A 118,807-nucleotide genomic window follows, 5' to 3' on the forward strand; every position below is an offset into this window, starting at 1 on the left:
TGGAACCATCGTTTTTTGTATCTGTAGCCCCGGCTGTACTGGATCCCCGAAAGGAGGGTAGGGCAGACACAGTTTTCTGTGAATAGAGAACCGTAGGGCCTAGGATGACCAATTTTTTCCGTATGTTTGCCTCCAGGGGTCATGTTAACCCATTCCATGTGCACACATGTGCATAAACTGATACACACGCACACACATACATTCAAAGTAATCATACGTATGACGCATACTCACACAGTAGACATGTGTACGCATGCATGCACATGCACAAACACACATACGCAGGCAAACACACAAGCACGCACACACACACACACCCACACACATAAACATAAACGTGTACACGCACACATTTCAAGAATTTCTCAGAATTATGAACAGGCAAGATGGGGGTGGGGTTGTATAAAATGAATTTTACATGTGAAATCTATGAACTAATCATGTTTTGGTACTTGTTGTCTAGCAGATACCAGTGAGAATTGAGTGTGGATAATGCCTAAGACAGTTAGAATCATATAGGCCTTTCAGTGTAATTTATTTTTGTGGAAAAAAATGTGCTGGACTGGGCAGCGGTCATATCTAGTTTATAAACAAGCAGTAGTGCTTTAAAGTCAATTCTGTGACTTACTGGAAGCCACTGCAGGGACTTAAGAATTGGAATAATGTGGTCATTTCTTTTAGTTTTTGTGAGAACCCTAGCGGCTGCATTTTGTATCACCTGAAGCTGTTTGATAGTCTTTTTAGGAAGGCCTGTGAAAAGTCCATTGCAGTAATCAACTCTGCTGGAGATAAATGCATGATAGAGTTTTTCCTAAATTATCTTTTGACATCAGCCCTCTAAGTTTGGCAATATTTTTGAGGTGGTAAAAAGCTGATTTAGTTATCACTTTCATGTGGCTGTTAAAATGTAGATCACTGTCAATTAATACACCAAGATTTTTAACAGTATCCTTTGCTTTCAACCCTTTTGTGTCAAGCAACCCTACTGTAAGTCTTTCCTCCTTTTTACCAAATATAATTACTAGAAAATGTTGAGACATCCAGGTGTTGATTTGTTCTATACACTGACAGAGATTTAAGGGGACCATAGTCGTTTGATGACAGAGCTAAGTAAATTTGTGTCATCTGCATAGCTATGATATGAAATCAAATTATTTTGGATGATTTGTCCAAGTGGGAGCATGAATAATAGTGGCCCCAAGATCGATCTCTGGGGCACACCACAGGTCAAGGACGTTGGTGTTGAGGTACAGTTTCCAATGGCAACAAAAAAACTCCTTTCTTGTAGATATGATTTCAGCCAGTTGATAACTATGCCTGTAAATCCAACCCAGTGTTCTAGTCTGTGTAATAAAATATTGTGATCAACAGTGTCAAATGCTGCACTAAGGTCCAGTAGCACTAGGACTGATTTTACCTGAGTAGTATTTAGGCGTATGTCAATACCTTACAGTAACAATACCTTAATCAGAGCTGTTTCAGTGCTGTGATTTGCCCGAAAACCCGACTGAAAGTAATCAAAATACCCATTCGATGTTAGGAAGGTGGTTAGTTGATTAAAGAGAGGTGTCCAGGTTATTCTTCTTGAGAAGTGGCTTTATAGCTGTTTTCAGTGACTTAGGAAAAATGGCAGACAGCAATGATACATTTATCATGTGAAGGACATCCGCCGCTATGAGGTGAAAAACAGTTTTGAAGAAATTGGTAGGCAGAGTGTCTTTCAGTCTGGTTTTCGCAAATCACAGCACTGAAACAGCTCTCATTAAAGTTTCCAATGACATACGCCTCAACACAGATTCAGGTAAAACATCAGTCCTAGTGCTACTGGACCTTAGTGCAGCATTTGACACTGTTGATCACAATATTTTACAACACAGACTAGAACACTGGGTTGGATTTACAGGCATAGTTATCAGCTGGCTAAAATCATATCTACAAGAAAGGAGCTTCTTTGTTGCCATCGGAAACTGTACCTCAACACCAACGCCCTTGACCTGTGGTGTTCCCCAGGGGTCGATCTTGGGGCCACTATTATTCAACCTCTTTATGCTCCCACTTGGACAAATCATTCAAAATAATTTGATTTCATATCATAGCTATGCAGATGACACACAAATTTACTTAGCTCTATCACCAAACGACTATGGTCCTCTTGAATCTATGTGTCAGTGTATAGAACAAATCAACACCTGGATGTCTCAAAATTTTTTCAGCTGAACAAAGAAAAACTGAAGTAATTATATTTGGTTAAAAGGAGGAAAGACTTAGGGTTGCCACTCTCCTTGACACAAAAAGGGTTGAAGGCAAAGGATACTGTTAAAAAAATATTGGTGTATTAATTGACAGTGATCTAAATTTCAACAGCCACATGAAAGCGATAACTAAATCAGCTTTTTACCACCTCCAAAATATTGCCAAACTCAGAGGGCTGATGTCAAAACATGACTTAGAAAAACTCATTCATGCATTTATCTCCAGCAGGGTTGATTACTGCAATGGACTGTTCACAGGCAGACTATTAAACAGCTTCAGGTGATACAAAATGCAGCAGCTAGGATTCTAACAAAAACTAAAAGAACTGACCACATTACTCCAATTCGTCCTTGCACTGGCTTCCAGTAAGTCACAGAATTGACTTTAAAGCACTATTGCTTGTTTATAAATCAGTAAATGGAGCAGGACCTAAATACTTGTCAGACATGCTTCAGCAGTACACACCTTCTCGTCCTCTCAGATCCCAGGTGAAAAACCTGCTAGTAAAACCCACAGTTAGAACTAAACATGGTGAAGCAGCTTTTAGCTGCTATGCGGCTCAGCTGTGGAACCAACTTTCGGATGACATCAAAAAGGCCCCAACTGTAGCCAGTTTTAAATCTAGACTGAAGACCAAACTGTTCTCAGATGCTTTCTGCTAACTGTGCCGAGTTACAAATTCTGAATCTGCCTTGATAATTATTCTACCTTGTATTTTATTACTTTGTTTTACTACTTTTGCCTTTGTTTTTGCTTACTAATTATTCTTTATTTTTAAATGATTTTACCTTGTGTTTTATGTTTTCTTTTTATTATGATCTTTACCTTTTAACTATTCTTTGACTATATTGCCCTTCTATGCTTTTATTTGCTATTATTGTTTGGTTTTGTTTATGTAAAGCACATTGAATGACCTCTGTGTATGAAATGCGCTCTATAAATAAACTCGACTTGACTTGATAATTACCATTAGAATTAACTTAGCTTGGCTGTTAGCCTGGCCGGGACCAGGCTAGGTGCAGAAAATAAATCCCCATGGTAACTTATGTGCCATCTCTTTTGTGAAACCAAGTCAAGGCTAAATTCATCCAGGATAACCCAAAAATCCCAGCTTAATCCCTTATCTAGGTTTTGTGAAATACCCCTCTGCTGCTATAAGGTGAAAAACAGTTTTAAAAAAATTGGTTGGCAAAATGTCTAAGCCACATGTGGAAGAGCTGAGATTCTGTACCGTTTTTTCAAGTGTGTCATGGTTTATCAAGCTGAACTGTGACATCAAGTTAAGTTTCCCTCTATTTGTAGCTGGAGGTTCCGGATGTTGAATTAGTAATTGAGCAGATATGTTTAATTTGATTTTGTCAATTTTACCTTTGAAAAAAGTTGAAAACTCATTGCATTTATTAATTGAGAGAAGTTCAGGCGCTAATTGTGAGGGGGGATTTGTTAACTTATCGACAGTTGAAAATAGAACATGAGTGTTATTTGAACTTCTACTGATGATGATGCAAAGACTGTCTTGCTTTGCATATTTCGGAGTTATATGTGCGGAGCATCTCTATGGATTTCATAGTGGATCTGAAGTTTGTATTTACGCCATTTTCTTCCTACACTCTCTTTTTAGTGTACACATATAAAAAAAGTACCCATGTATCATCATTCATTTTATCTGCCATAAAATCACATTCACGGTCATATCCACCTTCCACAATAATCTGCAAAACATCAGTGACAGCACACTTTTCTCTTTTCTGCCAAGAGAGAAAAATGTCAAATATTCAAAAAAAAAATATCCTAGTAAAAATATGTCCACCATATCATTTGAATAGCCCATCAGGTTACTGTGGACATTGTTCCAGTCTCTAGCTTCAAGTCTGATTAGCTTTCGTCATAACCATCTTAGACATAATTCTTTACATTATCATCATCCAGATCACTAGTAACTTCTATTATTTAAATATCAGAAGATTATGGATGTTGCCAGCATCAAAAACAGCTGTAAAATAATAGTAAAACCAAATATGGACACCACATGACACTATTATGAATGTATTAGAACTTATCCTTAACAACCATTGTTGCTTGTGAGCAACATAATTTTAGCAACCTCACTACGAGTAAGTTTTTTTTCTACATACTCACTTTTAATGAATAAATCTAAAACTAAACAACCAATATTGTCACAGAAATGTGTCAGGAAGTTGCTATAAATAGTCATTTCAAAACATTATTCTTACCCGTGTTACAGTCCCTTCAAACTCTGTTGGAGCAGCCATTCTGAAATGTTATGTGTCCCGGTAACGTCATGTGGGTACCCCCCACATGATTTAAAAAGAACTACATGATAGAAACATTGGTTTACATCGGTTAAAAAATATTTCTAGAGGGTTAAGAAAGCCAGCTCGGTCATAGGAGGTGGAATTCTGCTGGACTCATTGGATGTGTTGGCAGAGAGGATGCTTCACAAGCTGATGAGCATCCTGAACAACACCTCATCCCCTAAATGAATAGCTTGTTGAGCTGAAGATTACCTTCAATGGCAGGCTAATCTTCCCCAAATGTTGCTCTGAAATACACAGGTCATTCTTTCCATTGGCAATCAAACTTTACAACTCTTCACCTCTTCTCTTATTTTACTTTTATGTTTTTGTTTACATGCACAGGACAGTCACATTTCCTTTGGGATGAATAAAGGATTTCTGCACTGTGCACAAAAGGCTTAGGCCACTATTAGATTTGTTTTAGTAAGGTCATGATGACCGCCTACAACAATAACTTTTTTTGGTGTTTTTCAATATTATGTACTTATTTCCTGTATTTTCTGGGACAAATATATAAAGTCCTCTCAACATTGCTAAAGCAAAACATGTAAGGTGGCCTAAAGCATGCACAGTACTGTAATATGTGACTTGCCATTCATTTGAGAAGTGCAGTATAAATAAATTACACTATTTTTATTCAACTAGAAATACAAAAGGTTGTAACCAAACAACACAGATATACATCAACTTGAACTACAATCATATTTGTGACACTATCTTAACTGTATGTGAATTTTTTTGTTTTTACACCTTAAAAAGTATTTATTTATATAGACTTTGTGTAACTGTTTAATTCATGAAGGTACTGAAAGAAAAAAAATAAGATTATACAGCATTCTGTTAGAGATGACATAACTATTAATATACAGTCTTTCCACACAAATATCCTCATAAAAGTAATATGGCTCAAACAACATACATTAGTCTCATTTAAAAAAGGTTCTTCATCCTGTCCCAATGGAACAGTGTATTATTGTAATTTCAAATGAAAACACAAAAGACACAACAATGACTGACACCTAACAATTGGCATGCTGTCAATATTTAACTAAGCGTTCTTTGCCAGGTTCTAATGACTTACAATACATGTTAAGAACCCAATCCTTAATCTCTCCCACTTTATAAACACGGAGGGTTGATTCTGGAGGAAGCCATTGTAAAAGAGAAGACTAAAAGGCAATTATGTTTATGTAAAAGGTGGAAACATGAGAATATCAACAGGGTCTGTACAGATGTATGCATCGGTTACTTTTCTTAGTCCTCAAGCCAACAAAAAACCCCACTGCCATTCAGTAAATAAACTAGTAACATCTTCAGCTGTCCTCTACAGCAGTCTGTGTGTTTGTAGTAGGACTATGTTTTGTGGCATCTGTGAGAATGTGTCTCTCAGTCAGATGTTCTGATTCCGGCCTACAACAAAACAGGAAAATATGTTTTTTAAATATTTTTAAACAGCAAAAAAACATTGCTTTATCAATTATTGAGAATATTATTTTCTTATTTTTTAAGGATTACAAAACATCAACTACACTAGTAGTACAGTACCTGCTGGAAATGGCAAGTTCGGACTCAGGGCTTTCTTCGGCATGTAGAGATTCTGGGTCACATTCAACATTTTTCTTTAGAGATTCTGACTCCCCATTCACTGGTTTTAGATCTTGGAAATAACAGAGATGGCAGTGTGTTAGGAGTAGTTTAAACTAGTCATGTCTTGCTTATCAAATACAGGTAATCCAGATACAATTTAGACAAATAAGATGTGCACTTGGCCATACACCTGCATTTCCATCAGACAGATGCATCCTACCTTGTATGGCAAGAGATGGCACTGTGGTAATGGCAGCATATTTTAGTGGTGAAAGCTACTGATCTCTGTATGTTGTCTTCCAAAGTATTGAATAAAATCAATCAATCAGCTTTTTTTGCCTTACACCCCCAAACTGTAGAGATGCATCTAAAAGCAAAAATAGAATACTGTGGAAAAGTTAATTTTACTCTAATTTACACAAAAAGTAAAATTCTTTCAAATATTCTAGATTCATTACATATAAAGGGAAATATTTCAAGCCATTTTTGCTTTAATCTCGATGGTTACGGTTTACAGCTCACGGAAATCAAAAATCAGTATCTTATAATATTAGAATAAAGAGGTTATAATACAGCAATGACTGTTTACTGAGCCTTTAATCTCTCAGCCACAACCACAATCATGGGAGACTGCTGACTTGACAGTTGTCCAGAAGACACTCATTGACACCCTCCACAAGGAAAGTAAGCCACAGGTCATTGTTGAAAGGGCAGGCAGTTCACAGAATGCTTAATCAAAGTATATTCATGGAAAATTGACTAGAAGGGAAAAGTGTAGTAAAAAAAGGTGCACAAGGTGCAACAAGGATGACCACAGCGGACTTCCAGTTATGGAGAGGTGCTGAGAGGCAGCGTAATAGCAACCCTCCTGCAATTGTCAAGTTAAATCCTTACAAATCTACTCACAAACATTATTTGCTGTAAAAGGTGTATGAAATTAGAGTTTGAGGATGCCTACAAAGAAGAAAAAAGCAAATCAAGAGAGAACTAACACCGAAGAACAAGATATTCTGCTGGAATCTGACCACGCTGATGATACAGGAGAGATGGAGGAAAATGGTGACTGTGAATCGGCCAAAGTTGATCTTAACCCTAGTAATGCAGATGTCATGAACGCGATCAAGGGGATGGAAAAACGAGTCTCAAATAAAATAGATGGAGTATTTTCGATAATCAGAGAAATCACAGACAGAGTGAAGGAAGCAGAGGAACGTATTTCAGGGACAGAAGACGAAGTCGTTCAACTTCGGGCTTGTACAAAAGCTTTGGAAACTCAAGTGACACCACCCACCACAACGACGAAAAGAAAATTCAGAGGCGCCTCCACCAAGAACTCTTATCGTGAAGTTCCTGAATTACAGACAAAAAGAACAAGTTATGAGAGCGGCTAAAGTTAAAGGGATGCTTATATATAAGGAGCAACTCATTCGATTCTATCCAGATGTATCTGCGGAAATTCACAAGAAGCAGAGGGCTTACGATGAGGTGCGAAAACGACTATGTGACAAGGGAATCAGCAAACACATAATCATCTTTCCTTCGCGGCTTCTTCTCACACACCGGGAGAAATCCACGTTGTTCGACACCCCCGCTGAGGTGGAACGCTTCATGGAAGGATTGGATAAAGAGTAGGCTAGTGCTACAGGTGGAGTATCTTGCTGGTTTTCGTTTATGACAAATTTACAGTGGCCATCGCTTTTAAATGACCACTTCATTCGCGCATTACGCGGCGTGAAGCTGTGTGAAGCTTTAGTACCACTTTCAGCCACTGTGCGTTGCTCTACCACTGTACATCGCTCTGCCTGTGGTCCCTTCTGAAAAAGTAGGATCTACCATTAAACATAATTGTTGCCGAGAGTAATCCCAGCCTACGAATTCAATAACAAAATAAATCATGCATAATTAAACATTACTTGGGTATGGCTTAAGGCTTGACTACACGGTGGTAGCGAAAATCGAAATCGAAATTTGCTGTCTACATTATTGTCAGTGTTGGGGTTAACGCCTTCATAAAATCAAAACAGTGGTGTGATAATTGAGCCAGTAGAGAAATAACTGTTCAGAATTAATCTGTAGCCTTGGGTAGGCTTCTGCAGAAAACAATGTTGTTGCCGATTTAATACTATCTGGCGGCGTTTTTTTAACAGGCTACGCCAATAGAGGCTTAGACAACTATGACCCGTTTTTTGGTTTAAATAAATTAATTTGCCCTACTTCTTGACTGCAATGTAGTCAATTGACTGCTTGACATGTCATTTTTATTTTTCTGTACAATAAACAAATACATCTGCTTTATGCCGCAGAATTACATTCATATTTGGAACTTACATAGTCCAATGCATCGTTCCACTACGTTAGTGTTTCCCAAAACCATAGTAGCAGCGAGCGTTCGCAACCACTATCGTAAAGTTGTGTAGTTACAACTACACCTCTCGACCTGTGGTAGAATGCTAGAAGCATAGTTCAGGGATCTTCATGTCAAAGGCGTCACTGGCGCCAGTTATTTGTTTGCAAATTAATAATTATAAATATATTTAGGTTTCTAATTGATATTTACACTTCTAACCACCATACATCCATATTTTAAAATGCCCAAGGCAGAAAATACATAAATTAAAAGTCAATTTGCAGCCATGTGCACGTAAGTAAGTCACACACTTGCAGATAATAATAAGGTGGTGCGCACTTCAGCTGAGAATATGCAGCCTTTGATTTTCATGGGGGGGGGGGGTTGGGTCCTTGTTAGTTTACGCAAACCAAGCCAAGAAGGCTGATTCTGATTTTGATAATATTATCTGCACAAAAGATAAACTTAGGTAAACAACGATTTCAATATTGTTGTCAACGTCTTAACCCAGATTCGAACTGTTGGACAGGGGACTGGTAATGCGCCACAGAAGTATGTGCAGGTCCCCGTTCACGTGCTACTAAACGTCATTAACCACCTTAGTCCAGACTACTGAAGTTTGGAAACTATCATGGTCCAAACTTACAGTACTATGTAAAAATCGACAGTTTTGGGAAACAGTCGTAACTTACATGTTGGTTAGTTGAACGATGCATCCTGTTAGTAAAAAGCTAACCTCCGTAGTTGTATGAGAAAAGCCCCCCAGATCAGCTTGTAGGCCATTAGCAATCTGTTTATTTTATTTTATGAAGCCTACACAGTATATCACATGCCACATTCTCACTTTCAATAGACAGATGCAATAGCCATTGGTCAAGTATTGAGTATAAAGCAATTAAGATAGTACCCTATACAAAAAAGTACTTCATACTATCATAAAAAATTAATTTAAAGCGAATAGCATTTTGCAACTTGACAAAACACTGGATTAAATATCGTGGCACAGGAGAAAACTTGTACATCCATTGGCCCGTGGGGGATCACATGCCAGTTGCCTCTCCCTTCAGTATGACTTGTTAGGCTGTGAGCTTGTTTAAGCCAAAAAAAAAATTGCAGATAGTTCAATGCGTCTTTGTTCATGGGTTTGGCCTCACAGCAGAGGCTTAGACAACTATGACCCACGTTTTGGTTTCATAATTTGCACTACTTATTGACTGCAATGTAGTCAATTGACTGCTTGACAGGTTATTTAAATTTTTCTGTACAATACACAAATACATCTGCTTTATGCCACAGAATTATGCACTTGGATAGCCTATAGAACGGGCACATTTTGGAGAGAACGCACACAAGAATCTGTAGGCTATTTGTGGCTGGTTACCAGCAAACAATGTTTAATGCATTAACTCAAGACAAACATTTTCTAAACAATACAAACAGAAAGGATGCAGCAGGCAGCAAATGTAGAAGAATCATTTCCAGTGGAAGAACAAAATGCTGAATGAAGCCCAAATTTATGAAGGCATATCTGGCAAGTTGTTATTTTTTGAAGACGTAAATGGTTGGGCTATAGGCCTAGTTTGCAAGAAGGAGACATAAAGCGTGAGCATGCCACACTATCCACGGCTGTGGTAGCGGGGGTAGGAGGATTACTGTTAGCGCAGGATTTATATAAAATTCTTCAACAGAAGGCCTGCCTTGAATGCAGGCTTGTGCTTTGCGCAGCCTACAGTAAGTAGGTCTAGTGAGTTAGGAGTCCTCTAGACTTCTTTTCAGCTATCTCAGAGGTGGAAAGTTGCGTTCGTTGGGGGCAGGGCCAGGTTAACAATTCATAGACCCTTGGGAACAAATGTCTGATGGCCCCCCCTACCCCCCAGCCAACGTGAATCGGGCGGTCAGTTAATAGGCCTATCGTGAAGATTTGTATTGCCATTTAAGGCACGAGCGCATCTGTGAGGCCAAGCCTCACCAAGTAGCCCGTTTGTTTACAACTAACATTACATTTAATTAAACTGCTTATAGGCTATGCCGAAATAGTTTCAACATTTTGAATATCAGTGTCAGGTGAATTAGGAAATGCCTTATGGCTGAAAGCTGCTTGGGATCCCCTGTCAAGCAATAACCATCCAAAAAAGTTAAAACAGATGACATGATGCGCATCACTGACATAATCTTAAATAATATAGCCTAGATATTCCAATATATTCGAATACATGTGTTTATTTTAGAGGGATATTCGACGTCATTTTTTGAGCAATTTTGACAGCCCTAGTCCACTGTAGGCTACGCCAATCATCTATTAACACCTTCCACTAACCCGGTGAGTGGGGGGGTAAATATAATCGTGTGAAATAGCACCATTGAGTAGCCTATCTTGAAATAGCCTTAAAATCGTTCGGTGTTGTGTGCCTTCTGGTTTCTCCACCTACTGGTTTCCTTAGCGTACATGCTGCAGCAGTTGTCAGACATTCACAAACAAGTTGTTTTAGGCTGTTTGAAATCGCTTTTCATATGCCATGGCCTTTCGGCTACATTACAGCCACTCGGACAAAAGACATGTAAAGAATATATGTTTTGAAAACTAGCATTAAACTGGATTCGATCCCGCAAAAGCAACACACGCGTGACTCTCTCCATCCTGATTCCCTACTCTTTGAGCCAACTAATATGTTACGCGAATCAATTAACTATTGTAGGCTACCATTAATTAATAATGTAGGCAACACCCAGGTAACATGTTGTCCAGGCTATCTGAAACAAGGGGTTGCCTCTCATCTACAACAACTGGTTACGTTGGGCTGCTAAAGTTGTCAGTGCACTGTGCACAGTAGGCCTATGCTACTCTTTGTGGTTGATCAACTAAAAATAAAAGATGTATTTGGTGATGACGTTATTGTAGACCTAAATTCTGAGAAATTAAATGGTACGAGAAACGATCTACATAGCAGACCAGACCGTGATGTCTTCAAGGGTTGAATGAAGGGAGTTTGCAAAACTTTGTGTATTTTTCAAGTCAATAAACATTCTTAATTTTCGAATGTCTTTGTCAGGGAACATCTGACTTTTAAAAACCATAGGCCTGGTAGTTAAGCTCAGACAAGGAGTTATAAGCTAAAGGCAATACCATTTGTGTCACCTAATGCAGTTCAGTGAATTAGCAAGATACCATCAGAAGGCAACAATCATAAGGCACAGTCGCGTCTTGTGCTCTCTCCCCCCGCGCATAAAGCTGTCTGCGTGTTGTAGGCTAGATTTGCGTGAGTTCTTTCTATCTGCTTACTTTTGTGAGTTGCGACCACCTAGGCTATGTTATAGACGTTCTATGAGGTACCAGTGTTTAGCTGTGTCACAAAACAATAAGCTTTGTCAGACTACTTTTAAAATGATATTCAGGGCTATATACATTTTAAACATTCCCGACAAAGCCTTGCATTAATTCTTCAGGTGGGAAGTGTCAGGAATTTTCATTCGAGAGACGCTCTCATTGGTGGATAGTATATGAAGTAGGGAATTGACAGCAACATATCCAATCACATTATGAGAGATGCTGAATTTAACATAAACTGCGATGTTTGATTTTAAATGAATGTAAATTTAGCCGGGACTGTAAGCTGTCACACGTGGGTGCTTTCGATGTTTTCAGTGGGTGCCCGAGACGGAGCATCCACGGTATCGGGCGCCTATGACAAGCGTATCTCGCGGTTACATCCATTACAAACAAACATGCAATGTGAACGTCTGGGATTGGGAAGAGCACTAAATGCTCTACTGAATAAGCACGAAGTCAAACCTTTAAATGAAAAACACTCTTTAATAATCAAAAAAATAAACCGCTAATGAAGTAAACTTGTGACCATCAAAAATCGTTTATCGCCTGTAACTCCGTGATAACAGGACGTAACAGGAAGGCATTTGGCTGAGCAACGGAGGTTAATATGCTCTATATTTTGTCCAAATGATGTCTGTCTATCATCGTTGCACTCGGAGAAAACCAGAATGTTTATGGCTGCAAACGGGATTCACTCGCAGTTAACCAAATATTTCTTTATTAGGGCAGGGCAGGCATATTTCTGGCTATTAAATTATTTCTAAACCAGTCTGCTAAAGTTTGTAGTGAAGTCTGTGTAGGGTTTTCCAGGCTCCATTTCTTTTTACGAGACACCCTGCTCACTTGAGCCATCTACCGGTTGTTTGGGTTGTTGCAGCGTCACACTGGGAAAATACAAATTAAAAGTCGCGTGATACCGCGTGATCCCACGCGCGGACCGCGAGTGAAGCTGGCCAAGTCGAAGCACTGCCCACTGTAGTTCAGATATTTGTTTTTCCTTTCTTATTCTCAGAAAACAACGGATAATTGGTATTGCGAATTTATGCAGACGGTAGCCTACAACGTTTGTCTTAGCCTATGTCATGCCTGCTAAGCCCATGTCTTTTTTTGTCTCAACATATTGGGATAAGTCATTTTCACTCTATAAACTGGACTTAGCTGGCAACTAATGCTATTTTGATAGACTCTGAATGAATAGTAGCTCAACATACTTTGTGTTAGGACTAAGGCATCCTTTTTTTCCCTCACTTTTTTGTCCTTACATATCCTTAGATGGAACATGTATGGTGTTCATAGGAACTGCAAAGTTAACAGTTGATACACAGGTTCAACAGTTCAAAACAAGAGTAGAAGTAGACTAGCAATGTTGTGGGTTGTGCTAAGTTGATAGGAGAGAGGTTTCCAGCACCTGCTTGTTCCTCAAAGGTGTGTGGACCAATAGCCTTCATAGAAGGAGTGAATAGCTAGGGGGGAGGGAGCAATCCACTACGGATAGGGAGGGACTTTATGGGATTCAAATTCAGGTTAAATGTACGTGTGTCGTCTCTTTCTGTATTTGTTTTTTTTTTATATTTTGTTTATGCTTCTCAATGCTTAATGAATATGCTGCAGGGAAAGGGTTTGGTCATAGCATCACTTATAAAATGTAATGTCTGAGACGGGAAAGGTAAAATTCCTTACATGGAATTGTAGGGGAATGGGTAATATTAAAACAGTTAAACAAGTAATGGACAGAATTAAACAATTGCAGGCCAAAGTAGTTTTCTTACAGGAAACTCATATGATGACAGGAGATACAGTTAGAATACAGAGGAGATGGCATGGTCAGGTGTTCTCTAGTTGCTATACTTCAAGTGCAAGAGGGGTAATGATTCTAATCCACAAATCCATTCCTATACAGGTTGACAAAATAACTAAAGACCCAGCGGGTAGATTTATAATTGTCCAAGGATTTCTTTTGTCAGATAAAATCAATTTAATTAATGTATATGGTCCCAATGAGGATAATTCTAATTTTTACAACGATTTATTCCTCCTAATCTCTAACTTGTCAGGTCACTACTTCATAGCAGGGGATATGAATTGCACTATGGACCCAGTGAAAGATCGTTCAACAGGCATTGACAATACACACACCAAATCAAGAAAACTGATTCAACAGTTTATGAAAGATTTAAATCTGCTGGATATTTGGAGACATCTTAACCCTAACTCAATAGCTTACTCATGCTACTCTAGTACTCATCAAACATACTCATGTATTGATTATTTTTTAATATCTGCACAATTGCTTCCCAGGATTTCTGATTGTCAGTACCATAGCGTGGTTATCTCTGACCATGCAGCAGTAGCATTAATGTATATCACTAATAAAATGGTGAGCGACCCCCCTAAATGGCGTCTTCAAACAGGATGGCTTCAGGACCCATCATTCATAGAATTTCTAGGTAAACAAATAGACCTATACTTTGAAATTAATACATCTGAAACTTCAGCAAGTATAAGATGGGAAGCATTTAAAGCATTCATTAGAGGTCAAATTATTGGCTTTTGTAGTTCAAAAGCCAAGCAATCTAGACAAGAGATTAAACAATTAGATGGACAGATTACCCAATTGGAAAAAGATATACATCATAACACAAATGATAATGCAGATGATCATAATAAATTACTACTACTAAGAGCCCGATATAATGAAATGTCAGCGAGTAGGGCAGCTGCAAAAGTTTTGAAGTTGAAACAAACTTTTTATGAGCAAGGAGATAAAGCAGGAAGACTACTTGCATGGCAGATCAAGCAAAGACAAACTGAGCGAGCTATAACAACAATTGAAGACCTATCAGGAAACATAATAGATCCAGTGAAGATTAATGAAGCATTTAAAGATTACTATGAAAAGCTGTATAGTTCAGAATGCTCTCCTAATTTGGAACTCCAGACAGAGTTCTTAGATAATCTTAACCACAGATTTCTGAGGAAGATAAAATTAATTTAGATGAGGAGTTAACATTGAAAGAAATTTCTGAAGCTATTGATGCGATGACCGCAGGGAAAACAGCGGGTCCAGATGGCCTTCCCATAGACATCTATAAACAATTTAAAGAAAAACTGTTAACTCCCCTTCTGGAAATGATGTTGGAAGCTTTTCAGGATGGCCTTCTCCCTGCGTCAATGAGGGGAGCGTTAATTACATTACTACCAAAACCAGGGAAAAGTAATACAAGATGTGAAAACATGCGTCCAATAAGTCTCCTCAACTCAGACACAAAAATATTATGTAAAGTTTTGGCTAAGCGCTTGGAAGTTATACTACCTAGACTGATAGGGGAAGACCAAAATGGTTTCATACAACGTAGACAGGGATTTCATAATGTTAGAAGGCTTCTCAACATTCTTCATTACCAGAGGGGAGAACAAGATATTGCCATCCTAGCACTAGATGCCGAAAAGGCCTTTGATAGGGTTGAATGGCCCTATCTATTTGAATTACTAACAAGGTTTGGTTTTGGGGAACGATTTTGTAAGTGGGTTAGGCTACTTTATAACAACCCTGTAGCTGAGGTGCTAACGAATAACATGGTGTCCAAACCATTCACCATTTCCAGAGGTTGTCGACAGGGGTCACCTCTCTCTCTCCTCTCCTCTTTGCAATCTCCATTGAGCCTTTTGCAATTGCAGTTAGAAATCATATGGGCATAACAGGCATTACTGTTGGTCAAGTAGAACATAAAATTGCCTTGTTTGCAGATGATGTTCTGCTGTTTTTAAAACACCTCAATAACTCCATCCCTGCTTTATTAGAACTCATTAGTACGTTTGGAAAGATTTTTGGATACAAGATTAATCATTCCAAAAGCATGCTTATGTTACTGAATGAGGGAGATGGACAACAGTCCAACCATGGTGTATCCACTTTTAATACCACTGATTGTTTTACATATCTGGGCATAAAGATTGTACCAACCCTTGAGAACATTGAGTCAGTAAATTATGATCCTCTTTTAGAAAATATTTCTAACTCCATTGAAAGATGGACATCATTACCCATATCTTTAATAGGTCGTATAAATATTTTGAAAATGAATATTCTGCCCAAGCTCTTATACTTATTTCAAAATATCCCCTTGGTGCCTCCCAAACATTTGTTTCTAAGAATGAATAAATTATTTACTAACTTTATATGGAACAACAGGCGTCCTAGACTCCGCCTTTCACTTCTGTATTTACCATATGATAGAGGAGGGCTTCAGTGTCCTAACTTGCAGTGGTATTACTGGGCTGCCCAACTTAGAACCATTATGTTTTACTTTTCTTCTCAAACTATTCCCTCTTGGGTGGATATTAGGGGTGTAACGGTTCATGTATTCGTATTGAACCGAAACGGTACGGGCGTCACGGTTCGGTGCATGAATTGACACGGAGAATACACGGTATAAAAATACATAAAACTCGTGTGCGGATTAATTAATTTCATGCGCAATTACTGTTAAGTAGCGAGAGTTACGGGAGTTCTTTAGCTAATCTGTAGCCTCGCCTTAGCTCTGATTGGCGCCTATGTTTTTTTTTTTTTTTGTCAGGTCGTCGGTCGAGTCCGTCAGTCATTAGCAGCACTAAGGTTAAACCCACAAGAGTTAGAGGATCCGCTGGTCTCTTTAAGATCGCAAGTTTGAGAACTTCAGTTACAGTAACGTTAGTAGCCTACAGGTGATGAAACTGTGTCGGCGTTGTTCAGCAGTTCTTGGGTACGAGTGGAAAAAATGCTACACATATTCGAAGCCATCATCCAGATGTTGTAGGCTACCAATCACTGAAACGAGGGGAAAAACAACTTCCCCTGCGCTTCAGCAGACTTTAAATACACATACAAATAGGGCCAAAACCTATGGCTTAAATTAAATGATTTCGTAATGACAGAAAGCTATGTAAATTGTGTGGTAATTACCTTTTATGTTAAGGTAACTTGTAACTTCTCACATGAGGAGCTGGTAGTGTTAAGTGCATAGACCGTAAAATAAAGTGACAACGCTAACCAGGCTAATAAACAAACCATGCTACGGTGAGTTAACGTCAAAGGGCAAAGTCACGTGACTTCTAGTTGTAGTCTGTTTATGAAATGAAAGGAGCAATTTCGTTTTTTAAAAAAAAAGGCAAAATAGTGCGATATTTTCACAGTAGGCTAGATTATTACTTTACACACAATAAAAAAAATATTGAGGCAAATTGTAGACCCTTCCATATACAACTAAACACAGATGTTGAAGGTCTTAAAAATCATTTTTCTATGTAATTTGCACTTTCAGAAATTAGAGATGCTGTAGGCCTATTTTCAGTTTTATAGCTGATTGTCTTATTTTGTTTACAAGTTACAGATGGAGTCTGGGTACTTATTGTACTTTTTAGCCTACATCTTACACACTTCAGGCTGTTGCAGATAGCTCAGGGAAGAGACTGTATGACACTAGGTGGTACAGCCTGAGACATGTACAAAAAAAAAATGCTTTCTGCATTTTTGTTTTGCTTTTCCCTCCATTGTACCGAACTCGTACCGAACCGTGATGTCCGAACCGAGGTATGAACCGAACCGTGACTTCTGTGTACCGCTACACCCCTAGTGGATATGGAATCATCTGCAATCGCATCAGGCCTGCATCTAAGCTTGTATCTATATTCCTCAGAACTGAAAGACCTTAGGAAAAATATTTCTAACCCAATAGTCTTAAATATGATAAATGTATGGTATGAAATTAAGAGGTATTTATGCATCCCCAATAACTTGTCTTGTTATAGCCCCATCTGGGGCAATACAAGGTTTACACCAGGCCGACTGGATGCAGGTTTTAAAATATGGGCAGATAAAGGGATTAAGACTGTAGCAGATCTATATTCATCCAATAAACTTATGTCTTTTGAGGAAGTGGTTCATACATTTGATATATCTAGAAAACATTTTTTTAAATTCTTACAAATAAGGAATTTAATTTTCATTTCTCAAAATAAATCTTTAGATATGCCATCTTTGTCAATATTAGAGAGGGAAGTGGTAAAAGATTGTTATAATAGAGGCTTAATTTCATCATTATATGGCATTATAGCGTCAGGGTCACAGGATTCCTCAGATAGCAAACTTGAAGCATGGAGGAAAGATTTAAAAGAGGACATCCATGTGAATGATTGGATGGAGGCGTGTAAGGAAGCTCAAACACAGACAGTAAATGTCAGATTGAAATTATTACAATATAAATGGTTGATGCGAACTTACATAACTCCTACCACATTACACAAATATAATGAAAATATCCCGGACACGTGTTAAATGTATCACATTTAAAGGCACTCTACACCATTGCATTTGGGAATGTAAACATATAATGAAATTTTGGAAGGATGTGAAGTGCATGATAGATAAAATCTTAAATACCAATATACCAATTTCTGCAAAAATATTTATATTACATTTATACCCTCTAAACATGCAACTGAAGAGTAAGGAATATGCATTAATAGACATGTGTCTATTACAAGCAAAGCGTCTTATTGCTTTACACTGGAAGAATATAAAGGCACCAAGTATAGGTAACTGGTTGAAAGAAATGGCAATAAATATGTCTATGGAAAAGGCAACTTATATTGTGAAAGGTAAATATAGGAGGTTTGAGGAAATCTGGAATCCATTCTTATCTTTTCTTGAAAATGGTGGAAATGACGTACCAATGGCTGAATGAGAAGCTGTGTCAAATCTAATATACGATGAGAAGCTTTTAGTTATTGTTACTTTTATTTATTTATTAACTATGTGTTTTTATTATTTTTATTATTAATGTCTTTGTCCTTTACATTTATGTTTTTCTTAAGTGTCAAACAAACATGTGTTGTATGTATACATTGATTATGTTAAAACTCAATAAAAACATTGTTCAAAAAAAAAAAAAAAAAAAAAAAAGGATGACCACAGCCCTGAGAGGACTGTCAAGCAAAGCCGATTCAAGAACTCTGGGGAACTTCACAAGGAGTGAACTGAGGCTGGAGTCAATGCATCAAGAGCCACCATGCGAAAATGGGGAAATGGGTTACACGTGTCACATTCCTAGTGTCAAGCCACTCCTGAACCAGAGACAAGGTTAGAAGGAGAAAAATAACTGGACCGTTGCTCAGTGGTCTACAGTCCTCTTTTCAGATGAAAATAAATTTCATTTGGATATCAAGGTCCCAAGAGTCTGGTGGAAGAGTGGAGAGGCACAGAATGCTATGTCATCTGCTGTGTTGGTCTACTGTGTTTTATCAAGTCCAGAGTCAATGCAGCCTTCTACCAGGAGATTTTAAAGCACTTCATGCATCCATCTGCTGACAAGCCTAATGGAGATGCCCATTTCCTTTTCTAGCAGGACTGCTAGTTACTGGTTTGTTGACCATGGTATTACTGTGCTTGATTGGCCAGATAACTCACCTGACCTGAACTCCAATAAGAATCTATGGGGTATTGTAACGGGGTAATTCCGTGTCAAATTAGATAAAGTTGTTGCTGCACCGTCTCAGATTTTGTTCAAATCTTGTCTATATCATCAATGGGTCTTAAAACCAAGGCCTGTGAAATATTTCTGTGAAAACTTCATTTCTTTTTCAGACCTTGAAATTCTTTCATTTTTACAGCATGCCAAAAATCATTTTTTTTATTGTAAATGTTTATTTTGGTGTTCCCAAAACACCTGTAACTACATGCATTTATTCTGTGAATGGGACTTAGGACAATATTGGTACTTTACACACTAAATGTCCATATACTTAGCCATTTCCACATAGATTGTTATGTCCTACTAGCTACCCCACATACCACTTCAGTTGACTGAAAATAACACAAAAAAACAAACATGCCTTGTCTTATCCTTTATATTGTCATGGCCTTTTGTTTGGAACTTCACATTTTGGGACAACATTAAAAAAGGATTATATTTCTAGAGAAAATACTGATTGATTGCAGGTGTGTCACAATAAAGGAGTTTTGAGACCCTTAATATCACTTTTTTGTATGTTTTTTTCTGGGGACATCTATAAAACCAATGAGACTGTGGTACAAACTTTTAACGATTGAATCGTACTGAGAACATGTTTGTCTTCTATTCTACAAAGTTTGGTGATGCTAGGAATAATAGATATAAATGTCCAAACATGGCCTCCAAGATGAGGCCTTTTAAAGAATGTAAACAATCAAGGGCAAAAAGTCTATAAAAACAATAGAATTCAATACAAATATTTCACAGGTTTTAGTTATGGAACCTAAACATTGTGTAGACAAACTTTGAGGAAAATCAGAGTAGGTGTTGCAACCATTTTCCTGGATTTTGTCTGATTTGACACGGAATGACCCAAAGAGGAAAATGAAAAACATCAGACCCAACAATAGACAACTTTAAGGCCATTATCAAAGCAACCTGGGCTTCTATTACACCTCAGCAGTGCCATAGGGTGATTGTATCCATACCTAGCAACATTGATGCAGTAATTTGTGCAAAAGGAGCCCGACCAAGTATTGAGTGCATAAATTAACTATTTCAAATTTGTCAGATTAGTTATTTTCTTTTCAAGAGCTCAAAATAACCTCTTTAGAGATATTACTATTTGAATTTCATGAGCTGTAAGCCATAATCATTCAGATTAAAACAAAACAATGCCTTCCAATATTTCACTTTATATATGTAATGAATCTAGAACAGGGGTCGGCAACCTTTTTTGCCTGGAGAGACACTTTTACCAAATTTAATATTTTTTTAGTCTCAGAAGAGCCACATAAAGACTGTTACAAGAAAAAGGTTGGATATTTAACGTATAGTTACTTTCATTCAGAGGCTTTTTAAATGCATGTCACCATTTAAGGGCAACTCCACGCAAAACTGTCATATCCATAACGCCAACTAAATACCATGGCATCGTGTTGGCTTTATGGATGTGACCGTTTTGCGCGGAATTGCCCTTAAACGTGAGCGCGGGTTTGTCTTTTTTGTATATGTGAGAAAGATTTTTCACATGCAAGTGGAATCGAACAGGGTTAACACAGCAATAGGCTACTAACTCGTTGCAGTGTGCGATATATTCAGTTCAGGGCAGTTCATTTAGCGTTTTTCAGAATCAGTCTTCGGATGGAAACTTTCCCATTTCAGCCTTGTGTTCGCGCTCGCAAGCTGTGTTCGCTGACGTTTCCTTTTTGACATGTTCCTTATCTAGCCTACAGCAAGCGCACACATCAACAATAACAATTAAAGTGTTCTCGTTGACTGAAATGGAGGGAAATCTGTGATTTTGTTTGATATTGACATGGCAACTAACCACGAATGTAACAATATTGTGCAGCTACGGTTACGTTTTTTTGACTTGCACATATGGCAGAATTGGCCCCTAAGTGAATTTGGTGAATTTTACAACAGGCTGTTTATAAATGCAGAGAGATGCTGTACTCTGAAGGAGGGTCTTTATTGATTCCAAGTACAACTTGCAGCGTATGTAACAACCGAATTGTGCGTTACATTTTAACTTGGTTTAGGCTTGGTTGCCGATTGATATCTGAATACAACTAATTTAAATATAAAGTCTGCATTGTTGTTACACATGAAAAGTTTTTATATGGGGGTGTTGTGGCACAAGTGGCTACAGCCTCCATATCACATTCGGGTCCAAGTGCCCCTGGGTTTGAGTCAGACCCAGGTTACTTCCCAATCCCACCCCATCTCTCTCTCCTACTTGCTTCCTGTCACTCTCTTCACTGTGTTATCTGATTTTAAGGCATAAAAGCCCCCAACAAATAGACATTTAAATAAAAACATTGGCATGAAACATGTAATGGACAAACATTAAAAGAGAAACTGGAAAAAGAGAAAAGGTGACACCACAAGCAATGCCACAGCCTCCAGAGGGGTACAAAAGTGTCATAATTACACTGAATGAGTGTGAGCATAGGGTAGGTATGACAACTACTGTTCCAAGGAAAAATACCTTGAAGTTGAGGCTCTGTTCCACCATCGTCCTGGTTCTCCAGTTGAGTTTTGGCAATTGGTTCACCTTTACCTACAAACTGCAGTTTCAATTTGTTGTACACTTCACTTGCTTTTTCCATTATAGCAGTGCTGGCTTTGTATCGACGGATCTACGAGAGTTCAGGAAAAAAACAAAACAAATGAAAAACCACCCCACTGCTGAACACTAATATTACATTTGAAGAAAGGGAGCTGGAGCACACTGATTACTTGCAGTCTTATTTTAGTGCAAACAGACTAACATTTTGACACAACTGTGTCTTCTTCAGAATCAATGATGACCAGAGATGAGACACCCAATATATTGAAAACAGATCATTGAAACAATTCCAGGATCTCCGCTGGATTGGCTAAGATGTAATTGGTCTCATCACTGTGTCGTTACAGTGGGCAGTGCTTTGACTTGGCCAGCTTCACTTGCGGTCCGCGCGTGGGATCACGCGGTATCACGTGACTTTAATTTGTATTTTACCAGTGAGACGCTGCAACTAGGGCTGCAGCTATCGATTCTTTTTGTAATCGATTAATCTAGCACTTTATCGATCGATACATTTTTTTTTTGCATTTTTAAACAACCAAAACAGATAATGCATAACGAAAATGACATGGCTGTAAAATGATCAAGCAATTGGCACAGAGGTATTTATTCTAACTCCAACATTAGGCTACAAAACTAAGCACATTTATTGCAATTTACCCATTTAGTGTTTTTAAGTGTCATTGCCATCAATTAAATAATGTTCAAAATGCTCTCTGTAAAATTGCAGCCTCTTGTGCATGACTTAGCTGGGCGAACAAAGCTGCCCATACTATGTTGTGAAGTGCTGGGAGGGAGAAGAGGGAAAGCAATTTAATGTATTAATGTGTAGCCTACAACAAGTTTCATGCTGTAATCTAGACCTGACATCAACATAAATATCTGTTTTATGTAGATTTCTACACCTGCAGCATTTACCATTAGGCTATTAACAAATCATTTTACCATTAGGCTACTAAAAAATAGCCTACCATTAGGCTACTAACAAATCATTTCTGGGGTGAGCCTATTTGCTATGGTAACCTAGCAACCTGTCTGTGTGTGTGTGTGTGTGTGTGTGTGTGTGTGTGTGTGTGTGTGTGTGTGTGTGTGTGCACGCGTGCGGTGCGTGAGGAAAGATGAGGGTGCATGCATGTGTGTGAGGGGTTCTTTTTTAGGCATACTGTCTTGCAATTGAACGTGAATAAGTTTACTTACTTAAAAACATCAAAGCTAAACAAGCTATCATGATATCGCTACAAATACAGTATGTGATTAAAATCAGCCAACATCAATGTAGGCTATAGGCTACGTAGATAGATGATAGATAGGCTAGATAGATTGATAAATAGCCTAGCCTACTTTATTGACGCTTGGTGAAACAGCATGGAGTGGATATTTAGGTTCAGATGCTTGTTCTTTTCCTTTTTGAGTATGTAATGATCCCAAAACTTTACTTGAAAACTTTAGACATTCTCTGCCATTTATGGATATCTTGACTCCACCATCGCGCCAGCTAAATTCAGAATGTACGATTCACGCGCTAGTGGTATGCTTCCTGAACAACGGTCCGTGTGGAACAATCAGATCCCTGCGCGTATAGTGCGCGTCATAGAAATTTAACGAGGCTTCGAGGCAGGGTTTTTGGCTCAAATAATTTTTGTAATCGAGTTATTCGAGTAACTCGATGAATCGTTTCAGCCCTAGCTGCAACAACCCAAACAACCGGTAGATGGCTCAAGTGAGCAGGGCATCTCGTAAAAAGAAATGGAGCCTGGAAAACCCTACACAGACTTAACTACTGACTTTAGCAGACTGGTTTAGAAATAATTTAATAGCCAGAAATATGCCTGCCCTGCCCTAATAAAGAAATATTTGGTTAACTGCGAGTGAATCCTGTTTGCAGCCGTAGAAGAAACGCAGGACAAATGAAACATTCTGGTTTTCTCCGAGTGCAACGATGATCGACAGACATAATTTGGACAAAATATAGAGCATATTAACCTCCGTTGCTCAGCCAAATGCCTTCCTGTTACGTCCTGTTATCACGGAGTTAGCCTACAGGCGATAAACGATTTTTGATGAAGTTTACTTCATTAGCGGTTTATTTATTTTTTTGATTATTAAAGAGTGTTTCCCAGTTAAAGGTTTGACTTTGTGCTTATTCAGTAGAGCATTTAGTGCTCTCCCCAATCCCAGACGTTCACATTGCATGTTTGTTTGTAATGGATGCAACCGCGAGACAGGCTATGCGTTTGACGGCAATGAGTTGTTAACGGACTGTTCGTTATTTATTGAAGGGGCCACCGGAGGAATTTTGAGTGCTTCAGTTGCAAGTTGCATGACCCTCTTTTGCCTGCTAGAAATTGTTCAATGACCCTCCGACAGAATTGTTAAAAAAAGACATGACCCTCCCTGCCAATTGTCGCTGTCTTCCCCGCCCACAGCCACACACTGTGATAATGTTCTTAAATCCATCTTTCCCGTGAGCTTGCATGCTACCAGTCCTTCCTTTTCAAATGTGTTGCGCCTGTTTGCACAATTTCACAAATAATCATATGTGATTAATAATATGAAGTGCACGGGGACCGAAACAATGCATGCCAACTTTTTCCGTGTTTATCACGTATTTTAACTTTCCCCCGCTGTCTTGCCGTTTTAATGTTTTCCCGTAGAATAGGCTATCCCATATTTTAATACTCTCATAACAGCCCTGCCATCGGGCCTGTCTCTGTGTTGCCCTGTTGCTACCCCTTGCCCTTCCAACGAAACAGATGTCTTCAAATCATCGTTTTCCTTGCTTGAAGGCGAATTTAGAGTGATGTTAACCTATTTAAGTTTGACGGCGTGATTGTCGTGAGAGCACGATTCATTGGCACTTGCATGTTCGGCCTTATGTCTACGTGCGCACCTGAGGCTACTCAGCTACAAGAGAAAGAATTTCCCCGTTTGTATGTTCACTGCAAGTTGGCCTACCATAACTTACCAACTCTGCACTGTAGACCCTAACTGGCTATTTATATTTTTCTGTGAAATAAGCAAATGTATTTGTTCAAGCAGCTTTCAGCCATAAGGCTACTTTGAGAACATTTCAATTCACCCGACACTAATATTCAAAATGTTGAAAACTATTTCGGCAGTCTATAAAGCAGTTTAATTAAATGGAATGTTAGTTGTAAACAAACGAGCTACTTGGTGAGGCTTGGCCTCACAGATGCGCTCGTGCCTTAGATGGCAGGAAAAATCTTCACGATAGGCCTATTAACTAACCACCCGATTCACGTTGGCTGGGGGGAAGGGGGGCCATCAGACATTTGTGCCCATTTTATCCGGCCCTGCCCCCAACAAATCACACCTTCCCACCTCTGACAGCTTAAAAGAAGTCAAGAGGACTTCTTACTCACAGACCTATTGACAAACCTGCGGCATTTTGCTGTGTTTTGAAATCCTATGCAGCTACAGGAGCTTCCAATCGTGAGGAAGCAATTTTGCATTGTAGGCATAACTAACATGCAATAACGCCGCCAACAACAACCAAAACTAGGCTAATCATTGTCAACATGTAAATTAAATGTAACATTATTGTGAATCAAAATAAAATGTTCTCTTTTGCAAACGTTGGCATAGTAACAGAATAATTTAATAAATGTTACAAAGATACTACATGTATGTTTTATTAGGCTACTAGGCTATTTGTTTTGCCTTGATTCATTTAGGCTAGGCCTTTTTATTCAGGGGCCGTATTCACAAAGAATTTTAAGGCTAAAAGTAGCTCCTAACTGGCGAATTTAGGAGCAACTCCTAAAAATAATGGGCGTGTCACTCCTAACTTTAGGGACTCCTAATTTTTTCACAAAAAAGTAATTCACGAAGCATTTTAGACCTAAAAGTAGCACCTAAGTCTGGGACAGCTTAAGTTGAGAGGACTCCTAACTCACTAAGACCTATTCATAAACAGCTTTTTGTGGCATTTTACGCTATGATGTTTTGAAATATGTAGCCTATGCTCAACAGGAGCTTCCAATCGCGAGGGAACAATTTTGCATTCATAAAAGGGATGCAATAACGTCACCAACAACAACCAAAACTACTCATTGTTAACATGTAAATGAAATGTAACGTTTTATTGTGAATCAAATTAAAATGTTCTCCTCTTTGCAAATGTAGCCTAGGCATAGGCCTATGGTGACAGATTAATTTAAAAATGTTGCAAAGGTAGGCTACTGCATCAACCCATAGGCCTATGTTTCATTAGGCTACTAGGCTATTTGTTTTGCCTTACTCTTTATTCATTTAGGCTAGGCCTTTTTATTCAGTTATTAATCATCTTCCGTCCTTCGCACTACTTGTGTAGTGCACGCATTCTCCGACCTTTCACCTGTCACTCATCATCGGAAGAGAGGTGTTTGGAATTCCCGCTTACAATCGTCAGCCAACCAAGGTGGTCACTTCAGTCAAGCTCGTGCAGGAGTAATGACGTCATCCATAGCCACAAAGACTCACTCCTAGTTTAGGAGTTGTCTGAAAGGCTTTGTGAATAACATTTAAGAGAAAACTCCAAGCTAAAATCTTTAAGTGCGATTTAGGAGTAGCCTACTCCTAGTAGTAAGATAAAAGCCTTTTGTGAATAGCCTACGGCCCCAGTTATTCATCATCTTCCGTCCTTGTGTAAGCATACGCATTCTGAGACCTGTCACCTGTCACTCATCATGGTAAGGGAGGTGTTTGGAATCATGCCCGCGTTACAATCATCAGCCAATCAAGGTGGTCACGCTTGCCCATTTACCCAAATTAATGGTTGAATATTACTGATGATCATTGTTATTTAAGAACATGCAGTGTGCGTAGGGTACCAAAAACATTTTGCTCGTAAAAAAGCATCATAACGCACATTCTGGCGGGTCTGTTATTTACTGTAGGCTGCGCAAACCACAGGCCTTTATTTTGGGCATTCATTCATTCATTCATTCAACCTTTATTTATTCTCGGAGGGTCATTGAGGGAAGCCCTCATTTTCAATGAAGCAGAGATTACAGAAGCGAAGCAAAGCGCTCCACAAACAAGACAACATTCGAGGCCTTCTGTTGAAGAATTTTATATAAAGCCTTATATAAAGATAAAATCTCCCTTCATGTTCGTCTACAAAATGAGAAGACAGAATATCTAGCTGTTACGGTTTCAAAATATTTCGAATGAGTTCATACGCAACAGCTTTCCTGTAGGCTAGTCCACGTGCTGCTGCTGCAACCCTGTGGCTGCAACACCTAAACCTACATGGAACAAGAACACTGGAGATTTCTGCCAGAGTTAGCAAGCTAACTACCTAAGCTTTATGCCACAATGCTACATACCCAGAAGTTGAAGCTTCTCGCATACAAATTAACATCCCCCAGAATGTCCATACGAAAATGTTCAGCATGTAATGTCAACTATTCATCTAGTTAGACTGATGATGCAAAGTTTGCTAGCAAGTAAGCTAATATGGAAAGTTCGCTAGCAAGTTAGCTATGGCTAAGATGGAGAGTCTGTTTGGGGAATGTGTTGTGTTTACGATATCGCCATCTAGCGAAGGGAGTAAAACATTAATAGTTTGGCCTACGACAGTGTTTCTCAAACTATTTCAGTTTCAGGACCACTTAACTAACCCTAGCTAAAAAAAAAAAAAAAAAAAAAAAAAAAAAAAATTAGACCTACTTCAACAGTAGCCTATAATTAGTCTACACAATAGGTCTACTCACTGAACCACCTTGCTTATACGTTAGACCGGGCACAGCCGGAACTTGACTTCGTGGACAACGCGTCCCGCCCCTTCGGGGAAAACAAACAACCCCTCTCATTAACTCCAACGCAAATTAGGGTCAATAAACGTAATTCTGCACAGAAATCGCAGGGAGTAAATAATAACAAAAAATACCACAAATCAATATGACCACTCAATACATAACCACTTTGCCGGTCGCTTGACCGTGAAAGATACCTACAAAAGCTTAATTCAATTAATATAAAAACATGTCCCTTCAGTCTCCGAGTACGGTGGTGCAACAACCCCACTCAGTGACCAGAAGTGTCATACGGTCTTCTCTTCTTATGGCTTGTAGCCATAATTTTCTTCTGTCAGGATTTTTTTTGGGACATGGTAGGCAAAAGAAACTCAGGGAGGGGTTCTTAGCTGTGTGGTTGGTACATGTCTACCGGTTCACTCTGGCTTGTTCTGAGGGAATGTTTTCCCCTCAAAAGGGGCATGGCGCAAACAACCTGCTCTGTGTGACGCGGGTCCGGTTGTAAGTATTGTCTTTGCACTTTGCTTATTGTGTCAGAGGATTCATTCTGTATGATTTAAACTGGCATATCTTACAGACAGTGTTGCAGAACTGTTTGGATTTAACACTACAATTGTCCCCCGCTGACCACCTCACACATTTCTCTAGATTTTGCAACGAACTTACATGACACAATGCCATAAAATATGCCAATTTTAGGACACAGAATAATGTTTGTAATGATACCAGGTAGGCCTACGTTTAACAGTACCTAACAAGTGTAATAAGCTATTCATTGTCGAAGGTGCATGGTGAAGTGAAATTCTTACTTTGGAAAACAAACATTTGCTGATATCATCGCCGATCATCAGAATATTGCAACAGATTCTGTGTTCTGGACTGCAGGTAACTTGTTAAGCCAGTGGTTCTCAAACTTTTATTTCATTCCCCACTTTGATTAAGGGGCATGACTGATGATAGTGGAGATAACGTGTTATCCCGAGGCTTTTGCAAGTCAGCATCTTCAACGGTAGTCTATTAAAAATGTCAAAAATAAGTTTTCGATGTCCCAAACGGAGAGCCATACTTTATTGTTTTTAACGATCTCTATGCTACTCACAAAAATGTAGGCATGGGGACATGATGAAGTAGGCTATAAACTGTCTTGTGTTAAATTATTGTGATTACAAGCCAGTGGTTTTCAAACATTATGCGTGACTCGGACATCTAACTAAATGCAACAGGCTCATATCGTCCTCGCATTCGCAAAATGAGGACCAGTGTTTTGTCAAATTGCAAATAGCTATTCGTTTTAACAATTTTTTTTATGATAGTAGCCTATACAAAAAGCACTTCATACTATCTTAATCTTGGAATATGGGGAGGGAAGTGGCGCGTCTGCAGTCAGCCAAATATGAATGTAATTCTGCGGCATAAAGCAGATGTATTTGTTTATTGTACAGAAAAATAAAATGACATGTCAAGCAGTCAATTGACTACATTGCAGTTAAGAAGTAGGGCAAATTAAGACACTGTTTTGATTTGGCGTGGTTAAAGTACCCCCAACACTGACAATAACATAGACAGCAAATTAAGATATTTTTTTAGCTTTGTGGAGCGGCACCGGTAGGCTATCAAAAGCAGATTTCGATTTTCGCTACCACCGTGTAGTCAAGCCTTAAGCCATACCCAAGTAGCCTTAATCGAGGGTAGGCTGGGATTCCTCTCGGTAACAATTACGTTTAAAGGTAGCCTAGCCTCCTTTTTCAGAAGGGGCGGCAGTCAGGCTACTGACAGAGCGATGTACAGTGGCAGAGCGACGCACAGTGGCTGAAAGTGGTACTAAAGCTTCACGCAGCTTCACGCCTCGTAATGCGCGACTGAAGTGGCCATTTGAAAGCGATGCCCACTGTAGGTCACACCACCCCAGTGTTTCCCACAGAATTTGATTGAATTTGTGGCGGTAGCATGACTTGGACAACAGTGTGTGTGTGTGTGTGTGTGTGTGTGTGTGTAAGATTGTGTGTACGGCGCAAAGCAGCAGTGCTGCGCAATGTTTTGAGCAGAACTTTTGTCGGACACCCCGTTTCTATTTTAATTCTGTCGCTTGCGTTGCTTTGCCATTTTGAATGAGAAATATGACTCAATAGAAGGGCATATTTAATGGATTCAATGTGGATAGAGCATTCAATGCTACACAAGTCACTCGCACGGATACAGTGAGGATTCCCTTTTAGGGGCTTGAATTTTGTGCGGGCGGTTATGGGTAGCCAGTGGAGCTGAAATAACAGTGGAGTAACGTGTACCCTTTTCTGTTGATTCAACACCAGACACATTGAGAATAATGAATCATCTGTCTAGATCTTCAACTCAACTGCATTGTGTTGTCTGCAGTATTACATTACAGAATTTATCTATTCACTTTTTCTTCTTACCTTCTTGAGAGTAGTGATGACATCAGAGTTTTTCTGTAGGATGGCACTAGTGACCTGTACTGATTCAAGATCGGTCAGTGCTTGTAGACAACGTTTTATGTCCTGTCATAAAACACAAGACAGTTCACATGTTAAATGCATCCCGAACCACCTCTATGCACCTACTTGAATAAAATGATTAATACCCCTGGAAAATATTAATTTAATGTTGATTTTCTCTTTATCAATATGTTTGTTCTGATTGAAAATGAATGACACTGCCAAATGCCAAAAGATTGGAAGACAATGTGGTAACATGTTATCACAAAAGAAAGAGTTTTCATTTTTTTTAATATTTTTATGAAAAATGGTTTGTCCAAAATTATTCATACCCTTTTTAAATAATTAATGGAAACATCTTTATTTGCCATCACAGCTCTCAAAATGTTTCTTATAATACCTACCAAGCCTCTCCATGCCTCCACAATGATTCTAGACTGCATCTTTTCAGCAGCAATTCAGGTTTTTAGGCAGGAACAATTATTTGCCATCACTCTGGCCTTGTGCTCACTTTATTAAGGATTAAGGTCTGGACTCTTGCTGGGCCACTCTAAAATGTTGATATTGTTCTCTGTTAATCATTTCTTGCCTTGTTTGGCTGTATGTTTTGGATCATTGTGTGGTTTAATGGTCCAATGCGGCCTATTGGGGCAGGTCTCTCGGCACACTACCTGATCTTTTACTCCAGAATCTTAATGAAGCCCCTTGTTTTAGTGTTACCATTTACTTTGAGAAGGTAACCAGGTCCCACCGGTTGAAAAACATCCCAATAGAATAATTTCTCATCCCCAACACTTGAATTGGACATCGTCACTGGGATTTAATGCTTCTTTTTTATGCCAATCTCAGGCCATGTCCCTGGGTCAAAAATAAAATCCAGCGAAAGCTAAATTCTTTGTCCAGGTGTGTCCTTATAAAGGTTAAGCGGAGTTGTGCATGTTTGGAGAAGAGTTATCCATGATCAGCATCCACGATGACCAAGTGGTCCATTTTGGGATGGGGTGAAAATTTCAACCACCAAACACCATACCCACAGTGGACAATAGTTATAGAAATGTATTAGTTTTGGGTGTTTTTCAGACAATGGGACCTGGCAACATTGTTAAACTGAATGGCATCATGAGAAAAAGGACTGCCGTATTTTCCGGACTATAAGTCTCACTTTTTTTCCATAGTTTGGCTGGTTCGCCGACTTATAGTCAGGTGCGACTTATATATGAAAAAATATATAATTGAACATGTTTTTAAATGTTAATTCATATTAACTGACATGAACCCTACATGAAACATTCTACAGTCGCGAGAGAGTGCTCTCAAATGCACAAGTTCTGTGCGCTTTCAGTCAGAGATTAGTGCTTGCACTATACCTGAAACACACGTGCATAGCTAAATCCTCAAATTATGGCCGGGATTCTATTTATAGCCGGGCCTCAGATTCGGACAAAAAAAGGCCAGTAATTTTGTTTTCGATTTAACTCATAAAAGAGCCCTTCTTAATATTTTATATTGTTGGTTGGTTTAATATTGTTGCCAATGAAAAGTCATTGTCCTACACCATGAGTCTCCAACACGTCGCTCTCAAGCTAGTCGCTTGCCGCCCTCTTCTGAGCTTGCCAGAGGCTGAAGCAGTAACCTAGCCTACATTTAAACACGATTGTTGCTGCCAGGCATCAGCCTACGAATTATATAAAAAAAGTAAATCATGCATAATTAAAAAAATAACTCAGTTTAGGCTATGTCTGACCTCTTTGGCTATACGGAATAAGGTTTCCATTACAGCACAGAACACGTTTCATGAATGGATGAAAGCGGATGCCTTATCTCGCAATAAGCGGATGGAAATCCTGACACTCTTTTAACTACAGGAAACTTAATAGTGAACCATCTAATACCCCACAGATTTCAGTGATCATCAGTACCGATATTTAGCAATATAATCAAACGGTCCAAATGTAAATTAAATCCCAAATTGAACTTCTTCTGCTTTTGATAGCCTACCGGTATGCCGCTCCAAATGAAAAGTAGGCCTATTTCTCAGAATAAAACGCACCACGTAAGAAATAAAGGCCTAGCTGCCTCGAATACAAGCCTGCCTCAAATAAAGGTGCTGTGCTTTGCGCAGCCTAAATAAAAGACCCCAGCCATAATTTGAGGATTTACAATAGTCTGTCTCCTAAAAATACCTCACCCATTACAGACATGCAAAACATTTGAAAACAAAACTCACTGCCATATCTTTGATCACTGTTTTGCTACAAATGATTTTTCACGTAATGAATGCGCACACTATAGTGAAAGAAGGCCTACTATGCGCTCCGTGTCTGTCTGTTCACATCGATTATAACGTTCCTCAAATGGAGAACACATCCATGTTCTCGTGTTATAGGCTGTCATGCTTCTGTGTTGCGAATTTCCTGACGGTTCCTGATCGCTAAACATTTGTTTTCACCCAAAATGCTTGATTGCATTGTATTCTCCACATTTTAGCTAAATTGTGGTGTACCACATTGCATTTTCTTTCAGTGAATCTTTTGTACCCTAAATTGCTTTACAATTACCTTCCGGCCCTACTGTTGGCTGCCTTCACTCCTTCATCTCCATTAAAGGGACACCAGGCAAGCCTGAGTGCTTTGTTTCTACGAAGCTCCCCTAGCGTCTGTACGTGTGCAAGCCCTCGCTCGGTCTGAAGCTCTTTTCCTTTTCTTTGCATCTTCAGGATGTAATGTGATGTGATCAGGATGTAAACTGATCCTGCTTCTCGCGATGTCTGAGACTTTGTGAGACTGAAGGTCGCGGGTAGGATACACCAAACTTGCAAGCGGGATATTCTTCCTACAGGCAGTAGGGGGTGGGCGAGAGAGTCTTCATTCGCCCTGTAATGAGTCAATGAGTCATAACCATATACCGACTTACGAAGATAATTAATTAACACGAAAACGTTGCCTGGTGTCCCTGTAGCATTAATCTTTTTGGCCTCAATAGTCCAGTTACATGGTCTCTGTCTGTTTTTGGTTTTGGATTTTGGGAAATACATTTCTAAACAGTGCAACTTATAGTCCAGTGCGACTTATACATGTTTTTTTCCTGTTCATGATGCATTTTTTGACTGATGCTGACGATTTTGACCAATACTCCGGAGTGACTTATAGTCCGGAAAATACGGTACATCAAGATTCTTCAAGACACTGAGCAGGGAACCTTGGGCTCATAGGCAGCATTGGACCTTTAAGAAAGACAATGATCTGAAACATCCAGCCAAAGTGTGAAATAAATGGTGAACAAGAAACAATCGAGTCGAGACATCAATCCATACAAAAGTGAGAACATGGCCAGAGTGATGGCAAATAATTGTTCCGGTCTCAAAATCCAAAATTGCTGCTAAAAAGGTGTGGTCTAGAATCATTGTGTAGACATGGAGAGGCTTGGTAGGCATTATAAGAACCATTTTGAGAGCTGTGATGGCAAATAAAGATGTTTCCATGGATAATTTAAAAAGGGTATGAATAATTTTGGACACGCCATTTTTCATAAAAATGTTAAAAAGATAAAAATGCTTCTTTTTTGATTCCATGTTTCTACCTCATTGTCTTACAACATTTTGGCATGTGGCAGTATCATTTTCAGTCAGAACAAACATATTGGTCAAGAGAAAATCAACATTAAATCATTATTTGCCAGGGGTAAGAATAATTTTGCTCTTAACTGTATTGTTACTTTCTCTAATACTCTAGGTTGTTTACCATGATATCATTTCAGTATCATAATACTTAGGTATGGTATAGATGTCATAATTTTGGTTTTGTGCCAACACTAATGTCTACTGAAAACAAACTGACATTGGTCTTACGTGCTTCAACAATCAGCCAATCAGGACTTTGGATTAGGGCACAGCTCTATTTCATGATAGTCTGGCTGACATCAAACCAATGTTCAATAGAGTACTGAAGTCATGATGCAGCTATGTCAAAGCAGCAATTTCACTGGATCTAAACAAATCAATCTAACCATAGTGGTGACCATAGGGGTGGCTTTCTTAATCTATTTAAATAATTCTACAACATTTCTAAGTTGGTAAGTATATTCTTTTACACTAGGAATTGCATACTACAACATATATGCATACCAACACAATGAAATTTGTGACTACAGAGTTTTGTTTTAGCATGGGTTTCCTCCGTAAGAGACCTGCATATAACTTCACAACAAGTGGTTAGAAATCTGAAACTCACAGACGTGTCAGGGCTTTATTTTTGAGGCAAAAAACGTCACTCTTAACAGCCGTTGCATTTGATAAGACACTGCAGTCATGGATCGGAATGTCACACTTCGGTACTCTATTGAGAATTGGTCTGGACAGTGTCAGTTCACTTTCAATTTCTAAGGAGCATAACCAATGGGTGAAATTAAACATAAGTTGGTACATTACACTCCAGGCCATTTTAGAATATCTTTGTAAAATAAAACAACAATGATATCTTTTCAAACTTTCTTTACTTTATAAAGGCATGCAGCAAGATGCAACATTCAGTAAGCAGCCTGGAAGTATTGCCAGGTTGGCAAGGGGTTAACTCACTGGACTGTCAACTTTAAGTGCAAATTTGATGTCCGTGTGGAGCTTCTGCAGTTTCTCCTCAGGAGATGGCTCTGTCAACCAGACAGGACAAAAAGCTCAGAGTTTGAGTGTGTGTATTTTTTAGTACAGCGATCATATACAGTATAGTATATATCATGGATCTACCACTAAACTGTTACCACTGAGAGACTCGTTAATAAATGGTAGTTCTAGTTCTCTTGTGAAATCACAGAAATCCTTACCCTTCTTTTTGTTCTCTTTCTCTGGCGGATGTTTTGGTCTATGCTTTGATTTGTCTTGCTTACTCCTGGAAAAAATAAAAGCAGGAATTGATTACCATTCTTGTGGGTTAAGTTAAAGGTTGGGTTAACAGTCTACACATTCTCTAGGTGAGCTCCATATGAGTCATACAAAGTTCCTAGAAAAGGTTTTGAGATTTAGCTAGAATGTTGGCGGCTTCCAACTACAGTGGGTACCATTTAGAAGTGGCCACTTCATTCGCGCTTCCCGTGATTCAGGCCGCTGCGTTAAATGTATTACAACTTTTCACCACGAGGTGGCAGCTTAAGTCCGTTGTAGCATTGGCGGTAAACAGGGCAGCTGACTGCATTCAGATGCGTTGCAACGGCAATGTGATTGGCAATCCGCGGACCGGTGCCGGGCCGTGGGCTGGACCTAGCCGGTCCGCCCAAAAAAAAAAAAACATGTGCTATACGAAGCAACTGCATAGGCTTCTCGCGCGTCTGTGCAAGTGAAACTGACAAACTCGTGGGTAGGCTAGAAGCAACGATATTTAAAACAATGAATGAAGTGGATTCCTGTAATGTTCATGAAAACAGCATAGCGATTGGATAGCCTAATAAATCGCGACTTGTTGTAGGCCTAACAGTAGCTTATATTGTAGCAAATAGCCTATGGCGATGACATATTTAAAATAGATTTTTTAAATACATTTCACTCGTCTCGCTGGAGTGAGTGCAGTGTTTCCCACAGAATTGAATTATATTTGTGGTGGTAGGTTTGCAGAATTAACTTGAATGCAACAGTTTTTAACAAATTAGCGCAGCGTGGTTATGATGCTAACCAGATTTAAGCACAATTTAGTACAACCTGAAAAATCATTGTGTGGTGGTCAATGTTGATATTGTGGTGGGCTGCCACAAATAAGTCAATGTATGGGAAACACTGGAGTGCATAATGTGGGCTGTTGCGGAAATAAAAGAATTAGGGAGATGATCTGCATAAAATGAGACATTTTATTTTCCCCCGAAAAGTGGGGTAGCCACTGGCCTTGTGACCTCATGAGCTAAACCATTAATGAAAGCAAAACAAACATAAACAAAACAGCCAGATGCCTCTTCATAAAATAACAAACAGGTATCGGCAGGCTATATTAAAAGCAGAAGATTTTCAGTTTGCTTCGGGATTTAATTCACTTTTAGATTGTTTGAGCATAGTGCTAAATGTTGGGACTGTCGCAGGAGACATACTGTAGGCCTATCAGCCATCGAAATGAAAGCTCATCAGGGGGTAATATTGTGGAAACAACTGAAAAACGTTGGGTAAATATATGGGGCGTGCCACGACAAAATGAGTCTAGTTTGACAGAATAAAAAATGGGTTTATTAGATCTTCATAATCCACAGACCTTAGGGTTAAGGTCATTTGTTCAATTCCGTTTAGCCAACCCAGAGATATTGGCCAAAATGTGAAGGCTATCCTCATCTCAGCAATAAAACAAGTTTTGAGAAAATCAGCTTTAAAGTTCGAACTACACAGCACAGCTTCTAAATGCTCCATTCACGCAGGTGGTAAAACTTGTGAGGCATTCGTATAATTTGTGAGGTAGGCTAGCCTATAATGTTCATTCAACTTCTGAAGACGACAAGGACAAAAATAGATTAATGATTAAACGTCTACTTTTTATCCAAGCTTTAATGCGCAGCCTACACATTTGGCCTTCAAAATCACATGTCTAGGTCGTTTTACAGTAGCCTAAAATATATCTATCAGTGATAGATAAGAGGTAAAGGAATGTGTTAGTGGTGAAATCAGAAAATGCATAATTTTGTAATTTTCGACGCTCGCTGCATTCAAATCGCTATGAATCGAAATGGATTTCCGCGACACAAGACTCATTTTGTTGTGGCACGCCCCATATGGTCCATACTGTAGCATACTGGCGCGCATAGTCAAAGCGGCAAAAGCCGACGTTCCTAACCTTGCTCACAAGAGCCACCTTGTGGTTGTTTGGGTCATTGCAGCTTCACTGGGGAAATATAAATAAAAAGACGTGTGATCCACGCGTGAGGTCACGTGAGAATCACAAATGAAGCCGGACAATTTGAAGTAGTACCAGAGACTTTCTAATGAGGAGACACAGCACTCAAAAAATCCTCCATAGAAATGCATGGGGTTAGTTTGTATGGCCGTTGTCTACACATATCCCACCCCTTTCTCGGCAAAACGTCGACATCTGAATACATTGAGCCAATCATCTTCCCAATCATGTGTCGTGAACTCGCCACTGGAGCAAGATTGGTGTCGCACGCGCATTTCTGCTGAATAGGATGCCCGATGAGTGTTGCTATATGGCCGCCGAGTTGAGGGACTTGCCTAAAAGGACTTTGGTAGTACCCACTGTACTAACAAAATCAAGCCTGACTATGCAAGCCACAGGCTATCCAGAGTTAGGACTATAGGGAGAGGTGGGGAAGCACTCTCAAGTGCAATTCCAAATTAGGGTGATGGTTAACACTGTTTATGAACCCAAATTATGGTTATGACTGAGAACCGTGTATGAGCTTTGGGAATGTTTGGGACCAAACTGGGATAGTAATCCTGATATTCTTGCAGGCCTTCCAGAAAAACTGATCTACAACACAGGTGACAAAATACACCTCAGCTCTAACCAAGGGCCGGCGCAACACATGACATTTCTGAATCAAACAATAAACTCCAGGGGTTTTGCTAGCAGTTGAAAACATTCGGGGCTTCAGCCCACCGAGTCTAAACGGTTCTCAGAATTCCCATTTTGCCTGCTCTTGCTGCTCACCACCTCCAGACTTCCCATAACTTCGCCTCAGTTCTGTTTGTTGACTTCAGCTCCGCATTCAATACAATCCAGCGCCATCAACTCATTAAGAAACTACAGCACCTGAATGTCACCCCTCTCCTCATCCACTGGATAAACAACTTTCTCAGCAACAGGCCACAGGTAGTGAAAATAGGGACAACATCATCATCAACCATCATCACCAACACTGGAACCCCCCAAGGTTGTGTACTCAGTCCCTTCCTGTACACAAATGACTGCCAGAGTTCACTACCCAACACCACTTACTACAAATATGCAGATGACACAGCCATAGTAGGACTACTTACAGACAACAGTTCCATCACAGCTTACCACCAGTCCATCACAGATTCCACTTTCCACTGTGGTGCTCTGATAACTACCTCCAACTCAACATAGACAAGACAAAAGAACTGGTCATTCATGCATCAAAATCACCCTCTGACTCACATCACCATCCATGGCCAACTAGTTGAACAGGTCAGCACTTTCAAATATCTTGGTCTCACCATTGACAATAAGCTTAACTTCAATGAACATGCCACCATCACAGAAACGTGCACAACAGAGACTGTATGCCATACGCAAACTCTAGATCACTGTATGTTGCCCCCCATCTCCTTCTGCTACTCTACAAAAGCATCATCCAACCCCTTCTACTCTATTGCAAATCTGCCTAGAGCAGGCTGTCACCACAAACTGAGTAACTGTGCAAGAAGAATAACTGTGGGGGAGGCCACCAAGGCACCTATGGCAACTCTGAAGAAGTTAAAAGCTTCAGCAGCTGAGATGGGAGAAACTATGCATACAACAACTTTTGCTCGAGTTCTTCACCAGTCAATGCTCTATGCGTGAGTAGCAAAGCTCTAATCAAATCTCGACTAAGTTCGACCTAAGACATGTAGGAGACCCTTTGGTCAAATGGTCCCCTAGGTCCTTGGTCTGATGAGACCAAAATGTATCTCTTTGGCCATCAGACTAGATGCTATTTTTTGCGGACACCAAACACTGCACATCTCAAAAACACAGCATCCCATTTGAAGCATGGTGGTGGCAGAACCATGCTGAGGGGATACTTCTCGACACCAGGTCCTGGAAGGCTTGTAAACGTAAAAGTAAAACGAATTCAGCAAATTATATCCTGGAGGACAATCTGATTCAGTCTGCAAGAGAATTACAACTTGGGAGAAGATTTACTTTACAGAAAGACAATGGGCCGAAAACTACTCATGAATGGTTTAAAGACAGCAAGATGAATGTTCTGGAGAGCCAGAGTCAAAGCCCAGACCTTAATCCTATAGAAAATCTGTGGCTGGAGCCGCTGGACTTGAAAATAGCTGTTCACACCCAATCCCATTCCAACCTGACAAAGCTTAAGGAGTTTTGCAAAGAAAATGTGAGTAAAATTGCAGCACCCAAATGTGCAAGCATAACTGAAAGCTATCCACTCAGGCTCCATGCCAAAAATCTATTAAATGCTGACTTGAAAGGGGTGAATATTTATGTCATCGCTTATTTTGCATTATATATTTTTAATGAATTAACATTGCTTTGTAGAAATCTGCTTTCACTTTGACATTAAAAGGGGAAATCCGGTTTCAGAAGACATTTTTGCTTTTTTGGTTTACAAATTACATTGCTATAAATTATTGCTATAAATCATTTTGTTGCTAATGCAAACGACAGTCTAGCTCAAAACTCCTCAGACAACAAACAAAAGTTTGAACTCGTTATTATTAATAAATAGACCATACAGTGGGTACCACTTGGAATTGTCCGGTTTCACGATTCTCACGGGACCTCACGCGTGAATCACGCATCTTTTATTTATATTTCCCCAGTGAAGCTGCAATGACCCAAATAACCACAAGTAATACGTTGTAAGTTGTACGTTATAAGTTGTAATACATTATAAGTTGTAATACGCTGTACTGTAGGTTGTGTTTACAGCGAACCATCCATTTAAGTCATTCTGGTCAACTGAACGGATATGACCGCAAATACTGAATGGATCTGGATCTGATAATAGACAGGATTATCTGTGTTTGATAATGTTGCATGTTCATTATAAGACTGTTATAAAAATTCAACAATGTAATTTGCACAAACCAAAAAAACTAAAATGTCTTCTGAATGACACTTCCACCTGTATAAAGTTTCCTTTCTTCAGACTTCACATGGGGCACATACAAAGTTTATACTCTGCCAAATTTGTGTATCAAGTAAGTAAATTATCTATTACCAAACCACTTTCCCAAATGCATCTTAAATGTGTTACTTTGGTTTGTCCACTGCACGTTGGATTTTCTTCTTCCTGTGTCTTTCCTTCTGCTCTTCACCTTCTTTTTCCTTCTTCCATCTCTCTTTCTTCTGGTTGTCTGACCGTTTGCTTTTTTTTTTGGCTGGTGGTATAAACAAACAATCAACAATCAGTGCACTATGTATTAGAAATTCAATTGAATGTTTAAAACAATGAAATTAGCAACTCCATACTCTTAAGAATTGAAATCACCACCTTTGCTGACCAACATTCACACAGCTTTTGAAACAGCATTTATGTGGTTAAGAAAGTGGAATTAAAAAAGTTACAAAAAGACAGCCATGTAAAGAGAGAAACGTATGATGATTTCATACAGAAAACTTTCCTTTCTAGGGTCCATTTATGGTAGTTAACAACATTTGATTGAGAGAAAAATTGCCTTAATTTGTGGATTTTTTTGCACTGAATGGGCTTATATTGAAAGCTAAGCATGTCAAAAAACAAACGCTATTTTATAACATTGACAATGCTCAAAATATAATTACACTTCTGTGGTAGTGTGGTGAAGGTCCCTACAGACAAACCAAAGTATTGTACACTTTGAAAGTGTACAGAGAGGTTATAACAAGACCTGTATCTGAAGGAAGCAAATTGCCTGGATTTGTGTTCTGGTAGCGTCAAATGGGCATGTTCGACTTCTTCCAGTGCTGTGTAGATCTGGCCTAATGTAAGGCATGTTTGTATTGTAAGATTCAGCCAGATCTGCGCAGCGCTGCAAGATCGAACACACCCGCTTATTTTACACTTTGTAAAATAGCATTTGTTTGGCACCAAACAAACTCTGGCATTTTGATTAGTGTCCATTGGTGATGCCCCTTGGAAATGGGAGGTGAATGAAGCTTGTCCAGATTCAATCTCAATTGAGATAAGGTCTGGTGCTAATCAGGCCATCAAGACACCAGGTAGCATGCCTTTTAGGTAGCTAGCTTGCTGATTTTAGACCGAAACTGGCATAGTGCTTATTTAGTAGAATTAAGTTGCTCAATAAGTTAAAGTAACACAGTGAAAGAATACTTTCCCCTTGGCAATGTTCAACATTCTGTTTTCATGAAAGTCTACCGGACTGCCCTACACATAAGAAAATGACACTTAAGGGCATCTAAAAGGGATGTTCCTGTATGGTACACACCACAGAGCAGAATACCAGTCATTTTGGCACACAGTGGCAATGGCAGAGACGCCATTCTCTCCAATAACTGCACCTGGAAGCCAGCCCAATTTACCCGGCCCACGAAATTTGAGGTCCGGAAACTGAGATTGAGATCCATTGAGAAGCCTTTATGCCTGAACCAGAACAGTCTGTGCCAAATCAAATCGTCTGGGTGGACTTTATGACAATGGACAGATCATGTCGTGTCACTCACGTCACCTGAGCATGCTTGAATTGATTTTGTTTTCATTACAAAGGCTGTCACTAGAGAAGCTAGATGTTTAGATTTCGCTATTGCGTCAGTTGTACAACATATTGAGAGCGCAATACCTTTAAAAAACAGAAAACATTGATTAAGGCATTTGTCGAGAAGAAGGATGTTTTGGTTGTTCTCCCTACAGGATTCACACATTTTGTTGCTCTGACTTTCAAGAACGGGCCTTTATTTTGTCCCGAAATTGCACTGTGCCTACTTCAGAGGGCCACCTCTTTTGGCCTACCATCAAATGCTTGACCTCTTTAGAAAGCTTGGACCCTGTAGTTTCTTATGAAACAATCAGAATAACTGTGTGAAGTACTGGCACAGAGTTACAGAGGCTAGAATATTGTTTTTCCTTTCTGTCGGATAACAAGAATCTCTGAACTGACCACATTTCAGCCCTCTAGGTCACTTTATTGGACTTTAGAAACACAACTGAGCCCTAGCACCCAGTCTTGAGAAGCTGTGTGCAAAAGTAGATCAATATAGAATGAAAAATGAGTACTTTAGACCATCATTTGCCAAGGTATGCTCATGCGTTTTGTAAAATGCCCTATGGAAACTCCCCATAGGACTTTTAGTTACCCAAAATGTAAACTGACAATAAAAGCCTTCCTGTGTGGCAACTTCTAGGTGTAGAAGCATAATCCTGGTCTCAAATGAAAAGGTAACACTCTGAGGTTTCTTGTCAGAGGTTCTGATATAGAATGACTACACAATATATGGAATAACACAAAAGTCTCTATCTTTGCATTTTGTTTGTTGGTTCAATGGCTGTGTATAAGATGGACTATACATATACACATTACACAACTAATATTGGATAAAACAACATGAATATTCAATTTCTATGGATTCCTGTGAATATTTCAATACCCAATATGCTGCATCTACTTATTGCTAAGGATACACACTGCAGCTAGAATGTAGAAAAGCACCAAAGGCAGAGGAGGGGATTTTTGATTAAATTGAATTGAAGCATAGTAAGATTAATCTGACAATGTAAAGCACTATACAGATTTTACACAAAAAAGGTTGTCATCATGTATGGATCCCAAGAGTCCAAGCTTTCAAATGGTGTATGACATTACTATTCTACATAGCAATATGGTGCAATTGAATAGTCGGAGTGCCATTCTCAATTTCACAACGTAACTCATTTGAACCAGACCACCGTCTCAGATAAGCCTATAACATAATAATGCATGTAGTCTTTAACTTATACACAGGGAAAATGCACTAACTGGCAGAAATTAATAAAGCCATTGCAGCCAAACTACTTTCTAGTATTATAGGCTAATGTACACATTACTGTACACTCCTGAGCAGGGCTTCGAACCGGTTCAAGGAACGAAAACGAAAACGAACGGAATTTTATGGAATTTTACGAGGAGCGGAAACGAAAACAAAATGGTCTTCAACTGTTCCGGAACAGAAACGTTATTCTGAAATCCACAAAACCGGTTAATAACGTTTTTTTTTTCGTTCTCTATATATTTTATAAAATTTCACAAAAGCATATCCTATGTCAGGGAGACTATTTCCGGTTGTGCGAAAAACAAGCCCGCATATACACTGTTAATGTGAGCTAACAAGCCGCTATGTAGCCAACTACTGTAGGCGAACAGCCTAATAATTTGATTTCTGCAGTTTGAAAAGAAAAAAAAAAAAAAAAACGAATAAATGGACCTTTGGTCCAAATGTGTATATTTTGTCTTGCTGTTGTAATGTAACCTATCCGTCTGCCACTTCGGATCTTAGGCCAGCTCGTAGCGTAGGCTCCCGAAACTGATTTGGAAATTGTTTGTAGCCTATGCGTAATAGCCTATTTTGCCTGTCCATGCCTTGTCGTTTTAAAGTCGGGATTTGAAATGTTTGCGCAATTATAGCCTATTCTATGTAGAAGAGTTAAACGGGAAATTTGAGATATGCCTTGTCAGCAACAGACAGGTTCATTTATAAACCGAGGTTGGAATTATAGCGCAAGCCTTTGAAGATCTCCATATGGATAAAACTTAGGCTACAACCAGGTAAGGAGTTTAGCACGTATCCAGAAATATTTTTGATGATAAATTATTTATAGGCATAGGTTAGGCCTACAGTCTGTAGGCTATGGGATTGATAGCCCATCTGAATGTTTTTGGATGCCGCCTGTGATTTATTATTTTTGGGCATAGCTACGGTATAGGCTAAATCAAGGGGAAATAATGAGTATGTCTATTCTAAGGTAAAGTCCACAAAAATAGACTTGATAGGCCCGCCAAACACTGCCGGAACTTTAAGAACGAACAATATTTTGCGCTCCGAACCGGTTCAGGACCGATATGTTGGTGGCGGAACGCATGCAAGAACGAAAACGTTAAACATAGGCCTACCTGAACCGTTCGGAACGGAACGTTTGAAAAATAATTTCGTTTTCAAGCCCTGCTCCTGGGTGTTCAGTTGTCTTGTGTGTGGAAATAAATAAACGAACAATTTTGGAATTTGCACTGAGATGTTGTCGGATAGCCATTGAATATTCAGATGTTCTGGATTCAAATATCTGGGAACTTTCCGGAGCTCTAAATGGCAGAGGATAGCTACAGATCAATTCACACAATCATTGAAGTAGGCTGTATTATGGGCCATAATATATGACTTTGTCAATAAACATAGAAGAGGCAAAGCGCAAGTTCAATAGCAAACAGGACTTTTTCAGCACATATCAAACCATGTAGGCTAGCCCAATGAACGCCTATGTAAATACACAAGACACTCACATCAAAGCAGGGTGAGTTCTTCGGACTTGCGAGTGCTGTCAAAATCGATCGTATACGGTTGAAGCCGCATTTAAAAACGCAGAAAAAGCGTTTAATAAGAATAATAATAACTAGAAAACGCAATTCCAGGGAATTACCAGTGCATGAAAATGCAACACATATGGTGTGAAATATATAGTTAAAACAGATGATGTGCTAATTGGCAACCAACATGATGAGGTTAATATAGTTGAAATGACTGAACTAGGTAGATGAGGTTTAATATAGTTGGAATGACTGAACTAGGTAGATGAGGTTTAATATAGTTGGAATGACTGAACAGTTAAATAGGTGGATAGTGTAAAAGGTTAAATTATTTGCTAGGTAGACTAGATTTAATATAGTTGGAATGACTGAACTACGCAGATGAGGTTTAATATAGTTGGAATGACTGAACAGTTAAATAGGTGGATAGTGTAAAAGGTTAAATTATTTGCTAGGTAGACGAGATTTAATATAGTTGGAATGACTGAACTAGTTAGATGAGGTTTAATATAGCCTGGCCACCTGGCTTAGGATTCGAATTGCTTAACGGCAGTCTTAATAGACCCATTTTGTATGCTTAAAGCCTGAGACAGAGTATATAGTTTAAAAAATGTAGATAGTGTAATGGATGTTGATAGACAGAAAGTTGAATGGATGTTGATAGGCAGATTGTTTAATGGATGTTGATGGATAGTTTAATGGGTGGATGAGTGAATGGTTTGAAGAGGATGAATGGATAGAAAGTTGGATGAAATGTGACTTATATCCTTGTAGAATGGAGAGACACAGAGAGAGTTGGCCTAGTTCAACAGAAAGCAGTTGATACAGGTGCAATCAGTTGAACTGATTCTTTGATGGGGCCTAGATGAGCAGCTGGAAGATGATACAGGTGCAAATCAAGTTAATTAGTCCATTGTGAGGTCATCAGCCTAATGTTAAGTCTATGGGGATTTTTTTTTTTTTTTTTTTTTTAGTTTAAAAAGTATAAAAGTTACAAAGATGAAAAATACAAATTTCCTGAAGGAAATACAGTGCATGAAAATGCAAAAAATATGATGTAAAATATGCAGAATAAAAACAAACTATATTGGTTGCTAGGTAGATGAGGTTTAATATAGTTGGATTGACTGAACAGTTAAATAGGTAGGTGGATAGTTTATATGGTTAAATTATTTGGTTTGTAGATAAGGTTTAATATAGTTGGAATGACTGAAAAGTTAAATAGGTGGATAATTTAAATGGTTAAATTATTTAGGTAGATAGTTGACGATAACTGACAGCTGGAATGGCTCTAATGTTTGCTAACAGTTATGCTAACTATGTTAACAAAGATAATAATGCTAACCAAGTTACTTAACTTAGTTAATTTAGCTAATGTTTTCTAGCATTTTTTTAAATGTTAACAATGTTAATGCTATGTTAATGCTAACTATGTTAACAATGCTAACTATGCTAACCATATGACTTAGCTAACTTAGCTAATAATTTTTAGTAGTTATGCTAACTATGCTAACTAACATGCTAACAATGTGAAAATGTTAACTATGCTAACCATGTGACTTAGCTAACCTAGCTAATCATTTTTAGTAGTTATGTTAACTATGCTAACTAGCATGTTAACAACCTAACTATGCTAATTATGTGACTTAGCTAACCTAGCTAATCATTTTTAGTAGTTATGCTAACTATGCTAACTAGCATGTTAACAATAACAAATAACAAACAGTAAGGAAATTGCCAATACTGCATAGTTTACCTTTAAACAGTTGACACTGTATTAAACGCACAAAAAGCGTTAGAAGAAGAATAACTAGAAATGCAATTCCAAGGAATTACCAGTGCATGAAAATGCTAAAGTTGTGATGTAAAATATCATGTATAGTTAAAACAGATAATACAGAGATGGTTACTACGGTGATGCTAGGATAGACATGGTGGTTGCATAGCTTAATAAAAGTTGATAGTTTAAAAGTAGACTGTTTAAAAGCTGAATGTAGATAGTTTAAAAGTTGTTGATAGACAGTAGATAGTTTAAAAGTTGTTGATAGACAGCTAGTTTAATAGATAGTTTAAAAGTAAACTGTTTAAAAGTTGAAGGTAAATAGTTTAAAAGTTGTTGACAGACTGGAAGTTTAATGAATGTTGATATTCAAATAGTTTAATGGCTGTGTATAGGTAGATATTTGACGATAACTGAAAGTTGGAATGGCTCTAATGTTTTCTAGCAGTTAAAAATGCTAACTAGCATGCTAACAATGCTAACATGTTAACTATGCTAACCATATTACTTAGCTAACTTAGCTAATCATTTTTAGCAGTTTTGCTTAAAATGCTAACTAACATGCTAACATGCTAACTAGCTACAGTGGGTAGGAGTCATAGTTGATGACAAGTAACAGTTACAATGGCTGAACAGTTAAAAAGTTCAGTAGTTTAAAGGGTTAAATTGTTTAATAGTGAAATATTGTAGTGAGGACTTTTATTTTGAAACAGTTTTTGGCAGAGGAAGCAGTTGAACAGGATGTGTAGTCTTAATAGGGCCAGTTTGTATGCTTAAAGCCTGAGCTAATAATTTTTAGTAGTTGATCCAGGTGGCCTGAACACCTGCCATAGGATTCTAATTGCTTAAACTGCCGTATTATGATGTCACAATCGGCAATGTTAAGTCTATGGGGATTTTTAAAAAGTTTTTCTTTAATAGTTTAAAAAGTATAAAAGTTTCAAAGTTGAAAAGACATAGCAACCCGATCTGTTTGAAGACCTACGTTACAAAGTTTGAATGAAGTTTCTAAGTTAAACTGTTCAAGAGAAATTGCGTACGGAAAAAGTGGTAAGCGGAATAATAATAATAAGAAGTTGCCTAGGAAGAACAGTACAGTGCATTTTCATGCACTGTAATAAGAAGAAATCGGATAACAATAGAGTGCATTTTCATGCACTAGAAGAAGAAGAAGAAGCCTAGGAAGAACAGTACAGTGCATTTTCATGCACTGTAATAAGAAGAAGCCTAGGAAGAACAGTACAGTGCATTTTCATGCACTGTAATAAATCGGATAACAATAGAGTGCATTTTCATGCACTCTAATAAGAAGACTTGGAAGAACAATATAGTGCATTTTCATGCACTATAATAAGAAGCAGCAGCCTAGGAAGAACAGTACAGTGCATTTTCATGCACTGTAATAAGAAATCGGATAACAGTAGATTGCATTTTCATGCACTCTAATAACAACAAGAACCGTACAGAACCGAAAACCGTGACTTTAAAACCGCATTTTGAGCTATCAGCGTGTATGTCAACGCCCTGTAAACATACACACCACTTATTGTCTCACTTCCGCGTGTATATCAACGGCAAGTGTATGGCACCCTCTAGGGTTAGGGTTAGGTTTATGGTAAGGTTATGGCGTTGATAAACACGGCAAAATGCTATCATGCGTTAATAATGCTAGTGCTATTATGCGATAACACGCTAGTGGCTATTGGCGCGTTATACATACGCAGTTCATGATCTCAATCTGCTACAAGAGGTTAAGTTGATGACACGGTCAAGTCAAAAGTTATACAATTATGTATTATAACCATGAATGAACAGAAATCTTAAGTCATCAATCCAGACAGGGCCACTTACCTCAGTGGGTGCCGGTGAGTCAGAGTCTGATGGAGCAGGGAGAGGTGGTGGTGGTGGTTTCTTACTCTTCTTGAGAGGATAGTCATCTACTCCCTCATCTGAGCTGCTGCTGGTGTCCCTTTTCCCACCCTTCTCTTTCTCGCGTTTTTTCTTCTCCTCCTCTTCCTTTTCCCTATCTCGCAATCTCCGTAGCTCCTCTGCTTCCTCCCTTTTCCTACGCTCTTCAAGTTCACGACGACGCTCCTCATCTCGTTTCTTCCACTCACTGATGCGGTCCAATTCACTGCCACTGAAAAGGAAAAAAGGAGTCACAACTTTTTTTTATTCATTGTAGTCAATAAAACAGTGGATGGAAGAGTCAGGTAAGTTGAGCCAGTGGGCAAGTTAAATCACCACCTGTATCTTGGAAAGTTATTTTTTTGTGTCAAAGTATTTTCTTGGGCGTAAAGGGTATAATCAGTCTCACATCAAAAGTAAATAATCTCAGTTTACAAAGTTGTATCAGATATATTGGTGACCAGGAACTGTATAAAACCATGTAAGTGAATTAGAAATACCCCTAATTTGGGGTAAGTGGAGTCCGAAGAACTACAGCTCTGGAAAAAAAATCAAGAGACCACTGCACATTTTTCTGATGTCATCCTACAGTTGCTGAGTGGCATTCGAATGAGTTGATGGTCATATTCAAAATTAAGAGACCACTGCAAATATGAATATGACCGCCAACTCATTTAAATGTCACTCAGCAACTGTAGGAAGACATCAAAAATGTGCAGTGATCTCTTATTTTTTTTCCAGATGGACCACATCCTGAATGTGTGTTCTTTGCATTAGTTTTAGTCCCATGTCATATTCCTTTTGGCTATAAATGGCTAAAAAAATGGCTCAAATTACCCACTCTCCCCTATGCTCACCTGTCACTATCGGAGGAGGAGGAAGAAGCCTTCTCTGGGACAGGTTTCGGTTTCCTTCCAGGTGGTTTTGAAAGTTTTTTTTCTGAATGAGAAAAAAAAAAAAAAAGATACATTGATTGGGATTTAAAAGAAATGCATTATTGGCCCTCAACTGTCCACAAACTGAATAAATACTGTAAAACATCTGACCGTGCAATAAGAGGCTTCTGGTGAAATTAGATAGCTAAATGATATTTCACCTTGCTTTAAAAAGGTGGGCAACCGTGGCCCACTGGTTAGCACTCTGGACTTGTAACCGGAGCCCCGACCAGTGGGCCACAGCTGAAGTGCCCTTAAGCAAGGCACCTAACCCCTCACTGCTCCCCGAGTGCCGCTGTGGTTGCAGGCAGCTCATTAGATCCCCTCACGGGATCAAAAGAGTATATACTTATACTTAAAAACAGATTTGTATTCAACCGAGCATATGACTACATGAATGAGCAGGACCTTCTACCAAGAAATTTTAAAAGACCAGTTATTCTTGGAGACTAGACAATTATTGGAATAATTTGGGCGGACTCAACACTTAAGTATGTTGTCGAGTTTGTAAGTCTGACAACTACATTAACAACCACAACACAATCTCAACAATTCTCACCTTTCTTGGCAGCCTGAACACGTTTGCGATCAGGGGCATCAGAATCAGACTCAGATTTTGAGCCAGTCTGTGACTCAGAGCCAGAGATTGCAGGACGCGGTTTGGAATCATCGGAGTCAGATTTACCTCCTCTCTGCTCAGACTGTGATCCTGAATCGGAATCGGAGCCTGTTGAAGGCTTCTGTCGAACAAAAAATAAGCCATTCCAAAGTTTGTTCATATAATTTATACTAAAACCTTGTAATTCATTTCAAATTTCCAATGACGGAACCCATTTATTAAAATGCTGCTTTGTTACATCATTTCTAAAATGTAATTTGTTACCGTCTTCCTTCCTCTTGCTGTGGCTTTTTTCCCAGTTCTGCCAGTTAACTTCTTTTCCGGTGTGAAATCCTAAGGGGCATCCACAGCAATGACTAAGGAGTAAATCCTCTCAATACAACTAAAATAATTCTTTTAAAATGGATGGTTCGGGTCCTTAATTATGACTGATTGATTCGGGTTTGATGCCGTTGTAAAATCCAGCACAACCCTTCATGTTGACCGCATTTCGTTCTATATTACTGCGCTACACACAAAAGTTAGAGTTGATGCATCATGATGTTGCTTGGCAACCATTTTGATAGAGGGAACATATTTCTTGGCAATGGAGCTGATGCTACTATATTTGTTGCCAAGACATTGTGTGCAAATAATTGTGGGTAATCCAGGTAAGATGTCAAACTGATATACTGAAATAATGTTAAGGGTTTCAGTTATTGTACCTGGTCGCTACTTTTTCCTGAATCAGAGTCTGATGTTGGGGAGGGCTCAGACTCTGACGTACTCCCGTTGCCTTGCTGTCTGTCTTTCTCACTGGATGAGCCTCGGACCTTCTTTGCTGAAGATTGCTATAAAAACACAAAATAATTATATATATTGGATTATATAAACAGGAAGTGAGCTCATATCTCCACAACCATTTCATGTATCATAACCAATCTTAGTAAGTAGACTCATGACCCCATCAGGAGGATGTTCAAAAAAATTGGTGACCTTTGTGACAATAAACTTGTACTTGTAACAAAAGGCAATTGAAAATGTAGCGAAGTAAAGAGTAGATTACTGGCTCAAAAATGTGTAAAAGTTGAAGTAAAAGTAGAATTACCGTTTTGAAAAAGGAATATGGAAAGTTGCCGTTCCAAGAAAAAAATACTTTATTACTCATGTGCGTACTTGTAGCACGTTACTACCCACCCCTGGTATACTGCATAGTCCTGCGTATCACATATCATAGACTACACCACTGGTCCCAACATTCATTCATTCATTCATGAGCACTGTGCACCAGCTTATTTGCAGCCCTGGCCTGGACATTGCTTGGCTCCGTTAGTTGACATTGACAATGTTGCTATGATCAAAAGTCTTATGCATTGACACATCCGAAAAGCCAAAACACATGTTTTGCCGTTGCAGTGTGCCCGAAAGGTCATATGGCACCAGATTTTTCGTGCATCCTCATGATCGAGTCCCAAGTCTATGTACCAAGTTTGGTTTCGCTGAGAACTCACTTCCTTTGGCAGCTTTGCGTCTGATTTCGATTGGCTGTGATGGGTGAACGCTTTCGAATATCAAAAATCCTTTCTGTAACTTTTGTGAGGCATGGTCTGAAGATCATGTACGTCAGGTTTCGTGAAGATTGGAAAGAAATTGTGCCCTGTGAAACTTTAGTTTAGCTTTCGCTAAAATCCAATATGGTGGAAGAACAGCAATCATCAGTGACGCGATGTTCGCAAGCAACTTACACCGGTTCAACTTACACCGCTTTCAGCAAGCACATTTAATAAAAATAAAGAAAATAAGATAGGGAACTTAAGAACAATAAGTGTGCTGCTTTCAGCAAGCACACTTAATAGCACAGTTTACGTTGAGCAGTTGCCATGCTGTCTAGTCTCCGCCCCACCTCTGCCAGGGTACCATCAAAGAGACCAGAGAGTCGCATAGACCAGCGTTACGTGGCCTTGGCAGATATCTGCGCTCTGTTATTCAGTCCCCTGGTTTTGTTAACATTATATACCATTTGTTGTGGTTTGGCAGTCATAGTTTTTGCAGCACTTGAATCGGAATAAGAATAGTAACTAGCATACTAGCTGTAGAAGCCAGCATAGGCATAACACTAGCTAACCCATCGGCTAAACCGCTGACTACTTAAATTATTTGGCTTACGAACAGAAACTGAGGAATTGGCAACTTTTCACGATCAGACATTTATGGTCGTTTGTTGGCTTACTCTATGCACATCAGTCTCTGGGATCACTCGCTGGCTACAACACATCATCAGTAGGGTAAAACTAACCTGTCTCACGACGGTCTAAACTCAACTCACGTTCCCTATTAGTCAGTGAACAATCCAACGCTTGCGAGCCTACTAGTGGTGGGAAGGGTTCAATGCCACTATAAGCAACTGTGGCAGAAGGCTGAACAATTTTGGAAAATAATCCAATTGCGATTTGTTTCTTTACCAATATCAAGCTTTTTATCTTCTGTATTATTAAACAAAGACAAGCAATAAATCATTCAATACTGTAGTATGACTAACACAATATTAAATTAAATTAAACAAACTGTTCTTTCCTGGAAGCCAGGCCTATGTTATGACATTAGGTGATAAATAAAAATGTCATTCATATCCATTTACCTAACTACTTCATCACAGTAGTAGGCCAAATTTGTAATGTAATAGTTATCATATGGTGACCACCAAATTACGTTTCTATTTTATAAAACTAAAAGCGCACTCGCATAGGCATCCACATGGAAAATACTTTGAGTCGGATCTGCTCCAAAAATGTAAATCCTTAGCCTGTAATACACCTTTCCACCAAGTTTTGTGAAAGTTGTACCGGTAGTTTTTGCTATATTGTTGACAGACATAACACACTGAAGTAGCCTATGGCGCAGTAAATGCTGGCGCACGCTCTTGATAGCGCACATCACTAACGTCTATGAAAACAATATGTTTATGGAATAAAACTAGACACACCCTAATAATATCTGATTATCGTAAACATGCTAATTGCCAACATTTTGTTCGAAAATTCTAAAACAACGTTTTTTAATACTTCAAAATAACATTTGATAAATGAACCTTACATTTTTCAGTAGCCATACTGTAGATGTGTAGATTTGAACAAAATCTAATTTGGTTCTTACCGGGGGTTTTACTGCCTGAAATATCCGATTTTGTTTGGGCTGGTGAGTACTTATTCCCAACCTTTCGGATTTGTACACGCAGCCTTACAACACTGTTTACAGCTCTTCGAGTCACGGTAAAATGTATTTTTTGGTACATAGATAATTTAGATAAACTTATGGTGTGGGTGCTTGCGTTTCTTTAGGAATCCGCCGTCTTGGTGTGTATAGAAATTAATATTAAGTGACACATACACGTAAGAGGTTGGACATACGTGCTGGTTGGTAATCTGTGACGATGTGAGCCCTAGCCAGCAGAGGGCACTTAGCCTACCATGCACACGGACAATATTGTGCGCCTGCCCTAATTCTGAAGCAGTGGCCACCACTATAAAATGAAGAGCAAACGAACGAAAGTTAATGTTTTTACAATAAACTACATCAACACAACAATATGTGGAGTGAAACTGGACGGGCCCTAATAACCTCTGACTAGCTCTACTTAGGCTATTGGTAAATTGCAATGTGAGCAGCAGGCAGGGGCAGGCAGGATCATTTAAAAGGCAACCGCTGCGACTACATTTTGAGTCTGCCCTAATTCAGATGCAGTGGCGGCAATCATTTTTCAGTCACGGGCCACCTCCACAAAATGAACGTAGAGGAAACACTTGACATAAAACAAAAAATGCAGAGTAAACACGCTCCATAAATGTGGCCTTAGATGATTAAGTCACAGGAATTCTGATAGATAGTTTTATGGAACAGAGAAAAGCTTTTCAAATGAATGGGCCAATTATTTGCCTGATGTGGAGATTTGTAGTCAAGCCTCTTGATTATAAGAACCAATTAACAACTTTTTTACCAACACTAAAGTGACTGATAGCTCGTATGTGACTGACAGCTTATACACTGCAAAAAAAATAATATAATTATTATTAGTCTTATATTAAGATCAAAAAATCTATTTGATATTGTTTTAAGTATGGAGAGACTTACCTAGCGCTCTCTCGAAAGATCATTTTGACTTAATTTAAGAAGACTAACTTATGTTAAGGATTCTTATGAAGACAAATTTGCTCAACGCACTGGCAGCCAAATTTGCTTGTTTTTAGGACAAGTTTACGCATTGCACTGGCAGCCAAATGTACTTGTTTTCAGGATGAGACATCCTAAATTAAGTAAAATAGGAAAGTGCTAGGTAAGTTTGTTTGTACTGAAAACATTACCAATTAGAATTTTTGATTTTTATATAAGATTAAACACTTGGTTTTGCAGTATACTCATTACCTTATGAGCAGTCATTTTCCGCTTCAGCCCTCCTCTTCCTTGATCTTCACTGCCCGAGTCTGAATCTTCACTACCAGTCTCAGCATTCCAAGGAACAACAGCTTCCTGATTATCCTCTGCATCACTTTTAGCCCCAGCATCATTATCTTCTGTGTCAGATGAGCTTGCAGGCTGTTATCAAGAGACGATTAAACAGCATTTATTAGCTTTACCCATTTATACTTTCATGTATTAATGCATATTCAATTACACGGATTGGCTCTGGTATAGCTTGAAGACAAGATGAATATTTCAACATATTTTAATTTTCTCTGGCAAATCCGTGTAGCCACCTTCCCATTCAAGCAGATTTCTGAATCATCAAAAGTCCAAAAGCCAACCACAACCACTTATCGGATACGGGGCAGGCTTTACACAATGACACCTGCAAGTTTATCATCATCATCATCATCAGGCCATGTGAATATCATCAATACCATAATAATCAATAAATTGTGAAGTTTCAGCAAATACATTCTGACAGATGTTGTGTGTATTCAGCGCGAGTAGGAGGGTCGTGCTACATTCACTTACAGTGTCTGCAGAACTTTTCGAACTTTCTACAACCAAAGCCTTGTTTTCGCCTAGTGTAACAAGGGTGAATAGCTTGGAATAGACTTTGGGTCTCCTTGACTTCTGCGTCCTGTTCCGTGAGCACCAACCAGGCTGAAGCGCAAGTGACCCCCTTCTAAGGGTGAACACTGCAAAAAATGTATTCTAACCAAGTGTTATTGATCTTATATTATGATTAAAAAATCTATTTGGTATTGGTTTTTAGTATGAAAAGACTTACCTAGCGCCCTCTCAAAAGATCATTTTGACGTAATTTAAGAAGACTAACTTATTTTAAGGAGTCTTATCAAGACAAATTTGCTCAACGCACTGGCAGACAAATTTGCTTGTTTTCAAGGTGAGATGTCTTGAAATAAGTCAAATTTTTTTTAAATTAAGTCAAATGATTTCACAAGAAGCACTAGGTAAGTCTCTTCATACTGAAAACAATACCAACTATTTCTTTTATCTTGATATAAGATTAATAACACTTGGTTAGATTTTGTTAGATAAGCAGTTTTTGCAGTGAATAGTTATTCTATCTGTTGCCACATGGTGGCGCTATACCATGGTTGGCCATCAGGGTGGTGTAACAACGCATCATGTAATAACACCGCATTATGTAATAACTCAACAAAATGTAATACATTTTCACGTCATTATGTAATAACTGCCGCATTATGTAACAATCTGCCGCATTATGTAGGCTAATAAACTGCTTGAACGCCATATGTGCGAAATAAGAATATGCCGCTCCCATGTTCATAGACTGTGTGCAACTTTCGACTGTGTGCTACCTTCACAGAAGCCCCTGGCTGCAGCGTGCAGATCTGGGCTGGTTTCAATGTGGGGGAGCTCAACGTTGCTACTTTCCAGCGCTTACTGGATCGCAAGGAAAAATAAAAAAAAAATGTTGTGGGACAATTGCGCCCAGGCCTCACGGAAAAAATGGTAGCATACAATTAAGCAATTAGGCTTTTCACGTAACATAAACATAATATTATTACAGGCTATTTTACAGAAACTGGACTACCTATTTAATGATGCCGTCTGTTAGGTGTGCATCTAAACGTGACATTAGGAACACACTTCGAGTTTCGCTGTCTCATATCACCCTGCGATAGGACCATCTTATTGCGAGGAAACAAGCTCATTGCTCCCCTGATTCGGTGACATGGTGAGATTCAGATTTTAGCCTACCTATTATTATATTACATTGTCGTCCCTCGGCTACGTTCCACTGCTAGCAAACTGACGATTCACCAAGAACTTGAAATAAACTAAAAAATATTACACATTCACAATAAACCTTTTTCCCACTGTAATAGTGGCTCTTGTAAAAAGGCTCTTATTGTTAGTGTATCTTAAACAGGGTTCCCACTCTAAGTCAAATGTAAAATTCCATGGCTTCCCATGACCAATCCGGAAATTAAAAAAATGCCCATTGAAAAAAACAGGTAGGGGTAACTACAACCACTCACGCAAGTAGTAATGGGAAAAATATACTGTAATAACTCAATAAACACCAATGCTGCGTGTAAATACTGCATTAGGCCTAATGTATTTTGGAAAGACAATTTTAAACTCCAAAAAAAATTCCCTGATATTCCATGACTTTGCCACTCAAAGATATAACTCCCTGACCTTCCATGACTGGAATAGACTTCATTAAAATGCTGATGGTATTTTTGAAATTCCATGAGCCGTGGGAACCCTGCTTTACTTTGAGGTCGGCTACGACAGCGGCTCTAGCAGCTCCGATGTAGCCTACTTTTAGTTATCTTCGTGCATGGTGTTGTAGTGTTGACTGAAGTTCACCGATTTAGTTTCTAAGCATAAGCCTACTAAACACATAAGTTGACTTTGAATTCTGTGTTAAGATCAGCTGTTTCCCACCTTTTCTTTAGCTTATAAACTGCTCTCTGTATCTCTTTCTTGCTCGCTGAAGAAAGCTCGACTCCGCTGGATTTTTTATATAGGAAGCGCCACTATCGGTGGACCGCATCATTACAATAAGGATCCTGTTCAGATGTGATAAAAAAACATGTCAAACGAACATTTTAATGACATTTCAAAATTGATCCGCGGGCCGCACTGAGTGAGGAGGAGGGCCGCATGCGGCCCGCGGGCCGCCAGTTGCCCATCCCTAACCTAGCCTATTGTCGCCAGCGCCACTCTATCAACAATAAAGTGATTCTTGATCAGTGATCGTTTTAATTTGGCGGTATAATGGAGAACAGTGGTAGCCCTTTTTTATATTACAGGATTCACTATTGTCATGATGCCAACTTACAACTGCAGCCTAGGTCTCGGCCTATGTTACTGCGCTTATTTTTATGACTGCGTTAGCCAGCTCACTCTTAACTTAAGTTGCTAATAGGCCTAAACTGGTTGCTGGTTTGTTGAGACCACACCTTTCCATTAATCTTATTTGCATAGTTACTTTAATCGAATCCATGTCAAAAGAAAATGTGCACCTGCATGCGTTTCACTGTTGCGTTCAATTAATTGACCATTGCCAATTCATCGATTTATAAATACATGTGGTATCAAAATGTGAAGTCGTCAGGCCATCATTACTGTGAATTTGGGAACAGACCATTTCTATTCCATATCCGAACCCACAACATAGCGTACCCAAACTTCAACCTCAACTGCTACCTGTAAGCCTAAATGACCTAAATCCCATAGCCTAGCTAGGTAGGTTAGCAACACAAACTTGAGATGTAAGTGAGCAAATCAACCTGATATTAGACTATTATTATGTGTTGCTGCTGTGCAGACACAGCATCACTTAAACCAGTGTTTTTCAACCACTGTGCCTGGGCACACTAGTGTGCCGTGAGATCAGGTGTGCCGCAGAAAATTACCCAAATGTCACTCACTGGTCCAAAAAAAGCAACTGTTGCATCAAAGAATTTATAACCACATGCTCTCATTGATTGTATGATTGTACTATTTGTGGTATGCAGGCATTGTACAACGGGGGCCCCATATCCAGTATTCACAGAATCATCACATATCCAGTTCATAACAACAATTAAATTAGATATAGTGACCTACAAATGAAACAGGGCGCTTGTTTTATTGAGGTCTTGCATAGAAGCCATAATAAGGCCATATCTGTGTATTATTTGAAATTTTAGGCTATGGTATGTTTATTTTTTCTTCACACAGAAAAAATAAACAAAAAGAAGCAAGCATCACAAGCACGGCAGACGGTACGGCACTCAGGCCCAGCCCAACCTATACGACTGGAAAATCGCTACGCCATTCTGACCGAGGATGAGGCAACCATCCTGGTCCCTCCTCAAAGTCGGCGCCCCCCCGACCCCCTCCTCCCCGGACCTCATCAACCTCCACCCTGGTCATCGGCAGTTCCATGGTTAGAGACCTCTGCATTCCCCAATCACGTAGTGGTCCCTCCGAGGTCTACTGCTTCCCTGGTGCCAAGGTCCTTGACATCCAGCAGAAACTCCCAAGCATCCTGGCCTGCCACACCAAGGTCAACAACATCATCGTACACGTGGGCACAAACGACATCAGAGATAAGCAGTCAGTAGCACTGCAGGAAAACTACAAAACTCTCATCACCACCCTGATGGGCACAAAAAAAAGCTTTGTCATCTCTGGGCCTCTCCCTACCTACAGAAAAGGTGCTGAGAGATGGTCCAGACTGTTCGATCTCCACACCTGGCTCAAACGCTACTGCGCTTCCCTAAGCATCCCCTATGTCAACAACTGGGGCTTGTTCTGGGAGAGGCCCAGTATGCTGAAGCGTGATGGTCTCCACCCAAACCGACATGGAGCCAGGCTACTCTCTGACAACATACAGTAGCGTCCACACTGAGGCATTGACATTCTGTAGAAAATATTACAGATTCACGCCCCCCAGGTATTGATTTGAATGGCATTATACATGTGGATGGGTCTGAGAATGTTTTCTGCAGGGTAACATACAATACTACTACCATAGATCAAGCTGCTTCATGCAATAGCATGACTTATGCTTATAGTTCTATTCCAACGTTGATTTCTACCCAATGTATAGTAAAAAGAAAAGACAACTTTAAAACTAGAAACCTAACAAATATTCTTTCCATACCTCAGCATATTCCTCAAATGCCAGAGGCATTTTCAGCTAACATGGTCTTACTAAATATAGGTGCACTTACTACCAAAACCTTTGCAGCAATGAATTTATTAGTGAAAAAAAATTTGATTTACTGTTTCTTGTTGAAACCTGACTGACTTCAGACAGCGAAGCTGTTCTTGTTGAAACCTGTCCCCCAAATTATCATTTCTTCCACTCAATTAGACAAGGCAAATGAGGCGGTGGAATTGCCTCCATTCTCTCAAACAAATATAGCTGCACTAGAGTCAACTTTGACCAATTAAACTCTTTTGAGTATATTGCCCTCACTCTGAAGGCTGACCCAGCTGTACTTCTTTTAACCTTATACCGCCCTCCTAAACTATGGACTGGCTTTCTCGACCAGTTTTCTGAACTTATGTCGCTCATCATCACTAGCTATGATCGGATAATTGTAAATGGCTTAATTTTAATATTCATGTCAATAAGACAACTCATGCTAAAGCCAGTAAGTTCCTTAATGTGTTGGACAGTTTAGAGCTAAAGCAGCATGTTACAGGACCCACCCACAACCTTGGCAACACCCTCGATCTAGTAATTTCTAGAGGGATAGAAGTCACAGACTTATCAGTAAATGATATAAATATGTCTGATCATTATTGTGTATCTTTTAATATAGTAATACATACTCCAAAAATTCATCCCGAAATTGCAATCAAATCGCGACTTTTGGACATTAGAGCAGAACAGCAGTTCATAGCTCTTATAGACTCCATAAATTTAGATATTTTACATCATCCCATTGATCAAATGGTAGAGGCTCTCAATCATGAATTAGGCGCTCTGCTAGACAGAGTGGCACCCTTGAAGACTAAAAAAAGGCCCTGTAGCAAACTGAAAATCTAAGTTACAGGTTCACCGTGCCATTCTAAAAGAAAAAATAGCAAATTATAATAGAGCTATTCGGAATGAGAGAAGGAACCACTTCTCTAAGGTAATTGCTGAAAACAGTGGAAACTCTAGGGTGTTGTTCTCCACCATTGATAGGCTATTGCATCAAACACCTTTTGATACACTCAGTCAGGCATCCTCTCTAAGATCTCTCAAAAACAAAGTCATTTCTATAAGGGAGGCTATTGGTAACACAAGTAATATGTTTGATAGTACACCCAAAAACAGCCCCCCTAAATTAAGGTTCTTTAGCACTAGTACTCAATCTGAGCTTGGTAAAATTATAACTCAAACCAGCTCCTCAAGATGTGTTTTGGATCCAATCCCTACTAGATTCCTCAAAAATGTACAGTGATGGCCAAAAGTATTGGCACCCATGCTAAAGTTGACTGAAAAGAGGAATATAAAATCATCTTTTGGAAATTGATTTTAATGCCTTAAGTGAAAAATGAGGAAATATCTAACCTTTAAGGACACCAATTTTCTTAGTGAATGAATAATGCATCATAAATAAATAAATGTTCTTCCTTAAAATACAGTAAGTATACATAAGTATTCCCACCCCTATGTTAAATTCCCATACAGACAGGGAGATTTTTATTTTTAAAGGCCAGTTATTTCATGGATCCAGAATACTGTGCATCCTGATAAAGTTACCTTGGCCTTTGGAATTAAAATAGCCCCACATCATCACATACCCTTCACCATACCTAGAGATTGGCATGGGTGTTATTTCAGTTAGCCTATTAGCTGGTTTGATGCTCATTGAGCTCAATGCAAATCAAACATGACTTGCCTTTTGTTGTGGCCCAGGGGAGCTGCCTTGGTCCCCTGCTATTTTCCCTATATATGCTTCCGTTGGGAAACGTCATAAGTCAGCATAATGTAAACTTCCATAGCTACGCAGATGATACCCAATTGTATATTTCTGTGGAGCCAACTAACCCAGATGGCCTTTGCTCCCTCACTGCATGCCTAACCTCCATTAATCAGTGGATGAGCAAAATATTTTTGAAACTAAATGATGACAAAACAGAGGTACTTTTAGTTGGATCAAAACTAAAGCGAGACATTGTTCTTAGTAATCTGGGGAACTTGGCCCACTGGTTAGCACTCTGGACTTGTAACCGGAGGGTTGCCGGTTCGAGCCCCGACCAGTGGGCCACGGCTGAAGTGCCCTTGAGCAAGGCACCTAACCCCTCACTGCTCCCCGAGCGCCGCTGTTGAAGCAGGCAGCTCACTGCGCCGGGATTAGTGTGTGCTTCACCTCACTGTGTGTTCACTGTGTGCTGTGTGTGTTTCGCTAATTCACGGATTGGGATAAATGCAGAGACCAAATTTCCCCTCACGGGATCAAAAGAGTATATATACTTACTTATACTTAAGCCTCGGTGTCATCTTAAATGCAGAGTTAAGTTTTAAGCCCCATATCAGTAAAGTTACTCAGACAGCCTATTTCCACCTGAGAAACATTGCTAAAGTGCGGCCCTTTTTAACTCAACAAGATGCAGAAAAACTAATTCACGCCTTTATCACTAGCAGGTTAGACTACTGCAATGCACTTTTCACTGGTCTTCCCAAAAAACATCTAAAGAAATTGGCACTCATACAGAACTCTGCGGCTAGACTTTTAACCAAGGGCCAATCTCAATTCTCTATTTTACCCCTTCCACTTCCCCCTTCCCCTTAGTTTTGCGCGTGCACGTGAGACGAAGGGCTATCTCAATTCTCATTTCGATCGAGGGGTAGAGATAAGGGCAAGGGGTAGATACCCCTTAAAACCAAGTAAGATCGGGAGCTTACTTGAAACCGAGGGGTAAGAGAAATACCCAACATACACCGCCCACACCGGAAAAATAAGCACACCGAGAGATTCATTGACATGAAATGTTGGCATTAATAAGGATTATAAAATTAAAATGGTAATTGTTTTATGTTGCATTCAATCTTGTGACCATATTGAAGGTCCTGTTCTTCACGAGGAAAAAAAAAAAAAAAAAAAAAAAAAAAAAAATCGCTGTTTTCTGAATGTTAACAGCACATCATTATTTGCGCGAATGTCTCGCATTTTACATATTTCCATGTCTACCCCGCGAATTGGCAGCATACCATGTCAGAAATGTCCAACAGCAGCTAAATTCGCTGAACTTTTTACCGCCGTCTGATATGAATGCTGCATAGGCCTACTGCTACCGACTCCTCGCATAGGCAGGTAGCGATTGCTTCTGATGTCAAGTAACGACCATTTGGATATTATTGTAAAATATCAAAGGAGTTGTGGGATGTTTACATAGCAAACTGCATGTTTATTTTGTCCCCCATCCCTGTTTCATTCACCCGGACCAAGGTAGGCTGCGAACGAACATAGGCACTTTCAGCTGTTGTTGAAATAATTCCTGAACGGTTTTATTCCGAGCTGAAAATGCAATTATAGCCTATTTGACAGAAGACAGGTTGCTAGTGACAAAATATTAGCTTTCAGTGTGGTACGATCTCTGTAAATTACGTTAATTCAAGTGTTTCAATCATCCAGCTCTCCCTTATGGTTGGCTAGTGGTATCTCATTTCCAAGGGGAATATTCTTCACCCCTATGTCTTGCCACTCGGTTTCGAGGGACAAGGGCTAGGGGTAATATGAAGGGATAGGGGAAGGGGAAGGGGTAAAACAGAGAATTGAGATTGGCCCTAAGACTAAGAAGAGAGAACACATCACCCCTGTGTTGGCTGAACTGCACTGGCTCCCTATTTCCTATAGAATTGATTTTAAGGTTATGTTAATTACTTACAAAGCTCTGAATGGCTTAGCACCTTCATATATCTCTGAGCTTTTAATATCTTATCAACCACAAAGGAAACTTAGATCATCCAATTCTAATCTTTTAATCGTACCCAAAGTGCTTCACAAGCAAAGTGGAGAAGCTGCTTTTATCCATTATGCCCCAAAACTATGGAACACCCTGCCTCTGTATATCAAGCAGGCGAGTTCAGTAAATATTTTTAAAAAAGATCTGAAAACATACCTGTACAGGAAAGCTTTTAGTTAACTCATCTTATCCTGTAGACTACTTTTTCAGATTATTCTACATCTGCTGCCATTGGAGGGCGCAGCCAGCCAGAAGCAGATGGGCTCCCCCTATTAAGTATATAGTATAAGTATATATACTTTTTTGATCCTTTTTTGAATTTGGTCTTTGCATTTAACCCAATCGGTGAATTAGTGAAACACAAACAGCACACAGTGAACACACAGTGAGGTGAAGCACACACTAATCCCGGCGCAGTGAGCTGCCTGCTACAATGGCGGCGCTCGGGGAGCAGTGAGGGGTTAGGTGCCTTGCTCAAGGGCACTTCAGCCACAACCCACTGGTCAGGGCTCGAACTGGCAACCCTCCGGTTACAAGTCCAGAGTGCTAACCAGTGGGCCACGGCTGCCCCTGAAGTCAGGTTCTGCTCAAGGTTTCTTCCTGGAATATGGGAGTTTTTCCTTGCCACAGTTGCCATATGGCGTGCTTATGGGGGGTAAAGGGTTAAGGCTGCCAGTCTTATGACATGTTATTTTCTATATTTTTGATATGTTGCTGAGTGGATCATAAACAGCCCCAGCAATGAAGAAAAGTGATTCATAATGACTGACTGACTATTATTGTGTTACATGCTTCAAATGTAAAGCACTTTGAGCTGTACAAATGTATACAAATAAAGCTCATTATTATTATTATTATTATTATTATTATTATTATTATTATGTTAGTGTGCCGTGGGACATTTAAGTGTCAAAAGTGTGCCATGGCACAAAAAAGGTTGAAAAACACTGACTTAAACTAGCAGCCATGTCTTGCCGTTTATGGCACGACAGCTAATAACGTGTGTATGAGGAGAAAAGACGCGCAGGCTAGGGGAGGCACTAGAAACATGCCTTGCACACACGCATGTTACTTCAAAAGAATGCGGCCATTCTTAAAAGTATCGATACTAATTAAATTAGGTATTGTGACATTTTTAATTTCAGGGTATCTCGATTCTGTGCACCATGCAACACTACGACCTAGGACATTAAAATCATTCTGTGTCATTGGAGGCTCATTTTGTCCACATAACAGTTATGCTATAGTTAAAATATAATGTGCACAAAAGGACACTTGGGGAGGGGTGCTTGCAGAGTTACAGCATTAGGCAGTAAGCTTTGAGAGCATGGAGAAATTCCTAAATCTTCCATTTCAGTTTTTGAAAAATGGGATCAAAACTAGTGATCGACCGATATATCGGGCCGATATTTGCGTTTTTTACTTGTATCGGCATCACCCGACACGTGGCTGCTGTGTTCGACGATAGTTTTTCCCCCAGCATTATAGACAGGCGTCAACAGGCAGCTCTGACTGTGTTGCTGGAGACACTGCAGTTCACGTGCAGACCATGCACTGCCCCTCCCCCACTAGCAGAGTGCTGGAAGCCTGCTCTTCAAGACAACAGCAAGTTTTAAACTTTCAAAGCATCTTTGACAACTGTTTGACTTAGCTGAAATATTGGCATACACTTTGAAAGTTCACTTCCAATGAGACTTTGTGCACATCCCAGGTGCTGAACAAAAAAGGTCAAGTTTTTTAGGAAAAAAGTTCGCACACTCCTTGGTACTCTTTTGTTGAGTTTATTTTCTCATTTGGCACATGACGTTTCGACCTTGCGGACTTCCTCAGATTCATTTCAGTGAATTTCTTCCTCAGATTCACTGAAGTGACCGCAAGGTCGAAACGTCATGTGCCAAATGAGAAAATAAACTCAACAAAAGAGTACCAAGGAGTGTGCAAACTTTTTTCCTAAAAAATACACGTTGAAAGTAAAAACACTTTGCTATATGTGCTTGCAACTATAGATAAGCAAGTTTGTGGGTCCAAATGGAAAAAAAAAATGCTGAATGCTGCTTGCCATTATATTTAGGGAGCTGCAAATAGCTGTAGGCTATCTGCATACGGTAGCTGTTACGAACACTGGTCATAGGATTAAGTAATGCCGACGTTGTTCCGTGGTATTTGTGGGAGTTTTATTCAGCGTCCCACCTGGCTGAGGTTTGGACGCATGTGGTGTGTCTCTCCCTGTCTCCCTACTTGGAGCTGGCGGAGGCCTACTGGATAGAAAAGGCAAAAACCTAGTAATTATGTGAATAAAAATCTGTTTGAATGGCCAAAAAAATCATAGGGGTTTATCCCACACATTACCTTGGTGTTAGGGTAGCCTACTGCACATGCCATTGACAGCAAGTGGAAACTTCAGTCATTTGCCTTTATAGTATAGTATAGTATATATAGTATATATACTTTTTTGATCCCGTGAGGGAAATTTGGTCTCTGCATTTAGCCCAATCGGTGAATTAGTGAAACACAAACAGCACACAGTGAGGTGAAGCACACACTAATCCCGGCGCAGTGAGCTGCCTGCTTTAACGGCGGCGCTCGGGGAGCAGTGAGGGGTTAGGTGCCTTGCTCAAGGGCACTTCAGCCGCGGCCCACTGGTCGGGGCTCGAACCGGCAACCCTCCGGTTACAAGTCCAGAGTGCTAACCAGTGGGCCACGGCTGCCCACAATTTATTTTTTTACAATTTTGCATTTATCATGTTAACAATCTGACTCTTCATTGATCCACTCATCTGACAAAATAGTTTTTAAATTAAGACATCATCGTGTCATTTTTATGATGTAAATTGAGGGAGCAAAAGCAGGATCGGCTCCAAATATCGGCTCAGAGAAAAGAAATCGGCAGCCCGTATCGGTCATCGGCTAAGACTGATGAAAAAAAGCGGCATTGCCACTGAAATCCATATCGATCCCTAATCAAAACTCGACATATTGGTGAGAGACATGTTTGCTGTATGTTTTTGTCAAGTCTTGCTATGACGTATAACCATAAACTGGGCTAGAAATAACATGACATGATACGCTGTGATACATTTTGATCAATGAAACTTATGGGACCAATGAAACCTGTGATGGTGTTAATTTCGTCAGACGAGACGAGAGGAAATATGTTCGTCAACGACCTTTTTTTTCATGACTAAGACGAGACGATGACGAGACGGCAGTAATGTCCTGAAACACTGACAAAGACCATCTTAAGATGCATTATTGTTGACAAAAAAAGAAGAGACTAAAATGTTTTGCATGAAATAAAAATAAAAAGATAAAATCTCCCTTCATGTTCGTCTACAAAATGAGAAGACAGAATATCTAGCTGTTACGGTTTCAAAATATTTCGAATGAGTTCATACGCAACAGCTTTCCTGTAGGCTAGTCTACGTGCTGCTGCTGCAACCCTGTGGCTGCAACACGAAACTACATGGAACAAGAACACTGGAGATTTCTGCCAGAGTTAGCAAGCTAACTACCTAAGCTTTATGCCACAATGCTACATACCCAGAAGTTGAAGCTTCTCGCATACAAATTAACATCCCCCAGAATGTCCATACGAAAATGTTCAGCATGTAATGTCAACTATTCATCTAGTTAGACTGTTTGCTAGCAAGTAAGCTAATATGGAAAGTTCGCTATGGCTAAGATGGAGAGTCTGTTTGGGGAATGTGTTGTGTTTGGGCTAGTGTTAATTTTGTCACCTATTTTTAATTTAGTCTTAGTCTTGTGACGAAATGTCCTTTTTAGTCTTTGTCATATTTAGTCATTCAAATATCATTTTTGTTAGTCAAGTTTTAGTCGACTAAAAGTCTCGTCATTTTAGTCTAGTTTTAGTCAAAAGAAAACTAAAGGTATCTTAGTCTTAGTCAGTTTTAGTCAACACATTTTTTTATAACAAATTATTTCTGATTACCATTTGAGTCAAATAGTGTTTCACACATCTCAATTTTCCAACAATATTGTGTGTCCACAGGGCTACTCGTCTGTTATAATTACTCATTCTGATTTTTTTGTCAGTCAGTATGTTTACATGCACAGGTAAGTCGAGCTACAGTTATAGCTCGGCTGGGATTTGACCATAGACAGTAAAAGATTGGACCACTGTCATATTCGTAGACCAGTGTTTCTCAAAGTGTGGTCCGGGGATCACTGGTGGTCCGCAAGCTATCCCAAGTGGTCCGCGAGCAGACGTGGTAAAATATAATATAGATGAGTTGTTTGCCAAATAACTTGTATGTAAATCCAAACAGTTCTGCAACACTGTCTATGTAAGATATGCCAGTTTAAATCATACAGAATGAATCCTCTGACACAATAAGCAAAGTGCAAAGACAATAAGCAAGGTGGTTCAGTGAGTAGGCCTATTGTGTAGACTAATTATAGGCTACTGTTGAAGTAGGTCTAATCTTTTTTTTTTTTTTTTTTAGCTAGGGTTAGTTAAGTGCTCCTGAAACTGAAATAGTTTGAGAAACACTGTCGTAGGCCAAACTATTAATGTTTTACTCCGCCTCGCTAGATGGCGATATACGCCCAATGTGATCAATAAAGTAGCACACATATTGTTGTGAAGTAGCAAAATCCGTTACTCACAGCAGGAGTGCTGTAGGATGCATGAGGATTGTTCTGGATCTCCCACAGTCCTTCATTGAAACCTTTCCGCTTGTTAGGCTTACCAAAACGATCACGGTACTTCTCAAATGCAAACAGGTCCTTTGGTGCCAGGAAGGCTCTGGGAAAAGAGCAACCATTTCAGTTCAGTCCTCTACACAGACATTATCCATTATGGGTTACTGAATGGATACTAAGCAAAATTGTCCTTGACAAGCCTGTGTCCCTGTGTTTTTCCCCAGTGCCCGAACCTAGTTCATTGCTTTGACCCCCAAGCCTCCCCAGGTGCGAACCCAACCAGCCTAGCATGCTATATGTAAGACATTTACTGTAATAAATCATACAATTACCATAATATGGCATCAGAGATTAAAAACAATGTTATTTTCAAATACTAACTTCACTGACAACAATGGTACAGCCATATTCCCAATTCACACTTTCATTTGCAGCCTGCATAATGTTTATGTTTTGAATTTGTGTTTTTGTCTGCTGTGCCACCCTCCGCAAATTTACCAATCACACAATTAGTAGTATTTTGATCTTTGAATTGCCAGATTAGCCTACTTAATGCTCTCAAATGATTTGATTTTGGACTGCAATACCCCCTTTTAAACACTAGTTGTTGTTCTTACATATAGCACCTTTGACTTTACTTTACTTAAAGTAAACTAACAAACTAACTAACACTAACAAAATGCAACACTAACATTTTTTTTCTCCAGTTTTTTGTCATTTCCTAGTGCCCTCTTATTTTTGTTTCCCCTGGGGACGCGGAAAACGTAATCTGCATGACCCTCCAACTTCATTAGGAAAAAATATGATTCAGTTCCACTTAAGATTATTTTGCTTCTATGTTCTGTAGAAGAATTGTTCAAAGTTAAATGACAATTTTCCATTTATTAGTTTGTTTGGGATATAAAAGACACTGGGATATACATATAAACAACACTTTGTTTGGGAAATAAAAGGACATTATGCATATGAATCCTTATATAGAGGCACAGAGGCATTCAGCATCCATTTACACCAGACATGGTCTCATACAGTTCAATGTGCTGCGTTGCAAGCATGCTTAAAAATGTCAAGCTGGCTAAAATGTATCTTAAAGGGAAACTTGGTAGGATTAGCTGTATTTCCCCCTCTGCTGGAGGAGCAATCGGGAGTTTTCCCGGTGTGCCGGCCGAGGAATGTGCGCGGTGCGGGCCGGCCCATAAAGTCTCTGTCGCGGCCATGAGGCGTACGCGGCTATCGAAATCTTAGATTCATTATGAATTTTCCGGGAAAATCTCCGTGATCTACACTTTGAAGTTCTAAGAAGTCGCTCACTGTCTATAGGTAATTCATGGTTACCCTGCACTCTCCCATGCTGATTTTTGTGTAGGCTAGCCTTTTTTTTGTTTGTTTTTTAATCTTAATTCATTTTTGTCTTATTCAGGCGTTACAGATTAACGTAGGCCTAGGCTAGAATGGAGCAAAGCCTCCTGGGACTGGGGGATGCGTTTCTGGTTTATCCAATGAACCGATTTCAGGTCAAGTCTATTTACAGAAATGTAGGGGGATAAATGAGCGGTCCCCTCGTCTAATGGCATGACCCTACAAGCGATCAAGTTCGAGGAAAACTACAGGATTTTTGACAATCGACGGATTTGCGTGGATGGAAGGCAGAGAGAAAGGTTAGCGGAGCTAAAGAATTGATGTTATTGCTAGGCGGAAACTAGCACAAGCTAGTCTTATGTTGATATGTAGGCCTAGCCTATTTAATTATTTAATTACCTGTGTTATTAGGTTGGCATTGTCTGTAGGCTAGGCCTACTTCCTTTTTTAAATTTATACAGGCAACTATTGGAGTGCTGATACCCAGATAAATGTCCTTGCATAAAATTTCCATCCACACAAAGCTGTTTTTATACTGCACTTAAATATCTATAGTTCCTTACACATTTATTGAAAGTGCCTGGTTTGTGGTTGATTGGCTTGTTCTATTGCATTAGGTGCATTATTGCTATTCAGTTCCTTTCTCCAAATGTAACCATACGTAGCTTCGCGTTATGCTATTTCAAACTGTGGAAAAAGGTAATGATAAATGGATTTGGATTTGTTTACAAGCTAGCGAAACAGTTCGGCAGAACAATGTGGATGTTACAAGGTAAGAAACACAATTTAAAACAAGTTTCTTGTTTCTCACTTCTCTTACCGGGATGGTAGTCCCAATGTTGCAAGGTTGATTCTCTGCCTTGGGACACTAGGGGGAGCGGGGAAAGTCACCATTTTCCCCGGAACAGGTCATTTAATCATCCAAATAATTTCTAAACGGGTTTATAAAGTTGAAATAGTTGCCAAGTTCCCCTTTAACACAGATCCTTTGTGTGACCTCTGTGGGGCATTTCCTGCCTCATTGGATCACGTTCTGGTTGTGTCCGAAATGTTTTGATATTCTGAATTTCATATGTAACCCAGGCCTTACTGCCTGGGCACAAAATGCAGTGAATAGCTCTACTTACTAAAAATAATACATATATTATTAAAAGTCATGAATATATTATGGCATGTATTAATAGTATGGTTAATAATATTTATTGTTGCCAAAATAGGTTAAGAGGTCAATTATGGTCTTTGATTTGTTCCGTTTGGCCATTTATGTATTTATGTAGCTCCTACCCCTTTAAGCACGGCAGAGGTTACCATAGTAATTAGTATTTTTGTTTTGTTGCTGCATGCACGGTGCTGGGCCATTGGTCTTTTCATGTGACTGTTACTAATGTAATGTTTTGATTGACTCGGGGGTGGGACTAAGGGAGAATGGACTCTCTATTAGCTGGTGAGCTAACCTATCCTTTGCTTTGCTACCTCATTGACGTTTGCCTATGAGGTGAAGGGCTATCAGCCACACTGTTCACAAGCCTCGACCTGGTCTGCATCACTGTGAGTCTGTTCGTATATGTGGGCCCACTATGACCTTTAGTCCAATAACGAGGCATTAGAAAGTTTGTAAGTACACCAGAAGTTTGGGCTTTTCCAAAATCACGGAAGTGACGTCGACGCAGCAATAGCGGTGGTAGCGTAGAGTAGAAGCCATCGGGCAAGTGTTATTTTACTAAACTTCTGGTGCACTTACAAACTTTCTAATGCCTCGTTATTGGACTAAAGGTCATAGTTGTACTACTGTAAAAGTTTCGTACCATTCAGGGCATTATTAGTGGGGTAATTTACGAGATAAAAGTTGGTTCCATTACGACTGCAGAACGTCATTCGTTTCTGACAGCGCTACTCGACCAGGGTTCAACCAAGGGAAAAAAGGTTCTGGGAGGGTGTTTGGCTCGGGGTCATGGTGCAAAGGACCCTAGGGTGAAATTACTCCGAACCATCGCTTTAAGGTTTATGTTGTGAGCTGTGATTTGTTGTTGTATCATGTTGCTCAATTGTTGACAGGCTAGTGTAAGCGCTCATTTAAATAGCTTCCTTCATTCTGTAAATATTGTGATAATCATCTGTATCTTCCTTCAGTTTCTCTTCCTTCACTTCCTCACTACATTTTAAAAGTAAATTATAATTTTAAACCGTGGTCTGGTTTGCTTATTTAAATAGTTAATTAGGATAACAAACCCTGTAGCACTTTATTAGGTTAAGTTAATCACGTCACTCCTACCAAACTGGCTCTGAGGGTTGGTGTGCTACACATATTTAAAAACTTGTCTGGTGCTCTTTGCCACAGGTTGGAACATGAAGTGTTGGCTGTATTTGAGGTACTGAGTGAGGGGTTCTTAAAAGACTAGCCTCCACTGTGACTAGGTTTATATTTCTTTCAGCAAGCAGATTAATTCTGTTTAGCTGGAAAAAAAGTCACAGCCTCACACTTACAGTACACTATGATGATCAATGATATTATGCAACATTTCAAACTGGAAAAATACACTTTTATTAGAGGTTCTATTGAGAAATTGAAAAATTGAGAAACACTTGGCAGCCCTTTATGGAGTCCAGGCACTAAACAACTACTTAACATTTGCTACCTGTCCTAGTCTACAGTATACCTTTGTATTTTATGAGTGATCACAGTAATGCGGTTTATGGTTGTGTTGAGTATGTATGTACTATTGTTATGTGGGTGTATACAATTTGTATAAGGTTTTGTAACAACCCAATATGCATTTAGATCTCATTGCTTGTTGGGGGTCTAGCAGTGAAGCTGCAGAACCCCATTGTGTTTGTTAGTATTTCTTATTATTGGGGGTGTAGCAGCGAAGCTGCAGAACCCCATTGTTTTACTAGCTTTTCCTATTATTGGGGGCCTAGCTGTGAAGGCACCCATTGAGTTACTAGCTTTTCCTATTATTATTATTATTATTATTATTATGATGAATCTGCCATTGTAGTCTATGGCAGCCTGGTTAAAAAGTGCTGAAATTTGACAGAAAGTTTCGGGACACTCCACTGACCACTCACGCTCATTTACAGATCTCTAAACCCAGCCGTCTAGCGCCATCAACGGGTCAAAATTTGGCCGAAAATTTAACCGCTGGGTCAAAAGTTATGAAGCCGCCAAACAGGAAGTGGACAAACATCTCGGTGACGCTTTGAGTTTACATTACAAAACTCGATATCATTAGTCAGGACACTGTTCCAATCACTCACAGCAATTTCTATGCATATACATTGGACGGTCTAGCGCCACCACCAGTTCAATATTGGAGATGCGTTCATGCGTGTGATCCTTGACTCTTTTGTCTGATTTTCACAATTGCATCTAAATCTTTGAACATTCCGGGGTTCATCAACCCCTATCGCGTCACTTTCTGCCATTTTGGACCTCCGCAATATTGGATTTGATCCAAACTCCGGTCCCAAATTTCATCTAATTTTCACGAAACTTGGCGGAGATGGCGCACAAACGATACTTGTCAGATTTTTCCGTCAAACAGGAAGTGAGCTTGTATCTCAGCAGCGCTTTGATGTACGAAGACCAAATTTGGTAAAGGGACTTGGTACCTGATTGTGAGGACACAGTAGGAAATTGGCATCATTTGATGTATGAAGTCCAAACTTGGTACAGGGACATGGTAGCTGATTGTGAGAATGCACAAGGACATTGGTGTAATTTGGCCTATTCTTTATCCAATTTCCATAAAAGTTGCTGTGAGTGCTTGCTCATGCCATGGCAATGCCATTCCTGCTAGTTTACAGCTAGTCCCCCACATTGGCGCTTGCGGCTATATTTTGTTTTTGTTTTTTTAAAATCACTTCTCTATCTCCCTATCACTATGCTTTCAAGTGTCACATTGGAGCCTTCAGCTTTGTTTTTCTTAGAACTAATACTTGCATATAGAATGCCAAAAGGCTGCAAGAAAATATTCATAGACTCCAGAGGTGTTTTGTGAATGTAGGCTACAATGTGCCTACAATGTGTGCAAGTTTTAAGCAAGTTCTGGAAATTATAGAAAATAGTACCAAATTAGAGTGGTTCATGCCTGCGTATCGAACCGTAGGGGGTATTGTTCAGTTCAAGAATGTACCGTGTACCATGACCTCCCGATAAACAAATGATAATTAAATAACAGATATCTACAGAGATTTATGAAATTACCATGTGCTTTATATTTACAACCATCATACTCACGTTTCATGAGTGCCAAAGAAGAAAATCGGGATCTTGTTTGGTGGAGGTTTCACTGCTCCATCAGGAACATCCTCAATCTAGGGGATGAACAGTCATAAAAAATGTATTAAGAATTAATCAGTGAAGCTGCAGCTAACATTAACTCTTGAAAGACGCACAGCGCATGATCCTGGAATGTAGATTTCTGTTTCTTATTGATGAAAACCTACCATGTTTATTTGAGAGCCCAGGCATAAGTTCACTCTGCCTGGTCATGGTAAATTTCCAACGGTCTCTGACATGAAATAAGTTGATCGATATTTTTACTCCTCTCAATATGTAGTGATAGAAAACATGATTAACTCATTGCCTTTCATTAGGTTGTTACCTCGCTAGACAGTTTGTAGTGAACTAATTTAGCTTGCTAACCCAAAGTCCTTTTAGGCAACTCCCTCCACTCGGCGGCCATATAGTGACGCTTTTTGGGCACTTATCGGGCATCTATTTATGCAGAAATGCGCGTGCGCAAGGCGGCGTTGTGGTTTATTTACTGCCACAACATGGTGTCTAATGACTAATGTTTGTTTGATAACTTATTTTTGTGTTATTGTGAACTTTTAAATTTAAATGTTATATTAGAAAGTTTGCCATCGTAAGAAGTGGCTAGCTGAGGTTAACGTTCAGCAGCCGTCTCGCGAGCTGTCTGTGGCAGCAAACTGAGGTGCTTCAGACGGTTAGCTGCTATCTGTTAGCTAACGTTAGCTGGATCCTTTGAGATCCTGTTGACATTCACATAGCTAACTGCTAACTTAGCGTTGTGAGCTCCCGTACACTGTTTTTAGACATGGTTATTTCACAAAGTTTGATGAGTATAAATACGTTCACCCACTGCTTTTATGAAATGAATATTTTATGATGTTTGATTAATATAAATACGTTAAGACACACTGGTTATAAGATATAGAATTTAACGAAGTTTTAAGAATATAAATAGATAAATACACACTGGTCATAAGACATGATTATTTTGATAAGGAATACGAGTATAAATAAATAGATATGTTGATAAAAGGAATAGTATTTTGTAAAGTATAAAGACTCTGAATATGTTAAGAAACACAGTTTTGATGTAACAGTTATCTTGAAGTAATGAATGTAAATATACTAAGCTATGACACTGGAATGAATGTTCGTTATCTGAATCATATTGAGTATACGTAATGTAAGTAGTGCCTTTGATATAGCCGTTTTATATGTATATTTACACGGGTTAAGTGTTTTATAGTATTGAACTGAATGTGCTATTCTCTGACTTTTGCTACTTTAGAATTCTATTTGGTATGAATGGTTAGTCAGGTGGTTTGCTACAGGTAGCCTGTACTTAAATACAATGGAATGTCCATGTTATTGTACTATTCAGCCATAGTGGCCTATTTCTCACGGGTGTAAAGATAGTATATGTATGTGATGAATGTATTGAGATACATAAATGTAATGTTAAAGAATGTTACTGTTGAAACAGACTTAGAGAATTATTGCACATTTACTTTGCCATGATTGCTAGTAAATAAAAGATGCACTTTGGATGAAAAACTGACAAGAAGCAGCCTGTCTCATCTCCTTGTTTTTCCACCTGTTTCACAGGTACATTATCTTTATTACTACTGGTACCACTCTTGGGACCCGTAATATATGTGTAGGCAACCATATTTGCATCAAAAACTAATCCCATGCATTTCTATGGAGGATTTATTGAGTGCCGTGTCTCCTTAGAAAGTCTGGCTAACCTCTGTGTAAATGATGCAAACATCAAATGTGCTCGTCTGAACATTTTCTAAGTTGGCATGACTTAAAATATGATAGCTTTTCTACTCCTCTAAATCATGATGCAAAAAATCAAATATTGTCAGAAACGTCATTATTGCATTTCAGCAGTTAGTTACTAGGTGAAATGTAATCTGTCTTTTTCTTTGTCAGCAAGTGGGTGGTTGACGACATAGCCTTTTTGTGGTCCTCAGTGTCAAACATAAGTAAAGACATGTCTAATCTGCAAAGAAATGTGGTTACCTTGTGTGGTTACACTTTACTTGACAGTGTCGACATAAGAGTGTCATGACACTGTCATTAACATGTCATAAAGAGGTCATAAACGTTCATGATATAACGCTTCTGTTATTAAGTGACATTAGGTTTTTGTCATAACAAGTTGGGGTTAGGTTTGGAGTTATATTTATAAACCTATACCTTCACTGCACGGCGGGCATTTCCCATAATAAGGGGAAATATATTAAATTTATTGGTTTCATTCAAAATCAAACTTTGTGAAATGGACTTGGAACAGTTACGCCATATGAGCTTTTCCTGGTTTGGCTGAAAATTGTGAAAAACAGGAGTATGAATGGCATATGTTAATATAAAACAGTTTTGGTAACACTTTACTTGACAGTATCGACATAAGAGTGACCTGACACGGTCATGACACATGAAACCTAACTCTAACCCTAATCCTAACCTCTAACTCTAATCCTATAACCCCAACCCTAACCCTAAGTATAGGTCTAATCAGAGTTTTTTTTCTTCCCGATTTCTTTTTTTCTTCAGTAATTTTGTGTCAACGATTCCCGGCACACTGAAAGACCAGGGTGCATGAAACTTGGTGGGCATGTAGCCCCCCCACGGATGACACGGAACCATTGTTTTTTTGTGTTGATCCATCGTCCCTCTGCGACAACCCATCTCATAACCACTCATTTGATGTATAGCGCCACCTAGTTAAAAATGAAAGGCAAAAACAAGGCATTGTAATTAGGATTGGGTATTGTTTGGGTTTTATCCGATATCGGTGTTAAATCAATACTTTTAAAACGGTGCCGGTGCCAAAACGGTACCTGAACCGGTACTTTGTTTTTACAATAAAATGCCTAAACCAATGGATGCATGATGCAATGCATGAATTGCTTTTTTGATTGATAAAACAAATTTGAACATGAAATTGAACTATATATTTAGTTTATTATCAATATCTGTAGTTTCATTGCTTCTAGGCATATTTCTAATTGCAGATGGCTTGCCATAACTTTAAATGTTAAAATGGCTTCCATGGATGCACACACAATGGCAAGTAGCATAATTCAGTGGTTTTCAAAGTGGGGGCCGCGAGGGGGTGCCAGGGGGGCCTAAGCAAGTTGGAAGGAAAAATAAAAGCAACAAATAAATACATTTGAAAAATGTAAAATACACCTATTACTATGAGGGTTGTTATTCAATGCCATTATAATAATTTGTCGTATATCTGAACATTATTATTCCCAGTCATTATCATGGAAAATATAGTGATAGCTCTCATATAGCAGAAAGCCCCAAAAATAAGTATTAGAATTAGCTTAATGTATTTTTACATTTGCCATAGTATTGTCGATGGGTTTAATAACACATCAAAGGGGTCCTTGGCCAGAACCTTGTGGTATCTGGGGGGCATTGACATGGAAAAAATTGGGAGCCCCTGGCCTAATCAATCTTTCCTCTGCTTTCAAGTTTATCCAGTGCAAATGGCTTGCCATATCTTTAAATGTTAAAATGCCTTGCCTTGGAACTGCCAGTTCATGGACAATGCAATTGCAAGTAGTCTTATCTATGGAGCAGGGTTTCCGTTGTCCGTTATTACCGGACATTGGCCGGAAAAAAAATGAAATGTCCGACAAAATTAAATCTCTCCGGTCAAATTGTCCGATTGAAATTGTGCCCCTAACGCAATCGGAATTTGAGAATAAGAAATGTATGCCTATATTAAAGCAATAGGTCATCTGGCTATGTTTTTAAATGAACAGGCTCTACCATTTGAAAGTTATTAAACAACACCCATAGCCTATGCTGCATTTCAAATAGGAAGCGCATACTTAAAACGTCTATGTTAAACAACGAAGAAATGAGTGAGGCGGTTCAAACATGGCCAGGCACACTAGCCTTAAACGTTTTTTCAGAGGCCAGATGCGATGGATGATGATAAATTGGTAACGTCTGAAGCCTCAGATGACCGGTCAACTCCACCACCACCAGATAAAAAGCAGAAGTGTCGGGCGAATCTGTCAGAATCAGTGACTTTGGAAGTGGAGTTGTGGGGGGTGGCCGTGCAAGACACTGTCATTCTCCGTGTACACTGGACACGCAACTGTGTTCTGTATAGCATGCAGTCGGCCTATGCTTTCTCTGTCTATGATCTGCAGGGTTAGGCCTCCTCTATGAGGAGATTGCTGGTCCGCGGATAATTTCCTGCACAATTAAACGGTATCATTGAACTGCGGACCGAAAGAAAAAATGTTCCCAGAATAGGAAACATTTCATAATTTATTGTTATCAAATAAAGAGGCATAGCCTTAGGGGGTAGTGGTGTGAGCGCTCATTCTTGTGTGTGCACTGCAAGTTAAACAGTGGAACCACTGGAGATAACGTGGGTAGTAGCAACAAACAACGTAGCCTTTTTAAAACAACGAACGAAGCGGACTCTTCTTATCTAGATACTGGCTAGATCTTGGTAGGCATGTTTAAGTTAGGCTAATGAACATGTTGCATTCTATACAGCCTGATTATGTTATTCTTTAAGCTACATAGCCTGTCTCCAGTTTTCCTCAACTTGACTAATTAAGAAGCGATAATAGAATATTTGACCGGCATATCATCAAAATGTCCGGAAAACGAAACATGTTACATATGCCTGTGTATTTTGATTCCCAGCGCTAGTAGGCATTTTAACAGCAACTAGGCCAGGGGTCTCCAACCTTTTTGGGAATGAGGGCTACCTGAAGACCCTACCTGAATCATATGGCGGACTACTCATTTGAAACAAACAGACCCTCACCCCTTTTTTAGAAACTACAATCTGGCTACATTTTCGAGGCGCGATTAGTCCATTAGGGTTATGAGATAAGGCTATTTTAGGCCATGTTCATGAAAAAGGCAATCCATCCCCTCCTTCCCAGTTTGATCTTTGTTTAAGTTAAGGTCTCATTCACCGAGAAACCGTTTAATACTTGTTCCTTTCAAAATACTATAGCTCACTCCAAGTTGCATATGCATGCTGCATGTGAAAATGATCTTCTACCCCCATTGCCCGCATTAGCCAATGAAAGAAAATACACAGAAAAAAACAAGCGAATCAGAAAAAGCCCTTCCCTGTGACAAGAGGGAAAACAATTATTCATGGCCTCGCCCACCTTGGCTTGTGACCGCCCACAGGAAGACAGGAAGATTTTGGCCAGGAGATTGTCTCTCTGCAGCTAGTAGGAGCTAACAGCAAGTTGCTAACATGGCGGAGCAAATTCGTGCCTGTTATTTGTGGCAATAACACATCAATGTTGCATGTCTTGCCTTAGAGTTGAGGAAGAAATGGTTGGAATTTATCGTTGGAACACCACCACCGAAGTATAGTGCAACATTAGTTCTGTGTTCCAATCATTTCGACCACACTCACTGTGCCTGCCTACAGTTAGAAAGTGGTTTTGCATCGATGTTCTGAAAACCTGGACCTGTAATGTGTGCGACGATCGACCACCAGCTCACAGGCTGTAAGTACAAAACAAACTTTTCCACCTAACGACTGTTACAAAATAGCATGTTCATATTCTTCACGTTAGCATGCATGAAAAGGGCACAAGCTAGGCTTAGGCTAGCCTATATTACAGGAAGCTACACCAGGCACGTAACTGAAGTGTTCTGTTCACGGACGTGTAAAAATCAGAGAATGTCTAATAGGAAGGGCTCTGGTAAAATTCATTAGAGGAATGGTCTATTTTTTTTGAACGTAGCCTACAGGCCACGCCACCAGGTGTGTAGCTACTTCCATTGATTAGACCTATTGGAAGCTAATTGTTGCAGAAGAAGCAAAGCTTAACGGAATGCTTCAGTTACGTGCCTGGTGTAGCTACACTCATAAGAAACTGTATGACCACACTACCCAGAGATTTAGCTTGTTGAACCTATAATCTTCTAACCTAAGCGTTAAACCACAAATAATAATATTGGCAACAATATCTTATGCTCAACTAAGGACTGGTATTCTAGTCTAAACAGAGAAAATCAAAAACACAATACCCGTGCACTATTAGGCTAAGTTGCGATCACTAGAGCCCAGGTATTTACACTTCAGTCTAATTTACTGTATGTCTTCTTGCCATTATTATTATTATATTACAATGATGTTTTGTTTGATTACTTGCTGTTTACTTAGTGTTTTGTCCAGAGCACATCCTCATGTTGGGCTACACAGCTTTCTAGCCTACATTAGGTCATCACGTTAGAAGCAAAGGTTTGTGATCTAACTTTTATTGTTGTGCTAGTTAGTTTCTAGAAGTCTTTTTCTAGTAGGCTAATACAGGTTCTTATGTGCTCGTCAATGTTTGGGAAAGTCAATTCATGGGTTTCATCAGGTCACTTTCCACAGGTGTATAAAATGTGTGTATAAAATTGTGGGGCAGCCGTGGCCCACTGGTTAGCACTCTGGACTTGTAACCGGAGGGTTGCCGGTTCGAGCCCCGACCAGTGGGCTGCGGCTGAAGTGCCCTTGAGCAAGGCACCTAACCCCTCACTGCTCCCCGAGCGCCGCCATTGTAGCAGGCAGCTCACTGCGCCGGGATTAGTGTGTGCTTCACCTCACTGTGTGTTCACTGTGTGCTGTTTGTGTTTCACTAATTCACTGATTGGGTTAAATGCAGAGATCACAGGATCAAAAAGTATATATATACTATACTAAAATCAAGTACCTCGATTATGAATGCAGACTGCATGGTGCTTGATTAATACACCTGTGTAAATGGACCTGATGAAATTGCATAACAGATATAATTGATATTACTGAATGTCTTCTTGTGGGTGTGCTCCTTAGTACATCATACACCTTACCACAGTCACTAAAATATCTTTGTTTCCATTGTGCCAGTACAGTTTTGTGTGAGATAGTGAATGTCCTGTGTACTATTAGTATCTTGTAACTTGACAATACACATTCATTGATACAAGCACTTCGGATACACCATGGACATGGGGGGCCTGCTACCTCTACTCCCATCAAGCCTGTTCATCCAAGGCCAGCTAGAAGACCTTGGGTTGATCAAGAGGAGGAGGATGAAAGTGACATCTCCAGATAACACCTGATGGCTCCACCTATGGCCCAGCGCAATCAATGAGCAATGTAATAGAATCATCACAGCCAACGAATGTGTTTTGTGTGTTGTCCCTTCGGATACCCATGTCAACACAAGCTGAAACAACAACTCAAACCTTTTTCCCTAAATAATCCCAGCACCATCTTACAAAGGATCTGTAGGCCAGATGTCTGCATCGTCTGGCAAAAAGAGGACATTGTTCATTCTGTGCATAGTTTGGATGTTCTTGTTTTGTGCTTGCATTATTTTAATAGACTGCAATATTACTATTTGTCAGTGTTTCTCAAACTTTTTCAGACCAAGGACCACTTAATCAATAATAATTTAAACAAAAAAAAGATCACTGACCACCTAGCAAAAAAAAAAAAAAAAAAAAAACAGTAGACCTACTTCAACAGTATATTACACAATAGGCCTTCTCACTAAACCACCTTGCTTATGGTCTTTGCACCATGCTTATGCTGTCAGAGGATTCATATGATTTAAACTGGCATACTGTAGGTTACATGAGTGTTGCAGAACTGTTTGGATTTACACATACAAGTTGGCTCAATATTGCAAACAACTCATCTATTATATTTTACCACATCTACTTGTGGAACACTTGAGAGAGCTTGCGGACCACACTTTGAGTACCACTGCTGTATGTAAATATAATAAAGCTATTTATTGAAAATTGACCTGTTTTGTATATTAGTTTTAGGAGTTGCATCAGTTTTTGTCCCTTTTAGGCTAAAGGTTTATCTTACCGTTCATATCTTCTGTCTCCCAGGGGGCCATAGTTGTCATAGTCGAATGTTTAGTGCATTTTGAAGGGAGTACATTATGTTAAGGCAGACTGGTTCTAATCCTGGGTACAGGGTCATACAGACAACAGGGGTACTGGTGTTGCCCATTTTTCCAACCACATGAGCAATCCCCTTATGAAAAAGTAGTATAGGAATCTTACAGTAATCTTATAGGAATACGTATTTTGGGACATACTGTAGAAGTACTACTAATAACTCTATAATATCCTATAACTGCTATAGTTTTTCTATAGTAGTCTTATACTATAAGATTCCTATAGTACTTTTTCCTAAGGGTCATACGTGACAGAAAACAACTTGAGTAGGCTAACCTCTGCCAATGTAGGCTATCAAAGCTATAGTTTATACTCATTACTGGAGAAGTCTTGCAGCACAAGTTCTCTGCTTCTGTAGGCATTCTGGTGCAATTCCAGCGAAATATAGCTAGGAGTAGGTAAGTGTGTTTGCATTTAGAGATATATATATATATATATATATATATATATATATATATATATATATATATATATATATAGCTATAACCAAGTGGTCTTTCAATGATAGTATCATGGAATTCAAACCATAACTATCTATTCCGATAGCATACAATTAGCAGGCTAGGTCAGTGGCTGAACTGCATTTAGGGTGCTTATAACCTGTGTTGTGAAGTAAAATATCTACCAGGAAGATTGCAAAGACTTTTGACTGTGTAAAGAAATAGGTCTTTATTTTAAAACGTTTCCAACTGTTTATTACTTGAATGCAAGATGACGATTGCCACAAACGTTTACCTCTTTTAGGAGACATGCAATTGTTACCATTCTATTAAACCAACGTTCACCGACAAACGATCAGGAAGCGGTTCTTCTTCCGTGGAAATGCATGGATTCCAGTTGCTGCTACTGGAAGAAACTGGAATCCATGCATTTCCACTGAATTATTTTTGGAATCTGATCCCCATCATACCTGTTCATTCTTACTCGTCGCTCGACTTATCGTGACTAAATTCAAGATGGCTGCAAACGCTAAACTTTGTGAAGATACTCTCTGTATAAATCGTCTTGTAAGTAAACTACCAGTGCTTTTTCAAAGTTCTCAATGTCTCGTTTTTTTAAATGTCAGGGCCCTCGAAGTCTACCAATGAAGTGTGGAGATACATTGAGCCTCGTAAATGGTGTAAAACAGTGATTTATTTGCATGGCTAGCCCGATGCGAAGCATCACCATTGAAAAAAGCTATTGGTAGCATCGGGCTAACTAGCTTCAGATTTTGGAGTGCAGGGGACAAGCCGAGATGGGCTATGAGACATCCGTTCACACTCGGTATCATGTTTCAACACACTTTAGGTCAAGATCACACCGGAATTCTCCTTTAAGGCTTAATTTCTCCTTAGGTAAGGGGTTTATTTAAGGGTGTTGCACAGAATACCTTAAATTGTTTCTTTAGTTAAGAAAAAACGTTATGGGATACTGCATTGAAAGGGATTTACCGTCACGAAAATTCTATTGAGATTGTTCAACAGCTGTAACTAGCTGGCTAGTAGGTGATGTCGTTAGTTAGCAACCCACGGAACACAGTGACGTTTAATGTTCATCTCACCTTAAGAATATTCACTGAAATTATCCAGGTAGCAAGTAAAGCATGTTGTCTATGGTTATAGACATGCACTGAGCAATACTAGCTGGCTAGTTAGAAATGTTCCTGACTGTCATCAGTGCACCAAAACGAACTTTTTTTGTTAATGTTTTGCCTAGCGAACCGAACCGAAGCTCATGGCAGGCTAACAAGACATCCACATGAAGTTAACGTTAGCCTACCACTAACGTCATGTAAACCACACAATATCAATAAGGCATGTTTCTGATAGGCCTATTTGACAGAGTAAGTATTAGCAGAGAGGTTTTATTTTAAATTGTATAATTTTCAAAAAAGTATAATTATTGCAAGTTGCACTACTTTTTGTATTGGTTTTATACAAGATGTTTGTGAAATTTGCACAGTAAAAGTTATGTATTTTGACTGCAATTGTCTTTGCATTCTGATTAGATTCTTCATTAGAATCATGAGTGGCTCTTTTTTAAACAGCATCATTTTCTGGGGCCATGCAAAACTGCATTACCACTAGTGTGGTAGTGTGCATTACCACTAGTGTGGAGTCATGACAGTAAAATAGACCATCCTTAGTCAATGTAGGCTACTGCAGCAATTCCTCTCTCAACCTGTAGAAAATGCTGTGAACATCTGATTATGCATGGGGGGAAAAATACCGTCATATAAGAATAAATTCAAGAATTTTGAAAAATACCGTGATATACATTTTTGGTCATACCGCCCAGCACTATTACTACCCATCCCTGAATTAAAGTCATAGCTTAGTGTTACGTTTGAAACTATTTATGTGCTGCAACCCGTTACATTTTAGTAGCTCAAACTCCAATGTGCCAATTTACGTTGGAACTAAACTAAGATGGAACTTGTGTTCAACCAGCTGCAGAACCCTACCCATAATGCATTAAAAGCATAATTCCCATAATGCTTTGGGCTGCTGACGACATAATCCTGTTGTCTATATCTTAAGTCTAATGTGTGGGATTGCACCAACATTTTTTAACATAAGCTATGCAATGAGGGATATTAGCATGGAGTAATTGACAGTAGCCCTATTCAGTTTTATAGAGACTTGCTCCTAGAGGTCCAATCGTTCTGACTCCGTTAATGGTAAACGAACCGGGATCTGGTCAAGCTACACTACCACCATCTATCTGCTACCCCAGCCAAACACGTTGCATCAAGAGTACGTAGGGGAGGGGTGTAATTTGGTTGGCTGTGGTCAGATATCAACAACTAACGTTAGCTTTCGCAAAATATCGGACTGTCTTTAATGCGTTGTTTAACCTGCTTCACATATGCTTTGCGCATCTGTACCACTCGACTTTAAAAGTCTCAAGTCAGCTACATGGTATTGAGGGGGAGGGAAGCAACACAATCTCAATGAATTGAGAAGTTGGAAACTTGGTCCAACGAAAGCTCTGTGTAACAAGCCAAACAAACAATCAAGAACGTTATCACTACTTTAGCTAACAACCGATATGCAAGCAATAGCGGTTAACAATCAGGAAATATGTCATTTTCATTTGGTTATTTGAATATCATGGATGAATATCATGGAATAAAAACGGCCAAACAGCAGAGTGCTAGCAAACCCAGAACCCCTGAAACCCATCACATCGATATGCTTTCTTACCCGTGCAGGCCAGTGGGGGTACCCCTTCATTTTAGCGAAAACTAGGTCGCCAGGCCGGAAATTGTGTGGCATTTCGTGTATCCTTTAACGCCTTTTTCTTCCTGTTTGTGTTAAACTGGTGTATTTAGAAGGCCGAACTCAATATAAACCCTTCTTCTAGCACCAGGTAGCGAGTGTAATATCAAGTGCGAGTTGATTTGAAGCAGAGCTGAGGGTATGAAGGCGGTATTTCCGGCAAACTTGACACATGAGCCTGGGTTCCCACCTTCCTTTTTTCAATTGGTGCAAACGTCTGTCACACACGGTTTTACACGACTGTTGTAATACACTCTTCCCTCGATTTGCCCATCGTGGGGTGGCTTAGTGAAATTACCGTTAGTGGGTGAAGAAAAGCATCATATTTCACATGAGGCTTTTTTAATATCACCATGAAACTTGTTGTTAATTCAATGTTGTTGGGTGATTCTTCAATTGGGGTCGTTTTGTCATCTTAAATTTTGAATTAATAAAATTAGGAAGAATTTGCTTTAAATTTAGGCTATGCCAAGACAATGCTTAGCCTAGGCCTACATACTTTGACGTGAAGATATAATGATGGCCACAGCTTTAAATAAATTTAAAATAATTTATAGCTATTTATTTAAACTGGCATTGCAAAATGTCATTCCCATCACATCAAAATCTGTCTTGAAAATAAAAGGATCTAACGGAGATCATTTAAACTCATTTATGTTGTAAACATTGTTAACTATCAACAATAAGTAGCCTAGGCTATAAATTCAAAATGTTTACATTCAGCAAATTACATGGTTTCATAATTCCCACCATCAAGATGTATCTTTCCATGTTCAACAAAGCACACTTTTGTTTAATTTCTGGAAAAGTAGTTTTAAATCTTTTTTCTTTGAATATGTGGATAAGTATTTCATTAAGCCTTTCATGTAGCAGCTCAACATTGAAGATAAAACAATTTTTAAAGTATTTTACTGTAAATTAAGTATTATGGCTATATGGCTACAATTTATAGGGTGGCTAGCAGTTTTTCAGTGGAATCATGCAAATAGTGATACAAGCACCAAATTTGGCAGTTGTTGTCTTGGGCATACTAAAACAATTTGTCCAATTGGCCACTCGAAAATCCAAGATGGCAGCCATATTGCAATTATAGCTCCATATGTGTGTGCTAATGTCCAAAATCTCTAGGCTAATCCCACTCTCTCCCATTCTCACGTGTAACACTGGTAAAGTTAGCTTAAAAGACATTTGCTTGAAATTCAAAAAATAGGCTGGCTAGACCCAGAGTTCCTTTGAGATGAGAGAAGCGTAAAGAAGGACAAACATCAGTGCATCACTCCACCAATCAGGCCTTTATGGAAGTGGACAGATGGAAGCCATTTTTTTGCCTGGAGTTTCCCCAAAAGCACCTGAACGACTCTCAGACCATGAGAAGTAAAATCAGCTGGTGTGATGAAACGAAGATTGAACTTTTTGTCCACAATTCCCAACGGTGTGTGTGGAAGAAAGCAGGCACTGAGCTGCACTGATGTTTGTCCTTCTTTACGCTTCTCTCATTCTCTCAAAGGAATTCAGTGACCATTGGGTCCTTACCGGTCTGATCAAGGCCCTTCGTCCCGGATTACTCAGTTTGGCTGAGCGGCCAGATCTAGGAAGACTGTTGGTTGTTCCAAACTTTTCCATTTGAGAATGATTGTTTGAGGCTACTGTGCTCTTGGGCACTTTCAATGCTGCAAAATTGTATTGTATCCTTGCCCAGAACTGTGTCTTCACAAAACCCATGTCTCGCAGGTCTATGGACAATTCTCTTGACCTTGTAGCTTTTTTAGACTTCCGTTTTGTGAGATAGGGCGCTACATGTTTTAGCTGAGACAGCTGGGGTAGTTTGCTCAGAACGAGTGGGACAAACTACCTGTTGATATGCAGAAGTACAATACATTATCAAGTAAAGGGTGCCATCATCTTTGTACATGACATTTTCATTTGTTTTATTATCAAAAATATTATTTGAGTCAAGAGTAAGGTCTAAATTGTATTAAACATGACATTAAACAACTAGATACTAGATAGTACCACATAACGCATGACCGCTACTCAGTCCTGTACATCCTTTCCGCGAAAATAAATCACACTCGTCAATTTGTCTCAATCTCCTATAATGATTGTTTCAGATTATTTCTAAGAAAAAAAATGAGGATTTTTAGTTTTTCTTGGAAAGGTCCAAACAACTGGCCATCACTGTATAGTTCCTTTGAGACATAGAGTAATTCAGCACTGAACATATCCTAACAATGATATGAGTGAATGCTTGGATGATAACCTTGCAAGGTAACAGAAGGGAAAACAATCTCTAAACAAGCCCCAAAACAAAATGGTATTTCTTTGGTAAGTCTCTTGAAAATAAAACTTGATGCACAAATAAGTTTTAATGAAGACAAAGAAATTGTGTAAGCATGAATGGTAAAGGCAACAGACTTGCCCAGCAAGAGAATGACAATGGAGTACAATACTAAGGTAAAATGACAAATACTACAAAACGGTGCCATTTCGCCACATTAATCTACATTTCGTCTTAAATCCACCATGTGTTATTTCTTTCGTCCCTTGTTGCAACCTCGTCCAAACCAGCCTCCTTGTGTCCCTTCTGTCCCTTCTACATGGCCACTGAATTCTGGATGACCAGTGTCAACAGCAGAAGGTGGCAATAACAATTTCCGTGTGTGACTGGCCTCCTCCTTTGGCTGAAGAGTTGTAGCCATATTGAAGATTGGGTCTTCCGCTCTGTCAGAAATGAGGTGAAATTAATAATTACAGTTGGTGAAGTGTAGTCTACATCAATGAAAAACTATATATTCAGAGGAAGCACGAAAACTTACTTACCTATTGTAGGCTGGTGCTTTAATGTTTAGCTCCTCCATCAATAGTGACATCACATCATCGCACTTCCCATGGATTTTCAAAGTGGCCAAATCATCTTTAGGTGTCCACTTGAAAGAAAAAACCTGGGTTAGACCCCTTCTGAACATCATGTCAATACATATGACTGACAGTGTTCTAAAATTCTACACCAGCCTTGTCATTGTTCAGTCTATATTAAATGTTGGCAGGTGATGTGAAACAAACTCATTCTCGGTTATTTGTTTTACCGTTTATTCTAAACCAACGGATAGCGCTGTGGTTCGGGGAAACACTTGGAGACCACCGCTGTATCACAGACAGTGGTTGCAACACAAGGGGTTTTGCTCTAGTACACACAATTGAAAAGGGTAACATGGCATCAAACAAACTCAAAATATTCAGTTGCAGTTGCAGATGCAGTTGTTCGTTCAAAAACCTTTCGGAGAACACATAAATAGCAAACACTTCAACACACGTCTATTAAGATCATAAACGTTAATGTAATATAGGCTACTGCAGCAATCAGCTTCCTCATAGAGGTGAAAGAATTAGACATTTTGTTGTGTGGGTGCTGCCACGGAAATGGTTGGCTATTGTTTGCAATTTCAAAAAAATGTACATTGGGGCAGCGGTAGGTATGGAGGGCAGGTGAAAAGGTTTTGGAGATGCAGTCACAAACTTGACAGGCTTAGGGAAACAGGCCAAAGAACAGAAAAAGTCTTGCTACTGAATTCTTGGAAGGGTGTCCGGTCCAGAAACGCTCTCAGGGTAACACAGGGTCATCTGATAATCCACCAGAGTGAAAATAAGATCCACACACTTACGTCTAACATTCAGTTTTCAACTTCTCTCTCGCCGCACTCATCCGCCATCGGTCCACACTATCTTCGTCATTGAGCTCCATTCAGCAACCATGGAGACGCATCTCGGCGCAGAAGGAAAAAACACCGAGGAAAACGAGCCGGGGCCCGTAACAGATTGCGGAATAGAGCTCATAGGCCTCCACTGCCTAGCATTCTCCTAGCCAATGTCCAGTCTCTTGTGAACAAGATGGATGAACTAAGAGCGAGGATACAGTTTCAAAGAGACATCAGGGACTGTAACATTCTATGCTTTACTGAGACATGGCTAACTGAACTTGTTCGGACAGTGCCATCACTCCGTGGAGTTTTTTCTCTGCTGCTTTCGCTCTGACAGGACTGAGGAATCTGGAAAATCGAAGGTGGCGGTGTTTGCATCATGACGAACAGCAAGTGGTGTGATCCTAGAAATGTCACCGTTCTCTCAAAGTCCTGCTCGCCTCATCTAGAACATCTAGCGATCGTCTGTCGACCCTTCTACCTGCCCGTGAGTTTACCCGGTAATATTCAACGCTGTCTACATTCCTCCACAAGCCAACACAGATGCTGCGGTTTCAGAATTGCAAGAAGTGTTAAATAGACAACAACACACGCACCCTGAAGCTAAACTTATTGTGGCGGTGATTTCAATCAAGTACATCTGAACCGGTCCATGCCTGAATTTATTCAACACATTCACTTCCCTACACGTGGTGACAACACACTGAATCACTGCTACACACAGTTTAAGAACAGTTACAAAGCGAAGTCTCTACCAGCTTTAGGAAAATCAGATCATGCCGCTGTTTTCCTACTGCCTATGTACAAACAGAGAAGTCGGACGGACCCCCAGTGACGAAGGAGGTCAAGCTGGACTGACCAATCGGAAGCCAGGCTACAGGGCGCCCTTAGCAACGTTGACTGGGAGATGTTCAAGGCGAACTCTGCTGACATCAATGAGTTTACGGAAGTATCATTGAGTTACATCAATATGCTAACTGATTCCATCATTCCAACTGTAAAGATCCAAGCTTCCTAACCAGAAACCATGGGTGGATAGAGAAGTGAGAACGGCATTAAAGACACGCACCATGACTTATAATGCTGGGCTTATTTCAGGGATATGACGGATTACAAAGCAGCATCTTATAGTTTACGTAGTGCAATTAAAGATGCTAAAAGCGGCTTATAGAGACAGAGTTGAAGCTGATTTCTTGGAGGGTGATCCAGCACGAGTGTGGAAAGGACTCGAACCATCACTGGCTTTGAAAGAAAGTCCCCTCCTATGATGAATGTGAGTAAAGCCCTCCCTGATGAACTTAATGCTTTTTATGCTCGCTTTGACATGAAAAACACAGACTATATTGGACTAGCTGCAGCATGTGAAGCAAATGAGGATGCACCTTTCTGTGTCTCTGAGGTTAGATGTGAGCAATGCCTTTAGGAGGGTAAATTGTAGAAAAGCTACTGGACTGGATGGAATTTCTAACAGGGTTTTGAAATCCTGCGCTGCTCAGTTAGCTCCTGTGTTCACTTATATCTTTAACACATCATTGGCTCAAGAGACAGTTCCTACTTGCCTCAAGCAGTCTGTTATTGTTCCAGTACCGAAAAACAAAAGTCCATCATGTCTGAATGACTACCGCCCAGTAGCCCTGACGTCTACAGTGATGAAGTGTTTTGAGAAGCTTGTGAAAAACATTATCTGCTCATCCCTCCCTGCCTCCTTGACCCCCTCCAATTTGCTTACAGAGCCAACAGGTCTACAGAGGATGCCATCTCAAACCTCATGCACACCACCTTAACTCACCTGGAGGAGGGGAATGGGAATTATGTGAGGATGCTGTTCATTGACTTTAGTTCAGCATTCAACACGATAGTACCTCTCACCTTGGTCACAAAGATGAAGGCCTTAGGACTGAACACCACCCTGTGTCACTGGATATTTGACTTCCTCACCAACCGTTCACAAGTGGTTAGAGTGGGGGGTCTGACATCTGACTCATTAACCATCAGCACTGGTGCTCCCCAAGGCTGTGTTTTGAGTCCACTGCTGTACAACATCTACACACATGACTGCAAAGCCAACAGTAGTCATACCTCCATCATCAAGTTTGCAGATGACAGTGATCTTGGGCCTGATTAGTAACAACAATGAACAGTTCTACTTGGATCAGGTTGATGAGGTGGCACAGTGGTGTCAATCTAACAGCTTGACACTGAATATCAATAAAACCAAGGAAATGGTAGTGGATTACAGAAGGCAGCAGCAGAACTACAGTTACACCCCACTAATGATCAGCGGGCAACCTGTAGAGAGAGTCACAAGTTTTAAATACCTTGGTGTCCACATTACTGAAGACTTAACATGGACTGTTAACACTCAATATGTTCTGAAGAAGTCCAGACAACGACTCTACTTCCTTCGTCAGCTAAGGAAATTCAAAGTTTCTACATCCATCATGAAGGCCTTCTACACTTCAGCGGTTGAGTGTTCTAACTGGTAGCATCATCACCTGGTATGGGAACTCCACAGTTAGAGATTGTAGTACTCTGCAGAGAGTAGTGCGCTCAGCTGAACGCATACTATAAGAACTCAACTCCCTGCTCTACAAGATATCTATTCCAGAAGAGTACTCCTAAGAGCCCAAAAGATTCTGAAGGACTCTTCTCATCCTAACAATGGATTATTCCTACCGCTGAAATCAAGAAGACGCCTATGTAGTCACAAAGCCAGAACTGAGAGACTCAGGAGAAGTTTTTATCCCCAGGCCATCCGAACTCTGAACTCACACTATACTGACTTTGCACACATTCACTCCTCAGCACTCTCAAACATTTCCCAACTCTGAACTCACACTATACTGACTTTGCACTCATTCACTCCTCAGCACTCATGACCCCCCCCCCCCACACACACACCTACAAGACTTTTAGCACTTTTACATCCCTCACCCTATGCTATAGACCTTTTATTTATTTTGTTATTTCATCACACGTCAAAACACACACACATATCTGACTTTCTCCAACTTTTGCACACTTTTTATTTATTATTTTTGATTTCTCCTCCATCTACCCATGTCCTTGATTGCCTAGCCTTTCTGCCCCCCCCACCCCACCCCCCATCCCCAACACACACACTTACATCACTGTCATCACTTCACATACATACAGCACTCCTCTACATACTTGCTGCACACTGCCCCCACCCCACATACACAGCACATTGTCTTCAGGATCTTCTCCAACACACATCCTCTACATACCCACAGCACACTGCCCCCACCTACCCACCTACACACTACACACACAGTCACTGCTCCACTCCCCCCTGCCCACACATCTTCACTGTCATCACTCACATACATTACATACAGTACTCTGCTTGCAATAGTAAGTCCCTGCCCCCCTACATACACAGCACATTATTTCATCAGGAAGCTTCTCCAACACACATCCCCAACATACTTACAGCACACTGCCCCCCCCAATACACAGCACATTGTCTCATGAGGAAGCTTCTCAACACACATATTGCACACTGCCCTCTCCCCCACATACACAGCACACTATCCCATCTCCCCTGTCATCCCCCAACACACACACCAAGACCCTGGCAGTTGGGTTAGCCCCTTGAGCCGTGGATCTGCCCAAGGTTTCTTCCTTGGTAAGGGAGTTTTTCCTTGCCCCTGTTGCTCTTGGGTGCTCCTTGTTGGTGCCCCCCACCCCATCCCAATCCTCCCCCCCCCTTTTTATGCAGCCCTTGCCACTTAATCTACTAAACCCCTCTTCTACTGCACCCCCATTAATGCACAAATAGGCTGACACCAGACATAATTTCACTGCATTTCTTACTTCCAGTAACTATATGCATGTGACAATAAACTTCCTTGTATCCTTGTATCCTTGTATCATAAAGTGACAGGCCTACTCTTCTTGGTGGCACGTCATCGCGCCACAAACACATGCAACCTCTCAATTGCCACCAGTCTACCCCATTACATTAATACACAGGATTAGATGTTATAATCCCTTGTGCCAAAATCCAAGGTAAAAACACATTCAGACGCCCCTACCCAAATTAACTTAAAGAAAAAAACACACTAACCACCAATCTGCCAACCAATGGTCACAAACAAGACAAATGGCCCATCTAACAGCAGTTTATAGTATGCAGCATGCCATTGGGGTTATCAAGTGGGCACCCTCATCAAGTGAAGACACTCCCCTCCATGCTGCCATCATATTACCACATTGAAATATCCAATACCCAAAATACTCCTAACCAGCCTAGGCATGGTCTAGGTTGGTTAGGTTGGTCCGTCCCGTTGATGCGAACTGAACTATAACCATAAAAACCCTAACCAACCACCATCAACCTAGGCACAGTCCATCACAAACACAACACAAATGAGCCAGTTAGTTTACCTTAGCTTACGCCCCATGTTGCCACAATACCACAATAAAATATCCAAATACTCTTAACCAACCTAGGCATGGTCTAGGTTGGTCCAGCCTGTTGATGTAGACTGAACCATAACCCTAAAAAACCCTAACCAACCACCATCGACCTAAGCACAGTCACAAACACAAAACAAAAGAGCCAGTTAGCTTACCTTAGCTTGCGCCCCAGGAAGGGTAACTTCTTCTTACCCACAACCATTCGCTTGCTCGTTCTGCTGCCAAGAACATGTTACTAACCACCTGCCTTAGACTTCTTCCACAAATGCCCAATTCAGACAGCAAGCCAATAGCAGATCTGGCCACAAAGTTAATTTGCCTAACCCCTTTACTTAGGCTAATGAATTGACCTCCCCTTTTATCCTCAATTGCCACTGCCAAACATTTCAATACCTGGTTGTGACGCCACATATACCGCCCCTGGGTGAGACTTACCTTGCACCTTGATAGGATATAGTGGAGGCTGCCCACACACAAACAAAGTGTGCATTTATCATCCTCACCAAACCATTGACTTAAGTTCTTGGGAGATGGGAGCACATCATATGTAGCACTTAACATAAATCTGATTCTACCAGCTTTCATGCCCCATAGATCTTTCCATCTAATCCGTTCTTTCCATCTAATCCCTTTCCATTTAATCCGTCTTTTTTCCACCCCTTCCCAGTTCACCCACTGCCCTTGTTTTGCCTGCGACACTGCCTTAGTACATCGTACAGTCTCCTCCTGTCTATGCATTTCCTCCACTACCATTTTCCTCTTTTCTCCTGCAGAAGCCTTGCTCCACAAGGGTTTACTTACATCCACCCCTAGACCCCCCCACCCCCGCCCATGCTGCACATGACCCATTATATCCCTATGCCTCAATGCTGATTGAGCTTGCTTAACTGCCTGTTAATCTGTTGATCATTTTTTCCAACCTTGACAGAGGAACTTCATAAACTGTCAATGGCCACATTAGCCGAGGCAATAAACCAAACTGCAGACACCAAAGCTTGAGCTTACCTGGCAGCCCTGACATGTCAATTTTTGCAATACCTTGCCTAGTGTCCCGTCTCAAGTCTTCAACCTGTGACTTATCACCGAGGCTTGCATCATACCACCTTCCCAGAGTCTTCACTGTTTTCTCCAGAACAGTGGAAATCACTTCTTTATTTATATCAAACTTTTATCTATTACCTTCCCTTTAACAATTGAGAGACTCCTAGACTTACTTGGCTTCACCATCTTCCTTGGCTTCACCTATTTAACTTATCCAGCAACCTGTGCATGGAACGGTTGACGTCAAGGTTGTCATGTCGTCCAGGAAAGCCCTAATCAGGGGGAGGCGTGGCCCTCCCTGCAACTTCTCCCCACCCACTACCGATTTTGAGGCCCTAATAATGACCTCCATTGGCATTGTAAAAGCAAGTGGGGAGATGGTACATCCCGCCATGATTCCTACCTCGAGTTGTTGCCACCCTGTGGTGTACTAAGCTGTAGTAAAACAAAATTGAATATCCAGAAAGTATGCTTTTACTAGGCTTTTAATGCTACCTGGGATTCTGAAATAATCGAAGGCCTCCCAACAGACTATGCGGTACTGATCCAAAAGCATTAGCCACATCCAAGAACACAACATGCAGGTCTCTCCTCTCACGCTTCGCTAACTGAATTTGGTGCCAAACATATGCTGGTATGCTCCAAGAACCCGGAGAAGCCAGGGATTCTAGCTTTTTGCACCGTGGTATCAATTAGTTTATTCCTTTCAAGGTACAGTGGGCATCGCTTTAAAATGGCCACTTCAGTCGCGAATTACGAGGCGTGAAGCTTTAGTACCACTTTCAGCCACTGTACATCGCTCTGTCAGTAGCCTGACTGCCGCCCCTTCTGAAAAAGCAGGAGGCTAGGCTACCTTTAAACGTAATTGTTACCGAGAGTAATTAAACATTACCTCGATTAAGGCTACTTGGGTATGGCTTAAGGCTGGACTACATGGTGGTAGCGAAAATCGAAATCTGCTTTTGATAGCCTACCGGTGCCGTTCCACAAAACGAAAAAATATCTTAATTTGCTGTCTATGTTATTGTCAGTGTTGGCGGTAACGCAACTACGCAAATCAAAACAGTGTCTTAATTTGGCCTACTTCTTGACTGCAATGTAGTCAATTGACTGCTTGACATGTCATTTTTATTTTTCTGTACAATAAACAAATACATCTGCTTTATGCTGCAGAATTACATTCATATTTGGCTGACTGCAGATGCGCCACTTCCCTCCCCATATTCCAAGTTTAAGATAGTAGCCTATACAAAAAGCACTTCATACCATCATAAAAAAAAATCGTTAAAACGAATAGCTATTTGCAATTTGACAAAACACTGGTCCTCATTTTGCGAATGCGAGGACGATATGAGCCTGTTGCCTTTAGTTAGATGTCTGAGTCACGCATAATGTTTGAAAACCACTGGCTCGTAATCACAATAATTTAACACACGACAGTTGGATGGCCTACTTCATCATGTCCCCATGCCTACATTTTTGTGAGTAGCATAGAGATCGTTAAAAACAATAAAGTATGGCTCTCCGTTTGGGACATCGAAAACTTTTTTTTTTTAAATATTTTTAATAGACTACCGTCGAAGATGCTGACTTGCAAAAGCCTCGGGATAACACGTTATCTCCACTATCATCAGTCATGCCCCTTGATCAAAGTGGGGAATGAAATAAAAGTTTGAGAACCACTGGCTTAACAAGTTACCTGCAGTCCAGAACACAGAATCTGTTGCAATATTCTGATGATCGGCGATGATATCGGCAAATGTTTGTTTTCCAAAGTAAGAATTTCACTTCACCATGCACCTTCGACAATGAATAGCTCATTACACTTGTTACTGTTAAACATAGGCCTACCTGGTATCATTACAAACATTATTCTGTGTCCTAAAACTGGCATATTTTATGGCATTGTGTCATGTAAGTTCGTTGCAAAATCTAGAGAAATGTGTGAGGTGGTCAGAGGGAGAATTAGGGACAATTGAGACACACATTGGATTGTGTTATTACTTGAACATTCCACACTATCCACAGCTGTGATAGGCCTATCAGGGCAGGAGAATTACTGTTAGCGCAGGCTTTATGTAAAATTCTTCAACAGAAGGCCTCGAATGTTGTCTTGTTTGTGGAGCGCTTTAGCCTAGAAATCTAGACGCGCCCCTAGCGGCAGCAGGACTAGTCAAGCAACTCTCCGTTGGCTTGTGAGCTCCAGAAATCGAAACTTAAATCAGGCCTTTGAAATCGTGTATAGAGTCGTTTGGTGGGCTTAACATAATGATTGATGGCAGAGTTGCAACGTTTTGGCTTGAATTCCCTGCTACTTGAAAACAAATATCCTATTGCGTGCAGAGGGAATTTGAAAGACAACTGATTATCCTGCCCCTCGGACTGAGCACTGCGAACGGTGCGTGCCCAGACCCTACATTTTAATGTGGGTCTGGCTCGCCAGGCGCTTTGCTTCACTTCTGTAATCTCGGCTTCATTGAAAATGAGGGCTTCCCTCAATGACCCTCCGAGAGTAAATAAAGGTTGAATGAATGAATGAATGAATGAATGAATGAATGAATGAATGAATGCCCAAAATAAAGGCCTGTGGTTTGCGCAGCCTACAGTAAATAACAGACCCGCCAGAATGTGCGTTATGATGCTTTTACGAGCAAGATGTTTTTTTTGGTACCCTCCCACACATGTTGTTCTTAAATAACAATGATCATCAGTAATATTCGACCATTAATTTGGGTAAATGGGCAAAGCGTGACTACCTTGATTGGCTGATGATTGTAACGGGCATGATTCCAAACACCTCCCTTACCATGATGAGTGACAGGTGACAGGTCTCAGAATCGTCGCTACACAAGGGCCGGAAGATGATGAATAACTGGGGCCGTAGGCTATTCACAAAGGCTTTTATCTTACTACTAGGAGTAGGCTACTCCTAAATCGCACTTAAAGATTTTAGATTGGAGTTTTCTCTTAAAAGTTATTCACAAAGCCTTTCAGACAACTCCTAAACTAGGAGTGAGTCTTTGTGGATGACGTCATTACTCATGCACGAGCTTGACTGAAGTGACCACCTTGATTGGCTGACAATTGTAACGCAGGAATTCCAAACACCTCTCTTCCGATGATGAGTGACAGGTGACAGGTCGGAGAATCGTCGCTACACAAAGTAGTCGCGAAGGACGGAAGATGATTAATAACTGAATAAAAAGGCCTAGCCTAAATGAATAAAGGGTAAGGCAAAACAAATAGCCTAGTAGCCTGATGAAACATAGGCCTATGGATTGATGCAGTAGCCTACATTTGCAACATTATTAAATTAATCTGTCACCATATGCCTAGGCTACATTTGCAAAGAGAACATTTTAATTTGATTCACAATGAAACGTTACATTTCAATTACATGTTAACAATGAGTAGTTTTGGTTGTTGTTGTTGGTTGCGCGTTATTGCATCCCTTTTATGAATGCAAAATTGTTCCCTCGATTGGAAGCTCCTGTTATAGCATAGGCTACGCATTTCAAAACATCGCAACGTAAAATGCCACAAAAAGCTGTTTATGAATAGGTCTTAGTGAGTTAGGAGTCCTCTCGACTTAAGCTGTCCCAGACTTAGGTGCAAAACAGCCTAGTAGCCTAATGAAACATACAGATTGATGTAGTATCTTTGTAACATTATTAAATTATTCTGTTACTATGCCTACATTTGCAAAAGAGAACATTTTAATTTGATTCACAATAATGTTACATTTAATTTACATGTTGACAATGATTAGCCTAGTTTTGGTTGTTGTTGGCGGCATTATTGCATGTTAGTTATGCCTACAATGCAAAATTGCTTCCTCACGATTGGAAGCTCCTGTAGCTGCATAGGATTTCAAAACACGGCAAAATGCTGCAGGTTTGTGAATAGGTCTGAGTAAGGAGTCCTCTTGACTTATTTTAAGCTGTCAGAGGTGGGAAGGTGTGATTTGTTGGGGGCAGGGCCGGATTAACTGGGCACAAATGTCTGATGGCCCCCCTTCCCCCCAGCCAACGTGAATTGGGTGGTTAGTTAATAGGCCTATCGTGAAGATTTTTCCTGCCATCTAAGGCACGAGCGCATCTGTGAGGCCAAGCCTCACCAAGAAGCTCGTTTGTTTACAACTAACATTCCATTTAATTAAACTGCTTTATAGGCTATGCCGAAATAGTTTTCAACATTTTGAATATTAGTGTCGGGTTAATTGAAATGTTCTCAAAGTAGCCTTATGGCTGAAAGCTCCCCCCCGTCAAGCAATATAACCATACAAACGCGCTTCCTGCACTCATTGTTTCAAAAGGAGTAATTTTGGCTTTGTCAGAACTGAAGAGCTGTGGACGGCACGGCACAATATGCCCAATGAAAATAAATTAAATTAACGCAACACAACACAGACCCCGCTTCTCTCGCGTCAATCACTGACAGTAACCTAGAATAAATGCATGGGGAAAAACACTTCCCCATGACAAAGACATCGTAAAACACTGAAAGTTAATATTTTGTCACTAGCAACATACATCTGTCCTTTGTTAAATGTATTATGTTCCAAGTAGCCTATGCGTAATTCTGCTTCATAAAGTTGAACAAATACATTTGCTTATTTCACAGAAAAATATAAATAGCCAGTTAGGGTCTACAGTGCAAAGTTGGTAAGTTATGGTAGGCCAACTTGCAGTGAACATACAAACAGGGGAAATTCTTTCTCTTGTAGCTGAGTAGCCTCAGGTGCGCCGCGTAGACATAAGGCCGAACATGCAAGCCAATGAATCGTGCTCTCACGACAATCACGCCGTTAAACTTAAATAGGTTAACATCACTCTAACCCTTCAAAAAGGAAAACGATGATTTGAAGACATCTGTTTTTTGGTTGGAAGGGCAAGGGGTAGCAACAGGGCAACACAGTGACAGGCCCGATGGCAGGGCTGTTATGAGAGTATTCAAATATGGGATATTCTACGGAAAACATTAAAAGCGGGGAAAGTTAAAATCGTGATAAACACAGAAAAAGTTGGCATGCATTGTTTTGGTCCCGTGCACAGGGATTATTTGTCATATTATTAATCACATATGATTATTTGTGAAATTGTGCAAACAGACGCAACACATTTGAAAAGGAAGGACTGGTAGCATGCAAGCTCACGGGAAAGATTGATTTAAGAACGTTATCACAGTGTGTGGCTGTGGCGCGGGCGGAAGACAGCGACAATTGGCAGGGGAGGGTCATGTCTTTTTTAACAATTCTGTCGGAGGGTCATTGAACAATTTCTAGCAGGCAATAGAGGGTCATGCTACTTGCAACTGAAGCACTCAAAATTCCTCCGGTGGCTCCTTCAATAAATAACGAACAGTCCCTAGATTGCTGCTGGGCTTGTCTTGGTTCAACAACTCATTGCCGTCAAACGCATAGCCTATATCGTGGTTGCATCCATTACAAACAAACATGGAATGTGAACGTCTGGGATTGGGGAGAGCACTAAATGCTCTACTGAATAAGCATGAAGTCAAACCTTTAAATGAAAAACACTCTTTAATAATCAAAAAAAAAAAAATAAACCGCTAATGAAGTAAACGTGTGACCATCAAAAATCGTTTATCGCCTGTAACTCCGTGATAACAGGACGGCATTTGGCTGAGCAACGGAGGTTAATATGCTCTATATTTTGTCCAAATGATGTCTGTCTAACATCGTTGCACTCAGAGAAAACCAGAATGTTTAATTTGTCCTGCGTTTTTTCAACGGCTGCAAACGGGATTCACTCGCAGTTAACCAAATATTTCTTTATTAGGGCAGGGCAGGCATATTTCTGGCTATTAAATTATTTCTAAACCAGTCTGCTAAAGTCTGTAGTGAAGTCTGTGTAGGGTTTTCCAGGCTCCATTTCTTTTACTGAGACACCCTGCTCACTTGAGCCATCTACCGGTTGTTTGGGTTGTTGCAGCGTCTCACTGGAAAAATACAAATTAAAAGTCGCGTGATCCCACGCACGGCCCGCGAGTGAAGCTGGCCAAGTCGAAGCACTGCCCACTGTAACTTGTAAGTCTCCATAATTCCGTGAAAATGCATGGATTCCAGTTGCTGCTACTGGAAGCAACGGAATCCATGCATTTCCACTGAATTATTTTTGGAATCTGATCCCTTATCATACCTGTTCGTTTTTTTCGTCGCTCGACTTATCGTGACTAAATTCAAGATGGCGTCGAACGGTAAAATTCCTTAAGGTACTGTCTGTATAAATCGTCTTGTAAATAAACTACCAGTGCTTTTTCAAGTAAGGACATCATACTATTAAAAAAACAAGATGTATCCAACCAGATTGTCAGCTTGGAACAGACCAAGGACCATATAACCAAAAAAACTAAACTCACAGACCATCGACATCTAAATGTAAACTGTCCTAGCTGCATAGGTAGTGTCTCAAAACTGTTGGCTTATTGAAGTGTCAGGCCTGTTAAACAAACAACTCTTTTAATTCAATTCATTCTGTTTGGATGAACATACAAAACTCACATACACACTCACAGCTTTGCTTTGGAGTCGTGCATATGCAGTTTAAGAAACACCGATATAAAATATATTTTACCACATCTGTTCACGGACCACTAAGGGTAGCTTGCAAATGACATTTGAGAAATGCTGCTGTATGTAGCCCATACAAAATGACGTTTGAATAAATTATATGTTCAATAGCGTGAAGGATTCTTTTTGCAAAAAAAATGGTTATTACTAGGGCGGTCAGCGTTAACATGTTAATCACAATGCGATACAGGTGTTTTGGGAACACCGTTATAAAAGTAGCAAAATGCTATGCTGTTTAACCTGAGGGGAGGCCAACTATCTATTGTTTATTGTAAATGTTTATTTTGGTATTCCCAAAACACCTGTAACTACATGCATTTATTCTGTGAATGGGACTTGGTAAAATATTGGTACTTTACACATTAAATATCCATATACTTAACTATTTCCACATAGATTTTTATGGTCCTACTAGTCCCCCTAGCTACCCCACATACCATTTCAGTTGCTTGAAAATGACACAAAAATACAAACACGCCTTGTTTTATCCTTATTATGTCATGGTCATTTGATGTGGATACTTCAAATTGTTGGAAAAAATTAATAAACTGTTTTTTGAAGAGGAAATAGTAAATAATACCAAATGAAAATGTTTTTTACTACCCTCATCATCACACTTAATGCACATTTTTCCGAAATCTATGGCCCTTTCGAAAGCCAGGAGACTTTTAGTACAGACTTTAAATTGTTTACACATGCTTTTTAGGAGTTGGTCTTCCACCCTAGAAAATTTGAGGAGGCTAGGGAAAATATTTGTCAAGATATTAATGCCCAAACATGGCACATGTTTTTCAAGCTGTTAAAATGAAAAAAATTCTGAAGGTCTGAAAAAGACTTGCACAGAAATATTTCACAGGCCTTGGTTTTAGGACCCATTGATGATATAGACAAGGTTTGAACAAAATCTGAGATGGTGCAGCAACAACCTTATCTGATTTGAGATGGAATGACTCACATGCAAAATAATAGAATTTTAATCATGTGACAAAATGTGATTAATTGCGATACTATAGAAATTCAGCGATTAATCGCGATTATGAAAAAAATAATCGTTTGACAGCCCTAGTTATTTACATTTTAGTTATTTACATTTATCCAAAGTGACTTACAAAGTTATGAATTGTGTGTTGAAAGATTGAAAGATGGTTAAAAGAATAACTTACAAAGATAAGTAAAGCAATATCAAAACAATACTGACAAATAATAAGAATAGTGATTGGCTCTCTCTTAGTTAATTGCCAACTGAAAATGGTACCCTTGATGAAGGCTTCTATCATGAGCCATTTCAATAACAATACCTGCAAGTTGACAATGTAGAGTCTTGGTCTCTTATTAGCAGGTCTGTTCATACACCAGAGGCGTGGATATTTCTTCAGCACCTAATGAGCAAATAATATCAAAACTTTATTTAGAGAGATGATAAAGTGATATCTTCATAACTGTTTAAATTCTCATTCTCCTACCTTAAGGCTTGAGCCCAAACAAAGGATGTTATCAGAGCGTTCAGCTGCCTCTATAGCTCCCTTCCAGTTAAGCGGTTGGTCCAGGGTGCCTCGTTCTCCAAAGTGCACAATAGTGTCCCTAAGATCTCCTCCACAATGACAACATTGTCGCCCAGTTATATGCCTGTGTACAGCTGTGCGCTCTGTTACATCAAAGAGACGTATGTACTCCCTCACTGGGATGCAAGTCATACACACCTACAACATGAAAAAAGGAGAATTTAGTTTATGGTACTTTCAGGTAGGAATTCATATATCAGTTATCAATTACATTTGATGTAATCAATTACCATCCAATGTTTCACATATATTGACTAATCTGTGGCGGGGCGCCATGAAATCAAAATCGGCCGCCACAGATTAATATTCTATGTTTTAATTTAATTTATTTTAAATTAAATACAAGATCAAATCCTTGCATTGCCATTGAGCTGCGCTTACACAAGCAGCCTTTCCTTACCCCGCCCCACTCTCTCTCGTAGCCTGCTGCCCCTCCTCTGCATGTGCATTTAACAAAGTATTCACAATTGTTGAAGGATTGTTGTTGCCACATAGAAGCATAGAAGACGTCTGGCTAAATTGCTATTAAATCCGCTTTAGCATCGCGGACCATGCTTAAAATTTGTTCAAAACTGCTGCATTGAAGTTAACTCTGCTAAGGTCTTATCACAACATAGTAGGCTACATTGAAGAGACTAAACTACGTTAAGTTATGCAATCAAGCAGTATCTCAAAGCTAACGTTAGAATACTGTTTGGATGTCGAATTTAGCATGCTTAGCCTACTTACAGCTGCTTGTCAATTTGGTTGAAGGGCTCATTTTATTGACTCCGACACTGAATGTTAGCAAAATCCCGATGTAAATGGAAAAGTGTTTTCCAAAATTCAAAAGTGCTTGTCCCAAGGAGAAGTACGAACCTTTATTTTAACTATGTAGAAAACGTTATGAATTGCATCCACACATCAGCAGCCTTTTAACTGTGTTAATCACGAACGTCTTAAAGTGACAGGCACTCACTTAGACCTATACACTACCAAGACGATCTTAATACCACCCCAATGTCCAAGTCAGCTACCGCCACAAATTGAATCCAATTCTGTGGGAAACACTGCCATCCCAGCGCAGATCTGGCTGAATGTGATGTGTGACATCATGTTTGTATTGTAAGATCATGAATGTGATGTGACATCATGTTTGTATTGTAACCTCATGTTTGTATTGTAAGATTCTATACACTTATACACTCTATACACTTTCAAAGTTTGCAATATTTTGTCTGTAGGAACTAGCAAAATATCGATTAATTCATTAATCATTAGTTGATTGACCTTATTGATCAATTAACGATTAACTGATAAGAGGCTTTTTCCCTAAGAATGTACATTTCTCACGGTATCAATAGTGTCTAACATAAAAAGCAAAATATTGCGTATACTGAATATTGCGTATATACAAATTCTTGGGTGTGTGTGTTTTTTTTTAATCATTAGCCTACTTGGGTGGGGAGCTAAAGCTATGCCATAATCAGAAATATATATAAAGCAAAGTAGGCCTGAGTAACAAATGTGACCCTGCAAGGTGAAACCAGTCGTGTTGCACACGGTGGTATTTTGAGAATATCCACAATAAACAAACGTACAGGTTAAAATGACGAATGTCACGTTTTCGCATAATTCAACAGTATACAGTCTACACTTTCATACATTTCACTTTTCACTTTAACCTGCAAGTTTACTTTTTTAATACTGTATACAGAGGCTGGAATGGTGCAGTATAATACAGGATCTCCTTTCGTAAAATGCCTTATTATAAGCAGAAAAGTGAAAAATGCTTTACACCTCTATGAACATGTTTCCATGTAGCTCAGAGAGGTTTTGCCTGGGGAGTCCACTTCTTAGGTGGAGTCCATCACAGTTTTGAGAGACCACTTGCTGAACCTGTCAAAACACAAACAAGAAAACAGTCAAGTTTTAGTTTCCGTTAAAGAGATGGAATTATATAAATAATACTCAATTCTACAACAAGTTTGCTGGGAAAACAATAATACCAGTAAGAAGAAAGTGTATATAATATAAATTACTTGGTAGAGGAGCCTTAAAATTCCTAATGGGGCTTTGTTTATTTGACCCACATACCAGTTTTTCTTTATGCAACATCTTGATGCACATGTGTGTGAAAGTGGGCTCAGCTTGACTCAAATCTGCCACTCTAAAAAACAGGGAGACTTATTAGTGTAAAGAGAAGGCAAGATTAAGCTTTAATTTGATATCCTGACATTGCTGAAACTGCACCTGAGCAATAAATGTTATTATTTATACAGGAGATATAGGCCAGCAGGTTCAACCAAGACTGAGAAATAGAAATCATGTGATAAACTAATAATAACTAAATAGTCATCATCATCATCATCATCTAGTAGTACTATGTGAACAAGACATACAGAACGCTTCCATGCAGCCAATAAACGGTTTCAAATCAATTTATTGGGAATAAACCGAATATGCGTGTCTTGTAAACACCTAAATCCTGATTGAAATAAACCGAAAAAGGCCATATTCGGTTTACTAATAAACCGTTTGCACACCCTAGCATATGCTTGTTTTAAACAGAATATTGGGTCATTAAAACACCTTAAATGCAATATGCTCCCAGAAGGAAGAGTGTTGTAGGCCTGCACATGCTCAATTCCCACAGAATTCGGATGAAATTACCCAATTCTCTCACGCACTTTCCTAATCATGGCGAAACAATGCGCACACTTTTGGAAAAAGGAGACAAACTTATGTCTTGCAATCATAAAAATTACATGGAGTTCATCGACGGGAGAAAATGTCGTAATACCTACGTTTTTAAAAAGATTCGTAAAAAACTTAATGAGGCTGGCTATCAACATACGCCTGAACAAGTAAAATACAGGTGGAAGACCCTGAAGACGTTGTATTATGCAGCCAAAAGAGGGAATTCCACCAGCGGAGATTTACGTCATGACGTTGGGAGCATATTTGTAGGCTGCGTCACTGACTTATTCTGAATAATGTTGATTGCTATGTAAACAGGAATATGCTCAAAATGTGACATTGTACTTGCTTGTAAAGAGGTTAAACGGAATATTGACATAAACGGAATCAATAAACTGATTCAAAACTGTTTATTCCCGGCATGAAAATGTGCTGATTGGGGCAGCCGTGGCCTACTGGTTAGCGCTTTCGGACTTGTAACCGGAGGGTTGCCGGTTCGAACCCCGACCAATAGGAAGCGGCTGAAGTGCCCTTGAGCAAGGCACCTAACCCCTCACTGCTCCCCGAGTGCCGCTGTTGTAGCAGGCAGCTCACTGCATCGGGATTAGTGTGTGCTTCACCTCACTGTGTGTTCACTGTGTGGTAAGTGTGTTTCACTAATTCACGGATTGGGATAAATGCAGAGACCAAATTTCCCCTCACGGGATCAAAAGAGTATATATACTTACTACTATACACCTCAAAGTGCAATAACTGATCCAAACAAACTGGTATAATGGAATAACAACAACAACAACAACTAGAAAAGCATTTCCTGAAGGAAATACAGTGCATGAAAATGCAAAAATATGATGTAAAATATCATACAGAGTAAAAACAAACTATATTGGTTGCTAGGTAGATGAGGTTTATAGTTGGAATGACTGAACAGTTAAATAGGTGGATAGTTGACGATAACTGACAGTTGGAATGGCTCTAATGTTTGCTAGCAGTTATGCTAACTATGTTAACAAAGATAATAATGCTAACCAAGTAACTTAACTTAGTTAATTTAGCTAATGTTTTCAAGCAGTTTTTTTAAAAATGTTAATAATGTTAATGCTGTTAACTATGTTAACAATGCTAACTGTGTGACTTAGCTACCTTAGCTAATAATTTATAGCAGTTATACTAAAATATTAAGAATGTTAACATGCTAACCATGTTACTTAGCTAACTTGTTAACTACGTTAACTAGCATGCTAACAATGTTAAAATGCTAACTATGTTAACCATGTGACTTAGCTAACCTAGCTAATCATTTTTAGTAGTTATGCTAACTATGCTAACTAGTATGCTAACATGCTAACTATGTTAACCATGTTACTTAGCTAACTTAGCTAATCATTTTTAACAGCCCGGGTCCGGCCCAATTCTGGCCCACGACCTGATGTCAAAATAATAATAATGTAATTCGGCCCTTGAGGGTATTTTTCATTGCAACAAACAACGACACTGATTAAAACAGACGATAGATCCAAGTAAGGTGGCAAATCTCTTTTGTATTCTCCTTCACTAGTTGCTAGACATCCAGAGCTTCGATTCAAGCCCAAATCCACTTCAGAAAAGTTTTCAGGAAGTACGCGAGAAACACAAAGATGACATGCATTTGTTTGTAATGACACGCAAGTGATGCTGGCCACAGTTTTCCACAAATTAAAGCAGAAATACACCAAATGTTGAAAAAAGTTGAGTGATGAAGTCTTGGGTCTGTTATTCACCTATTCTGATTCTGAAGGAGAATATCTGCCTTTTTGGAGATTATGATCAACCGTCTATTGACAGTGATAGTCATGGTGCGTCTGTGAATGGAGGTGCGTCTTTGCGTCTTTTCGACAGTGTCCACTAAGCATACCATGCTTATTTCGACCCTCTGCTCAACATAGCTGGGGGTGATGATAGTGTCCGTAATTGACGTGGTACAGACAGCAGGGGCAGTAAAAATAGTGTCGTTATGATGATGGTGTCCTTAATAGACGTGGTACAGACAGCAGGGGTAGTAAAAGTAGGGCTTTAGTAAGTAGTAAGAACTACAAAGTCACCTGTGATAAGAACTGATTTCACCAGGCTACTTTATTGTATAGTAGCATAGGGTTTGTGGTTATAGTAATAGTTTGTTATCGTTGGTTTACACTTTAGGCCTACTTTTTTTCCTGTTAATTTGTTATGTGGGTAATATGACAAAAAAAAGAAAGTAAACCTGCTCAAATATGTTCAACATCCAGTATTTACTGAAAGGTGCATAATTTGAGGTGGTTGCCATCCAGTGTTATCATAATATGCAAATTAGATGGGTAAATTGACCTCACATTTACAGTAGGACTTTATCTCTGACCACTTTTAAGCCATGGCCTTTTGAAATTTTGAAGTCAAAATCCAATTGTTTTTAAGTTTAAGACCAGGGGCCTATTGCACAAAACTAGGATAAGGGAATAAGCCGGGATATCTTGGTTATCCTGGCTCAATTTATCCGTGATCCAGTTGCACAAAAGCGGGATAGGGGCAGCAGGATATGTTATGGTATAAGTTACCATGGTGATTCATTCTGTGGAGCTAGCCTACTCCAGACCAAGTTCCAGGATCTATTTAATCTCATCCCTTATCTCAGTCAGCAGTCACCACAAACGGAAACCAATAGTTATTCCACTGCCCACTACACATTGTTATCACATATACCTAGACCCACTGTCATTATTTAAATGTTTGTGATCATTAATTAACTCTTACATACTCGCCATTCCCGATCAGTCATGCGACAATGTGACGTCACAGGAGTGCCTAACCATTTTGCGCGTGGTGGTCGCGGCACTAGCTTCAATATTCTCCTAAACAGAGGTGTTGCTGTTTGTTGCTGTTGTGAAAAGGCTATCGCTACCTACTTCACACCGTAGAAGAAGCAATGAAGCCGCTCTAGTTGCCATGGTGAATCAGTGAATCTGTGATCGGTGGCGGGGTCTATTTGAGGGAGCCGTGAGCACGCACTTATCCAGGATAGGTTTAACCTGGCTTGATGAATCTGTGTCTGCCCATCCTGGCTTGCTCGTTGTGCAACCAATTAAGCCTGTACGCTCTTGTTTTGGATTCATTGAGCGCAGCTCAAATCCCGGATGTCTTAATTCTGCTTTTGTGCAATAGGCCCCAGGTTTAAATAAGTTATGAGAGGAAAATATTTGTATTTGGTGTGAAACACACATACATGTTTTTATGTTTTTTGTTTTGTTTGTTTTTATAATTTGTATTCATAATTATTTCATCATTTTATTATTTATAAGCTAGTTGTTAGTACAGGTGTCTAAAAAGAGCTAAAAAAGACTTGCACTTTCTGTTTGCAGTTTTGTGTTATACAGTATTTGAAATAATGGGAAAAAAACATTGCATTTTCAGAAATATCTTTCTTTTTTTGTATTATTCTTGAGCACTGATGTGGCCCCCTAATCAGATGGCATTGGCAGCAGTGGCCCTATAGTTTCTATATGTTGGGGACCCATACTATACATTTCTAAATCAAACTGTCTAGATCCATAATGGGGCTCTATGGGCTGGGAAGTAGACTAATACATATGAACTGAGAGATTTACTTGGTGAAGGGGGCTAAATAGTTGGGATTTTGTGGCACAGTAAAAACATTTGAACCCAGTGTTCTTCAATTTACCTCACTGGCAGACCCCTCTTCAACTTTGTCCAGACACCATTAGGCCCACGGTAGTCTGGAATTGATGCAGCCTGGAGACCATATCAAATATGAGAAATGGATATCTATGTGAAAAATCGCCGGATTTCTCCTTTAAGCCAACGGTCAATCATTGGCTGATTTCCTTCTTTGCTTAATAATGCATCTTAAATCAGTCTCATTAGGTTACTACCGTGCTGATGCCAGCTCCAGTATAAATGACCAGGTTTTGGGATGTTCGTAATGCCTCTGCTAGCTGTTTCACCTTAAATCTCAGCTCCTCATCATCATCGAACAACTAAATGTGAGAAATGATATACAATGTTTGAAATTGCATCACCATTCATTTAACAAAAGAACAATGAAACAGATTACAGAATTTAAAAGTTGAAAAATGACCAAAAAGAAAAAACCTCATCTTGCTTTCTCTTCACCAAGGTCCTCTGGATTTGGCGTTTGCACAATTCTTGCACAATGTCTTGGTGCTGCTGTAAAGCTGCCAGATCCATTTCAGTGCGTTCACCATCTTCTTTCTTCAAAATGTCTGATATCTAAATGATGTAAAATGCAGATATAAAATAATTTAGCCACTACAAGAAAACTTTTTCACATTTATTCAGATTCAAACTTTTTTCACTTATTCAGATATTTCATGAATAGCTCGCAAATTCTCTAAATGACAATAGTTAGAGAAGGAACAAACAAAACAAGACGATTTAAAAGGAACCATATGTAAGAAAAGTATTTCAATGAATCATAAAATGGCCCTGATATGTCACTAGACATTAAGAAATCATGTTAATTTCAAATACTTATATCACTGACAACTGAAGTCCGGCCAGGATATTGCCATTTAAAAAGTGAAGTTGCAGCATTCAACTGATGTTGATGTGTTTTGGCCTGATGCGCCACCCTCTACCTATCTACTAATCACAAAGTCAGTAGTGTTTTGGCATCCGGGTTGGCAACCTCGAGTCAGGGGGGAGGGGGAGGGGATACACCACTCTACAGTAATTTGAAAGTGATTGCAGTACCAGTTTTGGCCAAAATCTTACATATGGTTCCTTTAAGGCCGCTAACAAAGCAACCTGGGCTTCATTTCAATTATGGCCTCACTTTGGGTCAGTTTTGGCTACTTTTTGGCTGGATTTGGGGCCATGGCCATATTTTGGAATGCCACAATTGTTTTTTGGCCACACACATTTTGGATATCGTATATGCTTTAATAGTGTTGTGCGTGCAAATATCCCACTATGGACGTGCATACCATACAACAACTGATGACAATCTACTTATTTGATGTTAGACACTAAAAATGACCGCCATGTAGATTACGCTATCGCTCGCAAATGCGGAAGTAATTGTTTTTAAATGTAGGCGGTCGTGTCTCCACATTTCACGAATCACGATTGGCCAACATCATCCCAACACCGAGAACACGCACAGATCTGAGCTGAAAGTCTAGTTTGGCAAATATATCACATATCGTAGTATCACTTATGAAGTACACCCCTGAGTCAAGGCTTTGTGAAGCCTAGATATATGTCTAACGTGCTTCATATACCACTGTTCCCGACCGGGTTTGGTTGACAGCTTAAACACCATGCGATACGGCGACGCTAAAACAGATCTACTTTCGTGTCACAGCATACCCTGGCTTTGAGCGCAACATACCTCGCTACCCACTAATCGAGATTCATACCCCACTGGTGGTCACTTATTATTGTGTAGTTTGAGACGTAGGCCTATGTGGATTTACCGGCTCTTTTTTGAGTTCTGTGGCCTACTTAAAACAAATCATCATGGTATTCGATAAGTGGACCTTGCTTTCAGGTTTACATTTGAGTACATCCCCTGCCCGCAGGGACTCGGAGAAGTGCCCCACATATGCATCATGGTCGTTAATGCTAAGTTAACTGCATGGCGTTCTGGCATTTCAGTAGAACATTGATTGTGCTGTTTTCGGGAATAGTTTGTTATAGTTTTTTTTTTTTTTTTTCACAAAACAACAACAGTAGGTTAAACAAAGCCTCAATGGCATATTCATACGCCTCGGTGATGACATACAAAAATGCATGCTATTTTTACTGTTTGTAAATGTTCGTTTATCCTACCGTTTTCAGTGTTTTTCGCTCTTTCTCTCGTTGCACAATTCTGGTCCTTTCGAGTGCTTTTCTCTCGTTTCTGGAGGAGACGGAGTTATGTGTATGTCCCTCCATGTTCGTTTGATATTGTATACAAACCAACGACAAATAAGAGGACAGACAGGTACACGGAGCGAGGCGATTTTTGAGCAGCGCCCTCCAGTCAGCCTCCAGCCGACTCGTAAATTCAGCAGCAGCAGCGTGAAAATTCTTCTTCTTCTTCTTTGGGGTTTTACGACAGCCGGCATCCAAAAAGTTGCATTGCTGTCACCTATGGGACTAGCACCGTAGTGCACTATATCCTATAGTCCAGTGTCTTTTAAAAATGTGAAAAAACAGCGTTTTCCCCTCCCGCTTAACCCTATTTCTAAAATGCTTTTCAGAGCGTGAAACTAGCGACAGTCAGAGCCCTTATCTGCCTTATCTCTGCGACAGCAGAGCCCGTTTACGGAGAGCCGGATCACTCCCAATAGGCCTTTATCACGGCAGCTGAAGTAGGAAGTGAACAGCCCTGTTCCTGTGTGAGCACAGGTGTTTCTAATTAAGTGTCAGATTCGGCCACAGTTACTTCAACCAGAGGCCGTTAATGTTTTTAGGAACACCTGCCAACAGGAAACTGAACAGCCCTGCTTCAGCTGCCCCTGGGCTGCCGTGATAAAGGCCTATTGTACCTGCAATCTGTTGCAGTTCCGCTAGGGGCGATCACGAATAAGTGCAAAAACAATGGGGGTCTATGGAGCTAGACGGCTAAATGTGTCTCTTTCACCTGGTTGTCGTTGAAAAATCGAAGATTTGATTGTGGTTTCTGCAAGCTCAATATGGATTATAGGTCAAAAGTTGAATGAACGAGTACTTACGTCCTTTCGATTTCTTACAGGTTGGGTCGTTGTTATACTGACAGTATATATCTATGGTTGTTGCCCACAACTTTTTTATTTTTATGTTCTGACATTATGTCCTCTTTGTGTTGAATTCTTGTACCCCTATTTGTTATAATTTGTATGGTGATTTTTGTATGTAATAAAAAAATAAAAATAAAAAAGTTGTGGGCAACAACCATAGATATATACTAGGGGCGGGGCCCCATCTGAAATCTCATTGGCCCCTGACTGGCCCCTGTAACGTCAATCATCAATTAGTGTCAAACTTGTTGAGAACGACGATCAGAGATGCAATTCCATTCCCAAACAACTGGTGGCAGTAATGCACCTATGAAGCTTGAAAGCTAAAGCACACAGTGAACTGTAAAGGAAAGAATACATTTGGCTAACCAGAAATGTCTCTGCTAATGTGAAGAAACGATACATTTGGCTAACGGAAGTATCAGCTAACGTGAAGAACCGATACATTTTGGCTAACGAAAGTATCAGCTAGAATTCTAACGTGAAGAATCGATGGCAGCGTTTCATCCTCCACAGAAGTTTCTTGGTGAGTCACAATCTATGTTGGTTATTATCATTATGTGAAAGGGACGTTTATTTGTTGCTGTCACAATATGTTAAGTTTGTCAATTAAATTACGAAGCAGCAGCAAGCTTGCAGTGAACTGTTAACTGACTTAGTCAGTGAACTGTTAACATTAACTTAACGTTAGGTTACTTGAGTTTGAGGTTTGTTATTCATTGTTAGCATGCTGATAGATTTTATGTATGGAAAGGTAATGTATGAAGTGTTTGAAATAGTGTTATATGAAATGCAGAGAAATGGACATCCTGTTTGTTTGGGGTCCGAAATTAATAATGGTATGCGCTAGTGCCTTACCAAATGTAAATAACGTTTGATTTTTTTTGCTTGAGGAAAACGTTTGGCAGCTGCTAATATAACACGATAATACATGCCTATAGCTAACGCTACGTTTTTGTAGAGTTAATGTGAGCTATCATTGCAAAGTTATTTACCACTATTCTGAGTTTATTTGATTCATGGGCTTTGCATGAATTCTGTCTGAAAGTGTTAGGACAAGGAGAGTTTCATTGAGATAAATTGGTTACATTTTCTACTCTATGCACTCAAGCTTTATATGATTTAAAAAAATATTAACTGGTTTTACAGTTAACAGACGACATGCTGAATACAAGCATGGATTTTGTGATACGCATTTGTGTTTCACCTACAGACTGGAATGGAGCAGGAGCTGGTGACTTCAACCCAGTCTTCACACCAAGCATAGCTGCTCCTAATGGTATGGTGCTATTTCCTATTGCCACTACACTGAGCATATTTTGACATTCATTTTAGAAACGCCAGGTTGACAGTGGGTTATGAAAGTTATTAATAACAATTAAGTTACTCAAACTTAATTTTCTTCTCTCCAGACATTTCCCATTCTAGCTGATGGTTCTGTGCAACCTCTCCTAAACTGGTATTCCGCAAGATGCAGCATGGAAATAGGAAGAGGCCACTCAATGACTTCTGATACAAAGACTTCAAATGATAGGAATATTCCATCTTTAGTGTTTTGCTACCCCTTCCATAATTTTTTCGCTTTCACATGACACATAGTCAGTCTTCAAATCAGAATCAGGCTTTTCTAACTGGAAGCAAGACGGTGGCTTCAAAGACCATTCTAAATCAGACCATTGTAAAAATCATTGTTGAAAAAATTGTGTAAATATGATGTAGTTTTTGCTCACATGCTGTGTGTGTGTGTGTGTGTGTTTGTTTTAATGTACGCAAACTGGCAGTGAAAGTGGTTTCTCTTATCAACAAAAGGGGAAAAGAGACAAAAGAGTTAAAGTAAAACTTGTGTGTGTGTGTGTGTGTGTGTGTGTATATATATATATATATATATATATATGAAAAATGTGTGTATGATGATGTATGGTTTCTGTTTAAAATATCAATGTATTTCCACTGAAGTGTCTATTATAGTTGTATATAGTGTTTTCAATGCACATTATAAATAAATGGGAGAATTGTTAAGAATTGTATTGGCTTTTTTGTTTTTTAGCATTTAGCATTCAAGTATTTGAAGACTGGTGAAATGTATGCACCTTACTGCTGCAGTGTAGTCTAGTTAGCTGTAGTGGGTATACTGTGATCAACCCCAAATTTTAATACCTATCCTTGTCTATTTTAAGTGGGTATACTGAGATGGTGATGCTTTTTAAGTGTGTATACCAGAGACTTTCTAATGAGGAGACACAGCACTCAAAAAATCTTTCATAGAAATGCATGGGGCTAGTTTGTAACAGCCGTTGTCTACACATATCCCACCTCTTCCTCGGCAAAACGTCGACATGTGAATACATTGAACCAATCATGTGGTGTGATATAAATACATTGAGCCAATCATACGGTGTGTTGTGAAGACATCGTGCCAATCATGTGTTGTGAACTCGCCGCTGGAGCAAGATTGGTGTCGCGAAGACTTGCGCACGCACATTTCTGCTGAATAGGATGCCCAAAGAGTGCCCAAAAAGCGTTGCAATATGGCCGCCGAGTGGAGGGACTTGCCTAAAAGGACTTTGGGTATACTGCGTATAGTCCTGAATATCACATAGACTACATGCCTCTGCCTTACTGAACAAGGGATTTTCTGTGTATAGATGTTGACCGGTTCTTGGCCCCTCAGTGTATGATGTGGCCCCTGTCTCAGAAAAATCCTAGAACCGCCACTGGAACATATACATATAGTTCTGTCAGCTTTTCGACTGTTGAGTCCAACAATAGTGTCCATGTAGAATTTGACTTCGTTTTTGAAGGCTGCAAAACAAGGTTTCCCTCCCCCCATTTACGTTTATGAATATGAAATTTTCCCAACAACAAGAGTAAATTTATCGTACAACATTTATTTATTTATTTTCAATTTTTTTTTCAAATTCAAAGAGGCTTTATTAGCATGACTGTTTGGTACAGTGTTGCCAAAGCTAGTGTTACAAATAACACAGTAGTATCACAAAGAAAAGAAGACAGAGATTGTCACGGCCCACAGACTCAGGACAGGGAGGTAGACTTCCAACAAGATAGTCTTTATTTCACATGTAAACCAGAAGTGGGTTGTCAAATCCAGGCCAGTAACAAACAGAAGCTTCAAAGAGTCCAAAACACAGAAGAACAGTAAACTTTAAGTAAAAGTCCCAAAACACAAAAGATCGACTTAACTAACTCTGGGGGTGACTCGAGGGGTCTGATCAGGAGGACGCTGGAACTGGTGAGGGGAATCCAGGAGGAGTACTCCTTGGGTAGGTCAGGCTGGTGGATAGCACTGTGGTGTCATCTCTGACGAGGCCAGACAAAGACTGAGGGGAGACTGGGGTTTAAGTAGGGAGTGAGGCTGATTGGGAACAGGTGCAGGTCATTAGTAAACTGGGGAGTGTGAATGAGTGAGGGGAGCTTCAGGAGAGTGAGCAGTGGGTGTGGCTGGAACAGAACCTGGTGTGACTGATATTACCCCCCTCCAGGGGCCGCATTCAAGGACGAGGGGACCCGACGCCGAGGTCGCCCTCGGCCACGAGGGGCCGGTCGACTGGGATGTGTGCGATGGAACTCGGTGAGCATGGAGGGGTCCAGGATGTCGTCACGGTTGACCCAGGAGCGATCTTCAGGGCCGTAGCCCTCCCAGTCGACCAGATACTCCAGTCGACCTCTGCGGCGCCGGGAGTTGAGGATGTCCTTAATGGCATAGATGGGACCCTCGTCCAGGAGTAGCGGCAAGGGGGATTCCACTGCAGCACCAGGTTCTGTGGAAGAAGGAGAGTGAGGTGAATGGTAAGGCTTTAGAAGTGACACTTGGAAGGTGGGGTGGATCTTGTAGTCAGGGGGGAGCTGGAGGCGGTATGTGACTGGGTTTATCTGGTGAGTGATAGTGAAGGGACCAATGTATTTGGGGCTTAGCTTTTTGCTGGGAAGTCTCATCCGGATGTCCCGGGTGGAGAGCCAGACCTTCTGTCCAACCCTGTACCCCGGTGTGGAGGACCGTCGGGCATCGGCATGGCGACTCTGGCGGCAAATGGCTCGCTGGAGGTGGCTGTGAGCTTCGCCCCAGACCTTCTCACTTTCACGGAACCAGGTGCCCACTGCTGGAACATCAGAGGGTTCCCCTGACCAGGGGAATAGTGGTGGTTGGTAACCAAGTATGCACTGAAAAGGGGTCAGGCCGGTGGAGGGCTGGCGTAGAGAGTTCTGTGCATACTCGGCCCAGGGTAGGTAACGGCTCCAAGTGTTCTGGTGACTATGGCAATAGGTCCGCAGGAAGCGGCTAATTTCTTGGATCCTTCGCTCTGTCTGACCGTTGGTTTGGGGGTGGTATCCCGAAGTCAGACTCACCGTCACCCCAATCAGCCGGAGGAAGGCCCGCCAGAATCTTGAAATGAATTGTGGTCCCCTATCCGACACTACATCTTCCGGGATTCCAAAGTTTCTGAAGACGTGCGTGAACAGTGCTTCAGCAGTCTCTGCGGCCGTCGGGAGACCCCAGGGTGACCGGTGCCGGGTGAGGAGTGTGCCATTTTTAATTTTTGGGATGAGGAGGTGGAAGTTACACTGCATTCTTTCTAACTGATTTTTGCAAATGACTATACCTAAATATGTAACTTTGTCTGTAACTGGAATACCTTCAAATACCTTTTAGAGTGAAAAGAGCACATTTCTTAAGATTTAGATGTAAGCCAGATATATGTGAAAACTCCTTAAGACACTTAATCATCTTCTTGACCTGCATTTCATCTTTGAGATTTGACCTGCATTTCATCAGCTAGCTGACAACATTTTATTTCTCTTCCCAGTATGTTAATACCCTGGAAAGAGTCATTATATAAATGTAGAGTCAATATTAACTAAGATAAACAAAAATGGAGCCGCAGGGTCTCCTTGCTTTATACCTCTAGATATGTTAAATCTATGTGTAGTGCCCCCTGGAAGTTTCACTGAACTATTACAATCATTATATAATGTTTTTATCGCGTTCTTAAAGAACTGACCAAAACCAAAAAAGTCCAAAACATCAAATAATGTGTTATGCTTGACAGTATCAAAGGCTTTATATATGTCTATGAATAAGATCAAATTATTATCTGTTAGTACTCCCGATAATCAATTAATTAAGTCTAAAATTAATCTAAGGTTGTCACTTATAAGCCTTCCTTGCATAAATCCAGACATTCATCAATAATTGAGGGTAAACATAATTTAAGGCGCTGAGCAAATATATGAGTTATTTTTATTAAATATTTATTAAAGTTATAGGCCTCCAGTTTTCAATTAGTAAGCAATCTTTATTGGCTTTAGGTATCAAGGTAATTAACCCTTGACACATAGAAGGAGGGAGTTTACCAACATCTAAAGCTTCCTTGAACACACTCAATAGAAATCCAGCAATATGATCTTGAAAGACCTTAAAAAACTCGCCAGTAAGGCCATCATTGCCAGGAGATTTGTTATTTTTTAACCTACTAATATTCTTTTTCAATTCATCTAAGGATATATTTTGATCACATAGGTCCTTTTGGGCTTGGTCAATTGGTTGTTGCCCACAACACACTAGCTTTGTGCTAATGAATGACGTCATTGACGCATTCAAAAGGCTTTTTAGAACAAATAAGTGACTCAAAAAATATAATACTCAGCGGTGTATATTTTCTCTGCCCCCTCTTTCACATGCAACATTCAAATTTCTGGGAAAAACATTATATCCAGAGAAAAATGGATTTGAGTGGTACAGCTCCATAGGCCTCCATTAATTCTGCACTTATTCGTGAGCGCCCTCATGTGGAACCAGAAAGGAACTGCAACCAGTTCAGAAACCGGAAGTTTCCCGAGAGTGGCGGTTCTCCCATGGCGGTTCGCCATTCAGCAGCCTCTATGGTTTTTCTACTGTAAAGTTTATTGGCAGCTTGCGAACTTAGTGCACTACCGGTGTCCAGTTTTCTAAAAAAAAAAAAAAAATATTATACATATTTTTTAAATGATAACAAACAAATAAACAAACTATATATATATATCTTTACTGCTGGTTTTGCTTGTTGTCCCACCTAAAGCTGGTCATTTTAGTTAGTGTTGCTGGTCTACATTGCTGGTTTAACTGGCCATGCCAGCTTATGTTGGTCATTCTAGCAAACCAGCATGACCATCTTACACCAACAATGTCAAGCTTGCGGGGCTGGTCACCAGCATGTCCATCTTACACCAGCTGTATCTGACATGACAGGCTGGTCACACCAGCATGACCAGCTTCCTCAGTTGGTCATGCCAGCATGTCCACCTGGTGGCCCAACCAGAGACTCATGTGTAACATAAAGGAATCCTGAATGACTTGTGTGTGAAAATGACCCTGATGAAGGCGCAAGCCGAAATGTTGGTCTAATAAATAATTGCATATTGGAGTGTGCCACGACACTTCTTCTGATTTCAAGTCTTAATTTACCATTGTGAGCACCTCACAAGGTGTGCATTTACCATCATCAAACAAAGGCCCAACAAGCTACACCAGCAAAGACCCGCAAGAGCTGGAACAAAACCAACAAAGACAGCTAAAACCAGCATAAGCAACAATCAAAAATCTAACTCTGATCCAGTACAATGGCACAGTCCGCTCATACAGATGAAGGAAAGGTATGGTCAAAGGGCCGTAGCGCCGCTTGATACATGGGTATTTGGCTTCCCCTCAAAAGGGAAGTCTGAGTATGACACAGATAAAAAAACTGGAAGACAAACTCTGTTCTGTACTACAATGTTTATTAATTTATCACTAGGCCTACTGGATCTACTAAAACCAATAGGCTAATACTACTAATGGGAACCCAATAGTCTCCTTACATATTAATAGGCTACTAATACTAGCCAACTCATATTAGGCCTATTGTTAATATTACCTAATAGCCTATTATCACTGTCATGCTGATTCAAGCCATCAGGAGAGAGGAAGGCCCACTGTTTAATGTCTCTAATACAGGGGTTCTCAAAGTTTTGATTGGTGAGGGCCAATTCAGGAACCCAACATTGAACTGAGGGCCGTCAAAGGGGCGGGGGGAGCAAAAGAAAAAAAAAATCCCATTTGTAATCATTTTAATGACCAGGTTGCATCTCTACAGTTTATATTTATTGCATTAAACACATTTTAATTCATAACAGGCTAAACCTGGCAAAACTTGTGAAAACCTTAAGAAAAATTGCAATGCACACACAATCCCTGGGGTTCTCTACCCTCAACAGACAAATTTGGGATATAACAGTTAATTTCAAGTACAAACTTATTTAGAACAAACAGTCTCAGTGTGCCTTGCTTCTTATCAGCATAGCCCTTATTCAGGGCCAATTCCAGCTACCAAAGCACCACAGGAAAACTTGACGGCCACGAAACACCACTAAACGGAGATTCATTCTTTTCAAAGCACACAGTACAGATGTGTACAGCTGTTTCCTTGAAGACACAGCAATTGAGATCAAGGTAAAACGCAGCAACAGGTTAAACCACAGGTACATATGACACAGCAATGAAGCTTAAGACATCACGTGACTGCTTGTGTCACCAGTGAGTTTAAAACCGCGTTAAACTCTAAAAGTGGCTAAGCTAATGACAGAGCAATTGCCCCAAAATGTTCATGGGGCAATCTATATCCACAATTCTGACCGTTTAGTTGCCCACAGCTGAACCACAAGTGCAGTTGAATAGAGTTAGTCTGGACTGAAACAGGAACATATAGATGAACTACTTTTAGTATTACAGTGTTTAAACAACATTAGTGCACAATGAAACTATATACACTTGAACTGAGTTGACAGGAAATTGATGGGGAGACACTCCTGGGCCTGACTGAAAGGATGGTGGAGAAACTTTTCCCTTTAATGAAGTCACAGGTGATGTTTATGAAGGAGCTGAATAAATTAAGAAACTCCCAGAACTCCCAGAACAGTAAGTAAGATGTGTTAACCAGTCTGTAGACATGGTAGTAAGTAAGCAAGCATTTAATTTAAGCCTGGCATTGATCTTACTACTTTTCCTCTCATCACCCATATGTGAAGCTGGATTGCTCCTGGAGGACCATACACCTCGCTCACAGTGAGTATAGCATGTCTACATTAACTCATGTTCA

At 39.8% G+C, this 118,807-nt stretch overlaps 2 protein-coding genes across 3 annotated transcripts; both read right to left on the reverse strand.

Annotated features, from left to right (window-relative positions):
- Positions 1-5,189: 5,189 nt before the first annotated feature.
- Positions 5,190-84,054, reverse strand: hdgfl2 (HDGF like 2). The gene is made up of 16 exons (XM_048252567.1): positions 83,834-84,054; positions 72,666-72,742; positions 67,031-67,169; positions 53,906-54,076; positions 50,212-50,337; positions 49,772-49,840; positions 49,448-49,628; positions 48,811-48,892; positions 47,893-48,185; positions 40,032-40,155; positions 34,920-34,984; positions 34,678-34,748; positions 30,066-30,167; positions 21,815-21,965; positions 6,117-6,228; positions 5,190-5,981 (listed from the first exon to the last, which is right to left on the reverse strand). The coding sequence occupies exons 1-16, from the start codon at positions 83,903-83,905 to the stop codon at positions 5,885-5,887; spliced, it is 1,932 nt and encodes a 643-aa protein (XP_048108524.1). The 5' UTR covers positions 83,906-84,054; the 3' UTR covers positions 5,190-5,884.
- Positions 84,055-85,815: 1,761 nt separating this feature from the next.
- Positions 85,816-110,220, reverse strand: sirt7 (sirtuin 7). Of its 2 annotated transcripts, none has more exons than XM_048253387.1 (10): positions 109,747-110,220; positions 108,046-108,183; positions 107,898-107,930; positions 107,615-107,685; positions 103,321-103,393; positions 103,024-103,122; positions 101,146-101,382; positions 100,981-101,061; positions 86,729-86,835; positions 85,816-86,629 (listed from the first exon to the last, which is right to left on the reverse strand). In XM_048253387.1, exons 1-10 carry the CDS (start codon positions 109,849-109,851, stop codon positions 86,437-86,439), a joined length of 1,137 nt encoding a protein of 378 aa, XP_048109344.1. In that variant the 5' UTR covers positions 109,852-110,220; the 3' UTR covers positions 85,816-86,436. The 2 variants fall into 2 exon arrangements, with proteins under 2 accessions (XP_048109344.1, XP_048109343.1); XM_048253386.1 differs by having other exon boundaries at positions 107,826-107,930.
- Positions 110,221-118,807: the final 8,587 nt, after the last annotated feature.

This window comes from Alosa alosa, chromosome 9, assembly GCF_017589495.1.
Source record: "Alosa alosa isolate M-15738 ecotype Scorff River chromosome 9, AALO_Geno_1.1, whole genome shotgun sequence".
In the NCBI taxonomy this organism is placed as follows: domain Eukaryota; kingdom Metazoa; phylum Chordata; class Actinopteri; order Clupeiformes; family Clupeidae; genus Alosa; species Alosa alosa.

Bases quoted from the DNA above. Each gene is read 5' to 3' on its own strand.
- hdgfl2 (XM_048252567.1), bottom strand. From the start codon at position 83,905: ATGCCACACAATTTCCGGCCTGGCGACCTAGTTTTCGCTAAAATGAAG. The intron at 72,743-83,833 runs GTAAGAAAGCAT...TTCATCCCCTAG, and splicing joins ACCCCCACTGGCCTGCACGG to ATTGAGGATGTTCCTGATGG. The intron at 34,749-34,919 runs GTAAGGATTTCT...TCTGGTTGACAG, and splicing joins GAAAGAGAACAAAAAGAAGG to AGCCATCTCCTGAGGAGAAA.
- sirt7 (XM_048253386.1), bottom strand. From the start codon at position 109,851: ATGGAGGGACATACACATAACTCCGTCTCCTCCAGAAACGAGAGAAAA. The intron at 108,184-109,746 runs GTAGGATAAACG...TACATCATTTAG, and splicing joins AGCGAAAAACACTGAAAACG to ATATCAGACATTTTGAAGAA. The intron at 103,394-107,614 runs GTAAATTGAAGA...CCTGTTTTTTAG, and splicing joins AAGAGGGGTCTGCCAGTGAG to AGTGGCAGATTTGAGTCAAG.